General features: G+C 43.0%; 1 protein-coding gene across 2 annotated transcripts; it reads left to right on the forward strand.

Annotated features, from left to right (window-relative positions):
* Positions 1-11,070: 11,070 nt before the first annotated feature.
* On the forward strand, positions 11,071-97,577 carry WDR44 (WD repeat domain 44). 2 transcript variants are annotated; one of them, XM_043974342.1, is made up of 20 exons: positions 11,071-11,512; positions 40,253-40,286; positions 45,806-45,880; positions 52,564-53,206; positions 53,410-53,540; positions 55,598-55,693; positions 57,428-57,564; positions 60,156-60,239; positions 69,881-69,987; positions 71,354-71,505; positions 73,756-73,894; positions 75,048-75,112; positions 77,683-77,796; positions 82,541-82,663; positions 86,710-86,901; positions 87,026-87,127; positions 87,333-87,448; positions 88,557-88,684; positions 89,069-89,203; positions 97,205-97,577. In XM_043974342.1, exons 1-20 carry the CDS (start codon positions 11,436-11,438, stop codon positions 97,297-97,299), a joined length of 2,745 nt encoding a protein of 914 aa, XP_043830277.1. In that variant the 5' UTR covers positions 11,071-11,435; the 3' UTR covers positions 97,300-97,577. The 2 variants fall into 2 exon arrangements, with proteins under 2 accessions (XP_043830277.1, XP_043830278.1); XM_043974343.1 differs by lacking the exon at positions 45,806-45,880.
* The last annotated feature ends 16,895 nt before the right edge of the window (positions 97,578-114,472 follow it).

The following is a 114,472-nucleotide window of genomic DNA, read 5'->3' on the forward strand; positions in this document are numbered from 1 at the left end:
TGGTGAGAAGAATATAGTCCATCACAGTAGGTCAACACTCAATGTTGATGATACTGTGTACAATGTTCTTCTGGTTCTGCTCATCTCACTCATCATCAGCTCACATAAGACCCTCCAGGTTTCTCTGAACTCTTCCTGCTCATCATTTCTTACAGCACAATAGTATTCCATTGTATTCATATACCACAACTTGTCCAGCCATTCCCCAATTGATGGGCACCCCCTCAACTTCCAATTCCTTGCTACCACATAAAGAGCAGCTATAAATATTTTTGTACAAAAATTTTTTAATTTAATATAATCAAAATAATCCATTTTGCATTTTATAATATACTCTATCTCTTGTTTGGTCAAAAACTGTTCTCCTTTCCAAAGATCTGATAGGTACACTATTCCTTTCTCTCCTAATTTACCTATGGTATCACCTCTTATGTCTAAATCATGTATCCATTTTGACCTTATTTTAGCATAAGGTGTAAGATGTTGGTCTATGCCTAATTTCTGCCATACTATCTTCCAGTTTTCCCAGCAGTTTTTGTCAAATACTGAGTTCCTATCCCAGAAGCTGGAGTCTTTGGGTTTATCAAACACTACATTACTAGTGTCATTTACTACTGCATTTCCTGAGCCTAGCCTATTCCATTGATCTACCACTCTATTTTTTAGCCAGTACCAGATAGTTTTGATGACTGCCACTTTATAGTAAAGCTCCAGGTTTGGTACCGCTAACCCACCTTCCTGGTGAATTTTTTTTCATTATTTCCCTGGATATTCTTGATTTTTTGTTTTTCCAGATGAATTTTGTTATTATTTTTTCTAGCTGTATAAAATAATTTTTAGGTAGTCTGATTGGTATGGCACTGAATAAGTAAATTAATTTAGGCAGTATTGTCATTTTTACTATATTAGCTCTGCCTATCCATGAGCAATTGATATCTTTTGATTTTTTTTTTTTAGTAAGGCAATTGGGGTTAAGTGACTTGCCCAGGGTCACACAGCTAGTAAGTGTTACGTGTCTGAGGCCGGATTTGAACTCAGGTACTCCTGACTCCAGGGCCAGTGCTCTATCCACTGCGCCATCTAGCTGCCCCGAGAATGATTTTTAAATTTAAAAATCCTAAATTTCAGTTAGAAGTTAGCATGCAGGGGGCAGCTAGGTGGCACAGTGGATAAAGCACCAACCCTGGATTCAGGAGGACTTGAGTTCAAATCTGGCCTCAGACACTTGAAACTTACTAGCTGTGTGACCCTGAGCAAGTCACTTAACCCTCATCGGCCCGCCCCCCCCCCCCCAAAAAGCTAGTGAGCATGCAGATGTACATTTTTTCCCATTCAAGTTCATGGGTCCCATGAAATTGTGGGCCCTAGGTTAAGAATCCTTGAACTAGATCAGTGTCGGGTAAGCCCAAGAAGAAGCAAGGAAACAAACTTTTCTTGACACTCTGCTCCTGAAAAGTCATTAATTCTCACAGTTTCCACTCTTGCTTCCATGCAGACTGATCCATATTCCATATTCTGGATCTCTAGCCTCAACCTCCTGAATGAGTTCCCGTGCAATGTCTCCCACTGTCTCTTAGTCATTTTCACATATGTATTTCGCTGTCATTTAGCAAGGTTAAGACCAAAGGCTTCATCTTCCTTCCAAAACAGTTCCCCTTCCTAACTTCCGTATTCAATTACCACTATTTTTTCTCTCTGTAAGCCAGGGTCAGGATATCAGCCACTTTTGACTCTTCCCTTCCTCTTGTTCCCTATATTCGCTCAGTTGCCAGGATCAGTCAGCTCTGCCTTTGTAATATCTTTTGTGTTCCCCTTTCTACTGACCCTCCCCAAACCACTTTCTTTCAGCCTCTTATTATCTCACAGTTGGTCTACTGCAACAGACTCCTAAAGGTCTCCCTGCCTCCAGTCTCTCTCCCTCTAGGTCTTTGTTGGTCACTGCTACCAGATCGATCTTTCTCACACACCAATCTCATCATGTCACTTTCTGCTCTCAACCCTTCAAGGGCTTCCCTTTGTCTAGAGGATGAAGCACACACTTCTCTGCCTTGCTTTCAAGTCCAACCCACCAACTGATCCCATTCTAGCTGAGAAAGCTTCTCTCCAGTCTGGCAACCACAGTTCTAGTCTGTTTGCTCTATTCATTTCTACTCAAATATGCTTTGCTAATTTCTGCCTCCGAACCTTTGCTCAGGCTCTGCCTCCCACGTGGAGTGCACTATCTCTCTACTCCTCTGCTAAGCTAAGCCTGCTTAAACGTTGGGCCCAACTCAAATCCTGACACCTCTGGGAAGCTCCCCTTCATCTCTCCATCTTGATCCTCCAGTGACCTATGCCTACTCTTATCTCAGCAAGTCCTTTCTTTCTGTACCCTTCAATTAGCACTTAATGGGGGAGGGGTGACTTATAGTATGTATTTTTATTAAATAATAGCTAGCATTCCTATGGTGCTTTACAGACTGTAAAACATATTACAAATATTATTTCATTTTGTCCTCAAAAGGGCACCTAAGTGGTGCAGTGGATAAAGCACAAGCCCTGGATTCAGGAGGACCTGAGTTCAAATCCAACCTCTGACACTTGACACGTACTAGCTGTGTGACCCTGGGCAAGTCACTTAACCCTCATTGCCCCATAAAAAACCAAGCATTTTGTCCTCACAACAACCCTGGGAGGTAGGTGTTAGTATGATCCCCATTTTGTAGATAAGGAAACTAAAGCAGAAAGAGGTGAAGTGACTTGCTCAGGGTCACATAGCTAGTAAGTGTCTAAGGCTGGATTTGAACTCGGTTTTTTGGACTCTAGGTCCAACTCTCTATCCACTGTGCCACTTAGCTGCTATTATTAAACAATTTATTTTTGTTATATTTTCGTTCAGTCATTCAATTGTGTCCAACTCTTCATAACCCCATGGACCATAGAATACCAGAATATCCTTTACTATCTCTTGAAGTCTCTCCAAGTTCATGTGTACTGCTTCCATGACACTCTCTAGCCATCTCATTCTCTGCCATCCCCTTTTCCTTTTGCCTTCAGTCTTTCCCAGCATCAGGGTCTTTTCCAATGAGTCTTGTTTTCTTATTATGTGGCAAAAAGTATTTAAGCTTCAGCATCAGTATTTGACCTTCCAGTGAATAGCCTGACTTAATTTCCTTAAGTATTGACTGAGTCGGGGGCAGCTAGGTGATGCAGTGGATAAAGCACCGGCCTCGAATTCAGGAGGACCTGAGTTCAAATCCAGCCTCAGACACTTGACACTTACTAGCCGTGTGACCTTGGGCAAGTCACTTAACCCTCATTGCCCCATCAAAACAAAAACAAAAAAAGTATTGACTGAGTCGATTTCTTTGCTGTCCAAGGGACTCTCCAAAGTCTTCTCCAGCACCACAATTCAAAAGCATTTATTCTGCGGTGTTCAGCTTTCCTTATAGTCCAACTCTCACACCATACATTGCTACTAGAAAAAAAAACATAGCTTTGACTGTTACGGACCTTTGCCAGCAAGGTGATGTCTCTGATTTTTAGTCTGCTGTCCAGATTTACCACAGCTTTCCTTCCAAGGAGCAAGTGTCTTTTAATTTCATGGCCACAGTCACCATCTGCAGGGATCTCTGAGCCCAAGAATATAAGATCTGACACTGCTTCCATTACTTCTCCTATCTGCCAGGAAGTGATAGGACCAGTTGCCAAGATCTTAGTTTTGTTTTGATTTTTTTTATGTTAAGCTTCAAGCCAGTTTTTACACTTTCCTCTTTTACTCTCAAGAAGCTTCCTAATTTCCTCTTCACTTACCGCCATCAGAGTGGTATTGTCTGCATATTTGAGGTGGTTTCTATTTCTCCCAGTAACCTTAATTCTGGCTTTTGATTCATCCAGCCTGGCATTTCTCATGATGTACTCTGCATATAAGTTAAATAAATTAGGTGACAATATACAGCCTTGCCAGAACTCCTTTTCCAATCTTTTTTTGTGAGGCAATTGGGGGTTAAATGACTTGCCCAGGGTCACACAGCTAGTAAGTGTTAAGTGTCTGAGGCCAGATTTGAACTCAGGTCCTCCTGAATCCCGGGTGGGTGCTCTATCCACTGTGCCACCTAGCTGCCCCTCCTTTTCCAATCTTAAACCAATCAGTTGTTCCATGTTCAGTTCTAACTTGTCTCTTGACCAGCATACAGCTGCTAAGTTGATCTGGTCCTGCCATCTCTTTAAGGACTTGCCACATTTTGTCATGATCCACACAAAGGCTTTGGTGTAGTCAGTGAAGCAGAAGTAGATGGGTTTTTTTTGGTAATTTACCAAACGATTGTGCTTAATGTTCAAATTACTAGTGTTCAAATTACCAAATGGTTTACTAATTGATAATAAATTCCCATTAAAAAAAACTCTGAATCTCTTCTCTGCAACTTGTGTGGAAGGTCCTTGGGACTAGTTACCATTTCTTTATGTCTTATTCTTCTTTGTAGCTCCTTTAATAGATACCAGAGTAGCCTGAGCCCAGGAACAAGAAAGAGGAGGAGGAGGAGGAGGAGGAGGAGAAGGGAGAGATCAGGTTAGGTTACATTTCGGAATTTATGTAGTACGGTCAATGATCTCAAATCGCTTGCCATTACAAGAGCACATCTCTTTAACATCGTTATTTTCCTGCTGAAGTCACTATGTCTACAAATCATAGAATACAATAATCTCAGAAAACTTAAAAATGCAAATGGCCCAAAGGTCAAGAAACTCTAATTCCATTCGACAAGGATGTATTAATCACCTGTGATGTGCAACACAAAAATGAAACTTCCTGTACTCAAAGATCTTACACATTTTTTTTTTGGTGGGGCAATGGGGGTTAAGTGACTTGCCCAGGGCCACACAGCTAGTAAGTGTCAAGTGTCTGAGGCTGGATTTGAACTCAGGTACTCCTGAATCCAGGGCCGGTGCTTTATCCACTGCGCCACCTAGCCGCCCCCGATCTTACACATTTTTAACCCAAGCAACATGTAGTGTTTTACCAATGATGCAGAAAGTGGCATTAAAAAATTGAAGACATGTATGAGTCAGTCAATAAACATTTATTAAGCATGAGAGATATTGTGCTAAGCTCTGGAAATATAAAAAGAGGCAAAAGACAGCCCTGCCCTCACGGATCTCACAATCTTGTAGGGATGGACTGTCATACACCTAAAAATATGAGAAGATGTCATTCGGCAGTTTGTATTGAGCTCATGTTCCTCTGAATTACTCATAGTTTTCATATCTCATTTATTGTACAACAACATTTTATTACAGACAGGTTTTTCAGCCACTCGGCAGCTGACGGGCACCCACTTTATTTCCAGTTCTTTGCTATTCCACATAGAACTACTATGAATATTTAGGGATATATTAGACCTTTATTTCAGTCTTTGACTTTCTGGGGGGTATAAGTCTAATAGTGGGAATGTGGAGTCAAAGACTATGCACAATTTAGCCATTTTTCTTGAACAATTCCAAATGGAGATCCAGAATCGTTAGATCCCGCCCATTGCCTTTCAAAGGTGTTTCGACGATGGCCACTTATGTTAACCATGTGAGTAAAAACTGAAATTTAGAAGTTATTGATTTCTTAAGCTTGGCTCAATGTGGGATAGTTTGATTTTTTTTGAGGGGGAAAATCCCTACTTAGTATTCAGATTATTGCACACATAATAAGGCTTTCAAAAGGTCACTGATGCATTCATTTGCAAGCAGAGGTCCTGTGCTCTCTGCTATACTTGAGACTTGGCCTCCTTGGACCTTAGTTTCTTTCTCTGGAAAGTGAGGGAGTTGACGTAGGTGACCTGTGAGGTCCCTTCTCATTCTAGATCTATCAGCCTATAATCTGGTTATTTACAATGCTTGGCAGACCAGCACTTCTTGAAGCTTGGGTTTTGCATGTTCTATGCTTTTGAGAGGTCTTGTTCCAATGCTGAGGTGAACATGCTGTTATTTCTTGACCTGATGATAATGAACCAATGGCTACAATAAGACCTTTGCTGATGTAATTCTTTTCTATGAAGATAATATTAACTGCATCCCTCCCTGTGTTTAAATCGGAAAAAAAAAGAATCTAAAACCAGAGGGGGATGATTTTGTATATGATAAAGGGAGTTAGTCAATTGCAGATTCAAGATCGCTGTCGGGGGCAGCTAGGTGGCACAGTGGATAGAGCACCGGCCCTGGAGTCAGGAGTACCTGTATTCAAATCCGGCCTCAGATGCTTGACACTTACTAGTTGTGTGACCCTGGGCAAGTCACTTAACCCCAATTGCCTCACAAAAAAGAAAGAAAGAAAGAAAGAAAGAAAGAAAGAAAGAAAGAAAGAAAGAAAGAAAGAAAGAAAGAAAGAAAGAGCAGTGTCAAATTCATCTCTGGAGAGATAGTTATTTAGAAATAATTCCATCTTGTCTTGCTCACAATGTCTCCAAAGGCAAAAATGGAACTCAATTAAATCCAGGAACTAATACTTTGCAAAGCTCTTTGCCAAGTGCAGGAGATATGAAGACAAACCAGAAAATACCCCCTGCCCTCAAGGAGTTGACAGTCTGCTGGAAAACCATCATGTCAATGCTATCATAAAATCTATATTCCCAACACCAGTCACTGCCGGATTTTTTTTTAAGTTAGAAAGAAACTTGGAGATCATCTAGTCTGGTGCTCCCATTTTATAGATGAGGAAAGTGAAGTCCAAAAGAGATTATCTAACCCAAAGTCACAGAGAGAAAAAGTGTGCCAGACACGAAGAAGGAACTAGTCCAGTTTGCTGGTCCTCTTCCATCAATAATCATCAATAATCCTTCCCTCTCCAAGCCACTGATCCAAAAGCACTTTCCTCTCTTCACCACACTGGTTCCCCACCTTTGACCCAAAGGCATCCCGTGGCCACTAGACATTGGTTCACCAGGCCATAATTCATCTTCTCCCTGGTTCTCTTGTCCTCTCGCTGTGTATTAATTCATCCCTGGGTGACTCAAAGCAGAATAAGCTTTCAGGAGGAAATAGATATTTATAGAAGAAGCTCCTTGCCTAGGATTCAGCTATCATTTCTAAATGCAGCACAATATAAAATGTACACTAGCGGGGGCAGCTAGGTGGCACAGTGGATAAAACAGTGGCCCTAGATTCAGGAGAACTTGAGTTCAAATCTGGCTTCAGACACTTGACACTTACTAGCTGTGTGACCCTGGGCAAGTCACTTAACCCTCATTACCATGCAAAAAACCCAACCAAACAAACAAATGTACACTAGCCCATTTATATAATCCCATTTGCATTTGGAGCTGACATATTCGATGGTGACCCCTCTCTGTTTGCAAGTGTATCCAGAAGTACCCAGCAGTATTCTTCCTTCAGTTATGGTTTGTTTGCCTTCCCTCCCTCCCTCTCTCCCTAGACAGCAATTGCTATTTGCTACCTGGGCAGTGTTGTACAGGTCCTTGCCCCTCTCTGGGTCTTGGTATCTTCAACTGTCAAGTGAGGGGGTTGGACTAGGTGGCCTAGAGCTGAGCTTCCGGCCCAGGCAGTTTATGAATCCCTAGCAGATTGCCCTCTTTACACTCTCTCCTAGTGCCTAGCACAATGTACGCTTTGGGTACTTCAGAAGTGATTGCTTACAGATCAGTCATCCCATTCACTGACAGCTCCAAAGAGTGCCTTTATGCAGTTGGCTCTGGTGTCCTTAAATATCTTCTGGTGCTAGCGGGACAGCTCCACTTGGCTGCTTCCACCAAGACCTCCAATTCGATGAGAGTGCTTGTTATCTTTCACCCTCACCCTGCATCTCCTTCTGGTATCACTGTCCTTTTTTGGAAAGCCCACCATTCATCCCACCTCCAATAGGCAGGCCCATGGCGCTCCTTCAACTCTCATGCCTCCCAAACCCCTCTCTATTTGCCCTCTTCTTTCTTTTCCGATGGCCACCACCCAAACACAGGCTACTGTTACCATCTGCCTGCCCCAATCTAATAGCCCTCATGCTCCAACACCTATCCTCAGAAGAGGAAGGAGCCCTGGGACTTCATTTCACTGCTCTTCATGATCCTGCCAGTCCACGCCCTCCTTGGTCATAGAACCTCTCTGCTCAGAAATCTCCAGGACCTTCATATTGGCTTGAGAATACAGTTCGGATTCCTCCAAAAAGACCCTCTCTGTTCTGATCCCACCTGCTCCTTCTGGCCTTGTCTCCTGTCACCCTGTTCCAGGCACTTGACCTTTCAGGAAAACCGCATGACTTTCTCCTATGCCCTGTGCTCTGCTGCCTCCGAATCAAGTTCTTAAGGTTAGAGAGACCTCTTCTTGGTACCAATTGAATTCCTACGGATTTCTGAAAACCCGGTTCAAACTGCACTTCCCAAGTGAGGCCTTCCTATGATTTTCTTGGTCAATGATGATATTTATTTGCCCAGGGCCTCTTGGTTTGTAATGTTTTCATGTACTTAGGTCAGTATAGTTTTCCAATGTCTCTCTGTCTCAGCCCCCTACTACTCTGTAAACACTAGGAAGGCAGGCAGCCTACCTATCTAAATTGTGTATCTCCCAGAGCCAACAAAGGTATAGAGACAGGGACAGGGATTGGATCTGTGATTTATTCATTATATGCTGTTGTCGTTGTTTGTCCTTAGTTCTCAAAGAGGACCACAGCATCAGGGTGATGTCATGACTTGCAGTGAATTGGATTTTTTAAGTGAGGGAGGCCTGTGCAAGGACACCAACCTCACTATCTCCTCCAGAGCCATCTGGGTCCATTGGTAAGATATAGATTGGGATGAGTGGAGATGGCCCTGAATGTTTAAGGCAATTGGGTTTAAGTGACTTGCCCAGGGTCACACAGTATCTGAGGTGAAATATGAACTCAGGTCCTCCTGATTCCAGGGCCAGTGCTCTATCCACTGTGCCACTCAGCTGACCCTATTCATTATATGCAATTCCAAAGTCAAGAGACTGCTCTGCACCTCAGTCTAGGATCACACAGCTAATGTGTGTCAAAAGCAGAATGACCCCAGATCTCGCTGGCTCGGAGACCAGCTCTTAGAACCAGAATAGATGTTGAGTATTTATTGAATGTTTATTAGAGGAATCCATGTGGAATTTCGTGGACCCCATGCTACAGTTGTAAACATTTCTGAGCACTGCAGTGCCACTGAATTTGAGTTAGGAAGGTGCACCTAGGTCAACCCCCATTCAAAGCATGAATCCCCTCTCACAGGGAAGTTGTATCTTTTTTATTTTAGGGGGCGGGGCAATGACAGTTAAGTGACTTGCCCAGGGTCGAACAGCTAGTAAGTGTCAAGTAACTGAGGGCAGATTTGAACTCAGGTCTTCCTGAATCTAGGGCCAGTGCTTTATCCACTGTGCCACCTAGCTGCCCCCAAAATTGTATCATTTTTATTGCTGGTAACCTGCATTCCTACTTCATCCTATGAATATCGATTGTCCAATATGTGCACAACACTGGTGCTAAGTCCTTAGGACACTCTACCTCTTAGCCCTGGGTATTTTTGCTGACTGTCCCCTTTATTCCCCCATTCCTTATTGGAGGGACTTTGCCTTTCTTTGTATTCCTAGTTTAGCACAGTTCCTGGTACATAGTAGACACTTAAATGCAATTGCTAATACACAGTAGACAAGAAATGTTTATTGACTGGTGACACAAAAACAAAATCCAAATTGTCCTTGCACTTAGGAAGCTCACATGATGATTAAATACAAAGTAATTTCACGGAGGGGGGTGGGAAGAGAGAGAGAGAACGAGAAAGAGCATTAACGGGGGTGGGGGGGGTGGTAAGTACTTTGCTGTCAGTTAGCATTTGAACTGAGCTTTTCCGGATGGTCTGGGGAGAGAGTGAAATCCATAGTCTGGGCCAGCCTTTCTTGTAGGGACATAGTTAATTTGCACTCGCCTGGTCTCCTCCATTGGAAAGTGAGCCCTTTGAGGGAAAGGGCCGGGTTTTTCTCTTTCTTTGTATATCAAGCACTTAGCACAGTGGCTGGCACATAGTGAGACCCACCCGTGCTCGAGAAGTCGCACGTGAAGGTGCTATTTCACAGCCACGTAGTGTTAAGTACACAAGGCTTGCTGACACACCGCCTCCCTCTGGGTGGCTTTCTTGACCCAATTTTTCTCTTTCCAGCATCGGCCTATATGGTGGTAAGGGAGGTAGCGGGTGAAAGTGACAGCCTCCCAGGCGCTCGGGAGAACCTGCCCACTGCCCACTGCCTACTGCTGGCAGCCTTGGCCAGTGCGGCAACACTGCCCTAATTCAAGGTGGAAGCATCTTTGCCTCAGACCCGCCCTCGAGCAGCGCCTTGGAGCAAGCGAGGAACTGAGGGGGTCCGGGCTAGACACCCTTCTCTTAGGGGAAGTAGGGCTGGCTCGGCCCCCGCCCCCTAACGCCCAGGGAGGCGGGGCTAGCAGGCGGAGCAGGTATCTTAGCTCCGCCCAGGGGGCGGCCTCCCGTCTAAGCCCCCAGGGCCGGATTTTCCAGCTGGGAAACAGTTTAAAGGGGCCGAGTACGCCTTAAAAGACCAGTCCCCTCCGGCCTAGCCTTCTCCCCTCCCGGCCCGGCCACCCTTCAAACACAAAAGTAATTTCTAGCTTGGTGAAGGGCCTCAAGGCTCCTCCCCCCGCGCCATCTCCCTCTAGAGGGGGTGCGCACTCCTTCCTTCCGCGCACTCCCCTGAATCCCCCCTCCCCTCCCCGGCCAGCTTGGACAGGTCCGGCCCCGCCCCGCTCCGCCCCACTCTTCTCCCTTCTCCGCTCCGTTCCATCTCGCCCCTCCCGCGTTCCTTCCGGCCCCACCTTGTGCCGTCATCGCGCAAGCGCGTTGCCCGGTGGCTTCCCCGCCTCCTCGGGCAGGAGCGGTGGGAGCCGGGCCGCTCGCCGGCTCTCCGCCTCCGCCTCCCTCCTCCCCCGCCCAGGTCGTCCCTCGGCTGCCTCTCGAAGTCTCGCGAGGCTCAGCGCCGGTCGGTATTTTGAGGGGCCTCTTCTCTCAGCTGCTGCCGCCGCCGCCGCTGTCGCTGCCGCCGTCGCTGCAGTAGAAGCTGGAGCCACCGCCTGCGCCCCCGCCCTCCCCCGCGGCGCGGAGTCCGAGCCCGAGCCCGAGCCCGAGCCGGAGTCGGAGCCGCCCCCTCTTCCTCCCCGCCCCTCTCTGGGCCGGAGCCGCAGGGAACCCCCGCGCCTCCTCTGCCAGCCCGGGGACCGGCTGAGTGCGGCTTGCTCCCCCCGGGCTGAGTCTGCCGGCAGTCCGCCCGCAGCCGCCAGCGGCGGAGCATCTTCCCTCCGTACCTCCGGCAGGCCGTCCGCCCCCGCCCCCCCATTCCCGGCGGGCCGGGCCGCTGTCTCTCCGCTGCCGGGGGCAGAAGGAGGAGGAGGAGGAAGGGGACAAGGAGGAGGAGGGACCCGTCGCTCCCCCCCGGGGTGTGTCCCACAAATGGCGTCGGACAGCGACACCGAGGAGTTCTACGATGCCCCCGAGGACGTGCACCTGGGGGGTGCCTACCCCGCCGGGTAAGGAGATCTCACCCCGCCCCCAACATTTGCCCACCCTGTCTCCCTTCTCTCCTTGAGAGCCCCGATCGTGGACCCCGGCAGGGAGGGGCAACCGCTCCCCCGCCGGCGCCCACGGGCTCTGGAGCGAGGTTCGCTCAGGTCTCCCCACCTCTACCTCTGGTCTCCCCGCTTCCGGGCCCGAGCGGGTGAGGGGTGCGCCAACTCTGGGGGCCCAGGGCTTGGCTTTAATCGTTTTAGCTTTGGCCCCGGGGGGACGGAGGTGAAGGGCCAAGGAGCTCCGAGCTTGCACTTGGCCAATATCACTCATCTTCTAGCTTCTAGCTTGTTAACCTGGCTTGTAAATATATAGGTAACGAACTTTTTCCCATCCACTGCAGTGCACTTAAGGACGGGGATGGAAAGAAACGTTAGGGCTTTGCCTCTCCCAGAAGCTGGTAACTGACGCTCCCGTCTGTCAAGAGGGAGCAAAGGAAATTGACTACTATAAGGAAAGGACGATCTAAATAAAGGGGGAGACGAGATAACTCTAAATGTACTCACCGCACAGCCAACTAAAAAATATAAACAAGTGCTGAGTAATCTGGTGGTTGGAGGCATAGCCACAGCTTTGTACTCTTTCTCCTTTTTTTTTTTTTTTTTTGCAGGATGGTTTGGTGAGTGGGAATCTGTAAAGAAAGATGTGGAATACTTCTTTAGTTATATATTGGCCTTTTTCTTGAATAGCTTCTTAACACTTGTCTCTCTTTTCTGGATCTTGAGGCTATTTCATTGATTTCACTGAAGCCCCCCCCCCCCCCCCCCCCCCCCCCCCCCACCCCCGCTTCGGGAGAAAGGAAGTTCACACTCGCCTTGTTTGTTGAGGAGCAAAAGCTATGGGGCACTGAAATTGTTCGACTTTGCATATGTTAGTCACTTGTCCAGTTATGCCTTTTAGGCTGCCATTGTCTCTTTTGTTAAGTAAATAGGAACTGTTGATTGTACGGGTACCTATTGTGCTTGCCCAGTGATAGTTGTTGTCTTTAAATGCCAGTTCAAATGCATTCTTCTTACCTTCCGTTCTGAAAGGTACTAAGTTTCTTCAGGCACAGATGTGCAGTTTTAAAATAAGCAGCAGCAGCAGCCAGAGCCCAAGCTCCTTTTGGGCAGCTCGAAGGTGTACACGCTTCGCTCAGCCATGAGCAATAACTCTTCCACCCTTCGTTTGTGTACTTTCACCGTTCTGTAATCGATTGGTGATAACGACTGATGGGAAACAGTCGGGGCGTCCTGGTTTCTTTAAATTCGGGGGCTGACAGGTGCATCAGCAGATCAAAGAGTAAAGCCAATAGCCTCCACTTCCATGATCAAGGTTTTAAAAGTTTGCCTCCTTGATAAAAATGACTGGACCCTCAGAATCTTAGATTTAGATTTAGACCCTGAAGGCATTCCAGATCAAGCCTCTCCTCTAACAGATGAGGGATGAGACCCTTCCAGGTTATTTGGCCAAGATTACCCAGGTAGTGAGTGACTGGCCAAGGTGGCATTTGGACCCCAGCCCTCTGATTTCAAACCCAACACTCCTCTTTTTTTTGTTTGTTTGGTTTTTGGTTTTTTGCGGGGCAAGGAGGGTTAAGTGACTTGCCCAGGGTCACACAATTAGTAAGTGATAACACTTAACTTTGGACTCTCCCATTTTCTACACTCTCAGTCTGAAGCTGCCACAGCATCATTCTCCTTGCCCATGTATGAAGCCATTTACTTTTGAGGTGACAGTTGGATTTCTTGAAAATATAACGTTATAGTAATGCAGTGATCTTAGGCTCCGTTACAAGAGGCCGATCTTCCAGGAATAGGGAGGTGCCGGTCAAATTGTCTTCTGCCTTCCTCAGACCTTATCTGAAATTCTGGGGGCCACATTTTAGGACTGCCATGGAAAAATTGGAGTGTCTTACAACTGGGGGACCCAGATGGTGAAGGGCCTTAAGTCCATGGAAGGTTTGAAAAATCTGGGAATGGTTTTCCTAGAGAAGAGGGAGGGTGTGACAGCTCTTTTCAGGTATGGAAGGGCTGTCATGTCAAGGGGAGGTTAGACTTGTTCTGCTTGGTTCCAAGGGGCAGAACCAGGAGCAATGAGGGTGGGGGAGTCCTTTTGTGCATGGATTAGGTTAGATGGTTACTGGAGTCTCTTCCAACTCGCAGATTCTGTGATTCCTCAATAATATCCAGGAGTTCATTAACTTATCAACAAAATAAGACTGCTTAGTTTTGTTTGAATTGGTAAAATAATTTCTTCCCCCTGAGACACTGTAGCTTCTCAAGCTCTTTGACACTCCAGTACTTGAGAAGTAAATGTGTCTTAGGACATAGCTTCCTATTTTTAACCCAAACCTGCCCCAACTCCTCACCATGTACAGTTCTATAGTTAGAGCTGCATAGTGTTGTCTGTGTGTGGATTTCACTTCTCCTTGTTGTAACAGTAGCAGAGAAGGGAAGGAGGCGTTGGAACTCCGGGGACTTCTCCCAAGATGTCAGTCTAAAGAGTCACCAGTACATTTTGTTCTCTCCTCTCCTAGATAGCTAGGTAGGTGTCCTAAAGCAGAGGCTACCTGGTCCTTGGTGTGAGCCACGGTGACGTATCAACCTCTAGAGAGCAGTAGGTTAAATGTGGCTATTTCAGAAACCATTCTGTCCTATCTATTTTTTTGTTTGTTTGTTTGGTTTTTTTTTTTTTTTTTGCGGGGCAATGGGGGTTAAGTGACTTGCCCAGGGTCACACAGCTAGTAAGTGTCAAGTGTCTGAGGCCAGATTTGAACTCAGGTACTCCTGAATCCAGGGCGGGTGCTTTACCACTGTGCCACCTAGCTGCCCCCATGTCCTATCTATTTTGTTTGAGGATATATTTTTAATTGAATCATTGTGAACTAAAAGGGGTCATTATGGACTGTCTAATTGGAGTAGAGGTCAAATTGGACTTGGAGTCAGGGGCCCTGTGTTTGCACTTTGACTCATCTGCTCTTTTACTTACCCTGGGCAAGTTCCTTCACTTCTCTGAGCCTTCGGGCTTTATCTGGAAAGAGTTGAGCTAGACCATTTCTAACGTCCCAGAATTTCTGATGTTGTGATCTTGTTGCATTTTTGTCTTCATATTTCCAGTTCTTAGCACACAGAAAGTACTTTTTGAATTGAATAACTGTGAGAAACCAGTCCAATCCTATTACATACAACTTTGCTTTCTAAAGTTAATAGCTTTCTGGAGTTTTTTTCCCCTTTCCCCACATGTAGTTCTATTGTGCTGTAAATTTCTGATAGGGTTGGAGATGTTCTCTGCCTTCTGAAAATGCTCCAAAGCCCAGAATCCTATCTGTGAGGCTTGCTGTTCTATCATATACTTCCATTTCAACAGGGAGCTTTCATTTGTGGGTTTGACATTGGAGAGTCAGAGCAGACCATTAGACTGGAGGCCTGAGAGCAAAACATGGCTCTGGATACTTTGGGCAGAGAGAACCTGAGGACTTGTTTTCAATCCTCTTCTCAACTTGCAGGTTGTATTGACTGGAAACAGCTTTTTCAGGTCCTGTGGGTATAGGGTATATGGGCATGTGCTGTTGTCCTTTGAGGAATGTTAGTAAGTGTACCTTGAATGGAAACCTGTTCTGAAGCACTTTGTGACTTGGTAAATTTGGATCATAGAGTCCAAGAATCTTTGGGTTGAAAGGGGTCTTGGGAGATCATGGCCAGCCTTCTCATACCATGCATGGGGAAACTGGGCTCCAGCAATAATGCCATTAATTTTGCTTTCTTAGCTTTTATTAAACATTCACAGGAATTAATCCTTCAGAGTTCATATTAAGGCGAGGTTCTAGTGTCCACACATTTTTTAGACAACAGCTGAGAGATTGTCCCAGTGCTCACTAGGCCTTGCTGGACCCCGCCCTGCTCTGTAATGGGGAAAATTACATTCCTGATATATAGCCTTTCCCTTCACTTCCTGAAAAGGAAATACAGGGACAGTTGGTACAGTCTGTACAGTTAGTTGACCATCAGCTCCAATATGAGGTAACAGGGAAACATGGCTATCCTGAAAGCTAATGCAATTGGGACTTCATTAATGGAAGCAGTGTTCTGACTGCTTCTCACAGTGGTAGGCCTGCCGTATTCTCACTGATTATTTTGTATATGGAGTACTGGGAAGCCATATTTTCAGAGGGACACGAACAGACCGGGACAAAGGCCACAGGAACGAACATAGGATGCTCTAAGCTTTCTGCATCATACCCAGCAAGTGATCAGTTTGGTCTGGCCCTAAATGTCTCTGGGGATGAGTAATTTCACTACTTTCTGAGAGTCAAGTCAGTAACCTGTATATACAAGAGATGTCAATAGGACTTGGCACCAGATTAGTTATGGGGAGTAAGAGTAAGGAGGTGAGGATGACAGCTTGATTGTGGGCCCCTGTGACTGGAAGGATGATTGATTGATTGATTGATTGATTGATGATGCTCTTGACAGTGTCAAAAGGGGAGAATATTTCCAAGGAAAGATAAGCAAACATTTCCACATGTAAAGTTTAAGATGTCTACAGAACATTATCCAGTTTGGGATATCCAGTAGACTGTTGGTGATTCAAGACTGGAGGTTAGGAGAGAGGTTAGGGCTGGATGAGTAATCTGAGACTCATCAGTATAGAGATGATCATTTGAATCTGTGACAGCTCTTTCCCAGTTGGGATGGCCTTAATTGTTGGGGAATTGTACCTTCATCCTCATTAAATTTGCCCTCTTGCCACGTGCACCCATTGGTTGCCTTCTGGGGCCAAGCAGAACCAGACTGATCCTTTTTCAATAGCAGCCCTTCCGGAAGGGTCGTCGTGGAGGGCAGCCTGTGTAGCTTGAGAGAGAAGAACTAGGACCCAGGGGTGACCATGAAAGGGAAGAGCAGAGATATCCCCAAAATGGAGTCAGCTGCCTTGAGAATAGGGAGTTCTTGTCACCAGAAGTGTTGGCACAGCCTGGACAACCTCTCCTGCCTGGAATAGGGCAGCTGTGCCTGCCAATTCCAAAAGACAGTTATTGGAAACTGAGTGGTTTTGCATCAACTCACTTCAAGCATTGATTAAGTGACTAGGTATGGTTAATTTCAGCAGATGGATGCCCAGAAGATAGATTGGGGATGGGGGAGTAGGAAGGAATAGCTGTCAGAATTCAGGACACAGAGTGGTGTAGTGGAAGGAGCCCAGGATTTGCAGTCAGGAATAAACTCACTGTCATCATTTCAGGCAAGTCCTTTCCCCTCTCTGGGCCTCAGTTTCTCTTTCTGTAGAATGAGGGAGTTGGACTAAGTAATTTTCAAGGAATTGAATCTGTTTTCTCTTATTGAAATCTATCATCAGTGTGCTGCTGTTGCTGCCGCCACCAGGCATCTGTTTTAACGGCTCTGGATAAGTACCAGGGTCTTTTCCGTGTTTTTGTCTTGTAGTTTCAGGAGTTTCTTGTCTTTTTGGACATTGTATGAGCCCCATTCCAGCTGGGTAAATTGTATATCCCTGGAGAGCTCCTCCTGCAGACCCATCCTGAGGTCTTTGAAAGGTAGCATTTTTGTCAGTCTAAAGGAGAGCTCTGAGTCATCCCAATTTTATTTAGGGGTGGCCCAAGTCCTTTTTGATGCCTGGGAAAAGAAATGATGGTCCCTGTGCCCCAAGGGCAGATGTTGCCAGGCAACTCTCATTTCCATTTTTCGCTTAGCAGTCTTGAGCCTCCTGTCTTGTTGTTAAGCCCCTCTGAGGGTCTAACCACAGCTAGCACAAAGCCTTTTGTTCAAACTCTGCTTACTGGAGCTAGTACCCAAGACTACCTGGCTACCTCTAAATTCTGCCAATTGATCTTCCTCATTGTCGGTTTAAAAAGGTCTAATGGTATTTGACCCTTGGGAGCAAAGTGTTTCTGTGTTTGCCTGGAGTTTTTTATTCTTAATTCCTTTTGGTTTCTATTCTTTGGGGTTTGAAAATAACCCAACACCTTTAGCTTTGAATAGCAGATGAACATTATATCCCACTATTTCAGCTTTGGGAACTGAGGTGAAGCTATCCTGCAGAATTGTCTAGCCTGAAAGAATTAAAAACTTTAGCTGCCTTAATGGGAAATGCTGATTTCCTGTTAGAATAGACATCTGAAGTATGTCCTTGTTCATGGAAAGTGCCATTAGTCTTAGTGGTATTCTTTCGTTGTATGTGATTGGAGAATTTGAAAGAGGTTTCTTAAAGTGATGGATAAAACTTATCATCAATTTAACTTTGATTTTCATTGTGCTTCCGTTTGGTAGAAAAACATTTCTAAACTTTATATTTGCTTTGTCTCAAGCACATAATGCATCCTTCTGAACTGGGGGTGGGGGATCACCATAATAGAGTAAGTACAGGTTCTAAATGTAACTATTTTGAACTGTAAATGGACCATAGAGGGAAGACAAGTGACTTGAGTGTGGTAAGAGTTAAATTTCATTGTCCATTCTCTTCACATGCAAAATGTATTCAGCCATTCCCCAGTTCTTGGGCACATACTTCATTTCCAGCTTTTTGTTATTAAAAATTATACTCCTAGGAATCTTTTTTTATTCTTGCTATCATCAAAACTCCCTGGGACAACAACCTAGTTGTATGATTGCTGGGTCAAAGGGTATAAACTACTTGGTAACTCCAATTGCATAGTTCTATAATTGTTTTCCTAAATAGTTGGATTAATTCATAGTTCTCTATTGGTGGTGAATTTCTTCACAAAGCCCTTCCAACAATGACCCCCCCCCTGCTATTTTTTGATGGGCTTCATGGTACCTTGGAGTTTTTGTTTTGTAGTTTTCTTATTAGTGTTTTGGGTTCGTTTTTTTTTTCGCCCTTTTCAGATGGTTGCTGATTATATTTCTAATTTTGAAAAAGTGGCTATTCTTATCCTTTGATCATTTCTCTGTTGGGGAATTTGTTGTTGTTGTTGTATTTCTTGTTTTTGGTGATGGAGAGGAGTTGGACTTCAGTACAACAGCTTACTCAGCAGTCTTGTTGAGAGAAAAGGACTCCTGTCAGGCCCCTTTGTTCAAAACCAAGAAGGCTGAAAATCATTATGGTGACCTCTGACCAAATATCACCTCCTATGTTTGCCCCCCATCAGGATCTGTTTATCTTGGTTACTCTGTCTTCAATCTGGTTCTGATAAAACTCTCTGAGGCAGCTAGGTGCCACAGTGGATAGAGCACTGACCCTGAAGTTGGAAGGATCTGAATTAAAATCTTACCTTAGACACTTACTAGCTGTGTGACCCTGAGCGAGTCACTTAACCTTCATTGCTTTAAACATCCTGGGCCATTTCCAGTCATCCTGATGTCTTTTTTTCCACTGGATCCAAATGGCTCTGAAGGAGAGACTGAGGCTGGTGACTTTGCACAGCCCTCCATCACTGAAATCCAATTCACTGCAAGTCATGACATCACCTCCCGATGTCATGGTTCTCTTAGAGAATGAAGGACAAACAACAACAGCTAAAGTTCTCTAGACCCTCCTGGAATTCCCCTGAGAGCTGGAGCTCTCAGTTTGTTGACAGGACCAACAACTCTTAGAAGGATTCACCTGCTTCTCTTCTCCTTATTGAAAAAACATAGTCCTTTCCTCACACCACCAACATTCATCCTGCCAGGATCATGGAGCCCTCTACCACCTTTCAAGTTCAAGGGGATGAGCATTTAGGGAATAGGTTGAAGGTTATCCAGGGTCAGTGATCTCATGGAACTAGGGGATTCATCGGACCTGACCTGATGATCCATCTTGTGATAGCCGTAATTTGCGTACTTAGAGAAAATGTGTTTGTCTTTGCATGAGTTCATTCTAAATTGATGAAATATTTAATTGACAAAAAGAAAAAGCATGGAAGAAAATTGGATCTATAACTCAGTATTACCTACTTGATATTCAGTTTTTGGTCTTTTAAAGACCAAAACTGCATTATGGAGTGTGAAATCAATATCAAATATCAAATCATTAAAAATAGCACTCGTTTTGTTAGTTTTCAGAACATAGATTTATTTCATTAACATTTATTTTAGTTAAATACACATCAGTTCAATAATTATTACTTGGTGACTGTTTGTTGGAATATAGCACAGCCAAAAAAAAAATTCCCCTAATTCTCTAGATTCACCTTCTCTGTTAATTACATTGGAGGCAGTGCATCCATCAATGGCTTGGGTAAATAATATAGCACCACATCAGAGAACTGAATGAACTTTCTTTTTTCATCAGGAAAAAAGTCAAAACCACTACTTTAGAACTTGGGGCATGTGCTTTTCGAAACCGAAATTTACTTAAAGTTCAAGCTCAAAAGATTAAAGGAAGCAGCTTGTCCTTTGGGAGACAGATTTCTTTGGCCTTTGAATGATTCCAGGGTGCTTTTTCACTGTAACCCTCCTTTTTCCCCCGATAAGGAAATCGAGGCTCAGATACACTGTGATCATCCTAGGGTTGGGGGGGAGGAAGGGAAGGGAAGAAGTATTTATGAAGCACCTCCAATATGCCAGACACCGTGCTAAGTGCTTAGACTATCTCATTTGATCCTTCCAACAACTCCCTTTGAGGTAGGTGATATTATCCTCATTTGGCAGTTGGGGAAACTGAAACAGATTGAAGCTGCGTGACTTGGCTTGGGTCATACAACTAGTAGTAGTAAGTGTCTGAACTCAGGTTTTTCTGACTCCAAGCCCAGCTCTCCCTAGGTTACATACACAGATCTAGTCTTGCTGCCTAGTGTTTTGAGTTCTGATATAAATTATAATTTAAATGCTGCAGTTTAGATCTCTAGGGTAAGCTGTGGTCAAATACTGCTTATACTTCTAACCCAAACTTCTTTTAATTATACATTTAAGCTTATGCCCTATACTTTTGCTCCCTCTGATAGTCCTACTCTTAATCATGAAGGGCTCATACCCAGTCATCTTGTGGAGTGAAGTAAAGTATAGCATCCATGGAAGCTTTGGATAAATCCTTTTTTGAATACCTTTTCTGGGAGGCAGTCTGCTCAGAGTAAGCAGTGGCCATACCCTAATGGTAATAGAATGTGCCAGTTTAACACTAATTGAATTGTCTGAGTTTTGTATAAACTCCAGATCAGCTTTCTAGGGAACCAATTAGAAAACTTCTTGCTATATCCAAAGTTACTTTCTCAGAGCAGGCATCTCGGTTATCAAGAAGCCAGGAAAAGCATAGGTGATATTTCTGGCAGAAACCTTACATGCCATTTGTGAACATAACATTCTTGTTTTCTCTTCCATTTAACATGGATCCTAAAAGTCTCTATTGAAACAATGGGATTTTTTTTGTAGTAGCAAAGAAATGGATACAAAGTAGAAGCCCAATTTACTGGGGAATGGGTAAACAGATGAACATTTACATGAACACGACTGCTATAAGAAGCAACAAACATGGTCCACATAGAGAAGCATGGGGAGATATCTATGAACTGATGCAAAGTAAATTAGGCAGATCCACAGACAGTCTACACAGTGACTACATCACTGTAATTGGGGGGAAAAAACAGTATCAGAACAATGGAACCTGAATACTGTGAGATTATAATGATGAAGCTTGTCCCCAAAGAAAAGAAAGATATGAAAAAAATAACTTTTCCCCATTCCCTTCCCCTCTTGGCAGAGGTATGGGGACTATGGATATGGAACATTGTCTATAAAAGAGCTTTCCTCCATTCTCTTTAGTATAAAGAATGGCTGTTTTGGAAAAGGGAGGGGAAGGATACAGTAGGAAATGTGGGTGATATAAAAATGAAAAGATGAGACTAAAATTTGTTTTAAAAAAAAACCCATAACAACAACAGGGAGAATAGTCCTATCCTTAAAGGTTTTGCTTGTAACAAGTGTAAAATTGTTTGTGCAAGCAATAAAGTCCATATTTTTATGCTAATCCATCCCTTTGTTATATGAAAATGGTAGGTTGTACATTTTATCCATCTCCAAGCTGCCTTCTCCTCCCTGTACCACAGTTTAACCCCCCTTGTCCCCCAGACCTTCCTGGCTCTTGCTCAAAATCATTAATTCATGAGCTAGAATATTGGCATCAAAAAGCTGGATCTCTGTTTCTGGGGAAAGCTCAGGGTCATTAAAGAAACTTGAAAGTTTCTTTTTTCTTTTTTTGGTGGGGCATTGAGGGTTAAGTGACTTGCCCAAGGTCACACAGCCAGTAAGTGTCAAGTGTCAGAGGCAGATTTGAAGTAAGGTCCTCTGAATCCAGGGCTGGTGCTCTATCCACTTCGCCACCAAGCTGCCCCCCTTTAAAGTTTCCTGAAGGCAAACCAACCCGCTTCTCTTCCGGTTCAGGAGCAAACACAATAGTTTGTTCTGTCTGTCCAAGTTATTGTCCATACACGGATGGAGGAGCTATATAAGTTGTCCATCTCACTTCATATTATAATCCAGAAAACAGACTGCCTTTAACCACTTGCTTTTACCCACAGAAATAGTTAGGCAGAACTCTTAAGTGCTTCTAGGTCTCTTTGAGGAGTCTCTCTAAGGTTCTGGGGCTTGCTGCAAAACCAGCATGATGTCCTTCACCAATGGAAGCATCTGGAAAACCCTCTTCAGTTCAGACTGTGAAGTGGACGTCTTCAATGAAAGGAGCAGCTGCCTCTGACAAGCATACAGCTCCCTATTTTGTGCCTCACCTACTCGAGGCTGTCTCTGTTAGAGGTTTCAAGACATTTTCAATAATGTTGATGTCAGCATAGGAGCCACTGTTTGATAACAGAAGAGAAGCATGGGGCGATTGGGCATCCTCTGTTTTTCAGTCACTTGTGTGGTAGTAAAACTGTGGTCTGCTGTGGAATATCTCTTGGGAAAGTCTGCCGCTTCTCTACTCATGTTTCTCCTTGAAGATACTCTGTGTGCATAGAGGCACGTATCCATTTTACTGAGCTGGAAAAGTAGACTGGTAGGTCAATAGCTGTCATTCTCTCCGTGCCATCTTTTTGGCATCAATAATTATGGTTTTGCAAATTTTGATTATACTGTATGAGATTATGTAGCATCTATAGATAGTATATGTGTATAGCTGTAACTATATGTGTATATGGAGACATACATAATTACTGCAAGTGCATGCCTTCTCAAAACGTTCAACTCTTCGTTAAATAATACATTTCTAGTTTTCTAATGTCTTCCCTCTTCCTAGCCCCACCCCCTTTCTTTTTTTTTTTGTTTGTTTATTTTGTTGTTTTTAGTGAGGCATTTGGGGTTAAGTGACTTGCCCAGGGTCACACAGCTAGTAAGTGTTAAGTGTCTGAGGCCGGATTTGAACTCAGGTACTCCTGACTCCAGGGCCGGTGCTCTATCCACTGCACCACCTAGCTGCCCCTCCCACCCCCTTTCTTGATGGTCCAAAGATTGAGTATGCTGTTTGGGGGACAGCATATGCCAATTCAGAAAGTTCCTATACCTACCTGCCCCCCAGGAAAAAGGCAGAGAACTCAGCCAGGTGATAAGCATACTTCCACAGGGTTTTCAAATAAGGGACTTTTTCTTCTCTTAGTAACCAGTGAAGGGAGTACCTGTTTGGATGAGATCAAAGTGTCTTTGCTCAGTCTGTGTAAACTTTTGTTTTGTTTTGTTTTGTTTTGTTTTTTCTTTTCTTTTTTTTTTCTGTGTAAACGCTTAACAATGAAGTTGATGAAACCCTTTTAAGCAGGACATGGGGAAGATATTTTGGGTAAATGGGATTCCTCATTAGGGTAGGATAGGCCAGCCCAGTTGAGTCTTGGAACCCAGGTGTCCATACCCGAGGTCAGTTCCCCATAGATATTCCTGTTTTGTTCATGGCTTCTCCTTTCCTGCTTCTGAGCCCTCGGGTTTTCTGACTGCACCAGGTTTGGGATTTTGTCTTGTGGTCTTAAAAAGACACCAAAATGCTGGCTTCCATAGTAGCCACTCCCTTGAACCAGGGTTGCCAGCAGCATATGTGCTTTGTGTGTAAGAAGGGGACTGTGCTTAGTAAATAAATGCATGTTAAATGGTACCATTGAAGCCTTAGGGGAGAGTGCCTTGTAGTCTTACTATTGCTTTATGTTGCCAATTTCTTCTAAGACCAGTGTGGTTGTAATAAAAGGTGTTACACAGTAGTTCTCCAGAAAGTACACTGATCAGTTGGGGCCCTTCGGTGAATTGTCATCAAATGAAGATGCAAGCCTTTGCAAGGGGAGATTTTCAAGAAGCCTGGAAGCTGCTCTGATTTCATTATTTAAATGTGAACTGCTAAAATTCTATTGTAAGACTAATTCTACCTACAGCTCAAATATCTCGTTTACTGTTAATGAAAAGAAGCAACGGGTTTTAATTTTTAAAGTGCCCTGGATTTGAATCTCAGCTCTTCTCATTCTCTCTCTCTCTCTCTCTCTCTCTCTCTCTCTCTCTCTCTCTCTCTCTCTCTCTCTCTCTCCCTCCCCTCCTCCCTCTCTCTCCCTCCCTCCCCTCCTCCCTCTCTCTCCCTCCCTCCCCTCCTCCCTCTCTCTCCCTCCCTCCCCTCCTCCCTCTCTCTCCCTCCCCTCCTCATGCTCTCTTTTCCTCTCTCTTTTCCTCTCTTTCTTCCCCTCTCCCTCCCCCACATGAGCACCACCCTTTTTTCTCTGAGCCCTAGTTTCTTCATCTGTATAATAAGTTGGGGTGAGATTGAAAAACTACAAAGTAATGTAAAGATCTTTTGCCTCTTAGATTAATGGGAAAACCACACTGGAAATTGCTAGAAAATGCCTTTTAAAATATTAGCAATTTAAGATATTGACCTTAAATTCAGTGGTAGGAATCTGGTAATAAGGAGAAAGGACATGGATGTTTAGATATTATCTACATCCCTGCAGTAGGATGTCTGAATCTATTATCTCCCATATTGAGGGACAAGAAGGCTGTGGATTATTAAGATAATCACCAAACAGAATCAAACCTAATGGGTTTCATTTCGTTCCCTTACCCATCTTTTGATGAAGGAGTAGGGTAATGACTGGAGGGGTAGTGGAGAAAAGCCTGGAGCCTTGCTGCCTTTCAGATGGAGTGGTCCGCATCTGAATAATGGAACTGACTGCTTTGGTGATGCTGGGCAGAGGTGCCATTTGATTCCAGAGGTACCAGTGGCAGCCATGCACCTGCAATATGTTCCTTCAACCCTTATATTTATCTTCATTCGTCATGAGTTAAGAAATAGCCAGTATTTTTACTGACCAGATTCTTATGAAATATGACTTATTAGATAAATATAGAAAGTCATAGCACATTAACTGGATAAATTTTCTGTAATCTGCCCTATAGCAAGTCAACCTGACTGGCACAGCACTGGGACTGACGTCAAAAAAGCCTGGGACCTGATCCCAGCTTCTGTGTGTGTAGCAAAGTGACAGCTCATCCTGAGATCTCTGATAATCATGCTTGTGCTCCCTGCCTTCTGGGCTGGATGCGAGCAAAGCTCTGGATAAATCTCTGGAAGCCACGACAGCTAACATTTAGGTGGTACTTGAAGGGTTACCAAATGCCATACGCATCTCCTTTGATCCTCTCAGAAACGGAAGAACTCGGGCTTGTTTTTCTAAATTAATGCCTGGTTTCTGAATGATGACAGAACAGTGTCATGATATAGCCCCTCAAAGAGAATATCAAATCAGCGACAGTGTACTTTTGTCAAAGTTTTATCAGAAACAAATTCAGGGGGCAGCTAGGTGGCACAGTGTATAAAGCACCAGCCCTGGCTTCAGAAGGACCTGAGTTAAAATCCGGCCTCAGTCACTTGACACTAGCTGTGCGACCCTGGGCAAGTCACTTTAACCCTCATTGTCCCACAAAAAAAAAGAAAAAGAAACAAATTCAAATTATTATTGGGAGTAATTTACCGCAATCTAGTTTAATAAATTATGATGCGCTGATGATTGCCCTACCCTTCTTTTTCTATTTTTGTTTAACCAAACTAATCACTGAGTTGGCCACATCTTCAACTGTATACCTCATTCCAGAACTGTTGTTGTTACTGTTGAGTCAATTACTTCATGACCCCATTTGGGGTTTTCTTGGCAAAGGTACTGGAGTGGTTGGCCATTTCCTTCTCCATCTTATTTTACAGACGAGGAAACTGAGGCAAATGAGGTTAGGTAACTTGCCCTGGGTCACACAGCTCGGAAGTGTCTGAGGCCAGATTTTAACTCAGGAAGATGAGTCTTCCTGACTCCAGGCTCAGCACTCTATTCCTTTTGATACCTAGCTGCCCTGAGACCTATAGTTTACCAACCTCCCTTATCAGCTAATTTTAGAGAGAGCATCATCAAGTTGGCTGCTGAAGGAATTAGCATCTTGGAGGCTGAGTTTTCCCTCAACAACCTTGCCAGGTGGGTAGTGTGAGTGTTAAACTTCAATGTCCAGAGGAGGAAACCGAGGCTCAGAGAGGCCCCGTGGCCCTGGTCCAAAGTATTAGGCCCATTTGAAGAACCCTGGTCTCTCCTCATTGGAAGCTCTTTCTACTCCATCAAGTCGCCTTGAGCATTTAGCATATGAGCCAGTGGATTAATGCTGGAAGAGTAACTTTAATCAAATCATTATAAACACTTCAATATTAGTGATCAATATTTGCATAGTAACTTGACAAGATTTAAAGCACTTGGGACACTTAGGTCGAATCTAGGATCTTGCTCTGTAGTCACCTGTTCTTGATCACTGCCTAGCGTTCTGCCTTTTTCCCCTGACTAGAATGAAGCAGAAAACAACCTTGCCTTGGGATCTGGATCCTTGTGGCTCCCAGCTCAGGTTCTCTGTGTGCACCGCTGGGGCTTTGGCTCAGTGTCAAAAGCTCCCAGCTTCAGCTTGTTCTTTTTGGCTTCCGGCATCAAAAGCCTTTAATTGCCCGCTTACTCTAATTACTTTAGCCCTTAGTTCTGTCTGTCCTGCTCCAAACACCTTCCTTGGACCAGCAGCTTCTCTGCTCCATGGAGCTGAGTTGTTTTTAAATGCCCCTTCAGGCCTTTTCTTTTTGTTTGCTTTGTGGCAAAAATAGACAGGAAAAAGCCCCCACCTCGGGTGAACGTCTCAAATACTGTGCCCGGTGGTCTCTTCCCAGCCAGGAAATGGTTTCCCAGGCAGCCAGCTGGCTTCCTGCCCCCTTGCAGTACTTTGTCTTCTTCCTTATCAATGCCCAGTTTGTGTTGAATAACTTGAGATGGATGGCACCTTTATCCACCAAGCACACCAGAACCTGACCAAAGACTTTGTAATTGGAACCCAACTTAATGAAAGGAAGGTATTTGAAACCTGGTGCTACCACTGGGCCCTTTTCCTCCTGGATATTAAAGGGGTGAAGGAGAAGGCTTTTTCAGTTGAATTTCTCTTCTGCACTTTTACCACAACTTTAGAGAACAATGGCCCTACCTGTGATTACTCCCCTCTGACCCATGGGCTCCAACCCGTGCCATTCTCTGCCTCTCTCCAGAACTTGAGGCTGCTGGGCTCCAAACAGGGATCTGGTTGCAGCTGGTAAAAGAAGTCCAAGCAGGGCTAGTAGTTCCTGAGAACTGGCTCTCTATCTTAAGCTTCCTTTTAAAACCTAGCCTTTTCACAGCTATTCAAGGCTTATTGTGATGTAAATAGGTAGTCCTAAGAACCCGGAAGTCCAGGGACTCCAACTACGAGGGCTGAGTTTAAAAAGCTGGGGAGGGGAGAATCTCTGAGATTTTGACCACTCATGAATCGGTCCTTTCATTTTGTCTTGTGAAAACCTCTTTTTAAAGTCCGTCTTCCTGCATGTGACCAGTCTCTTCAGGTTCAGGCCTTGCTACGTTAGCCAAGTACTTGGTCCACACTCCTTTGCTGCTGTGCTTCACTTAATGGGGAGCTGACTGAGGTACAGTGACAGACAGGCTTCAGATGATACTTTACTATCAGTGCAGGGGCCTAATCATGGAAACATTTCGTAGGATCATAGATACTGAACTGGAAGCCAGCTTTGAGGCCATCTTATTCAACCCTCTCATTTCACAGAGGAAGAAAGAGAGGCCCAGAGAGGAAGGAATTTGGTTGTTTTTTTTTTTTTCTGGTAAGGCAGTTAGGGTTAAGTGACTTGCCCAGGGTCACACAGCTAGTAAGTGTTAAGTGTCTGAGGCCAGATTTGAACTCAGGTACTCCTGAATCCAGAGCCCGTGCTTTATCCACTGTACCACCTAGCTGCCCGGCGAGGAAGGAATTTGCTCCAGGGCTCACTGGTCCCACTAAGTGGCAGAGCTGAGATTTTAACCCAGGCTCCCTGACCATCTTACTTCCAACCATTGTACCCTAGTTCAGAAATGAGTGATTCTCAAGAATGACTGTACATGGTACGATAAACTTTGCTTATGAATAACATCACTTTGTTTAGCTAAAAACAGGTTTTTAAAAATCCTTATTTGGCTGAGTTAAAATTTTCACTTTCGTTTTGTACACATTGACTGAGTACCTTTTTAACCTCTTGAGCCTTTTATAAATAATACATAGGATTCCATTTTTCTATCAAGAGTTGATGCTTGATGCAGTCGCCATCATGAGCTGAGCCCAATAAAGCATTAAAAACCTTCCTATGTTGTCCTAAGCCTTGGATAAATGAAAACAGTTTATAAATAAATATATAAAAATATATCCATATATAAATAAATAAGAGTGTGTGTGTGTGTGTGTGTGAATAATTGTGAAATGGGTCTATCTGAAAAAGCATTGTGGTGGGCTTTTTGGAACTCTTTCCACTACCTAGAGCAATTGCATCACCAATGTGGTTGCTTCCACACTGATAGTGTGGGACATTTTAATAGATGCTGGCTTTTAGCACAGAGACTTGACCTTCATAAAAGCCCTGTTCAGTTGCTGCATCATGGTGTGGAGGTGACTCTGAGGTCTCACGCGCTATGCCAATGGAGCATAAGCTCTGGTGAGTTCTACCATACTGGAGAGATTTTAAGTATGGCCCCATTGACCAATTCTTTGCTGTTTGAAGCTTCCCACAGCTAAGAACTGAGAGGTTCATCACTTGGCTGGACACCAGAAAACAACTCTTTGTTCAATGCTACACTTAAATCAAAGAAACACAAATCAACAAGCCTTTTGTTAAGTCTTTAGTTTATGCTGGGCACCATGCTTAGCCCTGAGAATAGAAATTCTAGCAGATGTTCCCTGCCCTCAAGGAACTTATGCTGTGGGAAATCTGCACATAAAAGGAAACCGAAAAGGGGCCCAAGGGCATGGGAGAGGGGGGGGAGAGGGAGAGAAAGGAGGGAGGGAGGGAGGAAGGAGAGTTGTTTCTAGTATGAGTATGAGAAATCCTAGGGCAGCTAGGTGATACAATGGCTTAGAGTCAGGAAGAACTGAGTTCAAATCCAGTCTCAGACACTTCCTAGCTGTGTGGCCCTGGGCAAATGACTACTCTGTTTGCCTGGGTCTTATCAGTTAAATGAGCTGGAGAAGGAAATGGCAAAGCATTCTAGTATCTCTGCCTCTTAAACCACAAATGGGGTCAGGAAGCATTGGATATGATGAACAGCATGAGAAGGCCTGGGGTAGACTAGAGTGAAACTTCCAAGGTGAGAGGCTTCTGTGTCATGGTAGAGAAAGTCCAGAGAATCAGGAGTGGAGCCCAGGGAGGAATAAAGACATGGCTGTCCTGGGCATTTTCCTTACAATGGAAAAGACTCCGTATGGCCTTCTTCTGTTTCTGCAGTAATGGTAGCCAGGTGGTCCTGAGAATCCCAGTATTTAGGCCATCTTTAAACATTAACTTCTCAATGTGAGATTCTTGTCCAGGGACCATTGAGTCAATATATTACTGAGGAAAACGAATCTTATCAATATTGCCATTCTCATTATGTGAAACCAGAAGAGAGAAAGAACTTGCCACTACATGGATGGATGGCACTGAGGTTCACCTAAGGGTGCTGAAGAAACATTAGACCAGAAGACACTTTGTCATCTCATTTCATATTGTTTAGATAAGTGTAAGAAGAAAGATCACCCCGAAGACCATTGTAGTTTATGCCCCAACATCTGTTTTAGGGGATAAGGAGAGAGAGAAGTTCTTCAAATCCTCCAAACCAAGTCAGTGTATATGTTAATATTTGGTGACTTCAGTGCAAAGGTGCACATTGGAGGGGGTCATGTGAGTAGAGGGCCCACCAGGAGGGGGAATCCCAACTCTACCACTTAACTACCTCTGTAGTTTTTTTGACCAATACTGTCTGATTTGGTGTTGCCATGAGATTCCTTGGATTCAATGATCGTCTGTCTCTCTGAAGTTGGCTCAGATTTATTTAACAGCCCTAACCTCTCTCTTGACTTCCAGCCTCACCTCTCCAACGCCTATTAAACGTTTGGAACTTGATATCCCATAGATAGCTTAAATTCTTCATGTTCACAACCGAACTCCTCTTTCTCTGCAAACACTTTCCCCCTCCAATCTTTCCCACCTTGTCCAGGACAGCACCATCCTCAGAGTCCCATGGCTCACAATCTCAGGGCTGTGCCTGACTCCTCACTCCCACTCCACCTATTCAATCCCTTGCTGAATCTTGGCGTTTTGACTTTCATGCTGTCCCTCCTATGTCCTCTTCTCTCTACTCACACAGCCACCTCCCTACTTCACATCCTGATCATCTCTCACCTGGACTATTACAACAGCCTCCTAATTTTTGTTTGTTTTTAGTGAGGCCATTGGGGTTAAGTGACTTGCCCAGGGTCACACAGCTAGTAAGTGTCAAGTGTCTGAGGCCGGATTTGAACTCAGGTACTCCTGACTCCAGGGCCGGTGCTCTATCCACTGCACCACCTAGCTGCCCCCCAACAACAGCCTCCTAATTGGTGCCTGCACCTCAAGTGTCTCCATATGGATGCCAATGTGATTTTCTATCTCCACACCATCTCTACTCCACTCTTCAGGTTGAGGTCTTCCCATTGAAGAGTACAGCCTGACCCTTCTTCCACACATGCTATAATCCTACTTGAACACAGCACTGTCTCCCCAGGCTTTCTCCCATGCCTGTAATGCACTCTCCCCTGCCTTCGGACTCTTAGAATCCTTAAGACTCAGCTGAAACACTGGCTGCAGGAAGCATGTTTGTAGCCAGTCCCTCTGAGATTACCTGCCACCTCTCTGGTTTATCTTGCCTATACCAATTTATTTACATATCCTCTCCTCCATTAAAATGTAAACTTGAAGGCAGGAATTATTTTGGCCTTTGTGTCCCCAGGGCCTGGGACAAGGTAAGGCCTTAATTGATGCTCCTTTGATACAGCTAGGGGGCACAGCAGATAGAGCTCAGGAAGAGCCGAGTTCAAATGTGGCCCCAGACACTAGCTGTGTGACCCTGGAAAATCCCTTGTCCTCTCTTCTGTCTGCCTCAGTTTTCTCACTGTAAAAGGAGATTGTAATAGTACCCACCTCCCAGAGTTGTTATTATTATAAAGTGCTTAGCATAGGGCCTGGCACATGGTAGGCAGTTCACAAATACTTGTTCCCTTTCTGCCTTTGATACCATGTGTAACCTTGGACAAGTTGTTCAACCTCTCTGGACCTCAGTTTCTTCCTCTGTAAACTGAAACTATTGGACTAGATGACTTCGAAGGTCCCGGTCAGCTCTAAATCTATAATCCTATGCTAACAAAAAGTCAGAGGAAATAAGGTTCAGAAATATTTGAGGAATGAGGTCAAAAGTTTAGAGATGGACCCTTGCTTCATGCCTGTATGTTTAAAAGTTAAACAAAATGTCTGATTCACCCATGGGAGCTTACATTTTACTGGGTGAGATACAAGGATCTAGAAAAGTCTTTACAAAGTAATGGGCAGGGGGCAGCTAGGTGGCACAGTGGATAGAGCACCAGCCCTGGAATCAGGAGTATCTGAGTTCAAATCCGGCCTCAGACACTTAACATTTGCTGGCTGTGTGACCCTGGGCAAGTCACTTAACCCCAATTGCCTCACTTAAAAAAAGAAAAAAGAAAAAGACAAAGTAATGGGCAGAAGAGGTTACATTAACAACCTTAGGTAAGGATTAGGAAAGATTTGGGCAGACCCAAAGGGCAGCTGAGCTGAGCCCCAAAGGGAACTAGGGGAAAGCCCTCCAGGTGTAAGTGAGAGGCTATTCGGGGCAGTCTGGAGACAGACTTGTTGGCAACGCATGAGTAGCCCTAGTGCTTGGTTACTGCTCTAACCAGGGGAGTAACCTCCTGCTCTGCAGCTGTTGGTGAGAATCATATTTGTGGAAATGGGCAGATTGTAAGCTCCTTCAAGGCAGGGATTGTCTTTTCATTGTTGTCTTTGTATGCATAGGACCTTGCACCTAGTAGGTGCTTCATAAATGCTTATTGAAGTGTATTGAAGTGTTGCTGTAACAAAGATGGGGAGTTAAATCCCAAAGTTGATCAAGATTTATTTTGAATGTAGATTTTCTCTGGAAGCAGCATCAAAAACTGGTTTTACTTGTAGAGACTTGATGATTGTAGTGAGGGTCACACTATCCTTGAGCTATAGCAGTCTGTTGCAAGACAAATGAAGGATTGGGGTAGGAGATTTAGCGATTCAATCTAGAGCTACCTGCACAGAAAGGAACCAAGGATACTCACAAAACTTTGTTTGAAGTAACATATGCTTGTTATGTTTTGTTTTTTGTTTTTGTTTTTGGCGGGGCAATAGGGGTTAAGTGACTTGCCCAGGGTCGCACAGCTAGTAGGTGTCAACTGTCTGAGGCCGGATTTGAACTCAGGTACTCCTGAATCCAGGGCCGGTGCTCTATCCACTGCGCCACCTAGCTGCCCCAGCTTGTTATGTTTTTAAAAGTGAGATAAAGCAAATTTTTTAATGTTTTAAATGCACAAAGTGTGACTCGCCTGTTTGTAGGGTCTCCATCTTGATCTTTTTGGAACATAAACATTCTTTATAAATTTTCTGTAGTTTTAAACTTTTATATGTGGCATTTCCTTCAAGTGGGGCATACTATACTTTTAGGCATAACTGGAATTAATTGCAGTGCTTATTTAGTAGAAACATAGGCTCAGCTGGGATGAAAGAGGTTACAACAAAGATTTGGGCATTTTCCCAGGAAAACGGACTCCTCTTTAGCCTATGAGAAGATGGTGTCCAATTTGTTGTATGTGGGAACTTTGTCACTGGAGATTTTCCTAGATAATTTTTAACATATAAAAGTAGAATGCCTTTACAAATTTGGCTCTACACATGCTTTTCCAGTTTGTATATGACCATGTTTCATATAGGATAACCCAAATTGAAAGGAATCAAGTGATCTGTGTGCCACCCCTAGCTGCATCATGGTTAGTATAACGGGAACTGGGTTTATCTAAATACTTGTAGCTCCATTTAGCAGCTGGCAATGCAACAGGGCTAAAATTCCAACCACTCCCTGAAGCTGAAGGTTTTATATCTACCAGAGCATATTCCTCTCCCTTCCCATTTCCACAGAGTTCTTCTCTTACCCAGATGCCAAGCATAGGTCCAGGATATCCTGCTTTTTTTTCCCACCTTTTCTATAATATCTTTGGCCTACCGTGTGCTCAGTGTGATCTTTGAAAAACAAACTCTTGCTGGCAGTGACCTCACTGGGCACCATCAGGATCATGCCCTCTGACCTAGGTTCTATTTTCTTCTTTCTCTACAATTTCACTTGGTGATCTCATTGCCTGCTTTGAGTTGAGTTACCATCTCTATGTTGGTGATTGTTCTGTATATCCAGCTCTAGTCTCTCTCCTGAGCACCAGTCAGTCCTGAATCACAGGCTGCCTACCAACTTTTCTGACCAGATTTCCTATAGGCATTTCAAACCAGATTGTCTAAAACAGATTTAGTGATCTTTCTCCCACCCTCTTCCTACTTTCCTATATTGTCTCAGGCACCACAATCCTAAGCACTGAGGATTGCAACCTCACTACAGTTGTTCACTCCTCACTGTCATTTACCCCACAGATCCAGGCTTCTTTCTGCATGTCACTTTCATACATCCCCTCCTCTGCCTGGGCATAACTCCTACCCTAGTTTGAGGCTTCCTGCCTCAAATCTTTCACCTCTCCAGGCCTTCCTCTCTATGCAGTTGCCAAACTAATTTTCATAAAGCACAGATCTGATCCTGTCTTTACCCCTGCTCAAGAAACTCAAGTGGCTCCCTGCTCCCTCTCAGATGAGCTATAGACATCCATTGGGCATTTAATGCTCTTTGTAATCTGGTCCCTTCCTACCTTTCCAGTCTTCTTCTTACACTTTATTCCCCTTCATAAACTCTGTGCTCCATCTGTGTACCTTTGTTTTAGCAGCAGTAAGTTGTGTAGTTTGCTCTCCCTGCTCCCATCCTCTTGGAATTCCTGTTTTCCCTCAAGATTCAGCTCAAATGACACTTTTTACATAGTCTTAAATCATAAAAGTATTTTATCATTTTTTCCAGTTACATGTAAAGATAGTTTTCAACATTTGTTTTCATAAGATTCTTAGTTGAAATTTTTCTCCCTCCCTCCCCCCTCCCCAAGACGGAAAGCAGTCCGATATAGGTTATAGATGTACATAAAGTCTTAACTGGTCCCTGAGGCTTCTGCTAGTATTCTCCCTCTCCCATAACCATGATATTCATTTTGGATATGTTATGTGTGACCTTTATCCCTTTTGTCTCCCCCGTTAAAATGTAAGCTTCTCGGGGCAGCTAGGTGCCGCAGTGGATAGAGTACCAGCTCTGGAGTCAGGAGTACCTAAGTTCAAATCCGGCCTAAGACACTTAACACTTACTAGCTGTGTGACCCTGGGCAAGTCACAACCCCAATCGCCTCACTTAAAAAAAAAATGTAAGCTTCTCGAGGGCAGGAGTTGATTCACTTTTGTCTGTATCCTCAGAATCAAGCATAGTACCTGGCACATAGTAGGCACTTAATAAATGATTGTTGTTTGATTGACATTTACTGGTACCCAGTAGCTTGCCATTCCTTTGGGCTTCACAAAAATGTTCTCCTCACCCCTTTCTCATAAGCTTAACTGTTTCTTGAGACAAAATTATTATAAAAAGTTATATCAAGACTAAATGGTTCCAGAGATTAGCCACAGCTCCCAAGGTTAACTTCGAAAGCTACTGAGAGCCTTGGGTCAGAACCAACTCTTTCATTTTCTGCCTCCCCTCCCCCTGTTTTATTCCCTCTTCTGGCTCCTGCCACTTCTGCAGCTTGGTGAGGAGGGGGAGTAATTGGGAGTACATAACACCAAGTAATTCATTTTGATTTTGGTTCTAGGACTTAATAGAACACTTTTTAATGAATACCATGAAAATCACAGACTTTTAGGTTTCAGATGATCTGTGGAGGGGCAGCTAGGTGGCACAATGGATAAAGCACCGGCCCTGAATTCAGGAGGACCTGAGTTCAAATCCAGCCTCAGACACTTGACACTTACTAGCTGTGTGACCCTGGGCAAGTCACTTAACCCCAACTGCCTCTCCAAAAAAACAAACAAACAAACAAAAAAAGAAATAGTCAGATGATCTGTGGAGGTCATCTGATCATTGGATCATAGATTCAGAGCTGGAAAGGACTTGATGTAGTTCTTCCCTCTCATTTTACAGAAGAGGAGACTGAGACCCAACAGAAGTCCAGTGACTCACCTAAGGTCATACAAGTGTCTGATTGGTCTTTCCATGGCACCCGCTGCCTCTCCATGTGCTACAGATAGGAAACTTGCAAGAACTTGTCTTAAATAATAGGAGAACCAAGGCTAGAAGCCAGGTCATTTGACACCAACAGGGCCCTTTCTTTTCTGTTCTGGGTGAGAGTTGCACTTATGCACCCTAACAGTCTGAACCAGTTCTGCTAGAGTGCTTGAAGGGTTAGGAAATGATTTCTAGATATTAGCAATTCTGTGAGGCGAGTGGTGGGTAATAGCTGCAAAAACAGAGGCTCTGAGGGGCTAAGTGATTCACCTTTCTGGATTCCAAGCTCTTCTATTATGCCTCTTCTCAAGAGGAAGGACTACTGGTTTGGAATCTGAAGAGTTGGGACCAAATCCCAGCTCTATTTAGTACTTCTGTGACTGTGGGCAGGTCACTATACCTTTCTGGGTCTTTTAAAAAAGTATTAAATCAGTAATGGGGGTGGGAGAAACAGTTAAATTAGATGAGCTTTAAGATTTTTTCTAGCTCCAAACCCCATGATTGCATTTTCTCCATCTTGAAGTTGAAAAAACACGGCAAGAAGTGACTTGTCCACTTATTCAGTACAAATCCAAGAGTTGGGCAATAAGGAAAAAGGCCTCTGAGCAACCAAAATGGAAGTCACATGGTCCTTTAAAAAGAAGGGGAGGGAAGGGATAAGCATTTATATAGTCCCTTCCATGTGCCAGGTACTGTGCCCTCAGGCACAGTCCTAACCTTATTTTAGTTATTTGGTTTTCCATCCCAGAAAAGATTGGAAGCAATAAATTAGAATCTGTCATCTTTCAGAGGCACCATTTATAACAGTAAGAAGGGACAACTGATAATCCAAAAACAAAAGAGGAGACAAACTCAAAGCGTAATGGTCTAGGACTTTTGGGTATAAAATCTAAGAACGCCTCAGAGCTCAGTAACTGCCGAAGGCGCCGGTTGAGAATAATTGATGTTTTAATTTAATGTAATGGTTTAATTTAATGACCATGTGTCACTGAGAAAAGGTTAAATTGTACTGTTATACCCTGCCTTAATAAGGCAGGGATCTGTGTAATACATTTTAGATGGATTCAATTAAAATTAGTTAAAATAGAAAAGGTTTGGATACTTCTAAGGAAGTGTGTGTGTTTAAGTGGAACACTCTTTTCCCTGGCAGTGCTGTTCAGGGCTATATTGCTTGAGTTTTGCCAACAGAGGAGTTCAAAGGTATTGAATCTTAATTTGTTTGATCTTCTTGCAATCCGTCAAATGCTTTGACTTCAGGAACAGACAATTATGTAAGCCATCGTTTCTAAAAAGACTGCTAACTTACCAAAAGAGTATCTACCTAGGACCAGTCCCATTAAGTTGGGATTTCCTTTGCCCCTCTTGGCACTCACAAATTCCTTTGGTTACCTTTGCAAATTCTGTCTCTCCCCCGACACTTTTTTTGGGGGGTCGGGGGGGTCAGGGCAATGAGGGTTAAGTGACTTGCCCAAGGTCACACAGCTAGTAAGTATCAAGTGTCTGAGGTTGGATTTCAGGTCCTCCTGAATCCAGGGCGGGTGCTTTATCTACTGAGCCACCTGGCTGCCCCTCCCCCCCCTTTTTTTTTTTGGTGAGGCAATTGGGGTTAAGTGACTTGCCTAGGGTCACACAGCTAGTAAGTGTAAAGTGTCTGAGGCCGGCTTTGAACTCAGGTCCTCCTGAATCCAGGGCCAGTGCTCTATCCACTGTGCCACCTAGCTGCCCCCTTCCCCCCACTTTTGACTAGAAGCTAATGTTATTTTCACAGATCAAAGAAGAACTTAATTACGCCCTCTTTATACAAAATACCATTTTAAAGAAAATTTGTGGTTTATAGTTTGAAAGCCATGATGACATGGAGCCAGTGTTCAAATGCCCAGTTGGACGTTTCCCTGAACTTACTTTGCATCTTAGAAGCCAACCTGGAACATAGTCAGCAAAGTTAACACTAGATGGGAGGTTGGGATAAGACAGTATCCACGTTGAAGAAAAAGTTTGAAGAATGCTCTGGCCAGGCTTAAAAGAGATTGTTGAGCATATCTCATCTGGGAACTTCCTGGGCCACACATGGAGGGGGGAGCCTGACATGGGGGAAGAGTCCTCGAGCCCATTCCATGGCCTCTTCCTCAAGGAAACTGAACTCAAGCCTGGCCTAAGCCAAGGAAGGGGGTGGGTGCTCCAGGGCCTAGGAACCTCCTGCCGGGACCCTCCTAGAAATGCTTTTCAGTGCTGTTATTTCTTTGCCCTTTAATGGTCTAGTGAAACATAAATTCCTAAGGAATTCCTAATTCCATGAGGACCCAGGTCTCCTCTGATTCATTTTCAGATCTTCACCTAGCATTTTGTTCTGTGTATTAGTAAGTACTTACTAAATGATTCTTTAATCGGAGGGCAAGAAAAACACACTCTTGTGTATTTTCAAGTATGATTGCCCCAATATTATTGTAGGTGTCAAGTCTGAGCATGAGGCTTAGCGTTGGCTGCAAACAGAGCAGAGCCGTACAAGTTCGAAGTGGGCCTTTCTCAAGCTGATGCTACTTTTCAGAAAAGACAGCCCAGGCTCCAAGCTGAGCACCAGCTGCCAGAGAGCTCCTGAGGCCCTGCAATGGATTCCTCAGGGAGCAAGGCCATCTGTTTACCTTAGATATATACATGGTTTATTAAAGATGAGCCTGGGGGCAGCTAGGTGGCACAGTGGATAAAGCACCAGCTCTGGATTCAGGAGGACCTGAGTTCAAATCTGACCTCAGACACTTGACACTTACTAGCTTTGTGGCCCTGGGCAAGTCACTTGACCCTCATTGCCCTGCAAAAAAAAAAAGGATGAGCCTCTCAGTCAGGGTTCAAATCAGACCTCTGACACCTCCTGGCTGGACTACCCTGGGCGGATCCTCTCAGTATCCTAAACACCCACCTCTCGAAGGCTCTTAAGTTGTAGAAAAGCTACCTCATCTACATTGGTAGAGGGAACTTCCGCTCCCCATACTGCGGAGATCACAGCTGTGCACAACAGCATAAGTAGTTGAGAAGCAGTGACCACATTAAGGTGTCACAGCCAGCTTTGTGTGGATGTTGCTTCTTAAGGGCTAGCTGAGAACTACTAGCTTCTAGGGCAGTGACTGGCCTACATCAGCCCACAAAGGTCTGAGGGATGGTCTTCTGTCCTCTCAGAAATCGTCAAAATACATGAACTTCTATGAGATGGGGTTAAATCTCACACACTCTTTTTGGTAAGATGGGGGGGGGTGGTCCTCTCCTGTTGCACATACTCTTGTGAACCTTCTGCATCTGCCAGCAGTTTATACCCTTCTGCCTTCTCTTCTTACCAGTCCCCTCCTATGGGAGTGAGAGATATTTGAATGTTGCTTCTCTTCCCATTTTTGTTACCTGAATATTATTGCTGGTATTCTTGTCTCTTCCTGTGGCGGGGAGGGACATGGATTGGGTATGTAGCTTAGACTCCTAACTCTCCTACTTCCTTATTGTGTCTTTGGACCAGTTATTTCCCTTCTCAGGGCTTCCCTCTCTGTAAAACTAGAGGACTGGATTATCCAATCTCAGAGGTTCCTTATAACTCTGAAGCCTATGCCATGGAATCTTAGTGTTCCATCGGCAGGAATCTTTTCGTTTTTATGGAGTGACTTGAGGTTGTGTTCACTTCCTAGAATTTTCTTTCTTTCTTCCTTTCTTTCTTTCTTTCTTTCTTTCTTTCTTTCTTTCTTTCTTTCTTTCTTTCTTTCTTTCTTTCTTTCTTTCTTTCTTTCAAATTAATTTTAAATGACTTATTCTCTCACAATCATTATTTTTATTTATTTATTTATTTTGCAGGGCAATGAGGGTTAAGTGACTTGCCCAGGGTCACACAGCTAGTAAGTGTTGTGTCTGAGGCCCGATTTGAACTCGGGTACTCCTGACTCTAGGGCCGGTGCTCTATCCACTGCACCACCTAGCTGCTCCTGCACTCTTGTTTTCGCTTGATATGTGTGGAGGAGAGACGGTTTGAGATCTATGATAAGAAATATATACTGAAGCTGATAATCTCCTCCGGGAAACCACATAGTTACTGCAAAGAAAAGTTTCTTGATTTTCGGAAGTTGTCCTAAATGATTACGATTTCTTCTGTGTGGATATTCCTTAACAGAGAATTTCTCCATCTTAGTAAAGGGTACTCGACCTAGGGTTGATGAAATCGGTTTTTTTTTTAAGCATATCTTGATAACTGTATTTTGCTGTAATTGATTCCTTTTGTAATCCTACACATTTTATTTTATGATTTTAAAAGCCTCATTCAGAGTCGAGGTCCATAGATTTCCGCAGATTGCCAAAGGGGTCCATAATATGACAAAGGTTGTGAACTCAGGCCTTAGTAGATGAATTGCTAAAGCTAAAAAAAAATGTCAGCTGTAGGCCAACCTTGTGTTGGTACTAAAGCAGGTATTTATAAAGTTATTTATAAATATATAAGTTATTTATAACTTTGAACCTCAGTTTCTTCATCTGAAAGATAAGGATGATAATTGCTAATTACCTCCCAAGATTAAACTTGAGAGCCCTATGTAACTCTCTTACTGTCACATAGGCATAGTGATGACCCATAGGCCGGTGATAATAGGACCAGCCAGGGTCATTTGGGAGAAACTCATCTTTCAGTCATTGTAATTCTCTAATTCCTCTCCATTAAGGCCCAGAATGGGTGGTGATTTACTTTACCTAGTTGTTAAGGGGTAAATGGCTGTTTTAAAGGAGGTCTCTAGTGAACTGCCTCTAGCAATCTGCTTGGCGCTGTTTTGTATAATGTTTTTATCAGTGACCTAAGATAAAGGCTTAGCTGGCATACTTTTATCCATACACCAGGCTGGGAGGGAGAATTAACAGTGTGTGAAAACCAGGATCTAAAAAGAATCTCAGCCAACTAGAATGTTGGGTCACATATAATATGTTGAAAATTCATTTTGAGTTTTGGAGTAGAGTCTGTGTAGGAACCTTATTAAATATATAAGGTTTTTTTTCCCTGCTCCCTTACATCTTTTTGCTTTTGTTTTATCAACAGGTCTCCAACAAAGATTGGCTTTCCAACCTTGAAGGTAAGTTGCACTTTCTTTTTTTTTTTATTTTAATTTTTCTCAATTACATGTAAAGATATTTTTTGAGTTCCAAATTTTTCTCCCACCCTCCCTTCTTTCCCCCTCCCAAGGCCAGCAAACAATTTGATATAGGTTATACATTGCTATCATGTTAAACATATTTCGTTGATCAGAACAAAAGGAAAAAAACGCAAGAAAGAATAAACAAGAACAATAACAAAAAAGCAACAACAAAAGTGAAAATAGTCTGCTTCAGTCTGCATTCAGACTCCATAGTTCTTTTTCTGAATGTGGAGAACATTTTCCATCATGAGTCTTTTGGCATTGTCTTGAATCATTGTATTGCTGAGAAGAATTAAGTCTATCAGGGTTGATTATCACACTGTGTTGTTGATACTGTGTACAATGCTCACCTGGTTCTGCTCAGAAGTTGCACTTTCTGAAATATGCTTCTCCAGATTTTGTGCAGTGTTGGTCCAGGCTTCCATCTTTCCTTTCTGCTTTCTCTAGATGAGGGCTTCTTAAACTTTTTCCACTTGGGACCCCTTTTTGCCTGAGAAATTTTTACATAACCCCGGTTATATGGGTATATAAAATAAATATGTATAACCTTTTGAAAATTAGGATTTTGTTTTATTTTTTCCAATGACATGTAAAGAATGTTTCCAACATTCATTTTTGTAAGATTTTGAGTTCCACATTTTTCTCACTTCATCCCTTCCTTCCCCCCTCCCTGAGACAGCAGTCTGATCTAGGTTATACAGTACAATATGTTAAGCATATTTCCACATTAGTCATGTTGTGAAAGAAGAATCAGAACAAAAGGGGAAAACCCCAAGAAAGAAAAAAGTGAAAATAGTTGGCTTTGATCTGCATTCAGACTCCATAGTTCTTTCTCTGGATGTGGAGAGCATTTTCCATCATGAGTATTTTGGAACTGTCTTGGATCATCGTATTGCTCAGAAAGAGATAATCAAGGAAACTACATTTTGCTAAAAGGTACCATACACAATGAATTTTTATATATATATATATATATATATATATATATATAAAATGGCATAGCATCCAAATTCTTGAAGGAAAAGTTAGAGTTACAGGAGGATATACACAGTAAAACTCTACTCAAGCAGGACCTCAGTTTATTACTCTTAGACCTAGATATATCTAAGCATAAAATTCATATGAAGGAAGTTAAATATATATATATATGTATAAATATAAAGATATATATGTGTATATATATATATACACATAATTTTTTAAAAAGTTAATTAAGTCTGAAAAAAACCTAAGACATCCCTTAAAAAAAGAAAGATGTTAAAGAGATGAAAAGAATTTTAGGTAAGTTAGATATGATAGATCTCTGGAGAATATTAAATGTGAATCAAAAGGAATAAACCTTTTTTTCAGTTGCGCATGGTACCATCACAAAAATTGACCATGTATTAGGGCATAAAAACTTTCACAAACAAATGCAGAAAAGCAGATATATTAAATGTATCTTTTTCTGACCATAATGGAATAAAAAATACATTCAACAAAAGACTTTTGAAGCATAGATTAAAACTTAATTGGAAAGTGTAACCTGATCTGACAGACTGAATCAAAGAACAAATCACTGAAATAATCAACATTCGTGGGATGCATCCAAAGCATTTATATGGAAATTTATGTGGAAAATTTATATCTGTAAATTCTTATATCAATAAAAGAAAGAGAACAGATCAGTGAAGTGGGCAAGCAACTACAAAAACTAGAAAAGGAGCACATTTTAAAATCCCCAATTAAACAATAAAATAGAAATCCTGAAAATCAAAGGAGATATTAATAGAATTGAAAATTTAATAAAATAAAACTAGGAGCTGGTTTTATGGAAAAAAACCAATAAAATAGATAAACCATTAATTTATTAATTTTATTTGTTGATTAATTAATAAGTTGATTTTTTTATCTAGAATGAAAAGGGTAAGTGTACAACTAATGAAGATGAAATTAAAGTATTTTGAGGAACGATTTTGCCTCACTAGTAGATGTTAGTCAGGCAAGAACTCACTATTTGCCAAAAAACTCCTGGTAAAACTGGAAAGTAGTCTGTCAGAAAGAAACTAGGTATAGATCAATGTCTCATATTATATACCTAGGCACCCTCAAAATGGGAAAAAGGGTGATCTCATAAGCAAATTAAGGGACCATAGAAGAAATAATCTATCAGATCTATAGGTTCATGACCAAACAAGAGATAGAGAGGTTCATGGGAAGTAAGATAGATAATTTTTATTACATACAATTTAAAAGTTTTTGCACAAACAAAACTAATGTAGCTAAAATTAAAAGCAGGAAACTGGGGGAAAATCTTTGCATCACATTTCTCTGGTAAAGGTTTTATTTCTCAAATATATAGGAAACTGAGCCAAATTTATAAGAATAAGAGTTGTTCCTCAATTTATTAAGTGCAGTTTTCAGAGGAATAAATCAAAGCTACCGGTAGTCATGTGAAAAAATACTCCAAATCACTAATCATTAGAGAAATAAAAATTAAAATAGCTCCCAGGTACCACCTCACACCTATCAGATTAGCTAACATGACAGAAAAGGAAAATGGTAAGTGTTAGGGAGCATATCGGAAAATAGGTACACTATTGCACTATTGGTGGACCTGTGAAGTAGAGAGCAATTTGAACTATTCCCAAAAAGCTTTTAAACTATGTATACCCTTTGACCCCAAAAGACTACTACTAGAACTACACTTGAAAGAGATCATTGAAAAAGGGAAAAGATCCATATGTACAAAAATATTTATAGCACTTCTTTTTATGGTGGCCAAAAAATTGGAAACTGAGGGAATGCACATCATTTGGGGAATGACTAAACAAGTTATAGTATATGAATGTGATGGAATACTATTGTGCTATTAGAAATGATGAAGGAAATAGTTTCAGAAAAAACCTGAAGAGACTTAGGAACTGATGCAAAATGAAGTGAGCAGAAGCAGCAGAACAGTTTACATGGTAATATCAATATTGTAAAGATAATCAACTGTGAAAAAACTCACCAACTGATGAATACAATGACCAACCACAATTCCGAAGGACTCTTGATGAAACATGCTATCTGCCTGCAGATAGAGGACTGATGGGCTCAGATCATAGATAAAAGCATTTTTTCTTTTTCTTGTTTTCCCCCCTACAATATGACTAATGTGGACATTTGTTTTATGTGACTTAATATTTGTAATGAGTTTTGTATTTCATGCTTTCTCAATGGGTTAGGGAGGGGAAGTAAGGAGAGAATTTGGAACTGAACATAAAATTGAATTACCAACAAAAAAAAGTTCTCTACTAAGGATACTTCCCTGCTAAAACCTGGCTCAGACTGGGTTGGTTCCTTAACTTTGAGAGTGGAATGAAATGAGGTACTAATTGTCTGTGTTGACTAATATAACGTCCTTAGCTATAGGAAGGGAGGGACATTGAGAGAAGGGAAGGGATTTCTGTGCCACTGTTGATCATGCTGCTGGCTTGAGTAGACTGGGCCAGCAGGCAACCTAGGAAAACCCTTATTTGAGTTCATTCATTCATTCATTTTCATTTATTTATTCTTGTTTTGTTTCGTTTTGAGTTTTTTGGGTGGGTGTTCATTTATTTATGAAGAAGGAATGCTGCACAGATAGTGACATTGGGCACCCTATCCATTTCTTGTATCAGTATCTTTGGAGAAGGAAATGGCAAACCATTTCTTTGTCAAGAAAACCCCCAAAAAGGCCATGAGGAGTTGGACGTGGCTGAAGCGATTCACCACCAACACCACATATATCTTGAACATATGCGAATAGAAAATGAGCTAGCGGGGCAGCTAGGTGGAGCAGTGGATAGAGCACTGGCCCTGGAGTCAGGAGGACCTGAGTTCAAATCCGGCCTCAGACACTTAACACTTACTAGCTGTGTGACCCTGGGCAAGTCACTTAACCCCAATTGCCTCACCAAAAAAAAAAAAAAAGAAAATGAGCTAGCCCTGGAATTGGCTAGGACACAGTCAGCCTAGATTACATTTGGGAGAGTAACCCTCTATAACCTTAAACTGCTCCCTGTTGCAGAAGACTTGTTGAACATACGAATCTCAAAAGAATCAAAGGTACAAGGCACCTAAAGAGCAATGGAAAATTGCATTGTGAATAGAAGTAGCTTCAGTATATTATCAACAATGACTTGAGGAAGAAGTATTATAAGACATTCTCAAAGACATGTGTGATTAGAAAAGGCAATATCAACAGCAAGAACTAACAGATGCCTACAATAGTGTATTTCCCAGCCATTTACAAGCCATATGCTACCTCCACTCAGGCCATTTTCTCCACCTTCTTATGGCCAACTTGGATCCTATCTCAGGAAACACCATGGACTCTTGTCCAAACCCCTTCCCAGCTCCCCTTTATAAATGGTCTTGGGGGGGCAGCTAGGTGGTGACACTTACTAGCTGTGTGACCTTGGGCAAGTCACTTAACCCTCATTGCCCCATCCCAAAATATATATTATAATATTATATAATAATATATATAAATAAATGGTCTTCCCTCATTAGAACATAAGTTCTGTGAGGGCAGGGACCATCTTACTTATGTTTGTTGTCCCAGCACCTATCACCTGGCACATGGTGCTTAATAAATGTTTGTTCTAGCTATCTGTATAATTTCATGTCTGACAAATGTTAAAAGACCTCTATAAAGACTTCTGTTGCAAGTCTTTTAGACTAAATTCTAAATAGAACGTGTTATTTCATGTTTTTCCTTAGAATATCCTTGGACCATGTTGGGATTCTCTGTGGAAAAGTTATGAAAACTCGAGCCTTTGAATCCCATGGGTTGAATAGGAAATGATCTGCCCTAATGATGGGGTCATCCCCCCTGATGAGCTTAGGTCATAGATCAGTCAGAGTATTGAATGGAGACTGCTCCCAAATGCCAAATATAACTTGCATGTGGTGACTCATAATTTGAAGTCCATTTTAGGGTTAGGAGTTGCATTAATATCATAGTTTTATGAATGTAAAATGGTATAAAATGGGGGCAGCTAGGTGGCACAGTGGATAAAGCACCAGCCCTGGATTCAGGAGGACCTGAGTTTGAATCCAGGCTCAGACACTTGACACTTACTAGCTGTGTGACCCTGGGCAAGTCACTTAACCCTCATTGCGCCCCCCCCCCCAATGGTATAAAATAGCTTTAATGTTAAGGTTTTTGCTTTGGGTCTTTTATCATTCCAATCACATATCTATTCACACAGATACACATATCTCCACTTCCTGAATTGCATATTTGTGTAAAAGATTAGTAAGAAGAAAACAAAAAACATGTCAATGTGTACATTTTTCAAGTTTTTAAAACTTCTATAATTTAACATATAAATCATGGCTTTTAGGAATAAGGATACCAGGTTTTCTGATCCATGCCCACTTTAACCAGATTTTCTTTTTTAAAGACAGGAGTCTCATTCAGGTTTGTTATCTTGTTGTTTTTCCAGGAAACAGATAGCGTTAAACATAAAGTCGGAAATGAATCCCTTGTTCAAGAATTGAAACAAGATGATTCCAAGAAGGTCAGTTCAATCTCACTAAGGGTGGCCAACTTTAATAAGAGACTGTTCGGGGCAGCTAGATGGCACAGCGGATAGAGCACTGGCCCTGGAGTCAGGAGGACCTGAGTTCAAATCTGGCCTCAGACACGTAACACTTACTAGCTGTGTGACCCTGGGCAAGTCACTTAACCCCAATTGCCTCACCAAAAAAAAAAAAAAAGAGAGAGAGAGAATGTTCTCCCCTGCAAAAAAAAATGTTTCTAATATCATGTTGTGTACAACATGACCATTTGATAAATTTTTTTCTAGAATATTAGTAATGTGAAAGAAATGTATTTTTCTCGTCAGTCTTAAAATCTTTTCTCATTTTTTGTTAGTGAAATAACTTCTATTTGACACAAATAGTATTTGTAAAAGTGCATGAGTCAGAATATGGTATTTTATGTTTTTGCTAGAATAACTTTGGACCATGTTGGGATTAGAACCAGGCATTAGAACGTGTGAGAAGTGGCCTAGATTCCTGATGTTCCAGGATTGTTTACGTTAAGACCTTGGGCTCCCCTTTTCAAATACTTCATTTCAGAGAGAGCCAGAAGCCTGCCTTCTCTAGGTGGCAGAGCAGGCCAGATGACTGTGGGAAGGCTACATGCACCAATACCACAGTTGACCAGATCTTGTGGGAAACAAACATCAAGTGTCAGACATGGTTCCTGTCCTCCTTATGTTTGTATTCTTATTGAGGAGATCATGTGTATGTGTATATAACACCTGTGCCTATGTGGTTATATACACATGATATATACACATATGCAGATTTTGGTTATAGCATATTTGCATGTCACACATATATGCACATATGTATATGTGTATGTACCCAAAATATAGATTCACATACAGGTGGGTGGGTGTGTGGGTGGGTGTTGCACTAAAACAATGCAGAAAAAATCATCAGACCTGCTGCTTAAAACCAAAGTAGATTTACCTCAAAAGATTGGGTGGTCGGACCATTAATATATTCCAACTTTTAAGATGCGATGAGTCCATGACCGTAAGAGCCACGTGTTCATTTGTCCATTCATTCAACAAGTATTTAGCACCACTATATACAAGGTACTGGGGTAGGAGTTGGGGGTGCAAAGACAAAAATCTAAAGTTTCTACCTTTCCATTTTGGGAAGGGGGGGGAGTATATAATAGTGACAACCATAGTAGTAGCTACCATTTATATACAGCTCGAAGGTTTGTAAAGCACTTTGTACATATCCCATTTCATCCTCACAACAATCCTGTAAGGTAGGTGCTGATATTAGCCCCATTTTATAGCTGAGGAAACTGAGGCAGAGGTGAAATGACTTGCCTAGGGTCACACAGCAAGTAGGTATCTGAGACAGGACTTGAATTTGGGTTTTCCTGACTCCAAGTCCAGCATTCTATTCACTCTGCCATTCAGCTTCCTCATTTAAACAAACAAAAAGGATCTAATTTGAGAATGGAGAGAGCATGAACAACAAGGGAGCAGGAACACTCTCCCCATAGGACGCGGCACTTGATTTGAATCTTGAAGGAAATGAAGGATTTGAAGAGAGGGAAGTGAAGAAAGGCTGTATTCTAGGAATAGAAGACAGTCTGGAAGGCTGCTGCTGAGGAATCACTGCTTAGCCTGTAAACACTCTGTGTGAAGGGGTAGCGATGGGAGAGGAGCATGGCAAGGTAGACCAGAGGCCCACTGTGAAGGGCTTTGAATGCCAAAGGAGGAGTAAGGAGTTTATATCTCCCCTTTGAGTGGATCTACTACCCAGTGCACTGGAGGGCACCTTGTTCTCTTTGGGACTTGGGAGAATTCTCAAGCTAAACTGGAGTCTTAATCTTCATGAAAGAAGTTTAGATTCTTTTACCTTTAACTTTTTTTTGGGGGGGGGAGGCAGGGCAGTGAGGGTTAAGTGACTTGCCCAGGGTCACACAGCTAGTAAGTGTCAAGTGTCTGAGGCCATATTTGAACTCAGGTCCTCCTGAATCCAGGACCAGTACTTAATTCACTGCGCCACCCAGCTGCCACCTTTTTTGTTTTTTGTTTTTAATTTTTATTTTTCCCCCTTATCTTTTTAATAACAAAAAAACGTTGGGGAGAGAGAAGAGAATTAGAGGGGAGATACCAGTGCTATAGAAACCAAGGCTCTAGGTCTCTTCAGAGGTAGATGATGAACGACTAGGGGCTGGAGTCTTATGGGGAAAATGAGAGAAGTAGGTGGTTGTACTCCCCAGCCCCCTGCCTGAGTTTTGCTTCAGTTCATTCCGTGGAGGAAGCTGGAGAGGATGGGGATATAGGCAGCGATCAGTAAAGCTTGCTTCAACTTTGCAATGCCATCCCTCTAACCCAAGAAGAGGAGTCCTAAGTCAGGAGTTAAAGAGCAGCCCAGTGACCAAACCATCATTTAGAAACCCCTTGGTTCCTCTCAGGGTTGGGAGAAGGTATAAGGGGTCCTATCTTAAGTCAGTTGGGTATCCAAGGCTAGAACTCAGCCCATTCTGGCTTTTTGTTGAGTTGTTTCAGTCATGTCCGACACTTCATGACCCGATTTGGGGTTTTCTTGCCAAAGGTTTGCCATTTCATAGTTGAGGAAACCGAAGCAACGGAGTTAAATGACTTGCCCAGGGTCACACAGCTAGTAAGTTTCTGAGGCTGGATTTGAACTCAGGTCTTCCTGACTCCAGGCCTGGCGTTCTGTCCGCTGTGCCATAACCCTTCTGGCTAGTCAGTGGGTATTTGATCAATTCTGATGCCTTAACCCCATCTCTAGGAAGGACTTAAATAGGATGGTATAGTGGGGAATCCATTCTCCCAAGCTCTTCTAATCAGAAGGTGGCACAGATAAGAGGCCAATGAAGAGAGAGCTGTGCGAGGAGAAAGTATTGAAGAAGAAGGAGGGGTTGTAAATGGTATCAGCCACAGCAAATGATGGGATAGCAAGTAATATCCAATGGCAAAGAGTTGAGAAGTAAGTGGGTGGTGAAGTGAAAGAAGCCAGTTCCTTCCTGGAGTTTTGAGGTGAAAGAGAGGAGAAATATAGGCTGAATACACAAGGGTATGGCTAATGAAGGGTTTTTAAAGAATGGAATAGGCCTAAGAACATTTGTAGGCAGTAGGGAAAGAGCTAGTAAATAGAGATTGAAAATTAACTGGGCATTGGAGAATGAGAGAAGGGACAAGATCCTGGAAGGGGTATCCTGCATTTGTTCTACAGGTTAAAGGTTGGACCACAAAACTAATTTCGTACGTATATATGTATGTATGTATGTATGTATGTATGTATGTATGTATGTATGTATGTATGTATGTGTGTGTGTGTATGTACATATGTATGTGTATGAATGTATGTATATGCAGCCATGCATGTGTGTATTTGTGCTTATGTGTATGTATGTATATATGTGTGTGTATATAATGTGTTTCATATATATATTTCAAAAAATAGATAACTCATTATCGGATTAAAAGTGACTATCGAAATTTAGAGTAGGGAGTTCTGGGTAAGTTGGAGTTCTAAGGCAGGCTTCATAAAGCAATCACCAGAGTTTGGCCTTAAAAGTTAAATCAGATTTGATTTGAGGAGAGAGAACAGCATGAGTTGGGGCTTGGAAGTAGGAATGAGCTTACAGGATTGCGTTTGAGATCATGGAGAAGTCTGTTCATGTACAGAAATAGTGAGAAAGACTCCAGAGGGCCTTGAATGTCAGGATGAGGATTCTGTACTTGGTCTAGTAGGCATTGGGGAGCTAGTGGTGAGTCTTGGAAGTGATGTGATGAAAGCAGTCTTTGAAGCAGATTAATTCTACTGAGTCATCGGGGTATAATAGTCATTGTTCAGTACCAGAGCTACAAGGGATCTTAGGGCCACACTTGTCTATGATGTATAGGGAGTACTAGAAGCTCCATAAGAAGCTCTTGTCATAAGACAGGCAGGAGGTGATGAGAGCCTCAACTACAGGGCTAGTGATTGGGTGCGTGTTAGAGACATTTCAAATCTCTTTGGCGCCTGGGTATGGGTGACAGTGGAGAAGAGTCAAAGCTAACCCCACGTTTCTGAGTCAGAGGGTTTGGAGAATTGAATTGAACATTTCTCAGATGCCTATTTTGTGCTGGGCAAACAGAAATGAGAGAGAATTGAGCAAGAGAAGTCTGTTGTTTGTGGGTGGGGGGAGATGATGAATTCCAATGGAATGTGTTTAGTTCAAAAGGAAATGTCTTGTAAAGCAATGGAAAAACAGAACTTGACTTGTGTCCTCCTGAAAGGGTAGCATTTGATAACCACAGTATTTTTGTTTGGTTTTTTGTTTTTGCAGGGCAGTGAGGGTTAAGTGACTTGCCCAGGGTCACACAGCTAGTAAGTGTCAAGTATCTGAGGCTGGATTTGAACTCAGGTCCTCCTGAATCAAGGGCCAGTGCTTTATCCACTATGCCACCTAGCTGCCCCCTAAGAGTAGCATTTGAGAGGGGGATTCAGCTAAAGCTGTGAACAAGGGGAAGCTCTAAGAGAAAGGGCAAGGCTTGGGCTCTGTGGGCAGGAAGAACAGATCGAGCACATGGATAGGAGGAGAATCAGGTCGGTCAGTGCAGTGCCATGGAAGTGAAGGGAAGTAACCTGTCAGCCCAGCGTATTCCTGATACTTGAGGCCTCAATAGGTAATGTTGGGAATTGTTTCAGTTCTTTTAATATTCCACTCCTATTTAGCGCCTAGTAAGAGAGGGGCAGTTGAGTAGAGCATTGGATTCAGCACAAAGTTGAGCAAAAGCCAATATTGGAGACATGTAGAGAACAAACAGAGAAATATAGAATGGTTTCTGGGCCACAATTTCTAACACTGGCCAGACCTTGTTACTTTCAGTAACAGTTAACAGTTTTTGTTCTGAGGAAGCAGTGGGCTTTCTTGAGTCAGAAACCTAAGCTAAAATAGTATAGTAGGAGAGCACTCTGGGGAAGGGGGCAGACAGAAAGGGAAGATGGGCTAGATTGAGAGAGAACTCGGCCTTAATGCCATCATATCACTTCCCTAGACCTCAGTTTCCTCTTCTATAAAATGAGGGGGTTGGCCTGACAGCCCTTCCAGTTCTGTATCTAGGATCCTCTGCCTTTTGTCAGTAAAGTTATCTGCATAGAGGGATGTTGGAGTAAGCTTCAGACCTTGAGGAAGACAGAAGAAGCCTGGAAATGTCATTGTGCATTTGCTAGCATCCTCTGCCCAAGGGAGGGCTAATGGGATTGGGGAGCAGTACTGAGTACCCAGAATACCCTTGTGAAAGTCAGTAGAAATTTGTGCTGGGCCCGATGAGCACACTTCAATGATTTGTTCCAACACACTTCTGAGGGCCAGGAGTAGGGTAAGGGAAATGGCAGAGCTAAGTGGTCAAGGAAGGGGAGTGTCCCAGTGAAGGAATTATTCAAAGCACTGATTGGATTGTTTTGACTGGACTAGGGTACATCTTCATCTAAGTCATGGGCAGGCACCTTATGGAACCTCTTATTCAGAAGCCCTTTTCCATGGAACAGTCGAGAGGTTGGTGGACAAGCTTCCTGCTGGACTTGGAGAACTATAGATCTTCCCCCAGCTGTTCTTCCAGCCTTGGCATAGGCACCAGGCTTCCTTGTCCCTTAGCTTTCTACTGTTGTCTGAGAAGCATTGCTGAGCCAGATCTGGCTTTGGCCTTCCTACAGAAAAGGAGGCCTACTTGGAGCTTGGCATCTTTTGGCCTCATTTCTTTTCTGGTACCTTTCTGGGTTTTTTACCCTTTCCTTAGAGGCATTAGCAGGTGTATAAAGCCAGAAACCTTGAATTCTTTTTGTACCAGCAGTTAGGTGGCACCACAGTGGACAGAACACTGCATGGACTTGGAATCAGGGAGACTGAAGTTCAAATCTGGTCTCAGACACCTACTAGCTGTGCGACCCTGGGCAAGTCACATAACCCTGTTTGCCTCTGTTTCCTCTTCTGTTAAATGGGAAAAATAATAGCACCTATCTCCCAGGGTTGTTGTGAATCTCAAATGAGTTTATTTTTATATATCTATCTATGTATTGCTTCGCCAACCTTACAGGGCTATATCAATGCTTGCTAATATTATTGATATTGGGTAAAATCTTAGGATGTAGAGGGTATTCAGCCCAGCTCCACCCCCATTTATATATGAGGCAAGTGAAGGTCCAGGACTGGGCTAGGGTCCCACAACACAGCTGGGGTTTGAAACTGAACTTCCTTGGCTATGGGTCCAGCTCTTTTTCCATTATGCCTCCTGGGTTCAGATCCTGCTGTGACACTTACTAGCTGTATGACTATGGGCATGTCATTGCACCTGTCTGGCCTCCGTTCCCTTACTTGTAAAATAGAGAGAATCCTTACACTAGCTTTGTGAGCAAAGTGCTTTGTAAAGATTCCAACTATATACATGTCCATTTCTATTGTTATTAAGGTTCGAGTTGGTGTTTGGACACCTGATTGACTGGGCTAATAACTCTCTAAACAGTCATTTCCACTGATATGGCATGAATATAGGAACCGAAAGGTTGGGCTTCAATAGAAGACTCGGCCTGAACGTTAGTTAATCTCCAGGGTTGGTTGGTCGGATTCTTTTGTCACTACGTGGACAATCTGAGGTGCCTTAGAGGTTCAATGAAGGCCTTCATAAAAATCTCAACTTTTCTCCTTCTTCAGATTATTGACAGTATTATTGAGGAGAGCCAGAAAGTCCAGCAGCTTGAAGAACCACCTTTGGATTCCAAGGGAAAAGAACATTCTGATCCAGACTCCACTACGAGTACTCTGGTTGTTAGAACAGACCTTCTGAGCAATATCCCTGGACTCTTAGCCACAGATAAGGTGTCACACGATGTTAAAAAAAGAGAAAAGCAGAATACATTTGATGAAACCAAACCCAAGCATGAGTCTAGCACATATCCTTGTTCTTACGAAGGTCCCTCTCAGAAGCAAGCGAGTGAAACCACTCAGGGATCAGAAATCAGTTCAGCCAATGAGCATAATGTAACGGAAACAGAAGAAGAGGCAACCAAAAATGAAGAAGAAATCAAACAGACTGACATTGTAGAACAACTATCGACAGACATCTTCCCTCCCAAAGACGTCGCTACAGCAGAAGAACCAGCTCCGGTCAAACCCCCAAGGCATATTCCTGTAGAGCCAGATATCGTGGCGAGCACTAAGAAGCCCGTCCCTGCTCGGCCTCCCCCACCAGCCCATCTCCCTCCACCCAGACCACCCCCTCCTGCCCGGCCCGCTCCCCCGCCCCGGAAGAAGAAAAGTGAGTCGGAGTTGGAGATGAAAGCATCAGAGCTAGAAGGTAAGTATACTTTAGGCTGACTATGAAATCTAGGGACCAGGCGATTCAAGCAGTAGAGTTAGGCAGAAGGATAGTTGTCCTGGACACTGAAAGTCACGTCATATCAAGTAGAGGAAACTGGAAGTTTCTGTTCTAATCTTGCTGTTGGGATGGTTCATTGGAATGATGTGGGTGTTTTCTCCCTAATGCTGAGTCTCTTGTAGTTCCTAGAGAGAATTTTACATCTGGTAGTGCCTTGACTCCCAGTATGTCTTCTGAACCCCAGCCCAAGGATGCACAACCTTCCCTTGATTTGGCAAGTGCAACCAGTGGAGAGAAAATTGTCACTGACCAGGTGAGTGCATTTAGATCTACCGAGGCAAGAAGGATTGATCACTTCTCCAAAACTAGGCCAGAGATAGAAGATCTTGACTTCTTGCTTTCTGTTTTTGACATCACACACAGAAGTCACACCTAATGTTAAACTAGTTTACCAAAAGGAAAGGAAGCTATGGAAACAATTGAAATTTAGGTTACTATTGTGTTTTCATCTGAACACATTGACCTTTTAGAACAGTGCTGTGGAAATGTGAGCAGCTGCTGCCATGACTACTTGTGTATGTAAGAATCACATGTGTGGGGTAGCGAGGTGGTGCAGTGGATAGAGCACCAGCCCTGGAGTTAGAAAGACCTGAGTTCAAATCTGGCCTCAGGCGCCTGACACTTACTAGCTTTGTGACCTTGGGCAAGTGACTTAACCCCAATTGCCTCACCCTAATAATAATGACAATAATAGTAATAACAACAATAATAAGGAAGGAAAGAAAGAAAGAATGAATGAATCACATGTATAGAATGTATCATGCCAGGAATACTGGGGATCAAATCCTTTCTCAAACACTTACTAGCTGCTTGACCCTGGGTAAGACACTTAAAACCCTTCTGTGTGCCCCAGGCAAGTCAGCTTGTTCGAATGAGATGCATTGGTGGCTCATGGCTTCATCGATCCTTGTCATAAGTAACAGAGAGTCCTTAAAAGTTTAGTATATGTTGAGACATCACTAAAGGAAAATTGCACTCCCCACTGACTCCCCAAAATAGATTTCTCTTCTCCATTGTAACAAAGAATTAGAGTTCAGAGAGACTGGCTACATGCCGTTCATATCTGGCTGTGGATGGCTCATTCTGTCCTTTGGCTTTGCTAGGCCTCTGAGATCAGGATTGTCACTACATTGACCAGAGTTCTGATGTCTTCTTGGGGCTCTCTTTCTGTTATTATGAGCATTGTGTTCCTGGTTCTGCTTATTTGATGTCACACTTATTGATAAGTCTTTCCAAGTCTCCCTGTACCTGTCCTATTCGTTGGGTTTTGTCTTAACCATTGAGTGTGGTGAACTAGAAAGGAAGTTCCCTGGTGTACAGAGGGCCTTTCCTCCTGTCTTTGACCCACTTTAGTTATGTGCCTAGTACCGGAATTACTGGAATATGATTTAGCGACTACCTTGTAAAATTCCCAATTCTTTCCCGGAATAATTGAACTTGTTCATTTAGAATTCCATCATTGGCGCATGTGTGTGTCTGTGTTGCCACCGCCAACATTGACCATTTTCATCTGATATTATATTTGTCAGTCAGCTGATGGATGTGAGTTGAAAGCAAGGTTTATTTTAAGAAGCGTTTCTGTAATCGTTAATGATTGGGGGCATGTTACTAGCTTGGCTTTCTCTTCTTTTGAGAACTGCCTATGCTCATCCTTAGACCCCTCATCTATTGGAGAGTGTTCTTATTATATTTCACCTCGTGCTTTCTTCACACCACCCCACCCAGCTGGCCTTAGTGTCACTGTAGGGATGATGAAAAGAAGACTGAAAATACCTCACATTCCTGACCCAGTTCTGCCCAAATGGGGGCTATTTTTACTTTATTATTTTAAAACATGAAAACCTCTTAGCTAGTGGGGGCATGCCCAGGGTGTGCCAAATGTGAACGTGCATAAAGCACAACAGGTGGCCGAGCTTAAGGGGTGGCAAAATATAGGAATGCTTGCCTGGTCCAGCTCCCCTGGGGCTGTCAGCCCTTTTAGGCCTGCAAAGCAGCTGTCCTGTTTCTTTCTGTTACCCTACTCCACGGAGAGTGCTAAAGCCCTATTCGGCAGGTCCAAATAGAGAACATTTCTTTATTGTCAAGGTTAAAGAAACAGCTACTTTGTGGGTAATGGAGGGGGAGTAGTGTGGACAGCCTTCAGCATGCTAGGAATATTAAGTCTCTAAAATGGATGTTTTCCATTTTCCATTTTAATAGCCTCCATCATCAGAAATATTGAAGCTCTTCACAGCTGTGTGTGGTAATGGCTAATTGAAAGTTCTCTGAAATTGTCTGTTGGATTTGCTTTTTATAAACTTATAATTTCAGGAAAATGGAAAAGCATCTGATGGGCAGACAGTAACAGGAGAGATGATGGGTCCTCAAAGACCAAGGTCCAATTCTGGAAGAGAACTCACTGATGAGGTAACAGTTGAAATGGCTTTTTTTTTAATGGTTAAAAGCATCATAATGCAAAACAAATTAAGAACATTGGAGCTGACCTTGAAGATTATTTTGTAACTTTCCTTTGATTATTCATCATAAAGGGAAAATGTGACCTTGACCTAATAGCTATATGTCCCTAGGCAAGTTGTTTAACTTCTGTTTCCCTCAGTTTCCTCATCTGCAAATTGGGGATAATAAATAGTACCTCCCAGGGTGGTCCTGAGAATCAAATAAGATAATATTTATAAAGCACTTAGCGCAGTGTCTGGCACATAGTAAGTTAAAAAAAAAAAAAGATGGGGGCAGCTGGGTGGCACAGTGGATAAAGCACTGGCCCTGGATTCAGGAGGACCTGAGTTCAAATCTGGCTTCAGACACTTAACACTTACTAGCTGTGTGACCCTGGGCAAGTCACTTAACCCCAATTGCCTCACCAAAAAAAAAGAAAATAAAAGATGGTGATGATACCTTTTAAAAAAAAGTCAGAATCATATAATGGCATTGATAATGTAGTAAAAAGCAAAGCAAGCACCATGGTTTATAGGAAATTCCAAAGGTCAACTTAGTTCTAAAGTTAAATACCCAGGACTACAGGCATATATTTTTGTCCATACCAGACATCACGCAGTGTGTATACACTTTGCTTTTGAGTGCTTTCATCCAAAATAGAAAGGAATTAACTGAGCTGAGAAATTGGAGAAGAGTAATCAGGACCAGAATAGGGACCCTGTGGTTGGCATGGAGCCATGGCAGGAATAGTCTAGAACAGAGAGAAGAAAGGATGGGGTGACAGTGGAGGAGCAGAGAAACTGTAATCCAGATACTACCTCGCTGCAAAAAGAAGTGAGATGTTAAGATTTTCACTCTACATAGTGTGGTAAAAAATATGAAAGTTTTTTAACAGTCGGTTAGGATAACTGAAAGACTCCAGTTTTTGAAGGACCACCCTTTTGGGGAGGAGACCAACAGTCCGCCTGCTGCGCACGTCAGACTGCCTGCTACGCACTCGACTTCCGGGGTGCGAGCTTAAAAGACAAGGAGAGAACGGAAGTTGGGCTTTTTCCTGCTCTGCTGGTCTCCTGACTGCGTGGCACAGACGGTCTCTCTCTCTCCAAAGGTGGCCTTCTCTTTTGGTGAGTTTTTATAAGGAATATAGACTAAGCTTAGACTTAAGACGATTTGTATTGTGTTTTTACTTTCCTATCCTTCTAATCAACATCACCTTGTGACTACCATAACAATAAAAGGTCTATCTAGAAAACCAAAAGCTTCTTCCATTTACTAGTCTGGGAGATAAATTAAGGGAAAGGTTAAGTAGGGGAGATTTATGATCTAATATCCAATTTTAAATCTCACAATAGGATGGATATAGGAAGGAAGGCTCTCCATCCATCTTTCGTTCTCTATAGAGACTGGTGTACTCATTCTTTTTAGTACTGTTATTATGAGACCGTATCTCTATGGCATTGTCTATTACAGCATATCATGTGACTGGTTGCATCCTTGGTAGCATTTTTACTATACTGTGAACATTGGTCAGTGTTCACCATTTCTACTCCCTAAGTCAGTCCCTACCTTGTGAGTATTTTTCAAGCAATATATCCAGTGTTTCTTCTGTTTTAAGTGTACAGCATTGCATGTCCTTTCTAAAAGAATCCTCCTGAAAGATTCAAGCAGAAATGTGACAGTTATTGGTGGTCTTCTTGACTTTAGGAAATTTTGGCCAGTGTAATGATTAAGAACCTTGATACAGGAGAAGAAATACCTTTGAGCCTTGCAGAAGAGAAATTGCCTACAGGTATTAATCCACTCACTCTACACATTATGAGAAGAACTAAGGAATATGTAAGGTATGGTTTACAGCAATTCTTTGTCATTTGTACGAAAAAGATTTCTTTTTTTTAATACTTTAAATTTTTTTTATTCTGAACTTAACCAACAAACATGAACAGTCCAGTTTGTAAAGAACCAAAAAAAAGATCCTATATGACTTTCCATTATCTAATTTATTTTTTAGAAAGTATTAAATTTAACAGGGTAGTAACAAAATGGCCCTATTCATTCTAAGGAAATTCTCAGGATGACCTACTAAGATTGTTACCTTAAGTTTCTTAAAAGAATATGTATTAAAATATGTATTATCAAGTAGGATGCTATCCACAGAGTTATAGCCTCAGACTGAAGAATTCATTTAAACAAAGAGAAATCAGGACAGTCAAGTTGACCCATGTAAAGAATTCATTGTTATTTGAGGTTTTTACGCCTCGGCGCGCACTGGCCTGGGGCTCCGCAAACCGCATGGTGCTCCACCCACTGGTGTAGCCGTTGCCATGGCGCTGGCCCCTCACGGCATCACCACTCACTGACACCTACATGGGCCTGGCAAAATTATAATGATTGGAAGCCTAGTGAGGGCAGTCATGTGACTGTCAGAGCAGCCATCCCATTGGCTGGGGCTGTGTGGGGTTTTTCTGGGATTGGAGGAGGAGAATTGGGCATTCTAGCTGGAGGCTGGAGACAGGAGTTCTGCTGCATATTCTCAGCTGATTCCTGGGTGGTGGTATTTTTTCAGGTTGTATGATTTCCCTTTCCCCATTTTATTTCCTTTCCCTTGATCCTACTGATCCTGTTTGTGGTTTTTTTTTTTTTAAGTTCATTCTTGTTAAAATAAATCCTGTTCCGTTTTGAGGGAGGCTGCCGGTCTCCTTCCTTGCTCCAATATTGTGGTGAGCCGCTTAGCTAATACTCCCCAATTAAAAATTGGTCCCTGCACCCCCAACACTTTTATTAAGCATTAAGCTCTAATGGTGGGCAAGGTGCAGGTCAAAATTGGAGATGAATGCCTGTGCATGAATGGCTGTGGTACACTGCTGGATTTTCATGTGCTTTATTTTGTTAATTTTTTAAAGTAAATTTTTATTGTTATGTCTTGTTTTTGTACCACCTAAAATCCCTCCTGTATCCTTCCTCTTGCCACCCACCCACCCAGAGAACCATCCCTTTAAAAAAATTTATTTCATGAAATATTTCTAAATTACATATAAAACATTTACATTAATTTAAAAAAATTTCCAAGTTCCAAATTTTCCATTACCCCTCTTCCATTCATTGAGAGGGCAAGCAATAAAATATCGGTTATAAATTTGAAGACTTGCAAAATATATTTCCATATTAGCAGTGATGCAGAAGAAAACACACACACACACACACAAGTAAAAAAAGTATGCTTTATTTTGTATTCAGACTCCACTGGTTCTTTCTCTGGTGTTTACAGTGTTCTGATTCAGCTCACTTCACTCTGCATCAGTTCATATAAGCCTTCCCAGGTTTTTCTGAAATCATCCTGCTCATCATTTCTTATAGTACCAATCAATACGTAGAAAAAATTTTGACAATATATTTTTTATGCTTTCAATTTCCTTAGTTTTAAATTTTATTCTGCATAGTTTGTATTTCTGGCATTAAAACATAGTCCATCCAATTTGTTTTGTCAAGATCTTTTTAATCAAAATGTATAAAATATCTTGATTTGAATTGGAAGAAATTTATAGTAAACATTAATTTTACTATGACTGCAATTATTTTTAAGTATATGTATATGTATGTGTGTGTGTAAAAAGATGACCTTTTAGGAGAGTATCTTATACTTAAATTGGTGCATGAAGTTGTTCATAGTTCTTAGGGTTTCGAATGACCTATGAGTCATCTTTGGTTTAGGTCTAATTTCTAAAACTGGAAAAGAATTAAGAGGTACTGAAATACCTAACAAAATGTCATTCATCTGTTAGACTAGAGGGTGGATCACAGTTCCAGTGGAGTCAGTGCATTCCTCTTGGAATTTTAATTTAAGATCCATTGATCTTTGTTAATTTGTTGTTTCTTTAGGACGAAGAAATGACTTTGGGAAACTAGTTGACTTGGAGAAAAATATGGTTATCTAAGGAACAATTTACATAAATGTATGAACTTTTATATTAGGAATAATTCATGATCACAAGGATGGGGGGGGCGGGGAGTGTCTATATATCATCAGGGAAATGTCTGCTCAAAACAGATGGCCTGGTCACGTGGTAAGGAGGGATATTCACTAGACAGCCCATGTGTGAGGAGGAATCTCATCCTTCTCTGCCACTCAGTCTGTAGCTTTGGGACTCTGGGCAAGTCAGAGCTTGACTCAGTCTGATTTGTCCTCATTTGCAAAATGAGGAAGACCGTAGCTACCATCTGAAAGGGCTGTTGTGAGGCTCAGATGAGATTCGGCAGATGAAGCACTTTTCAAAGCTTAAATTTCTCCAGGAAGGTCACTTGCACCCAGGCTTCCAACTTTTCTAACCCCCTTTAGCCTTCTGTTCCTTAGAAGAAGGGTAAAGGTCAAATGAAAAAATGGTGGTTACCCAGTATTGAAAATGTCTTCGTCTGTTTCTCTCTTCTTTTTCTCCAGTAATGATGCAGCACAGTCAGATGATGAAGAGAAGATACAATCCCAGCAAACAGATACCGACGGCGGAAGGTTGAAACAAAAGACGTGAGTTTGATTAGCTCTTTTCTTTCTGTTTAGGAAGTGATAAAAAAAATACGAATGACTATATTCTGTGACATCTGCATTCTCCCCACTTTTCTTTCCTTGAAAGTAATAACAATAATAATACTGACATAACAATAATGGTTATATTAATATATAATATAATATATAATAATAACGGTTATATTAATAACATTTATATAACACACTGTGCCAGGCAAACATTATCTCATGTGGTCTTCATGACAACCCTGGGAGCTTGGTACTATTATTATTCCCAATTTACAGATGAGGAGACAGGCTGACATAGGTTAAGTGACTTGCCCAGTGTCTGAGGGCATAGTTGAATTCCAGGCCCAGCACTCTTAACTACTGTAGCGCCATCTAGTGGCCAGTTGCACCAAGCGTGTTTTGTGGAACAGCATGACTATACAATCAGTCTTAAAAGTTAATCATATATTCCTTTCATCCTTTAATACAGACAGTTCTAGTTTTATATGAATTTGCATTACACAAATTTGATTTTGCATGAAGAAATCTGCTTTCCAAAAACAATTATGAGAATTCCTTATGCAAAGCAGCTGGTAGATAGCATAAATGGTGGTGGGAAGTTGAGAAGCATCCCAAGGTCACTTCCCATGTGTCTGCAGACAGTGAGGGATGCTGTGCTTCTCCCAGGGTTCAGTCGTGATTCTTTAGATTTTCACTGTGGCTGTTGGCAAATGTACTCAAGAGGGGAAAAGTGAACCATCTGTAACTGTAATAAGCCAATAGACTTGGAAAGAAAAATGAAAGAGGACAAAAGGTATCATCAGTAGCATGTGAACCTAGCCTTGCAGTGTTGACTGTGAATACGGTAGTGAAGGATGCTGTTTATATAAAGGAGCATGGAGAAGCCAGTGCAGAGAGGGAAAAATGATGGACTGTGTGGATAGAAGCCCAGGCTCAGAAGAAGATTCCTTTAAGCTTGATGACAATTCAAGCCAAGGTGTAAAGCCCCATTGAATGAATATAGGTATTTACAACAAGCAGTGGTTGGTTTGCATGATTTGAACATCGTGCCGGATTTCATAATGTACAGATGTCAGAAGAAGCTTGCTAGTGCAGCTATTGAAGCAGCAAAGAACTTTCCAGAGTTCCTGCAAAAAATAATATATGAAGGTCCCTACTTGCCAGAGCAAATCTTTAATGTAGGTGAAACTGGCCTATTTTATCAAAGAATGCCATCTACATCTAGGTAGGGGAGAAAAACTATGCAGGGGCATAAAGCTTCAAAATAGAAAGTTACTTTTCTGCTTGGAGGGACTTGCAAATTACAACCTGTTCATGTGCACCAAGCAGAAAATCCCAGGGCACTGAAAGGAATCCGCTAGATAATACTACCTGGGCATTACTTCTCCACCCCTAAGTTATTGGGTAACCCTTTTCATCTTTGAACCATGGTTTATGCACTGCTTCATTCCCTAAGTGGACAAGTTTTATAATGATAACAGCATTTCTTTCAAGATTCTACCTGTTTTGGAGAATGCCCCCAGTCACCCTCTCCATCTTGAAGATTTTAATGAAAATCGAAACGTGTTCTACCTTCCCCCTAACACTGCTTCGTTATTAAATAATAAAATAGTAAGATTCCCTTACCCTGGCAGTACACATACTTTGCAGGAATGTCCATGTAGATGATGAGGCTGACACACATATTGCCAGAGCTAGCTCACTGTTTGAAAGGCTCCAAAGGAGAAAAGAGGTATTTGACTGCCTGACAAACTGGAAGTCTACAGAACTTTTGTGCCGCTTTCCTTGTTGTGTGCCTGGGAAACCTGGGCAGTCTCTCAGTGCCATGCCAGGAAACAGAATTGCTTCCATTTGAATTGTCTTAGGAAGATTCTGAAGATCACCTAGCAAGATAAGGTACCAGACACTGGGGTCTTTTCTCTTTCTTTTTTTTTTTTTGGTGAGGCAATTGGGGTTAAGTGACTTGCCTAGGGTCACACAGCTAGTAAGTGTTAAGTGTCTGAGGCCAGATTTGAACTCAGGTCCTCCTGACTCCAGGGCCGGTGCTCTATCCACTGCGCCACCTAGCTGCCCCCTCTTTTCTCTTTCTGAACTGCCAAGCATTCAAACTGCAGAGAGCACAAAACCAGTGGGCTGGCCATGTTGTTCAAGCGCCAAACATATGTTTGCCTAAAAGACTATTTTATAGAGAACTCACACAAAGGCAAGTGCTCACATGGAGGTCACTCTCAAGGTATCTCTGAAGAACTTTGGAATCGACTGTGAGACATGGGAGACACTGGCACAGGACTGTTCAACATGACATGCCTGCATCAAAGAAGGCGCTGTGTCCTATGAGGGAAGTAGAATTGCAGTAGCACTAAGGAAACATGAGATACACAAATCTAGAGATATTGCCATCCCAAGTATACAGATGGACTATTTGTGCCCAACCTGTGTGGTAGAGTCTTCTGAGCTCTTATTGGACCAATCAGCCACAGTCGAACACACTGTACCTTGACCCCAACATTATGATGTCATTGGTCCCCTTTGAGTAGGAAAGAGGAACAGCAACAACCACTTGATTATTATAACCTGTGGATTAGGGAGGGATTGTGAATTTCAAGGCATGTTCTTCGTGAATTTCAAGGCAATTGCAGCTTTGGATGCAGATACAGACTTAATCTTGAGAGATTTCTGGAAGTCCTATAACATTTACCTTGCAGTATAGAATATTGCTATGGCATGGGAAGACATAACAGAAACATGTGTGAAGAAAGTTTGGAAAATAGTGTGCCCACAGTTCATTCCTGATTTTGTGGATTTGACAAAGATATGATGAGAATGATGTGCAGGATTTGATTGAGTCTCATGGTGAAGAAGTGTCAAATGAGGATCTGATTGAGCTTCTAGCCACAGAGACTGCAGAAGAAGAAAGAGAAGCTTTGGAACCCTATGTTGAACCGAAAAGGTTCACAATGAAACAGTTGGCTGGAACATTTCAGCACCTGAGTGAATTTTTTTCTTGTATTGAAAAGATAGATCCAGATACTTCAGGATTTTTTTTGGTGAGGCAATTGGGGTTAGGTGACTTGCCCAGGGTCACACAGCTAGTAAAAGTTAAGTGTCTGAGGCTGGCTTTGAACTCAGGTCCTCCTGAATCCAGGGCTAGTGCTCTATCCACTGCACCACCTAGCTGCCCCTAGATACTTCAAGATTTTTAAAAGTTCAAAGGTTAGTTGATAATAATATCATTTGCTATCATCAGATATGAGGGGGAAAAGAGAGCCACTGTCCAAACATCTCTTCATAGCTTCATTTAAAAAATGTGTGCAGCCAACCCCCAGTGATAAAGGCAAGGTGCAGTGGATTGGAAAGGGGCAAAGTGCTGCACACCTATGTTAACTTTACTGTGCATAATTATCATTAATTTTACCTTTCATTTTGTAATTCTATTTATTATCATGGTATAGTCCTTAACACCTACATTTTAGGTATGTTTTATGACTTGCATAAAGGTATTATTTTGTGTGCAGCTTTGTTATATAGGTTAAGTGAAGTGAGTGGGTAGGGGCAAATTCACCTCACATACAAATCGCTTGATGTAGACGTCTGATGGAATGGTCCACTTATGTCAAGTGAGGACTAGCCTCCTTTTTATTTGAGGTATACAACATTGCATGTCTCTGGCTGTCCCTTTCAAAAGAACGCTCCTAAAAGATTCAAGAAGAGATGCTAGAAATTAAGAATCTTGCTATGGAAGAAGAAGGGCTTGTGAATGCCTTTATTAAGCTTGTCATCTTGGCCTGCCTCTAGGGGTGGTGAGTGCCATAGGTTTCTGGCCAACTCTGTGGGGTCCTGGACTTGAGTGGATCTGTAATCCCACTGTGGGCATTCCCTCCAGTGGTACACATGCCTCCTCCTTTCTTCTGACTCATGCCCTGCGAAAATGAAGGCAGGAACTAAGCAGTCCTTCCCTTGGTCTGCATTGAAAGCAGATTCCTTTTGTGTGGAGAATATTCTTGAGCTTTTTCTGAATCTGAACGAACTAGTGGACTTTAGTCCTCAAGCTTTCGGTGTACTGAAAGGTTCCTTAGCAGCTTAAAAAGCGTGCCTGATTTGTAACCAAGAGAGAGCTTGTGCTGAGGCCATCTGGTCTGGCTTCCCTCTCAGCAGAACCTAGAGGTAAATGCTTCTAGTCTTCAGAGATATGAAAGCTTGTTCAATTCAGTTCACCCGCCCTTTATTAAATACCTGTCATCTGCAAGATTCTGGGCCTACAAAGATGCGAATAAAAAAGTTCCTTCTCTTAAGTAGCTTTAGATTGTATGGGATGTGTGTGGGGGGCAGTATTAATATTATTTGCAGTGGTGAGCTTTGTACAAAGAAATGGGGGTGTGGTGGGGGAAGGGGGAGTGTGCTCACAAGATTGAGGAGACTTCATGGAAGAAGGCACCTGCCCCAAGCCTTGAGGGAAGATGAATTCAGGGATGAGAAGGGCAAAATGCATTCCTGAAGTGGGGGACAACTTATGCCAATTTCTGGAGACATGAGATGGATAGTCAATTTGAGTAAGAAGTAGGAGGGCAGTTTGTGAACATTGAGTTCACAAAAGGGAGTAGTTCCAAATGGGGTTAGAATGGTACGACAGACATGATTGGGCAGGAATTGGGGCATGTGAAGTAAGTACAGAGCGTACCTTTTGGTAATTTGGTACCATGAATGTGTATTGGACCCTGTTAACCCAGAGGGGTGACTTCATCTACAAGTTTGGGAGTTCCAGTGGAGAAGGAAGGTGGTAAGAATGAATTGGAGTTAAGAAACGTGGGAAGATTTAAATGATCTGATGCAGAGTGAATGGCGGTAGAAGAACAAGTGATGCAAAAACAACAATATAGTAATGACAAACAACTTTGAAAGAATTAGGAACTCTGATCAGTGTAATGACCAGCCTTGATTATAGAGGACTAATGACGAAATACACTACCTACCTCCTGCCAAAGAGGTGAATGGCTCGCTTGTAGTGAAGCTCTTAAGGAGGCCGTGGTGCTTCAGGGGAGGTCAACACATATACTGCCTTGCCACAGACAAAGGCCAGGGTTGGGCTGAAAGCAGAGACTCTGAGCTTGCCTCCTGGCCTAGTATGGAGGGACTAGCAAGTGGGAGTAACCAGAGGTCTGGTGTCTCTTTGACTGCAAAAGAATTAAGAGTGAAGAGAAGAGGCAAAAGATGAAGTTTGTTAATGATTGAGCCATTGTTTGAAAGGGCAGAGAAGGAAAGGTAGAAGGGTATGGTGTGATTGAACTAAATGGAGATTCGAGGATGAGGAGAGGTAGCAGGGGACAGGCTCTTTGGCCCCTTAAGGTGATGACTGAGTCACTGTGATTGGGGAAACAGAAGGTCCAAGTTTGATAGCAAAGCTTTGAGTTCCTGTGTCACCTCTTGTAGGGAGCCTTTCTGCATTCCACCATTGTACTCTTTTCCTCACATAATCATGGGTATGCTTCTCAGTTTGCATGTTATATTGCCACTGCCCCATCCTCCCACGGTAGATTTGTCTTTGTATCCCCAGTGCCCATCACAGTGCCTTGTGACACATGGTTAAGTATTTAATAAATACTTGTTAGATTAGATTGGACCTCTCCCTTAGGATCCTACAGAGATGGAGATGATATAAGTGCAGTGTTCATTCCCTAAACATTTGGCAGAGAGGTCATGTACAGAGGAGATGAAGTAGCCCAGAAATCTGGGGCCCCCAAGATGGGAATGAGCTACACATGATATCAGGACAAGAATTACATGTCCTTCATCCCACTGGGGAAGGGGATGATGCATATGCAGAAGATAAGCCTCACTTGGCACATGTACTTGACTTCCTGTCAAGCCTGACATTTGGTGCCTTGGCCCTCTTGATGTTCAGTCTTGATGCTTGAGGCCCCAGTAATGGGAAACAAGGCCTTGATCTATGGTCCCAGGACTTCTAGCTGCAAGCATGGCATCTTAGACCTTGTTGGGGCAGAACTAGACTTTGCCGGAGTTCCTAGTCTTTACTCATCTTCACTTCTTATTCTAGGATTTATGCCTCCTTCCACCAGAGGCCATGAGCCCTACAGACCATTGGCTTCCATGTCAACAGCTTATCTAGTAGCTAAAGTCTGCAATGTTTCTTTCAACTTGTTTGTCCTTAGGGACAGGCTGCATTGGTTGGCCAATGATATTTCATATTCTCCAGAATCTGGTTGACGCTGTCATTGACACTCACTTCAAGAGGCAGTCCCTCTTGGGCTCTAGTCTATTTCTCTATGACACAAGGGTTCAGAACTGACATAGGTAGTAGACAGAGCTCCAGTGATCCAGTTTCTGTGGCCAGTGAGCAAGGGTCACATCAGATCCTCCCAGGTATAACAAAGGACTAAATCCTAATTTCAAGCCACCCTCATGGCCAAGAGAGGCACACATACATACATACTGGCATTTTGATCCTTTCTTTTGGCAAACTAATTCTTACTGATGGCTCTTAATCATCTGTCCTTATGCTGAGAAATCTCCAGTTTCTGTCTCTAAAACTGACCCCAGACTCCATCACATATCTCCAACTGCTTGCTAGATATACCCAAAACAACTGTCACCCCATCACCTCCCCTCCAGTCATCTCAGCTTTTCTGTGTACAACCATTTCCCCAGTAATTCAAGTCTAAAATCTTGGAGTCTACCTGGAATTTTTTCCTGTTATTCATTAGTCTAAGCAACCACTCACCAAATCCTATTAGTCTTTCCTTTGAAATTTCTCTTGTGCCCATCCCTTCCTTCTCATTCCCACTTGGAGCCACTTTCTAAGCCCTCGTTACTGGCCAGGGGGTGTGGGTGGAAGAAGGGAGAGGGCCCAGAGACATGATGCCCTCTACAACCCTTTCCTCCATTGATTTTTCATGGGGGAACGACCTGTGTAACGTAACGTGTAGGGATTGCTTTGCCCTCACTCTTCCAAAGTGGAACCAGCTACATCCCCTCGTCAGAGTTTTAGAGGTACCCTTCAGAGCATGGATTTTCTCTTCTCTAATGACACTGACTGGAGCCCCCATTCTGCTGTTAGTTACCAGTGACTAATATCCCAGTTTTATTTAAGCAGTTCTTATGACTTCACTTCCACAAAGGGATATTTGCTTAGGAGATACAGCAAGTATGAAAGTATACACATTTCCACCCCCACCACAGGGGGTGGAGTGAGGTATGTTACCCTTATACTATCTCCATCCTTAGGGATAGTGCAGTCAGACTTAACTCAGTTTCTGTATGACATTAGTCTCAGCAGGTTTATAATCCAGTGCAGAGGGGTCAGTGTCAGACTCTGCCTTCCCAGCTCTCTGTTCTTCCCCAAGAGGAGTGAGCCCTGTGAACACAGAAATGGCCCCATGCCCCTTCAGGAATCCTTGATCTTCTAGGATGTGGCTGTGCTCTTCACGTGGAGCAATAGCGTTTGCTGGACCCTTCTCACAAAGCCGTATAGTAAGATTCACGTCTTATACTTACTGGAGAACTACTAAGCCAATGTAGGGAAGCAGCCAAGCTCCCTGAGAGAAACACAAGAGGCAGAATGTTCCAGACCAGTACAACCACCATAAGCACCATCTCCCCTCAGACTCTGAAGGGAAAAGCCCAAGACCTTGAACCCTAGAGCCTTGGGAAGAGCATTTCTTCCAGCCCAGTACCCTCAGCCATCATCTGGCGAAGCGAACTCTGGGGCCATGCAGCCTGGGTTCCTGCAGGTACTATGTACAGATGCAGCTCTCGAAGATCCAGAAAAAGGCTTAGTCCTTGCCACTGTCAAGTAGTTACCAATGGAAATGACATTAAAGAAGCAGCATCACCATCTGTTTGGCTTGTACTCTGAAGACCATGGCACCCTCCTGTCTGCCTTGCAGAACTCCCATTCGAATGGGAGCTCCATGAGAGCCAGACTGTCTGACTTTTCTCTTGGTTTGCCCAAGCTTATTACAGTGTTTCGCACATAGTAAGGGCTTAATAAATGCTTCATTCATTTATTCTTTCATCCAGATGCAGCCTAGGTCTCAATGCTGGTGGGCCAGGACAAAGAAGGCATTCCTTGAGAGGCCTCAATGCCGGGCTGGCTGCCTACACAGCTCAGCATGGCTCCTCTCTCTCAGAATTCCTAGTGGTTTGCTCACATGACCTCTCAGATTTCTCCAGGTTGTGACCTCCTGTCTCCTTCACCCAGCAAGAAGCATGAAAAACGCATGGTGGCAATGAGCAGAGAGGCCCATGTTCCCAGGTTGCACGTCAGCCTTGGTTTGGGAGAGCCCAAGGTCCCTCCTTTTGTAGCATTGTTTCTTCTCTTACTGGTATTCAGCTGAGCAAGAAGAAATTGAGCCCAAAAGGCAGATTTTGGTGGACTTGTGCTTTCTGAATGCAACCCAATTCTTGCTACTCACTAGTCAACAGTCTGCCTTTTCACATGGTTAACAGACTAGGATCCCATACAGAATATCTAAACGTGCTCCTTCATCCACACGGGGATGATTATGTAAACTGAGCACTGTGCATGATCATAAGGGCTGGGCTTATTGGCTAGTCTTCCATCACATCTCAATGGATTTTCCCCCCAAAAGCAAGATAAGACTGTTTTGAAAATCCTACTAAGAGTTGACTTGAAAAAAAGGTGATCTTAGTAATTTTCTAAGTTGATACCAATCACATGTAACTAAGCGTACAAGAAAGCAGTTAAATGACTATTTGTCATCATTTCAATAGCTATGGCTGACGCTATCAAGTCCGGCAAATTTCTCAGCATGAGACAACATGTATGGTTCAGGTAATTGTACCTAAGTAGATGGTGGTGCCTTAAAATCAAGTTATATAGGCCAGCCATTTGGGTTTTCCCTGGGTTTTGATACCAGTGTGAGCTAAAACAGAATGGACTCATAGTTTTTCTATAACAAGTCAAACATGGGCAGCTGGGTGGCTTAGTAGATAAAGCACTGGCCCTGGATTCAGGAGGACCTGAGTTCAAATCCAACCTCAGACACTTGACACTTACTAGCTGTGTGACCCTGGTCAAGTCACTTAACCCCAATTGCCTCACCAAAAAAAGAAAGAAAGAAGGAAAGAAAGACAGTTGGGTATGAGATTTGCAACCATGAGGAATTCACCAAGTAATTCAACCAATATTTCCTGAGTACCTACTGTGCACCTTCAGGGAGCTTTGACAGTCTAAGGAGAACCTTGAACATAGTTACAGCAGTATGAAATGGAGAGTGAGAAATGTGAAAGAAGGAGAAGAGGGGAGAAAGGATTTCAGCAACTGGGTTAACTTGGCCCAGTTCATCATTGAAGTTATAGGTACCCAGATGGGAAAGGAAGTTTTCCCCATTTTCCTTGTCACAGTGTTGTATTGTCAGACTTCCACAGAGTAGATTTTCCACAAATGGAAAGAGATGTTCTAGGCTGACCTTACAATCCAGGATGAATGCATCCAGTCCCTAAGGCATGGGCTGCTCAGACTTGGTCATTACTCATTTGTATTCAATTATACCTCAGCAATTTAAGTGCTTGGACGGCATGGATGGAGATGCATGCATGAGCTGCTCTACTCTGGAGACCTAATGAATTAGTAAGGCATCATTTTTGCTTTTTAGCACTCAGCTCAAAAAGTTCTTGGGAAAATCAGTGAAAAGAGCCAAACACCTTGCTGAAGAATATGGCGAGCGTGCTGTAAATAAAGTGAAAAGTGTTCGAGATGAAGGTGAGTGAAAGAGAATGTTTTAGAGATTGGACTGAGGATCTCGCTCACTTCTTACAAATTTACAATATTAGCCTATCATTTCATTTCTTCCCACATGACTTCTGTTTGACAGAAACAATTAGGCTTTTGGTCACTATTATAAGAATCCCACTACTTACAGAAATCGCATAATATAATCCCATCCCCAGAACACTTAACGAGGGGGAGGTTAGACACCTTCATGGCTATATACATTTTGTCTCCTTTGTGTATAAATGACTTTATGGCTGAAGACATTATGTCTGAGCAATGTAAGGGCTAAAATTCTAGCTATACTGTCTAAAATATCTAATGAGTGGTCGCCAATAAATTATAAGCTTTAGCAAGAGTTAGACTTTTAAGCATTTATTAAGGAGAATAAGAATTTGGTGAAGAGAAAGAGAAAGGCCTAGATTCATCCATCTATTAAAGGGAGAGCGCATTCTAGCTCTGCTCTCTGCCAGAGTCCACACAAAAGAAAGTCAGAGCACCAGCCTCCCCCTTCTTCCTCCTACAAGCAAACGTCACTTCCTGATGCCAAAGAAAAGACACATGGTCTTGCCCTCAGAGGCCCTCTCCTCATGTTGGAGCTTTCCTACAATAAGTCTCCAGCAGGTGGCGTCATTCCAATCATTACAGCAACAGACGTGGTTCGTATCTTGAGGCAACCTAGAATCATTAGTAAGTGTTTAATGGTCTCCATTTGACCCCCAAAACACTTCACTTTGCTATTTAATAAATATTTTGTTTTAAGATATCCAAGGTTGGGGGCAGCTAGGTGGTGCAGTGGATAAAGCACCGACCCTGGATTCAGGAGGACCTGAGTTCAAATCTGACCTCAGATACTTGACACTTACTAGCTGTGTGACCCTGGGCAAGTCACTTAACCCTCATTGCCCTGCAAAAAGAAAAGAAAAGAAACTGAGCAATATTTCAAACATCCAAACATGTTGCTTTTTGTAACTTTTTATCGCTTGTTCTTCTGAAGCCATAACCTGCACTGACACTTGGGCTTTAAAGTTGGCAAAGTACTTTTTACAAATGTTATCTCATTTGATCCTCACAGAAACCCTGTGAGAAAAATGTTATTATTGTCCCCATTTTTACAGATGGTAGAAAACTGAGATGCAGAGATTATGTGACTTACTTGCCTAGGGTCACCCAGTAAGTGTACAAGGCCAAATCTGAACTCAAGCCCTCTTGATTCTAAGCACTACCTAGCTGCCAAAATTAATGTGTAAATTTCAAATTTCTTGAAATTGTCTCCTAACCAGTAGATCTAGACAGTGGGAGATGATCACTTCAAGGTCATGGCTAGCAGTAATTTCTGTGTCTCTTTCCTCTTCAGTGTTCCATACTGATCAAGACGATCCTTCGTCGAGTGATGATGAAGGAATGCCATATACAAGACCAGTGAAATTCAAAGTGGCCCATGGCTTCAAAGGACCTTATGACTTTGAACAGATCAAAGTGGTTCAGGATCTTAGTGGTGAACACATGGTAAGCACACAAAATTTTAGACTTGGAAGGGATCTCAAGGTCAGTTTTGTTGTTGTCAGCGTCTCAGTCATGTCTGATTCTTCGTGCCCCATTTGGGATTTTCTTGGCAAAGATACTAGAATGGTTGGCTATTTCCTTTTCCAGCTCACTTGACAGATGAAGAAACTGAGGCTAACAGGGTGAAGTGACTTGCCCAGGGTCACATAGCTAGTCAGTGTCTGAGGCTGAAGTTGGGTATTCCAGACTCCAAGCCCAGTGCTTTGTCACTATGGCACCACCTAGCTGCCCAGCAATAGTATAGCTTCCTGGTAGTCATCTAGCCTCTGCTTAAAGCCCATATCCCAAGACAGAGTCTCCTTTGGTGCGGTTCTAATTGGTGAGAAGCGATTTCTGATACCCAGTTTAAGTTGGCCTCTTCAGCGCTTCTACCTGTTGCTCTCTCCTTCAGGATAACTGTGCCCAGTTCTTTCACCTAATTCTTAGGAAGCACGGATGCCAGGCTTGTCCCAATCCAGGTTGCCCTCATTTAGCTAATCACTGTCCAGCCCAAACTGGCACGCCTACAGCTGAACCCAGTGTTCCAGATGTGGTCTCACCAGGGCTGAGGCCTGAGGAACCATCACCTCCTTAATCCCAGGAGCTCTGTCCCTTGTGCCTTACCTTTTGTGGGCTGCTCCATCCCACTGCCAGCTCCTTGTGAGCATTTGGTGTCCACTGAAAAGCCTTGCTCTTATTCAGACAAACTGCTGTTCAGCCAGGTCTTCCCCATCCTGGACCTCCAAAGTCAATCTTTGGAACTCACTTTTAGGTTCCTCTTAGCGCCCTCACCTGGCAAGATCTTTATCAAGATGTCAAGTGATTTATTAAGATTAATTTCATTTTTGGTAAAAAAGAAGTAGATTAAATAAAACTCTCCTTTTTTTCTAGAGGAACATAGATTTCTTGAACTTGATTCAAGAAGAGAGGTGTTTGTTTAGTTGTGACACTGAATTGCTGAAACAGTCTTCCTGTACAATTAAATCTCTGAATAAATTTCTGTATTAAGTAAGCAAAGTGTTAAACAAACTACAGGTTTGACTCATTTTAAGAAAACATTGTTCAAAGCATTATTGCTGAGTTTATGGGGCAGCTTTTGTCTTAGAAAAGACTCAGCACCGATGGCCATTTAAGTAGCCAACCAGCCTTGTATGTGTAAACGGCACCACATCTATTGTGTAGTGTGTGGGACTCTCGGATGCGCCACACACTCAGCCTCAAGGTACCTTTTCCCATACTATACATGCCATTATACAGTGACCTTTTAAAAAGTCTCTAGCGGGAGTAGCTAGGTGGCGCTGCAGTGGATAAAGCACTGGCCCTGGATTCAGGAGGATTTGAGTTCGAATCCATCCTCAGACACTTGACACTTACTAGCTGTGTGACCTTGGGCAAGTCACTTAACCCTCATTGCCTCACACACAAAAAAAGTCTCTAGCACAGGTGAATTCTATTTTAACAGTTGAAAGTGGCTGGTTTGGACAAGATCAGTGACCTGGACATGACAAGGCATTCAGGGTTATGAAACAGCCCATCAGTACTGAAGATTTATGACTGTCTTTGATCAAGGAAACAGAGTAGCTCTCCCCTGGTGGTAGTAAACATGAATTCTTCTACAGCTCTGCAACTCTTGCCAAGAGACTTTGCATAAGAAACTATGAAGACACTTTGGATAGTAGGACACATGGTATTATACCCTCCTTCTGGAAAAGGGGCTAGAACTATCCCCCCCCAACTGCAACTCCCTTATCCATAATCAGCCTTAGGTTGTAGGGGCGCTACTACAGAAGTGGGAATACTAGTTCTCTGCCCCCCCTTGGGAGTTCTAGGACACCCCCCCCCCCGCCCAGTGCACTCTGGGACTAGGATCATTAATCATTTGTGTTTTGGAATGTAAGATTTCCAGTCACTTAGGAAGCCCAGCGTGACACGTGGTACCTTGGATGCAAGACCCTAGTTCTTCTAGTCTTAGGTTGTCTTAGCACCAGTTGGTTTAACCTAGAATGTCTCTACCTACCTTTCTGCCAAAGCCTTCTGTCACCACCACATCTCCTGGACAGATTCTTCACCTTTGGTAGTAGTGATGGTATACTTTATTTTAGCACACGTCCCAAAGGATATAATAGAAATTATATAAACTTCATGTTTGACCAAAAAATAACAGCAGTGTCAGCTTTTTCCCTGTTAAATTCCCATCTTCCTTTGTTTTGCTAGGGAGCAGTTTGGACCATGAAGTTTTCTCACTGTGGCCGATTGCTTGCTTCAGCCGGACAAGACAATGTAGTGAGGATATGGGCATTAAAAAATGCTTTTGAATATTTCAACAACATGCGAATGAAATACAATACAGAAGGTATTTTGACATTTTCTCCTGGTGCTTTCTTTAAAGAGGATCCTCATTTTGTCTGGATTTCCAAGTGCAGTAATGTAGTACCTTGCCTCTCCCCCAAAGATACACTGCAGCAGTTGGCCCTTGCCAGAGCAGCCCCCACCCTGGACGTAAGCTTGAAGAAAACAAACACGAATCCCTGGGAACCCAACAGAATAGCCCTTTGTCATAGATTAAAAAGGACTTGTCCAGATACTGTGGCCAGAGTGCCTGGGCTTCCCCTGGCAACCTTCTGCTGTTGAGTTAAAATAGGAGTGCTAGGGGATGAATGACTGAGGGTGCAAAAGAGGAGGCGGCAGGAAGACAAGGCCAAGTAACTGTGGAGAAGAAAGCAGGTCACCCTGGAGGAAACAGCAGATTTAGCAACTCTCAGAGTACAACGGTCTAGACACTCAAACCCTAAAGCAAGAACAAAACAGTGTAGTAACTAATGTTGGTAATAATCACCCAAAACATCAAGAAATGGCCAAATTAGATTGAGAATGCAATAAGTCCTTGTTGTTCCTTGCCATCATCAGCCATTTTATATTTTTCGGTCCTGCCTGATGAAGGAGAGTTCACCTTTAGTGACCCCAACAAAGCTATCCTTGGGCCTCAGGTTCATACATCTCCATTCGTTGCCTGAGTCATTCAGCTCCTGTTGTTCCTAGACTCATCAAATGGTAGATATTGAAGGGACTTTATGTATGGCCTAGTCTAATACCTTCCTTTTGTAGAGGCATGAAATTGAGGTCTTGACAGGGTTGCATAGCTCATTAGCAATATACCCGGGAATAAAGTCTTGGTCTCTCAGTGCCCAGTCTGTTTGGGTCGGTTTTTGTTGTTTTGTAGTGTATTCATCCCTCAGAATTGTATACACATTTGTATATTGTGGTATTCACTATTCTTCATTTATTATGGCAGGGAATAAATAACATTTAAATTTTCATTCTAAGTGGTTATGGTGAATTTGATGTTTAAAAGGTTAAATCAGTTGTAAGGAAAACTCCCCTGTTCATTCAGAGAGACTCCACCCCATTCCCTGAGCATCCTGGGTAAATGAGGTATGATTAGACTGGCTTTATGATGGGGCCCACTTGTGTGTCCTTTTCAATATCTTGTTTTTGGTTTTTTTTAGGACGCGTGTCTCCTTCACCTTCTCAAGAAAGTCTGAATTCATCAAAATCTGATACCGATGCAGGAGTATGTTGCCTCTCTCATTGTCATTCTTGGCTGGTTTTTTTTTGGGGGGGGGGCCTTCTTTTGGTGCTCTTCGTGACATCCTGAATCATGTGCCTTTGTGAGGTCTTGCTTCCAGCCCATCTGGCTTTGGAAGCCTACCCTAAGAACCTGTCACCTCTGCCCCCTGCTCTGGTCTTTGATCAACAGTAGTCAGTTCTGGAGTCTGACTAATCTCAGTATTTGATGCTGGCTAATAACCGCCCACCTGTCCTTTTTTAAAAACTACCTTTAGTTATTCATTCCTTGGTTCACAGAGTGACACCGGTTTTTGGTTTTGTTTTTTCATATAACTAACTACATACTTTGCCACTTCTGGTGATGGTAATGGGTCACTTTAGGTCTTGATTAAGTACTTTATGGTACGGCCTCCAAGAACCTAGATACAATACACAGTAACTTCTGTGCTAGCGCATATCCTCTGCTCATTTCGTGAGTGCTCATCTTTTCTCCTTATGTAGACCGTGAGCCCCTGAAGAGCAAACGTGATGACTGAGACTAGCCACACTGTAGATGTTCGGGCTGAGTAGAACAGGGGTTCACAACCTCTTTGTGGCCAGATATGGCCAGGTGGCTACTATCACAGCTCCCTGCCTGTGGTCTGAGCACAGCTGTGGCATGTGGCAATTTGAAACAATTTGCCTGTATTCTTCTGATGATTTTTTCTGGCCATAACAGTAATACCTCACATTTTCTTTAGTCCTCTTAAAGGACCACTGTTCATCTCATATAACCATCCCTATAAAGTAGAACAGGTTATTATTTATCCCCATAGCAGAGATGGGAAAACTGGGGCTTCAGTCAAGTGACTTTCCCAAGGCCACTCGTTTAGTTAGACCTAGAACTTAAGTGTCCTGATTTTTATCAGAACAGTCCTCCACTAAACCATGCTGTCCCTTCCTATAAATGGCAGAAAGGATTTCAGTTCACTTCAAGTAACATTTATTAAGGTCTTACCATTTGCTAGGCACTGAACAAAACAAAAGTTGATTTAAGACCTAGTCCCTTCCTTTATGGAACTTAGTGATGGGGAGTGGGCTAGGATGCAAACACAGGGCATTCCATGAGACGGGCATTCAAGTGGCACAAGGCAAAACACTGCACGCAGGCAAAGGGGAGGCAGGGGGGACCAAGGCTTGCAGGCTCTGTTGAAAGCAGACCCGTTTGGCTGATGTGTTGAGTATGGGGAAATTGAGACCACTTTGTGGAGGGCCTGGCATGCTAGGCAGTAGGGAGCCAGTGAACATTTTTTGAGCAGAGGCGTGACACAACTAAACCTCCATACATGAAGTCAATCATTCTGGTAGAGTTTTGAAGGCTGGATTGGAGGGAGGAGAAAGTGGCATTGGAAAGATCCTGCTTAGAGGGCTCATCTAAACCACCAGGTTGGGGGCAGGGGGAGGGTCTGAATTAGGGTTGGGCCAACAGGGGCAGAGAGCACAGGCCAGATCTGACAGATGAGGTGAAATTGACAGGCTTTTATAACCAATGATGGGAAGAAAGAGGCCAGCTTAACTCTAAGGTTTCTAATAAGGGAGTGTTGGTACCCTAGGCATTTAGCAATCAGAAGGCATTGCCCATTTAAGGGAATAAGATAAGGAGCTGGCATTTGGATAGGTGGCATTAGGCGCCAGCAGAACCTTCTGGTGGAGCGCCCCTATGGGCAGTTTGGAGAAAGGCATACTGATAGTTGAAACCCTTGAGCTAAAGTTAAAAGGCATTTTTTTTCTGTTCTTTAAATTTTTATATCTAGAATGTTAAGTTATGATATAGTACAGGCGTTCTTAGCCTGGGGTCCATGAATTTGTATGTTTCTAATATTTAGATCTCTGTATTTCAATAGAATTGGTTTCCTTTGTAATCCTATGTATTGTATTTGATGCATTTAATAACATGATGAAGGGGTGCATAGGCTTCACTAGGCTACCAAAGTGGGGAAGGGTGTGGTCCATGGCTCCCCAAAAGGTTAAGAACCCTGGATACAAAATATTATAAATGGTAGAAGGTTTGTAAGAATATATAAAGGTCTGTATACCTGCCATAAATGTACGATGCATATTTTTTGAAATTTGAAGTATCTTCATGACATTCACATCAGTATATGTTAATGTGTGCATGTATACGTGCACACATATACCAACATGGTATATATTTAGAGCATATTTGCTGTTTACATAGAATAATTTAACACTTGCATAAATCTCTGTTGGATGTGTTTAACGAGCACGGGCAAGATGCTGCTGTTAATTTAGGAGATGCAGGTAACTGAAAGCCAACCCATGGCTAGACTTTGGGGTAGGGCAGAGGGGAAGTGTGGTCTGTTAGGGGAATGAGCCAACTGGCAGGTAGGGCCACAAAATAGAAGGAAGTAAGCAGGAAGGAGGTTTCACACAAAGGTGAGCTTGCCTCCAACGCTCCAGCGAAAGGAGGTAGTTGCGGAGGGGACTGGCATCTCCTGGGCTTCTGTGGGTGAGGGCCTGGCAGATGTCTGGTTGATGTCAGAAGTTGGTTTGTGTGCTTGTGTGCCTAAATAGGTGTGCAGCAGTGCCGATGAAGACCCTGATGATAAGAACGCACCATTTCGACAGAGGCCCTTTTGCAAATACAAAGGACACACGGCAGATCTTCTTGATCTTTCCTGGTCTAAAGTAAGATGAACTTATTTCAGCTACACAACCTTGCTCCTGTCATTTGGATTTTAAGACAACTAAACAAATGTTCTTCGTTTGAGTGATGATTTTAAAAAGATGAAATGTATGTTCGGGTGCTTATTGGTTTGAGTGTTGTTTATATTTTAATTGTTTATGGTTATGCGACAAAGTAGTCAAGCTATAGACTCCTTTTTTTTTTTTTGGTGAGGCAATTGGGGTTCAGTGACTTGCCCAGGGTCACACAGCTACTAAGTGTTAAGTGTCTGAGGCCGGATTTGAACTCAGGTCCTCCTGACTCCAGGGCCGGTGCTCTATCCACTGCGCCACCTAGCTGCCCTAAGCTATAGACTCCTAAGTTACTTTTGTCATACAAATTGGCTTTTAGCTCTGCCTAAATAGTCCTATTTTTTGCCTTTTTTAATTGAAAAAAGTGATTGTGGGGCAGCTAGGTGGCACAGTGGATCAAGCACTGGCCCTGGATTCAGGAGGACCTGAGTTCAAATCTGGCCTCAGACACTTGACACTTAGTAGCTGTGTGACCCTGAACAAGCCACTTAACCCTTATTGCCCCACCAAAAAAAAAAAATTAGTGTAGTCTTCAGCAAAATGGATCCGATGCCCACCATGCCAAGTCCAAGATAAATAGCAAATCACAACTCTTCTTGGGGCTGATGTGCAAAGTGTCTGGTCAGGCTCAAAGCTACTTACTTGGTGAAAGATGATTCTCATCCAAATGCAGCATTTAATTGCTGAGGTGGAAATGGTGGGAGGCTGGGGGAGAGAATTTGGAGTGGAGGAGGAGCAGAGAGGAGAGTCTGCCATGCCCTCTCGATTTGGGGAGAGAAGTTTTTTTGGCAGTTTAGGGAGAGGAGAGTAGGATCTCATGGCCTAAGATAATCCTTATGTGGGAAGTCAGCCTGGGAAGGATGGGAAACTCAAGAATGAAATTGTGAAAACATGAAGAGAAACAGTTCCATTGAGGAAGAAGCCGTGTGGGGAGGCAGGAGATGCAGTCTAAGGAGATGAATACAAATGTACAGGGAACTCATTGACCGACTTACTTTGTGAGAGTAGAAGATGAATACAAAAGTTTGGCCCAATTCCGTAAAAATGGTGCCAGAAGTACTGAAGCTCAGGGTGAACCGAGGCTGGTAAGGCAAGCTAAGGACAATAAAAAGGGGCTTAGTGTGGGAAAGGAAGCAGAGCTGCTCAACTCTAATTTGGTTTCTGTTGTCCCTCCCAAGGAGGATTTTTACACTGAAAAGACTAGAACAAAAGACTCTAGTTAGAGAGTCTGCCCCCAAGAAAGTGGGGCAGTAGTAAGGAAATGCTTAGCTGCCAACGAGAGGTTCAAAGCCCCAAGCCTAGAAGAATAATATACTTGGGTCCTGAAAGAAATAGCAGATGTGATCACCAAGCCATCGTCAGTGGTATTGGAAAGGTTGTGGTGAACTAGAGAACGGTAGATATCCTGATCTTCCAAAAAAGGGAAGAGTGTCAACTCTGTGAACTTGAGGCCAGTGAGCTTGACTTAGATTTCTGGCTCAATTCTGGAACAGAAATCACAAAGAGCTTTGAGATGAATGAATAGTAATGGCTAAATGAAGACGCACTTATTAAGCTCTTTTAGTCTAGAGAGTCACAGGGCTGATGCATTGATCCTAAGGCTAATCAATTGACACACTCTTTCCAGAAGCAATGGCATTGTTGATGTGGTTACTGTGCCCAGGGCAAAAGGTAAAAAGCAAATGGACAGGAGAGATGACAAGATAGTCTGGGTTGATAGCATATACATTATGTTCTGGCTTAGAGCTAACTAGCTAGACCAGCTGAGATGCATTTGCCTTCACCTACCAACCGGGGGAGCTCAGTCCCAGAGCATTTGTTCCATGAATTCATGGATTCATTTGCCTAAGAACTGGAGGCATGGTTTCTGGAGTCTAGAGTGTCATAGTCCAGGTACTTTCAGCAGGGCAGATGGCAAGATGGCCAAGGGGACAGCTGGATGACATGATACCATATGAAGACTGGTTGAAGTAACTGGAGACCTTGAAGCTGCTTAAGAGCAGGTTTGGAGGACCATCTGAGCTATCTTTATATATTTGAAGGGCTGTCCTGAGGAAGGGTGATGCGGCTTATCATTCTTGGCCCCCGAGGACAGAATGAAGAGTAGTAGCTGGAGATTACAAAGAGGCCTGTCCAAGGCCTGCTAGCAGGACACAGGGGGTCTTCAAGCAAAGGCTGGGTGAGCCTTTGCCTCTGCTGTCTTGGGTATAGTTAAGAGGACTCTTATTCAGGTACAGGTACAGTTTGGACTTAGGAAGGAAGGCATCTTGGGCCCTGCCACCTGGGGGTTACCCTGGTTCTCAGTTTCTTAGATTCCAGTGCACAAATTGGTGGAATGGGAGCTGTTACTATGATTTCAGCATTTCCAGGGTTATTTTGACCACTAAAATTATGTGTCTTAGCAAAGGAATGCTTTGGGTTTGAGACATGAAGAATGTTTCTTATTACCTGTCTTGCCTTTGCTTTCCTTCAGGTTGCAAAGTCTGTTAAGAAAGTAAAGAATAAAAGCATAGGAGGGTTTTAAAAAAATTAATTAATTTAGAATTTTCCCCAAGTTACATGTATAAAGAAATTTTCACATTGATTTTTTGTTTTTGGTGAGGCAATTGGGGTTAAGTGACTTGCCCAGGGTCACACAGCTAGTAAGTATTAAGTGTCTGAGGCTGGATTTGAACTCAGGTCCTCCTGACTCCAGGGCCAGTGCTCTATCCACTGCACTACCTAGCTGCCCCCCTTTCACATTGATTTTTAAAAATATATTATTTATTTGATTTTTATTTCAGCTGGCTTTTTTTGGGGGGGTGGGGTGAGGCAATTGGGGTTAAGTGACTTGCCCAGGGTCACACAGCTAGTAAGTGTTAAGTGTATGAGGCCAGATTTGAACTCAGGTCCTCCGGAATCCAGGGCCAGTGCTCTATCCACTGCACCACCTAGCTGCCCCCACATAGATTTTAAAAATTTTGTGTTCCAAATTCTCTTCCTCCCTCCCCACCCCCCTTAAGAACTCAAGAAATTCAAGATAAGTTATACATGTGCAGTCAAGGCAAAATATTTCCACATTAGTCAAGTTTTGAAAGAAAACAGACAAAAAAAACTTTAAAAAGAGGAACTAACAAAACTAACTTCAATCTGTATTCAGCTACCATTAGTTCTTTTTCTGTAGATGGACAGAGAAGTTTTTAATTGAGTAGTTTCAGCTGAGTTAGCAAATCTTTTCATGGATAGTGAAAGTACCTGGCTTTTTTTTTTTTTTTTTTTTTTTTTTTTTTTTTTGGTGTGGGACAGTGAGGATTAAGTGACTTGCCCAGGGTCACACAGCTAGTAAGTGTCAAGTGTCTGAGGCCACATTTGAACTCAAGTCCTCCTGGATCCAGGACCAGTACTTTACCCACTGTGCCACCTAGCTGCCCTCCCTTTTTAAATTTTTTTCTTTTTTTTTGTTAAGTATTTTCCAATTACTTTTTTTTTTCGGGGCAATGTGGGTTAAGTGACTTGCCCCTGGCTATTTTCTAGTTCAGCATCCACAGGCACTAGTTTGCTGGTGAATCTTGTGGCAAGTGGACAGTATGGTCCCCATTCATCCCTACCCATCACTTTTCCTAGGCTTGTTTCTGCTTGAGTACCCCATCCATCTTCCCTTACTCTCCTGTCAGTAACATCTCCTTCCCCAGCCTCCAGAATCAGAAATGATTTTGGAACTCACATTGGGCATAGGTCATACCTTTCAATCTTAGCCTGGTTTTTTTGTCAGGAAATTTCCAAGAGTACTACTGAATGGTAAGGGTCAAAAACCTAGCAATGATATTACTCAGGGTGTTATTTTTCAGTTTGTTTATTCCACACACATTTTTAAATGTCACTTCTCTCTCAGTCAACCAACACATCAGCACTATGCTAGGCTTTTTTGAAAATATTAGCTAAATTAGAAAAATTAGGTGCGGAATCTGATAGTAGGTGCAGGCAAGATGCTAAGATGATCTTTGTTCTTCCTCATTGATGTGGACTCCTTTACATTCAATAGATTGTCTACTTATCAGAAACAATCCGCCATGTTTATGATGATCCATATTCATTACTATGGGATGGAGGCTGACCCTGGAGTCAGAAGACCTGGCCTGTGTGACCCTGGTCAAGTCACTTAACCAACCTCTAGCTAGTGCCGTAGGCAACTCAGTAAGACAAACAGCTGCTGAGGAGGTCTTGCCCTGTCTTGGTGGTGCACGTTTCTTCACTGGCATTTTCCTTATTACAGTGGTTGTTCTAGGACCACCTGGGAGGAAGAGAAAGAAGAGAGGAGAGAGAGGAGAGAGGAGAGAGAGAGAGAGAGAGAGAGAGAGAGAGAGAGAGAGAGAGAGAGAATGAGAATATGAGAATCTTTTGGTGACTACTCAGTTGATGGGCCAAATTAGAAGAAAAATCTTCACTTCTTTTCTTTTAAAGTCACTATTTAGTCTAAGAAAATAGAAGGTGTGAGAGAGCTAGAAAAGTTGCTTCTGTGCTTGGGCAGGTGCTCACATGCTCTGTCCTAGTAATCCTAGAGTATGCACTTTACTTTCATAATCCTTTTGCTGATAGTACCTTAGAAAGGAGCTTGAGTGAAGATATGCAGATACTTTGTGTTATGTGCATAGTCTATCATCAAAGCACTGAAACAATGACTGGCTTCTCTCCACAGAACTACTTCTTGCTTTCTTCTTCCATGGATAAAACCGTCAGGTTATGGCACATTTCCAGAAGAGAATGCCTCTGCTGTTTTCAACATATAGACTTTGTCACTGCAATCGCCTTCCATCCAAGAGTAAGTGTGGTTTTATATTATTCTCTCCTCTGGAAAGCAAGGAATGGGATTGTTGAAATCACTGACACGTGAGAAAAAACCAAGGACTTCTTAAGTGAAAAGCAGCTTAACTTAGTTTGGGGTGGGAATGGACAAGTGTTTACCTGGTCTTAGGATGGAAGTATAAAACCTTTACTGCTTGATCTGCTTTTTGTGCACAACTAACCTCTAAAAGTAGTTAATAAATGTAACACAACGAAATACGTCATCTCTCTGTTATGACAAAGTTACAGGAGAAAGGAGTGAGGCAGAGTAGGATTGCGGGGGGGGGGGGGGGGGGCTGTGGAAGGGGAGAGAGAAAAGCAGGGCAGTCCCACAGAAAACATCAGCATTTCTAGTATGACCAACAGAACCCAGCAGGAAGAGATAGAAAGAGAAATTCCATTTAAAATAATTGTAGACAATATGAAATACTTGGAAGTCTACCTGCCAAGGTGAATCCAAGTACTTTATGAAGACAATTACAAAACACTCTCCATACAAATAAAAACAGATCTAAACAAATTGGAGAAATATTAATTGATCATGGGTAGGCCAAGCCAATATAATAAAAATGATAGTTCTACTTAAGTTACTTTACTTATTCTAGTGCCATACCAATCCAACTACCAAAGAATTATTTTATAGAACTAGAAAAAATAATAACAGAAATCATCTGGAAGAACAAAAAATCAAGAATATCAAAGGAATCAATAAAAAATATGAAGGAAGGCAGCTTATCTGCACCAGATCTTCAAACTATATTACAGAGTAGTAATTAATCATGAAAACAATCTGGCACAGGCTAAGAAATGGAGTTCTGCATCAGTTAACACAGTAACAGCATATTGTAAGGATGATCAACTTTGAAAGACTTAGGTACTCTGATCAAGACAGTGATCCAAGACAATTCTAAAGACCCATGTTGAAAAAATGTTGTACTCCTCCAGAGTCAGACCTGATGAACTCTGAGTGCCTACTGAAGCATACTTTTTTTGTACTTTCTTTATTTTTCTTGTTTTGTGTATGTGTGGGAAGGTTTTCTTCTGCAACGTAGCTAGCATGGAAATAAGTTTTGCATGACTTCATATGGATAATTGACATATTGCTTGCTTTCTCAATAGGAAAGACAGGTGGGAGAGAGAATTTAGAACTCAGAAATTTTTAAAAAGAATGTTAGGGAAAAAGTACATGTTATTGGGAAATATTTAACAAAATAAAATAAATAGAAATGTATTGGGGCAGGGTGCCAGGGCCACAGGGAGACTGGAGGAAACCAAGGGTAGAGAACCAAAAAAGGAGACACCCAGACATAGTCAGAAGGACACAGGAAAGAGAGCAAGGGGAGGTAGAATTGGGGCAGACAGAGACAGAAGGGAGTGAGGAAGATGGACAGAAGCTAAGACCAGAATCTATCAGAGGGAAAGTTTAGAAATGCAGGTCTTTTTAACATCCTTTGTCTTTTTCATTTCAGTGATAGAAACCCCAGACTATCTGTGATGGAAAGTTGGGAGAATTGAAACCCATTTCTCAAAGGAAAAAGATGTATTTTCAGGGGGGCGGCTAGATGGCACTGCAGTGGATAGAGCACAAGCCCTGGATTCAGGAGGATCAGAGTTCAAATCCGGCCTCAGACACTTGACACTTGCTAGCTGTGTGATCCTGGGCAAGTCACTTAACCCTCATTGCCCCACCAAAAAAAAAAAGAAAAGAAAGAAAAAGATGTATTTTCATACCATCACAGCCCACTTTGGGGTCTTTTTTTTTTTTTTTTTTGGTGGGGCAGTGAGGGTTAAGTGACTTGCCCAGGATCACACAGCTAGCAAGTGTCAAGTGTCTGAGGCCGGATTTGAACTCAGGTCCTCCTGAATCCAGGGCCGGTGCTTTATCCACTGCACCACCTAGCTGCCCCAACTTCGGGGTCTTTTAAAGATGAATCTGTGAGATGCTTATAGCTGTGCTGAGGTTTCCCAAGCTTTTCATCTTCAAGCTCACCCCATGAAACAGTTGAAAAAAGCCAACAACTTGATCTAGTTCCCAGGCCTGCTTGGCCTCTCCCCACCCAAAGCTTAATGATCTGAGAAATCTATCCTTCAACTGTATCATAATTTTAACGCAGCCTTGAACTTCTTTGTACTTTGTATGTACTTTTATTTCCCTCTCTTCTCTCTTTCCCTTCATTTCCTTTTTAAGGGGGAAATAGGGTTTGGAGTTTGGTTTTTTGTTTTGATTTATTCCTCCTCTTCAATTTCTTCCCTGGCAAGGCTGCCCAGGTATCATTTGTTCCAAAGAACAATAGAGTGGTTAAGTGGGAAAAAAATAAAACAAAACTGGATTTGCAGTCAGAAGACTTGAGTGCAGATTCTGGTTCTTCCAGGTGCTACTCATGTGACCCTGGATAAATCGCTTCCATTCCCTGGGCCTCAGTTGCCTCCTCTGTAGGAGTGCAGCCTCGGTGGTTCTTTCCAGCTCTAGTTTTGTTCTCTGAACTTTGAAAGGCTTGGTAAGAGCTGTTGAAGGTAATGAACTGTGTTTCTGAAGATGAGTTTTGTAGAAACAAAATCATTTTTATTCATACTTGCTTCCATTTGACTATCAAGCATTTAAAGGTTCCCAGATGGAAGGGGGGTTATTGGATGGTCATGGGTGCCCATCTGAGTAGGGACAGGCAGAGTTGGGATCCTATAATAGCAGCAGGCTGATGGGGCTCATCACAAATAGATCAGGATTTTGCCAAAGTTATATTTATCTAATTTTATAAAACTTCAAACAGGTTTTCCTTCTGAAAATTTGAGTTAGGTGGAACTCAATTGGGTTCTAGTTGACACTTTATTTTCTTAAGTTATAGTGCCAGTCAAAGTGAACCAGGTATCTCCAAGAGTTGTCAGCACTGGCTAAGAGAATTCACAATAATCTGTTTTTCAGGATAGAATTTAAACTTTTTTTTTTTTTGGCAGGGCAATGAGAGTTAAGTGACTTAGGATAGATTTTAAAGACCAGTGTAGGCCTTTACTATAAACTCTTTCCTGCATAGAATAGACCTTGGTCTGTAGCCTAAAGAACACTGGAATTGAAATTCAAAGATCTGGGTTCAAACCACCCTTGGTTTCAAACTGTCCTTCAAACTGTTCAAACACTCCTTGGGTAATGTCATTTCAGTCTCTGGGCCTCACTTTCCTTACCTGTAAATTGACAGAGTTGGGCTTGGTCTGTCATATCCTTTCCAGCTTTGAATTTATGATCTGATAATTGATAAAAATGAGCTTCCCACTTGGAGATGAATGCCATGAACAAACAAGTTTTCAGCAAAGTGAATGTATAGCAAGAACTTTGTTTCCCATTTTGTTCTTTAAGCTTTATTTTTTATTTTTTCTCCTAACAAAGATTATCATAGATTCAAAGCTAGAAGGCATCTTAATGGTCATTAAATCCAACCTTCCTTGTTTTATTTTCATTTTTTTATCAACTGTAATCTGCCTTTTCTATTTCATAATGAGTCTGCTATGGTAAACCGCCTCAGAGAAGCTAGGCGACTTGCTGATAGTTGAAGTATCAGAAGGCATGCTTCAAACTCAGGTGTTCTTTCTCTAACTCTTTCCATTGCTCTGCACTGCTTTGGCCAGAAACTCTGAGGGTCTTCCCCTCCCAGATTCATTTTTATTTTTGACTAGGTAAAAGAGGTCATTCTTTGCTTCATTCTTACCTAGCCTTAATCATTGAATGGGTGTTGCCTCAGACAGGTTGAGACCTGGAAAAGACCTTAGTTTAAAAAGGGACCATCCAGTCATCCAGATCTATATCTTGCCACTGCATCCGGATGACTCCAGAGGAGAGAATGAGACTGGTGACTTTGCACAGCCCTCCCTCATTTAAATCTAATTCACTTACAAGTCATGACATCACCTTCCCGATGTCATAAATCCTCTTTGAGAATGAAGGACAAACAACTGCTTCACACCCAATCAGAGAGAGTACTTGCATGAATTGGTCACTTGCTGAAGTAAGGGGACAGTTCTTTTCTTCTTTAGGATGACCGGTATTTTCTGAGTGGGTCCTTGGATGGAAAACTCCGACTCTGGAACATTCCTGACAAAAAAGTGGCATTGTGGAATGAGGTGGATGGCCAAACCAAGCTGATCACAGCCGCCAATTTCTGTCAGAATGGCAAATATGCCGTCATTGGCACCTACGATGGACGATGCATCTTCTATGACACTGAGGTCAGTGCTTTGCCGGTATGACAACATCGGGCAGTGACCATTTTGTTGTGGGAAGTTGGGAAATGCTGGCTTTTACTTTAAAAGATTGCCAAAATTAACAGAGACCCTGAAAATCTCCCTTTAGCATTTGAAATATCATACACAAATACATGTACGATCTACCAGAGGACGCAACAGAGTTGGAAGAAAAATTACCGGCATTGAACCTTTGCCTGGAGAAAATAAGGTACTGTATTCTTGTAGCCCAAATATCTGCCCGTGGTCTTGGCCGTCCACTGGAAAGTCCAGGGCTTTATGAAAGAGTCTCTTCCCTTTCTTCTGTTGAAGAATGCTTGTGTTTCACTGGGCTTCTCTTCTTTGGCTGTCATTCTCCTCCTCCCTCCCCCAGAAGTTAATGTTTTAATCTAACTTTTCCTTTGATATGTTTTTAGATACTGGTGACCTCAAATGACTCCAGAATTAGACTATATGACCTTAGAGATTTGTCATTGTCTATGAAATACAAAGGTTATGTCAACAGCAGCAGCCAGATCAAAGCAAGCTTCAGGTAAATTGGTGATGGGAAATGCCGGAAGGCGTCAGAGCGTCCCCCCCCTTTTAGAAATAAGGTATTTTTGATGTTTCCAAACACTTTGACATCATCGATCTGTTGGTGAGAAATGAGCTCCAGCCTTGAAAGCAGGTGCCCCTCCTCTTCCCAGTACTCACCTTTTAGTTCTGCCCAACTTCTCTAGGCAGCTTCAGGCAAGTAACTGAACCTGTGGGCACCAGCTAGCCCCGCATCTTCTTCGGATTTGATGGGCTCCTTTCAATGGAGGCCTTGATTGCTTTTCATCCTAAAACACTTCGACTGTATGACTTAGTATGGGTAAAGGCTTATTTGTAAAATAAGGGAGAACTCAATGGTCTTTAAAGCTCTCTTCTGGCTCTAAATATAAAACTTGAAAATTATACTTTAAAGCACAAAGCTGAAGTACCAAAGTAGTAGGGGGAGGACCAGTCTTGGAGTCAGTAAGATTTGAGTTCAGGTCCTCTATCCCCTAGCTTCTTAAACCATGGGTCTGGACCCCATGTGGGGTCATGTAACTGAATGTGGGGGTCGTGAAAAATTTGGCAACAGTAAAAGGTTCTGTCTACCTACCTGCTATACCGATGTACCCGGGGTCGCGTAAACATTTCTCAGGCGAAAAGGCGTCAAGAGTGGAAAAAGTTTAAGAAGCCCTGCTCCGTACTACCTCTGGTCCTTTATACATGTAGCAGCTGAGTGACTGTGGACAAGTTACTTAATCCTGCAGCGTCCCCGATGACTCACGAAGACTATAAATGAGAGAAGTTGCCAGTCCCCGGCTGGTGTAAGGAGCTTCCATACCAGGAATTCCCTACTTGGATGAAGTCACAGGTCTGGGCCTGCTGGTAGAAAAAGTGGTTTCTCTGAAAATAAAGGCACTTCCTCATAACATCCAGCCAAAGGACAACTTCAGAATCATACTGGATGTCCCCAAAGCCTTAGTGCAGTTTCAAGCTTTGATAGCTTTAATAGCTTGAAACCGCACTAAGACTTTGGGGACAGCCTGTATTTCTTCCTCTTACACTTCTGTCTTTTAAAAGAAAAAGTCCCATTGCTAGTTACTAAATGTGTGTTTTTTTTAATTTAGCCATGATTTTACATACATTGTTAGTGGCTCAGAAGATAAATATGTTTATATTTGGAGTACTTACCATGACCTAAGCAAGTTTACATCAGTCAGAAGAGATCGCAATGACTTCTGGGAAGGGATTAAAGGTAAAATCCTGCTTCTGTGTTCTCTAAGAGAAATATAAGCCTACTTCTAGTAGTTCTCAGTTTTGAGTTCACTTGTTATTTCAGATGGTAAGTCTACTCACTTAATCTTTGTTGCATCAGCTTCACGTAGAAGTACAAAAGTGAAAAGGCAAAAGTTCGATTGAGTTCATTAAAATTTGACAGCATTGGAATATCAGAGATGTTCCAGGAGTTCATTTCAAGAGTTTTTATGGCCTAATTTTTAGAATTAGTTTTGATGCTTATTTTGAAGGGCATTTTAGCAGAAACGTGGCATAATTTATACCCATAACATTTGTCATTTCAAGGTCTGGCCTTGTTTTCCAGTGGCAGATTAGTCTTCCTGAAATGTCTTTTTTCCTCTAGCACACAATGCAGTCGTCACATCCGCAATCTTTGCTCCAAACCCAAGTTTGATGCTATCGCTGGAAGTTCCATCAGAGAAGGCTGAAGCTAATGGTAAAGATAACGATTCACAAGCATCAGACCCCATCCCTTCTGGTAGGTGCTTACATTGAATTTGGCCCAACCGCTCTGGTCCCTTGGGTATTTGATAGTCCCATATAGCTTAAGGGGACACCTGATAGGAACTGGGTGTCTATGAAAAACAGTTCCCCGCTTGTTGGATGCAGTGAATTTATAAAGCCCTGAATACTTCCCTAGTATGTCTCCCTCTGTTCAGGTTTACATTTCTCAGAAATCCACTTTTAATTCAATTCTGGAAGCATTCAAGCACTTAGAGTGCCAGGCCCTTTGCCAGGTGCTGGGGGTTCAAAGACAAAAAGAAAACAGGCCCCACCTTCAAGGACCTTACGTTCCACTTAGGGGAAAGACCGGGTACCCAGATCAGTGAAGACAAGACAATAATAATACAGATAGAGCAATAATAGTACAATGCAGAGCCATTACAAAATCTTGAGAGGCAATGGGGAAAGCACTAAAAACTGGGGAAGCGGGAAAGGCCTCTTGCTAGGAGGCCCATGCTTGAGCTCACCTGTGAAGGGAGCATCGGAGGAATGGAGGCTAACCTTGGCAAAGACCCAGAAGTTGGAGATGCCAGTTTGGCTCAAATCTAGAACCTAGATTATATAAAGGAAAGGGGGGGAGCTAGGTGGCACAGTAGATAGAGTACCAGCCCTGAAGTCAGGAGGACCTGAGTTCAAATCCAGCTTCAGATATTTGACACTTACTAGCTGTGTGACCCTGGGCAAGTCACTTAACCCTCATTGCCCCGCCCCACCCCCCAAAATGGAGAGGAATGTGAAATTGGTCTAGGAAGATAGCTAGATTGGAAATGGCTTTGAGTGTCAAACAGAGGAGAGTCTGTGTTTTATCCTGCAGGCCATAGGGAACCCCACTGGCACCTCTTGAGCTGGGCAGTAACATGCTCAGCCTCTGCTTTAGGAGGATGCTTTTGGCGGCTTTGGATGCGATTAGAGGTAGGGAGACCAAGAATTAGGCCATTGCCGTAGTCTAGGCTGGAGCTGAGTGAAAAGAAAGGGACACTTCGGAGAGATGTTGGAAGGTATAATTGATGAGACTTGACAACCAATGGGACACTACAGGGCAGTGTGTGGGGGCCGAGTCATGGATGACTTGGAGATAGCAAACGTGTCCAATTGAAAGGACACAAATAGGCAAGTTAGAAAGAAAGGTGAGTTGGAGGGAGGAGATCATTTTCATTTGGACATGTAGAAGTGGAGTTGCCCATGGGACATCCCAATAGAGATGTCTGACCCATAGGCTGTTGGTGGGAGAGAAAAGATGATTCAGAACAGAACCCGGAGGTATATCCCTATATTAAGGGTTGGGACTGGAGCACATAGAATAACTCAGCAAAGGAGACTGAGAAGGAACAATCAGCAGGCTAAGAGAAGAAGCAAGAGAAAGCAGTATTAAAAAAAAAAAGATAGGAGCAAGTCTGGGAGGAGAGTAGGAAAGCAGGTGGTGAGCAGTGTCAGAGGCCACTGAAAAGTCAAGGGAGAGGACTGAGAAAAGACCGCTTCGTTTAGTTAGTGGTTGGGAGAGCACAACACACATGGATGGGGGCCACAGCTCCAGTGAGGGCCAGAGTTGGAAGCTCCATCATCCGCCTGCAGTACCTGGCTCTTGTTTCGTCTTCTCCACCCTCTCCTTATACTCGAGGACTTGGGGATGTTTTTGGTCGACCCTTCCAACAGCTGGATCTCTTCCTGGTTCATTAATGCCCTTAACTCCCAGGGCACCATCACTCTCCCACCTGCCTAAGCTCTGATTTTGAAGTTTCCCTCCCTGACCGTGATTTCCTGCCATCTCTCCTCATCTCACTCCTCCTAAAACTCCTCGTTATCATCGGTCCAATCTGCAATCCATCCAGCCTCACCTTTTCTCCCTAAGCAGACAGGTGGATGGAGCTCTGGACTTGGAATCTGTCTCAGACACTTACTAGCTCTATGACTCTGGGCAAGTCATTTAACCTCAGTTCCCTCATCTGTAAAATGGAATAATGATCACGGCTACTGTTCATCACCCTGGTGAGCAGCAGATGTAAGCCACTTGGCAAACTGTACAATGTCCGATAAACAAACACCAGCCTAGTTTTTTCATTCTGCTGCTGCATTAGCCTGCTCTGGCCTCACTTGAGCCTAATTCACAGGATATGCCCAAAGTCTTAGTGCAGTTTGAAGCTTGACTGTCTTGTATCACGCTCACACCTTAACTAAAATTCAGCCTAGATTGCGTCGAGCATCTCATTTATCTGTCCCTACTTCTGTGCTTCTGGAGGAAGTTGCACCACTGTTGACTGGGCCCCATTGCTAATCTGCTCTGTAATCTCAACTGAGACCTTAGTGCTCTGCCAGTCATGTATTCTCCCCTGACAGAGTTTCATTCTCCCTGACTGTGGGAAAACTCTCTCTTCATCGCCTCTTGTGGCATCTGTCACACCCTTGCCTGATGGGGGAAATGAAGGCCATCCTTGGCTCCAATCTCTGAGCAGTGGGTAGCCTTTCTTGCTAAGGCCAACTTCTCTATTTATGTCCTCAAGCCCCTCCCCTTCAATCTCTCTCTCATCTCTGCGTGTCTCTTTTGGTGGCTTATCACCCATCTCCTAATGCCTGGCATGGTTGTACCCCAAGGCATGGCTTCGTCCTGGGCTTGCTTCCCTTCTCTCTACACCTGCATCTTTCTCTTTTCCTTTGATTTTATCCACTAACATGGACTCAGTTATCTCTCAAGCCTACATGTCCAGCTTTAATCTCTCATGAGAGGCAATGTGGCATTGTGGATAGAGGGCTCAGCTTAGAGTCAGGAAGACCTGTGTTCAAAATCTGCCTCTGACATCTACTAGCTGTTTGACTCTGAGAAGGTCCCTGCATCTCTTAGTGCCCCCAGGGAGCTCTCTAAACCAAGAAGTTACATAGAAAGTATTCATCCACATTGGCAAAGGGAGTTTCTTCAGCAGGAATTCCCCTATACCAGGGAAATCATATCTCTTTTCTGAACTCCCTCTCCACACTGCCAGCTAGCTACTAGATAGTGCATCCAGGCCTTTCCAAACCACCTCAAACAGAAGAGAAGAGAAGGAGTGAGCCCTTCCTCCCAACTTGATCATACCATCCCTGCCACCTCCCCAGCCACCCAGCTTCATAATCTGGGGGGCTTTCTTGGCCTCCTTGTCCTTCGCCTGCTGTCCTGCAGTCACCACATCCATTGAAGCCAGTCCTTGCTCTCCATCCACACTGCTTCTCCCCTGGGTTAGGCCCTCAGACTCTTCTCAGCTGGACCATTTGGGAGTTGGACTTTTTGCTGTGACCTTGACAAACATCATCCAACAGGAACATTTCAAAATTCGCAGAGGGTATGAAGAGGGTATGTGAAAGAGACAGTTGGAGGGTGTTTTTCTTAAGTGCATATTAGATGTAAATGATAGTAACAAAACTTCTGTGCTTCTCTTCTGCTCTCTTCTGTGTGTTTTTTAGCCATTTTCATTGACAATCTTTTCTTTTTCATCGCTGTCACTACCCACCCATTGTCCCTATCCCCAGCAGAAGTCCAGCTCTCCTTTGTTAACAAATCCTTGTAGGAGTTCACTGTACCTTCAACTTTGCTATACTAACAACATGAACAGTTTTGAATATAAAACTTTGATATACAATGTTTTTTGGATCTCTTGATAATTGTTGACAATTACTCATACATTGACGACCTAATAAAATGTATGACATCGTTCACTGTGGAAGCAAACAGATTAACCTCCATCCCAATGCTGGAGCTGTCAAATTTATGCTTGATACTAGACTTAACAAACACCATCCTTTATTCTCTTTACCCACAAGAGATCATTACAGTGTTGGAGTGACAAAAAAAATTAAAAACAAGAAATTTGCAAAAGTTCAATCTATAACTAATGCAGATTTTGCCACAATCGTGCACTTATATTTATTGCTTTAAAAAAGTAAATGTGTAAAAGTTAAAAAAGAAAAACCAGCAAATCCATGGAGTCAAGCAAAACAAAGCAATATGTTTGTTTATTGTAACCGTTTCCATGCTTACATCTAGTTGCTCCCCCAGGGCTGTTTGCCTCACTGCTGCCCAAAGCTTCCTATGGCCCAGATCTCACCAGGCCTCTCCCCTGTGGCTCTCTACTGCCTCCAGAATTCAGTACAAATTCCTCCACCTGGTAAATAGATCACTCCACTGTCTGGCCTCAGCCCACCCCACCAGATTCCTTCTTACCCACCAAGGCCCAGGTCAAGCTGGCCATACTAGTTGGCCTTCTATTTCCCATCTCCATGGCCTTGCACAAGTTGTGCCCCATGCCTGGGATGTTCTTTCTCCTTATCTCTGACTCTTATAATTCTCCCCTTTCTTTGAGGCTCAGTTCAACTGCCCACTCCCCTCACTTAGTTGTTAGTGTTCTTTCCCCCAAGTAGCCTGGTATTTATTTGCTTATTGAATCTCCCCCTCTCCCTGATAGAATCTCAGCTTCTCGAGGGCAGGGACAATTTCATTTTTTAAAACTTTTCTATTCTTAGCACATTGACTTACACTGAGATGCTCAGTCCCTCTTGAATGCTATCCTGATTGAGTCACTCAGAGACTTTTTGTTTTCCTAAGCATTTTTTTGGGGGGGCAATGGGGGTGGAGTGACTTACCCAGGGTCACACAGCTAGTAAGTGTGTCAAGTGTCTGAGACTGGATTTGAACTCAGGTCCTCCTGAATCCAGGGCCGGTGCTTTATCCACTGGGCTACCTAGCTTCCTCTTCCTAAGCATTTTAAACTATCCCTTTGCAATACTATCTCCATCATTAATAATCGCTCTCTAGGAGAAGTCACCATCAGCTTAGGCCCTGTCCGAATGATCCTTCACTTCAAATCAGGAGAATTAGTTCACGAAGTTTCACTTGATTCATGTTCAGATAAACACTCTCAACTTTGTTTCTTCTCTCATTCCATCTCAGCTGATCTCCTGCATCTCAAGTCATCATCTTTGGGCCTTTGTTTTCCATCCCTTACATGCTTTTATGGGCCATGGTTTTCTTTGGCACAAATCGGGAAAGAGCCCTTGGATCTTAAAAGAGGTGGAGGAAAGCCCCCAGTGCCCTCATCTAAGCGGGCCAACTTTTCTTGACACTCCATATTTACCAGATCATTTCAGTGCAGATATTGAAGGGATCTTGGAGATTGCTTCATTCCTAAGGGGCCTTCACCTTACTATTGATCTCAGACCTCGGGTATTCAGGCTGCTGAAGAAACCTTTGCTCTCACTCCTGCTCAGAATCCTGCTTGTTTCCTACATTCTTTTTTTGGGGGGGGGGGGACAATGGGGGTTAAGTGACTTGCCCAGGGTCACACAGCTAGTAAGTGTCAGGTGTCTGACATCGGATTTGAACCCAGGTCCTCCTGAATCCAGGGCCGGTGCTTTATCCACTGCGCCACCTAGCTGCCCCCTTCCTACATTCTTAATTGAAGGAAATGCTACATTTGAGTTAGTGGTTAGTCAAAATGAAGATAGAATTGCTTTGTCCATCCACGTTCACAGACCCCAAGGCTACAAGCCTCTGATTGAGTCCAACCCCCTCATTTGCCAAATAAGGAAACTGAGGCCTAGAGAAGGTAGTAAATGGCAGAGCCAGGATTCAGTCTGAGACCTGATTCCACATTCAGTACTTCCCATATCAAGGATGTTCTGGTCTCTTTAATAGAGGCAAAACTTTTCATAGATTGCTGGGATGTCTTTTTGTTCCTTGGCAGTCAACTAGGAGTAATTGATCCCAGGGTATGGCACAAAAGGTTATATCTGATTTTATTTTTTTCCCACATTTTGGGAGGAAAAGTGAAACTTAAGTGTGGCCCCATTTCATCTGATCCTTGCTCTTCCCTTTTCCCTCTTTCCCTTTCACATATCCCAGAGGCCTTTGCCCTTCATTCCGGAGACCCAAGGCCAAAAGAAAGGGAAAGAATGTTTTCAAATGGCTTAGGACATGTCTGTGATAGAGCTAACCAAAACTGGCTTGCTCACTTGTGTCCCATTCAGGCCCCTGGAACAAGCAGCCAGGTTGCTCGTGAAGGGTTGATTTTTTTCCCCTTGTGAATTGCAAGCATTCTTAAGTCTGATCTCACATGATTAGATTTGTGTGCCGAGCCAGGGTGCACTGCAGTGACTTTACTGTCCCTCACGGTGGCTGTGTCAGTCTAGGCAGGTGGAACCCAGAAGCTAGAGCTCAGTTTGGGCAGGAGAGCCAACTGTGCCACCCCACCCACTCTTAGGACTGAGAAACCCTCCAGCTTCCTGCCATCTTGTGAAACCCTAAACTGTGCTTAGCAAACCCTAGAGTCAGTCCAGACTCTGAGGCGGGTAGTGAAGGCTAGGGTAGGGCGGAGACCCAGAGAAAGAGAGGAGGGAGAGGGAGACTGAGACAGAGAACTATCTGTCGCGGGTGGGGGCATGTATTGAGTAGTCTCCATCTTCTGGGGGCAGTCCCAATTTCAAGAAAAGCTAGTGTCTTTTAAGTAATAAACATTTTTATTTCTAGTTTTGAGTTCCAATATTTTTCCCTCCTTCCCTCCCCCCTCCCGGAGGCAGTAAGCAATCAGATATGGGTTATACATGTGCAATTATGCAAAACATTACCACATTAGTCATTTTGTACAAGAAAACTTGATTAAAATGAAAAAAAAAAAAGAAAGAAAGTGAAAGATAGCATGCTTCAGTCTGTGTTCCATCAATGTCAGTTCTTTCTTTGGAGGTGAATAGTATGTTTCATCATGAGTCCTTTGGGATTGTGTTGGATCATTGCATTGTTAAGAATAGTTAAATCTTTCACAGTTCTTCATCAAACAATATTGATGTCTCTGTGCACAGCATTCTCCTGGTTCTGCTCACTTCACTATACATCAATTCATACAAGTCTTTCCAGCCTTTTTTAAATCATCCTACTTGTCATTTCTTACAGCACAGTAATATTCCATCACCGTCATATACCACAGCTATTTTAGCCATTCCCCAACTGATGGGCATTCCTTTGATTTCCAATTCTTAGCCACCACAAAAAGAGCAGCTATGAATATTTTTGTACATGTGGGTCCTTTTCCCTTTTTTATTATCTCTGGGATATAAACCTAGCAGTGGTATTGCTGGCTCAAAGGGTATGCACAGTTCTATAGCCCTTTGGGCATGGTTCCAAATCGCTCTCCAGAATGGTTGGATCAGTTCATAATTACACCAACAGTGGATTAAAAGTAGCGTCTTTAGGGGGCAGCTAGGTGGTGCAGTGGATAAAGTACCGGCCCTGGATTCAGGAGTACCTGAGTTCAAATCCAGCCTCAGACACTTGACATTTAGTAGCTGTGTGACCCTGGGCAAGTCACTTAACCCTCATTCCCCCACCCCACCCCCCAAAAAAGTAGTGTCTTTAAACAAGGCTCTGCAAAAGAATGACCTTTATCATGCATGGTCTGTGTTCCAAATTTTGGTTTAGAAACTCTGGTTACTGTAGCAAGATGTAGCTTGTCTCAGCAGTTATGTGAAAACTGGCTAAGATGAAGCCCAGTAAGAGGTAAACCCCTGAGCAGGGTATGATGAGCAAGCTAGGGGAGTCCTGGCTTGGGGTCCATGGGCACCCTAAGGGGGGGAGGTCATGGACATATTTCAGAGGATCTGTGACCTTGGGACTTTATTGTTTAGTTAACTATATTTCACTAACCTTTGGTTTCCTTTGTAGACCTTAGTATTATATGCATTTTACAAGCATCCTGAGCAGGGGGTTGGTCCATAGACTTCGCTAGACCATGGCCCCAGGGGTCCAGGACACTCAGAACGGTAAAGAAAGGCTTGTGGTAAAGTGAAGGGCTTTGAGAGAAAAGGATCCCCCGTTCCCCCTCCCCCAAAAGGTGGAATGAAGTGTGGTGTCCGCCAGGCTATGAGAGAAAGGGAAGAAGGTGTGGCTGAGGTAGCTCTTCCGGCTTTCAGTTTCCATTTCTTTAGGAGTCACTAACACTTTGTCTTTAATGCTTTGCAGGTGCCCTGAAGACCGACCATACTGAAGTTCTTCTATCTGCTGATTTCACTGGAGCAATCAAAGTGTTTATTAACAAAAAGAAATGTGTAGCTTGACTTGTGAGAAAGCAATTAAAAATAAACAGAGATGAGTACGTTTCTGTCAGCATCCTAAGTGACTGAGCATCGGAGTAGTGTTGCAGGCTAACATTTGTTTTACACTGTTGAGCTCTAATATATTTTGGGAGGCAGTGTCAGTGAGCTAGTAAGCCGGCCAGGTACGTGCAAAAAGAGACTTGCTCAGTGGTTGGCCTGACATGTTAAAAATGGTTGTGGTTTTGCTCTATAGTTGTCAACATGCAAAGGTTTCTGCATGAAATATATTCATCTATGAATCTCCTGTGTGTGCCTTTTTTTGGTTACATGCCCTGAATTTAACAGCTCACTTCTTCAGAGGCTCTTTTAGCTGTTCAATGAAAGGAAAATGGTTTGGGTTTAGAGTTAAAAAACAAAAAACACCACCACCTTTGCTTTTGCACAGAATTCCTTCTCTTTTTTTAAAGGTTTTGGACTCTGGATTCTGTGAGTGACTTGGAGAAGGTAATGCAGGCTTCCAGTAGGTCAACAGCTATGTGTAAATGTTTTTATCAATTTCCTAATCTGAGGACAAATTGTTTTTGTGGCCCAACTTGTTGTGGATTTGGGAATTTTCTTTGTATGTGTATATAGAAATAGCATTTCTTCCCTTTTTTTCACACTGGAGCACAATGTTTCTATGTAAAGAACACTTTTCATTCCTTATTCATGGGCACTAGGTTCTGTGAGAGCTCACTTTAAAAAATGAAGCTGCACTCATTAGAAATTCTTTTCTACAACAATGTAAAAATGAACTGTTTACATTTTTTTAAGGCATTGGAGTTTTCCAAAATGAAGCTGTTTTGGTTTGAGTTGCAGAATTTGAAAGACTTTGTAAATCTTGCTCTACTGTACCAATGAAATAACAGTGGGGCAGCTGAACCCCCTACCGTGTTGTTGATGGTTAGCCTATGTCTCAGAAAGTAAAAATGTCTAATTAAAAGTTGGTCACCAACATTGAGTAAATGTCATTTTGTTTTTAAATGACTCAGGTTTCTCATAGCAGTCCTGCAACACCTGGCTCCTGGTGCCAACCTTATTCTTTCCTAAGCTAGCTTGGTGACCGCAGGCAAGGTCCTCACCCACCCACAGCCTGTTTCCTCATCTGAAAATGAGGGCGTTGGATTAGGTTATCTGCAAGGCCCCTTTGCTCTCTCTATAATTCTCTGACTATTGTGTTAATCAATTGAATTAAATTTGGCTATCTTCAGTCTGTAAAGTCAGGCCTCAGGAGCAACTAGTGACAAACACGTCAGTTAACAAAGCATGGCTGTACCGTGGAGACTTCTGGGTAACTGAGTTTGCTTAGTTTGGCCCTCAGATGTTTCATGCAGAGCTTGGCCCTGCTCACTAGACTATTCTGTTGACCGTGGCTTCTTCATTGTTCTATGCTTGGGCCCTCCCAGATCAGGTTTTGTAGCTGTGTGGTGAACCTGCTGACCAACTAAGATGGTGTGTACCCCTCTACCTTGGGCATGGCTGGTAATCCCGCCATGGCCAGTTTCATCTTAAAACTTCGTCTTTGACTTTTATGGGGAGCTTGGCCTTCCTGGCCCTGGGCTTGTGACTTCTGGGCGGTTGCTCTACTGGTTGCCTGGGAGCTTGAGGATTTCCGGTATAAATATTTCCTGAAAGAGTTTGTGGTTAATTTGAAAGAAAAGATAGTTAGCATTAGGGAGCCATTCTCAGGGCCTGACTCCACTAGGTTAGTAGTCTTGTCAGAATTAATTGGCTACTAACATTCTAAAAAAGCAGTTCTTGGGGTACCAAGTGATGAGGGTAGAAATTATGTAGCTTTGAGTTTTACTTGGAGGAATTCTAAACAGATACTCATTCCTGACCTTAGCACAATGCAGCAATGACCCAGTTCTGCCAGAGTCAAGCCCCTCACTCTGAGCTGTCTCAAGAATCTTGTCAAGCATTTTCTCTCTCCTGTGACCTTACTTTGAATTTTAAGTGCTATTGAAAATGATATGTAATGACTGACCCCAGCTAAAAATGCCCTCTATATAATTTTAGCATTGAGTTTGTGTTCTTTGGAATTGGTATTGAACACACCCCCGAAACATCCTAACAATCAGACCCTGCCTTCCCCACAGCTTGCAAACATTGCCATTGTTCTTCCCAGGTGCTATGGGGTTCCCTGGGAAAATTGTCCATGCAAGCTTGTGGGAGATGAGGCCCCATCCCAATGCCTCTGCAGAAGACTGTCTAGGGTGCCAGTTGTCGGTTTCACTTTGCTAGGGTCTGGTGGCGTAGTATGCTGAGTCATCTAGTCTAGTCTTTCCCAAGAAAAACTCTCCCAAGAAGCAGCCCATGGTAGAGAATCCCAGTGTTTTCCCAGTTCACTTTCCCCAGACTCGGCTCAGCTGGACATCTGAGGGCCCTGGGGGCGGCGTGGGAGGAGGAGTCACCCCTTACCTAGGGAGGAGTCATCCGTTGGAGTTTAGAGGCCCTTGGACTATGACTCATCCTATTGTTGAGCAAAAACAAGAGTCTCTTTCCTCCTCCGGATTCTGAGAGGTAGGTAATATAAGCCCAAGTTGTATCTGTATCAGGCCTTGCCTGGGGTCACACATTGTGAGCCCCGTGGTCTTTGCTGTCAGGCCATGAGTTTCGGAGGTTTTCCACTGCATTTTGAAACACTTTAGGAAGTTCCTTGATTTCCTCTGCAGGTGGAGCTGCAGCTGTTTGTTTTTTCCAAGAGTTCTAGGATGAGACACCCAAGCCTGCTTCAGATCAGAGGAGTCTGTGTCATATGAGTGCTTTTAAAGGTGGGGATTTGTTTTTAACCTTTTCCACTCGGTGCCTTCCTGAGCCCTCCCAACTTGGTCTCCTTTACTGACAGACAAAACATAAAAGTCCAGGTTTATAGTTGAAAGACCTGAGTATGTTTAGCTTGGAGGAGAGAAAACTTGAAAGGGCATTTAATGGAGTTAAATGTAAAGTCTTACACTGGGAAAATTGATTTTGTTTCATCCAAGCACAAAATGGAGGATCATAGATTTCAAGCCAGAACAAAACTTAGAAATCACTGATTCCATCAAGTTCAACAACTCTCATTTTATATATGAGGAATCGAAGGTACAGAGAAGCAGTGACTTGCCCAGAACACAGGTAGGAAGTGTCTGCAGTGAGATTTGAACCCAGATCCAGCACTCTGTCTACTATTTCATGCTGCCTTGGATGTCTGTGTCTCCACTGAAAAGATTGCCAGGCTTTGTTGAGTCATTTCAGTCATGTCCAATTCTTGGGTTTTCTTGTAAAGCTCCTGGAGTGGTTGGCCATTTCCTCCTCCAGCTCATTTGATAGATGAGGAAACTGAATCAAACAGTGACTTGTCCAGGGTCACACAGCTAGGAAGTGTCTGAGGCCAGATTTGAATCAACAGTGTGATGTGGCATGATCGATCAGAGACAATGTTTAGAACTAGATGGCATTAAGAGCCACTCCTGAAGTCATTGCCCTTGGAAACAACCTTTTGCCCGAGGCATGGCTGAGACCACTGAGAATACCCTAACTGCCCTAAAAGCCATGGTTGGGGTGGAGGGGAGCTACGCCTCACTCTTCCCACCATCCTAGCTCCAGTTTCCAGCACTGAATTTTTTGAGTAAAGAATAGGTGACATTTGCCCATACGTGCCGACCATATCCCCTGTCATTCCACCCATTATGAGCTCAGAATAATAATATGAGCTAACATTTCTAAAGCTCTTACTATGTGCCAGGCACCGTGCTTTACTGCACCTTGCTTTGTGATCTCATTTGATCCTTAGGAGGAAGATACTATTATTACACCCCTTTTCCAGATGAGGAAAATGGCGCAGACAGATGAAGTGGCTTCCCACATAACTAGTAAGTGTCTGAGGCTGGATTTGAACTTAGGTCTTCCTGACTCTAAACCCAGAGCTCTATGCACTATGGTGTCCCCTCTACCTCGTGAGGGATTGTTTTTTGTTTTGTTTTTTCCTGTTTTCTACAGCTCCCTATAAAAATGCAGTTGCACCGGGGAGGGATCAGTTAATAACTTAGCAGGGATTTTAGCTGAGAAGGAGTGAAGTTGGAAGAGGGAGGAGCAGTGAACAAGAACCCAAGCTGGAAACCAATAGAAAAGGCCCAAAACAAAAAGCTGGGGTTGTTACCCAAAGCCGGTGACTAGGAATGGGTGGCTTTTGGCCCAATATTTATAATTAAAGCCCCCCCCCCACTTGGCCCTGGGTTTCCTCTAGCATTTTTGGAGCAGTGGGGTCCCATGGTCCCATGGCTCCCTGTGGTATCCCACACCAGCACCATACCTTTAAACTGTAGGCCCTCTTTGCTGCTGCCTTTATCATTGTGATGGTGTGATGATAACTACCATCCTATGAGGTGAATGAGTCGTGCAAGCATCATTAGCCCCACATTACAGATGAGCAAACTGAGGCTTTGGGGGGTACATAGTCCTGTCCACATAGCTAGTAAGTATCTGGGGGTGAGATTCAGACCTAGGTTTCCTGGCCTTCGGTGGGTCCTCCACTTTTTGTCATTCCAAGAGGGCACACTTGGTCACTATTGGGCTAGCCTCATGTCCCTGGGATCTAAGGCCTAGTCCCTAGAGGTCCTGCACTAGATCCTGGAATGATTCATAGCTTTACAACAATGGCAAATTTCTTAGCTGGTTAAACATATCTCCTCTAGATGGTGCTCAATTCTCAGCATTTGTGAGGAGACAAAGGGAGAAGGCTTTGGATGCGTTCATTACCTCTAGCACGGGCAGGGGCCATTGCAAGGCAGGTTGTAGCTTTTCTCTCCCGTCACAACTTTGAAATGAACTGCAATCTACTGGATTAAAATCTCCGACTTCACCGATTTGCAAACAAAATTAACTCAAAGATGTCCCTCTCCCCCCAAAAAACCTCACAAAATAAAACTGACCTATTTGGTGGATGGCATAGGCAAAATTTACTGTTAAAATGCCCTCCAAGCAGAACCTGAGCTCCTCAGCTCTGCGTGGGGTGACATGGGGTGACATGGGGTGCCAGGGTAGAAGTGGGCCAGAATGAATCCTATGGAGGCAACAGCCTCAGTGAGGCAGGATGACCGTAGGGCAACGGACGGCATCTCCACCCCAATACGGTGAAGCTGTAGTTCACTCTCATCCTACCAACGTCTCATAAAGTACTTGCAGTGTTTTATTAGGAGCTGGGGATCGGATAAAAGTAGAGCCAAGACCTATGATTTCACTGCTCTGGGGAACTCCCAAATTAGGAAAGTCTCTCCCCAGATGCAGGGCCACACCTTCTTGATGACTACCGTTCCTTGAGGGTTACCCAGACTTCTCCAGAGACCCTGCTGCAAAGGAAAATGTCCCCACAGAGCAAGGGGCCTTCACCTTTTTTGTGTCAGGGACCCCTTTTGGCAACCTCAGAAGAATACTTTTAAATGTATAAAACATAGGATTACAACAGAAACTGTTGAAATATCGATGTCAGGATGTTGGGGGGAAAAAGTACATGAAGCCTAAGCTAGGAACCCCTCCCCACAAAAGGATATGTGGGTATTTGGTTTGCCTCGCACCTGTATTAGGATGCTTATTTCTCCTTACGCTTATATAAGCAATGACATGAGAGCATTTTAGACTTCTGCAGGATCCAGATTAATTGCTTGCTTCCTTTCAATGGCCTCACCCCTTAGGTTGGGTTCCCCCCGCCCCCTTCTGCTTATATAAGGGGACTGTCAGCTCTGGAACTAGACTTAAGCGATCCGAGAAGTAGTCGGATTTGCTAAGGTTACACATATCTTTGACGATTGCATTGCAGATGGCCTTCCTTAGAGTGTGAGAGCTCTGAGCTCCCTTCGAGCCCTCAGATTCCATGAACAGTGTTCTGGGAGAGAGGAGATAGACCCTCTAATTGTTTATGTTGCTCTCTGAAATGCACTCAACCGTGTTGCATCCCAATAGAGTGCTTTGAAAGCCACTTCAAACAATCAAGTGTCACCCATTCAGCTAACACCTCTCAACAGCCATAGCTGTAATTGTTTTCTTACCTTTTCTCACCTCAGTCATTGCAGTAGTTATTAGGAAATAACTGGTCTCCCTGCTTCCAGTCTCTTTCTTATACAGTCAGCCTTCCCACCACGCAGCTGTCAAAAAGAGTTTTCTTTTTTTTTGGGGGGGGTGGGGGTGGGAATGAGGGTTAAGTGACTTGCCCAGGGTCACACAGCTAGTAGGTATCAAGCATCTGAGGCCGCATTTGAACTCAGGTCCTCTTGCATCCAGGACCATTGCTTCCAAAGAGAGATTTCTAAAAGCTGATTATGTCACCCCTTTATTGCATGTAGCATAAGATACTAACTCCTCCACAATCTGTCTCCCATCCACTTTTCAGTCATTTTATATTAATGGTTTTCTTCCATTCTAGTCCAGGCAAGTTGACCTGCCCGATCTTCCCTATACGTTATGTTCCATCTTCCTCCGTGGCATTGTAAAAGGGGTCTCCTATGTCTGAAATGTGAGAAAAACTCCATCTGCATCTCCCCGATCCCTAGGTTCCTGAAGAGCACAAGTGAAATGTTACTTACATGAGTTTGCTGATTGCTTTCCTGATTCCTCCAGTCCTTAGGCCTCTCTCCATCTTGAAATTATTTTCTACATGGTTTGCATCTACTTACTTGAGAACATGTATCCCTCCAGTTGAAGGTCAGAGGGCCTTTGATGAAGTACCCTACCCACCTGACACAGAAGTGGTAGCATAAATGTCAAGGATCAGGCACAGACTTTGGGACGTGGCCAGTTACAGGAATGTGTATGCATCTTAACTATGCATATTTGTAATGAGGATTTTATTTTTTGTTTTTCTGGGGGGAAGGAGAGAAAAGAAATACCTGTTAAATTAGCATTTAATTTTTTAAAAAGAATATAAGCCCCTTGAGGAAATTATTTTTCTCTTTGTATTCTCAGGGCCTAGGATGGAACTTGACACACAGTAGACACTTGCTGAATTGATGTAAATCAAGTCATTAATGCCCCCTCATGAGGTTGATTATTGCAACAACAATAATAGCTAACATTTATATAGTACCTCATACCTGAAGAATTTTCTTCACAATAGCCCAGCAAAGTAAGTACAATCATCATCATCACCACCATCCTCCTCCTCCTCATCTTACATTGCTCTTGCTTCTGCTTCAAACTTTGAGAAAGTGACTTTAGGGGGCGGCTAGGTGGCGCAGTGGATAGAGCACCGGCCCTGGATTCAGGAGGACCTGAGTTCAAATCTGGCCTCAGACACTTGACACTTACTAGCTGTGTGACCCTGGGCAAGTCACTTAACCCTTATTGCCCTGCAAAAAAAAAAAAAAGTGACTTTAAAAGTATACAGTAGGGCAGCTAGGTGGCGCAGTGGATAGAGCACCGGCCCTGGAGTCAGGAGTACCTGAGTTCAAATCCGGCCTCAGACACTTAACACTTACTAGCTGTGTGACCCTGGGCAAGTCACTTAACCCCAATTGCCTCACTAAAAGAAAAAAAAAAATTTAAAAGTATACAGTAGGAGCAGCTAGGTGGCGCAGTGGATAGAGCACCGACCCTGGATTCAGGAGGACCTGAGTTCAAATCTGGCCTCAGACACTTGACACTTACTAGCTGTGTATCCCTGGGCAAGTCGAATAACCCTCATTGCCCCACAAAACAAACAAACAAACAAATAAAAAAAACAAAATCAAAGTATAAAGGGAGGAGTAATTGATGTTTCAGTCCCTCCAACAAACATTTACCACTAAATATAAGCTCCATACAATAGTGTGGTGACAGCCCTAATCCAGACTAGAGAAAATCTAATCCAACCCCCTCATTTTACAGAGGAGGAAAATGAGGCCCTGAAGGGGAGAGAGAGGGAGAGGTATTAAAAAGGTGATGAATGACTGGGACAGAGCAACCAGGATGATGTTCAAGGGCCTCAGGCCCAGTCCCCCACAATAAGTGACTGACATGAGAACACTTTAGCCTGGAGACCAGAAAACATAGGTGGGCAGAGTAATGCTCTTCAGATTTGAAGGGCTGTAGTGTGGAAAAAGGATCATACGTGTACTGCTGAGAACCACAAAGTAGAAGGCAGAAAAGTAAGGGGAATTTGCCAAGAGGCAGATTTTGATTTGATGGTAGGAAAAACCTATTCATTTTTGTTAAATTATTTTTCAGTCATGTCTGACTTTGTGAGCCCACTTGAGGTTTTCTTGGCAAAGTAACTAGAGTGGTTTGCCATTTCCTTCTCCAGCTCATCTTACAGATGAGGAAACTGAGGCAAACAGGGTGAAGTGGCTTGCCCAGGGTCACCCGGCCAGTAAGTGTCTGAGGCTGGATTTGAACTCCAGTCTTCCTAACTCCAGGCCTGTCACTCTATCCACTGCACTACCTAGCTGTCCTTCCCATTCATTAGAGATGGTTTAAAAGCGGATTGGGGGGGGGGGTGCGGGGCAGCTAGGTGGCACAGTGGATAGAGCACCGGCTCTGGATTCAGGAGGATCTGAGTTCAAATCCGGCCTCAGACACTTCACACTTACTAGATGTGTGACCCTGGACAAGTCACTTAACCCCAATTGCCCCGCCAAAAAAAGAGGATCTGGGATAAAGCACCGGCCCTGGAGTCAGAAGTACCTGAGTTCAAATGTGGCCTCAGACACTTGACACTAGCTGTGTGACCCTGAGCAAGTCACTTAACCCTCATTGCCCCGCAAAAAAAAAAGAAGAAGAAGAAGCATCAGATCTGGCAACCTTAGGAACACAGTGGTCTCCCATTCTCTGGAGACCTCAAAGTAGAGACTGAGCATTCTTATTCAGATGGCAGTCTTATTTAAGTTGGACTAGGTGGCCCCCAGGAACCCTTTGATTCAGAGATTCTATGAAGTGACTTGCCCAAGGTCACAGTAGGAATTGCAATGCAAGGCCTTTAACTAAAGGCCCTGGGCTTAAAGCAATAGGAGCTCTTACCTAGAGAATAATGTGCCATTTAAGTTGCAGAGGCAACTTATTATACTTGGCCTTGATAACCAAGCAGTCTTTTCAAGTGCCAGAAACCTCCTGTGTCTGTTATTAGCTAAAGAGGCATTACCAGGCCCTTGTTCCCGAGGCAACCAAACAAAAAGTCCTAGATTGAAAAACTTACCATTCGTATTCTCTCTCCCTCTCTCCCGCCCTCCCTCTTCCCCCTCCCCCCCCTCGCTCTCTCCCTCTCTCCTCTCCTCCCTCTCTCCACACATGCACACATCACAAATTACATGAAAAATTCCCAAAGACCAGCTCATTTGCAAACTTGTATTTCTTCAGTTACTTCCAAGAGAACAAAGTGGAAAATCATAATATCATTGCTTTAGGCCTGGAAGGGGCATCTATTCCAACCCCCTCGTTTGACAGGTGAGGAAACAGGCCCAGAGAGAAGGAGCTTGCCTGAGGTGAAATAGGTAGTAAGTAGCAAAGGAGGGATTGGGACCAAGTTAGACTCTGTCAAGTGCCCATGGTTCTTACAACTCATTTCTATCAGATTTGCTTTACATCTATAACAAATGAGCTTTGGGGGGCGGGGCAGCTAGGTGGCTCAGAACCAGCCCTGGATTCAGGAGGACCCGAGTTCAAATCTGGCCTCAGACACTTGACACTAGCTGTGTGACCCTGGCCAAGTCACTTAACCTTCATTGCCCCCCCACACACACACACACACACAAAGAAAGGAAAGAAATGAGCTTTGGACTCACTATTTCAGACATCTTGGAAATTGGCAAACACTATATAAATCCAGGCTTGATTCATTAGTCTTAAGAAGTGATGGGGAAAATGTTAATGATGCAGATTAAACTCTAAAGTGTATCTTCTTTTTGGAAGGTGGGGAGCAAGTTGGGATGTTTCTCCTCCAAAGAAATTGCCTTGAGTCCTCATTCCTGTGTGGTTCCACCAACTGTTAACCACTGATGCACCCAGTTCCATTTAACCAATAAACATTGATTATCTTTTACAAAGAGATTTACTTTGAAGATTTAGCAAGGACAGAAGTATAAACATCCCCACACGCAGACATACCTCAGAGGCACACTCTCCCCAGCACTTTTGGGGGGCGGGGCCATGAGGGTTAAGTGACTTGCCCAGGGTCACACAGCTAGTGTCAAGTGTCTGAGGCCAGATTTGAACTCAGGTCCTCCTGAATCCAGGGCTGGTGCTTTATCCATTGTCCCACCTAGCTGCCCCTTCCCAACACTTTCTTAGTCCCTGGGGAGAATAAAATTAGACTTTAGTCAGTCCCATTGATCCCACCAAATGCATATTCCAATGTGGCATCCGTGCTGGGCTGCTGGGATAAGCCCTGGTCTCAGCTCTAGCTGGGCCTCAAAGCTGGACTGCTGGCTGCAAAGCCCAGCACAGACCTGTTGACTCTTGAATGTTTTGTAACTCACAATATTGGGGGTCTCCAATTTCCTTTACCTAAAAAGGAAGAACAAACACCAAGGCAAGAAATCAGATGATTCCTTGTCAGCCTTAGATGAGATGGTCCCAAGGCTGCTTCTCCCTTTGTTTCTGTCTCTCATCATAGAAAGAGACTACAGGGGATCCCTGGACTAGCACTGGGCACAGAACAGGATGCTGTTCGGCAGCTCTTCTGGGTCACAGTAAGAGAGCAGGGGCCCTGAGGAGCAATATTGATTTTGTTCCCAGGGGAACAGGAAGCCTTCCAGAATGCAGACTAGGAGAACACTGACTACACCTCTCCCTGGATCACACCACCTAGGAAGCACCAAAAACTTCTGAATCACCAGACCTAGGTCTGAAAACAGCAGTGCGAAAAAGCCTGAAGCTTGGGACAGTGCCCCTTCCTTGCCAAGAGCAGAGCTCAACTTTAACACAAGGTTCAAAATAAAGAAATGGGCTGGACAATGAGAAAACAACCTAACTATAAAAAGCTAAAAATCCTTTCTCCCTTCCCCTTAATGACTTTGTTTTTTGGAAAGATTGTGACCCCATTTGGAGTTTTCTTGGCAAAGATACTGGAGTGGTTTGCCGTTTCCTTCTCCAGCTCATTTTACAGATGAGAAACTGAGGCAAACAGGGTTAAGTCCCTTACTCAGGATCACATAACTAGTGTCTGTGGCCAGAATTGAATTCATAAAGATGAGTCTTCCTGACTCCAGGCTCTTGTAACCTATCCACTGTACCACCTAGCTGCCCATCTGGAAAGATAAAGATACTCAAACTTGAAAAAAAAACCAATTGGGATTCTGCAATTTTCCCAGCAGACTTCAGTCTGGAAAAATATGACGTTTGACATATTGTATGATTATAAATTATCAGGTTTTCTTTGTTGTCTTTGCCTCCTGCTCTCCACCCCTTGGCCCTTTAACACTACCAGAAGGTGAAGAGAGATAGGAGATGAAACTCTATAATCAATTACCTTGTTGTTGTTTTTCTGATCCATTCTGGAAGAACTATTTGATGAGAGAGGAGATGGAAGCTAATGACTATACTGAGGTTTGGGGACTAGCTCTCATTTGTTCAAATGATTAAGGCCATATGGTGGGCAAATAAAAGAACTGGAGTTGCACTTGCCGTAGGCTTTTGCAAAAGAAAAGACTGACGGCTGGGGTCCCCAACCAGTAGATCAAGATCTGCTAGTAAATCTTGAAGCCTTAGCCTGAAGCAGATCACCTAAGCTAGGCCTCACCCTCTCTTCTATGATTCTTCTCCACTTAGCCCTTTGCCTGATTCTTGTCAGTTTCAGATTATGACTCTGGGCAAGTCACTTAAACCTCTCTGAACATCCAGAATGAGACATGACTGAATTTGAGCTTTGTAACAATCACCCTGGAGGATAGCAGAGTAGAGACCTGTCTCCTACTCAGTTCGGTGAAAAGACTACTGTCCCGCTGCACCCAGACACCTCATTTCCTTCTCTGTAATCTCAAGACTTCCCAAAAGATAAGCTCCAAATGAATGTATGACTTAGATGTAAAAGGTCACATTGCCAACAAATTGGAGGAACAAGGAAGGAGATGCCTTTCTTGATATGGGGAGAGTTCATGACAAAACAAGGAATAGGGGATCACAGAAGATAAAATGGACAATTTTTATTACCTAAGATTAAAGTGATTTTATACAAACGTAATTCAGTTAAAATTAAAAAGGAAAACAGGTGATTGGGGAAATCTTGTAATAAATTCCTCTGATAAAGGTCTAATATCCAAGATATATAAGATATTGATTCAAATTGATAAGATTAAGAGCCATTCTCCATTTGGTAGTCAAAGGATATGAACAGTTTTCAAAGAAAGAAATCTAAGATACCAATAGCCATATGAAAAAAAATCCAAATCACCAAATAATTAGAGAAATGCAAATTAAAACAATTCTGAGGTTCTACCTCACACCCATCATATTGGCAGAAATGACAGTTGTTGGAGAGGCTGCAGGAAAACTTGGCACACTTATGCATTCCTAGTGAAGCCATGAGTTAGACAAACCATTCTAGAAGTGGTTAGGAACTTTGCCTAGAAAGTTACTAACCGGGGGCAGCTAGGTGGCGCAGTGGATAAAGCACCTGCCCTGGATTCAGGAGGACCTGAGTTCAAATCCAGCCTCAGACACTTCATACTTACTAGCTGTGTGACCCTGGGCAAGTCACTTAACCCTCATTGCCCTGCAAAAATAAATAAAAACTAAAAGAAAGTTACTAACCCTTTGACCCAGCTATACTACTACCAGACGTAGGGTCATCTAGGTGAGCACTGGCCTTGAAGTTAGAAGGACCTGAGTTCAAATCTTAACTCAGACACTTACTAGCTGTATGACCCTGGACAAGTCACTTAATCCCAATTGCTTAAACAAATATCATGCCAGTGGACCCAGGTGGCTCTGGAGGAGAGAGTGAGGTTGGTGACCTTGCTCAGCCCTCTCTCACTTAAGTCCAGTTCACTGCAAGTCATGACATCACTCTGATGTTATGGTCCTCTTTAAAAACGAAGGCTCAATGACAACCACCACCATCACTACTAGGCCTATTTCCCAAAAAGTTCAAAGAAAGAGAAAAAGGACCCATAATATGCAAAAAAATTTATAGCAGCTATTTTCAAAATAGTAAAAAAAACTGGAAACTAAGGGGCTGTCTACCTGTTGGGGGGATGGTTAAACAATGCAATGGAATTTTATTGTGCCACAAGAAATAATGAAATGGATAGTGTGAAGCGAACAGAACTGGGAGAACAATTTACAAAAATACAACACTGAGGGGCAGCTAGATGGCACAGTGGATAGAGCATCGGCCCTGGATTCAAATCCACCCTCAGACACTTAACACTTACTAGCTGTGTGACCCTGGGCAAGTCACTTAATCCCAATTGCCTCTCTCTCTCTCTCTCTCACACACACACACACACACACACACACACACACACACACACACACAAACAAAAGACAACACTGGAGAAAAATAATTCTGGAGAACTTTAGAATTATATCAGTGCAATGATAAACCATGAGTCCAGAGGACTGAACATCAATCATACCAGTCACCTCCTCTCAGAAAGACGTAAAGACAATCTGGAATGAGACATTTATATTTGAACATGACCAATGTGGGAACTTTTTTTTACTAACCTTTATTGTATGGGTTTTAGTTTTTGTTTAGGAAGGGGGGAAAAGGCTTCCGAAAAAGAAAAAAGGAACTCACAAAAAGGCTAGGAACCATGGCCTTGAATATCTTCCGTAACTTAGAGGGCATTTTGGGATTCAGTGGAGTTCTTAAACCCCAAAGAGAATGCTAATGTCTAGTATGTTTGCCAATGTAAAATGGCTGAAAGAGTAAGAAACCTGAAGATTAGAACCAAAAAGTAATTCCAGAAGGTCAAATTCAGAAAGATCAGTGGTTTATAACCTTTGCCGACTTCCTAATGGTTCAAGTCTTGGGGGAAGATGACCAAGTGAGAGGTTGCAAAGGAGCTAGTTGACTTCCTTAATATCCCCCTCAAAAAAGACCGACAGAAATGCCCCTACCCTGGAAAAAAGCACAGTTAGCAGAAATGCTTAAAAGAAAAACATCAATTAAAAGAAGCGTAAACCAAAGTAAATGAAACCAATACAAAGCAAAAAAGGGGATTGTTCAAAGCAAAGACATCAGAAGGAAAAAGTACTAAACGCTACCAACCAATGGAAGCATTGGAAACAAAGCTAGAAATTTCTCCAGGTACAATCAAATAGATCAGAGACACACTGAGGGAACAATCACAAAAATAAATCAAGGGGGGCAGCTAGGTGGCGCTGCAGTGGATAAAGCACCGGCCCTGGATTCAAGAGGACCTGAGTTCAAATCCAGCCTCAGACACTTGACCCTAGCTGTCTGACCCTGGGCAAGTCACTTAACCCTCATTGCCCCACCCCCCCCCAAAATACTTTTAACTTTAGTAAACTTGTTTTATTGAAGGCCAGATGGAAAGAACTTTCAAAGCAGAAAAACAGCTTCCTATGGTTCTTAGGATCCCTCTAAACATCTGTGATCACCATGTATTGAGGGTTGGGATTTTTTGGAGTTTTTTTTTTTTTTTACACAGAAAGTTGTGCTTGGGGCTGCTGGAGTGAGGAAGGGGGCCTCAAAGAGCTCACATTTAGGAGGGGATAGTGGCAAGAATACTGGGCTTGGAAAAAAGGAGAGATCCTTGAATCCCACTCAGATTCTTAGCTTTGTGACCATTGGCAAGTCACTTAATCTTTCTGAGCCTCAGTTTCTTCATCTGTAAAATGGGGAATATGATATAACTATAGGGTTATTGTGAGGAACAAAAGAGATAACATTCATAAAATCATCTATTAAGCTCTTCATATGTGCCAGGCCTTGCGCTAAGTTCTAGAAATATAGATAAAAACAAAGTACTTTGTAAACATTAGAACACTTTAGAAATGTAGCCGTTAGTAGTATTATTGCTACTTCATCAGCTGGTTCCTCTTGGTTCCTTAGTACTAGAAGCGATCTTTAGAAGCAGGTTAGAATCCGGATAGAAATAATTCCCAATAAATCTCAATGCTTCTGCATTAATTAGGCTCTTGAGTTGACCCTGTGAACCTCTTGATTAGAGTTATAAGACTTTAGGCAAATACACTTTTACTACCATTTGTTAGGTCTGTGTCATCCTTGGCTGAGTTGCAATGGAAAGAGTTGTGGACTGAGACGATCCAATCTAATCTTGCCTTTGCCCATTGCTGTCCATGTGGCCTCCTTGGGCCTTAGCTTCCTTCCTCCTCTATAAAATGAAAGTGTTAGACTGGATAACCTCTAAGGTCCCTCCAGCTCTAGGTCTGTGTTAAAATCCTAGTAACCCTAACACAGGCTGCTTTTCAGAAATCAAAATCCCACTTCTTTTTACAGACCAGCTTATGAAAGAAGGGTTGATTTCTGTTCCTAAAATTCCCTGGGCATTTATTTCACTTTACAGTCTTCATGCTTTCAAAAAGAGAGGCTATGGCTCAAGTTAAAAAGAAAGGAAGGGGGGCAGCTAGGTGGTGCAGCGGATAAAGCACCGGCCTTGGATTCAGGAAGACCTGAGTTCAAATACGGCCTCACACACTTGACACTTACCAGCTGTGTGACCCTGGGCAAGTCACTTAACCCTCATTGCCCTGCGAAGGAGAAGGAGAAGGAGAAGAAGAAGAAGAAGAAGAAGAAGAAGAAGAAGAAGAAGAAGAAGAAGAAGAAGAAGAAGAAGAAGAAGAAGAAGAAGAAGAAGAAGAAGAAGAAGAAGAAAGAAAGAGCAGGGAGCTCTAGCTACTGAGTCAAAGAAGCTCGAATTCAGAACTGGCTCCCTCTTCCCAGTGTCTCATTTGTAAAGCACTGATAAGGATGACATTCCGTTCTGGACCTCTCTGAGCAAAGTGAGGTTGGATTCTGATTATACTTGGCCTTGATAAACCAAGTGGTCAGAGGAGGAAAAAAGCATGAATACCCTCCCTCTGTTTCTGACATACTGAAGAAAGCTGTGGATTTATTGAACTGTTTAATAGAATTGTTTGGGGATGGGGGCTAGACTTTATGCTCAGCATCAAACCTCTGGCTTTCTGCATAGTTAGCCAGGGGTTTGCTAAAAGAACAAAATGATCCAAAGACAAAGAAAAGCAGAACATTGACGTCATAGCAACATCTATATAATGCTTTAGAGTCTAGCATCACACTTGAGCCTCTGTGAGGCGGGGAGTGGTGGTGGTGCAGAGGTGGTACACTTATTTTATTTTTGTTTGTTTTGTGGGGCGAGGGTTAAGTGACTTGCCCAGGGTCACACAGCTAGTATCAAGTATCTGAGGTCAGATTTGAACTCAGGTCCTCCTGAATCCAGGACCGGTACTTTCTCCACTGTAGCACCACCTAGCTGCCCCCTGAACAGCTTATTCTGGGGGGGGGGGGGGCAGGATGCTTTGTGGAGTCATTGGAGAGCAGAGTCGCTGATGGCAAATTGAGTTATAGAACCCCATTGGGACTCTGGGACGTATGCTAATTAAGGGTATCTTTCCTCTGTTACTAGCTCTAATTGTCATAGACCCTCAAATCCCTTATCTGTGACACATATCTGCTCACCTCAGGAAAGAACTGGACGACTTATTTTCCTGGATTCCATCAACAAAATTGATCTTTCCATTCTTACATTCAGAAGCAGAATGAATGAGCCCAGCTACACACTGGTCATAGATCTCTGTGACTCTTCCAATCAGGAATAGACTTTCTGTCCATCTGATCCAATGTTTCTGCCATTTGAAGCTCAGGTAAATAGAAGCCCCAAAGTGATGTCTTGGACTCAAGAAGACTCCCAGAGCCCCTCAAATCTGCTTCTACTTTGTTGTTAGATGTGGCCAAACAGTTTCTTTTTCTGAGCTTAACTCTTTTTTCCCATATAGCTGCAGGACCATGGACAAGTAGCTTAATTTCTCTGAGCCTCCATTTTCTCATCTGTGAAATGGTGACCATACCTGTAGTATCTGTTTCATAGGGTTGCAATAAGGAAATTATCTTATGAATGTTATAGAAATGGGAATTGTTATTGTAGTGGCTGTTATTTAGAGGCAGCATAGCTTAGTGCTAGACTTGAAATCAAGAAGACCGAATTCCACCTCAAGCACTTGGCTTCCCTATCTGTAAAATGGGTTTAATAACAGCATTTAC

This window comes from Dromiciops gliroides, chromosome X (genome assembly GCF_019393635.1).
Source record: "Dromiciops gliroides isolate mDroGli1 chromosome X, mDroGli1.pri, whole genome shotgun sequence".
In the NCBI taxonomy this organism is placed as follows: domain Eukaryota; kingdom Metazoa; phylum Chordata; class Mammalia; order Microbiotheria; family Microbiotheriidae; genus Dromiciops; species Dromiciops gliroides.

Coding starts and splice junctions, on each gene's coding strand:
- WDR44 (XM_043974342.1), top strand. CDS start 11,436: ATGGCGTCGGACAGCGACACCGAGGAGTTCTACGATGCCCCCGAGGAC. Junction 87,128..87,332: donor CTTTGCCTGGAGAAAATAAG/GTACTGTATTCT, acceptor ATATGTTTTTAG/ATACTGGTGACCTCAAATGA. Junction 87,449..88,556: donor CAGATCAAAGCAAGCTTCAG/GTAAATTGGTGA, acceptor TTTTTAATTTAG/CCATGATTTTACATACATTG.